Here is a 144179-nt window from a genome sequence, read left to right as displayed (position 1 = left end):
TGAACTATTTCAATTCATGGTGGCCGGAGACCAGTTACCAACTAACTCAAGTGGCCCTTGCTCTTCAAAAGATTGAGCACCAATGGCCTAGTTCATTGTCTTTCTCAAACTATATTAGCAATTCATTATGTATCATATTTTAGTTCAGAAGGAAAGCCCCTTTACTTTTCTCACTGTACCCCCAGATAAGACAGGCGAGATCCAGACATGGCTGCAAAGGCAGTGGGGTATACAGGCTGTAGCTTTGCTTTGCATTGTTGCATGGCAGATATGACCCCCATCACATTCAGCAGGCAGTACTACCCACCAAACGTGACCCATTCATGTGGTTGTAGTACGGGTCTTTAGGGGTTAAAAAGCAGTCAGTAAGGAGGTGACATAACGCCTCTTCACCTCCTGGGCTCTGCAGATTGCATTTCAGAGGGCACCTCGTGTGCAGACAAGTCCTGAACCATTTCCATCCTGCAGTCTTATTAATCAGCCACATTGCTCATGTAAAACATATCATTTGTTTAATACAGCAATATGAAAAAGACACCCTAACCCCTAAATATAATTAAAGTGATTCTAAAGGCTTAATTAAAAAAAATAAGAAACATGTCTATACTTACCTGCTGTGTGTAGGGGTTTTGCACAGAGCAGCCCTGATCCTCCTCCTCTTGGGTCTCCCGCTGGCGCTCCTGGCCCCTCCCTCTTGTCGGGTGTCCCCACAGCAAGCAGTCTGCTATGGGAGCACCCGAGCATGCACACTCCCCAGCCACTGCTCTGTGTGTCCATTCACACATGGAGCCGCGGCTCGGCTCCACCCACTCTCTCTTCTCATTGGCTAACTGGCTGTTATTGACAGCAGTGGGAGCTTGGCACCCGCTGCTGGCTCAGCCAATGAGGAGAGGGAGTCCAGGGATAGCCGAGACTCCAGTGCAAATCGCTGGATAGAGAGTGGGCTTAGATGAGTATTTAGAGGGGGGCTGGGGGGGATGCTGCACAGAGAAGGTTTTTTACTTCCATGCATAAAATGTATGAAGGTAAAAACACTTTGAGCCTTTACAACCACAAGCTCATCACAGAGCCCTCTGAATTGTCAGCTAAAAATGGTTTATTAATAAACAAGAACATGTACTATAAATAGAGATTTCACAGTTATGGTAACAATATACACTAATTACACTTGTAAACCCCAAAAGGTGTTCAACAAGAGCTCCTGTCTAGGGGAAACCCAAGATTTATAAATATAACACACAATTTATGCCATAATAATGATACCACGTGACCAGGAAGACAGCCAAACACAAATGTTTATAAAATGAGGACTAACCACCAATATACCAAACATAACGGTGAACATCCCGACCAATATAATGCAAACATACAAAACAAACATAAAGGCAATAAGTTCTGGATTAACTGAGAAAAAAGGATTGAAAAACGAGTTAGATCCCGGGAATCCGTACCCATATAATGCTGCCTGGTCACTGACAGCTCCTGGTCTTAAAAGCCATTCCCAGTCAAGTGATAACTATGACAGTCAATCATAGAAATTGCATGGATTGTTTAACCCCTTTATGACCGTGCAACAATGCCACTCTGAGCTGCGTCCTGCACAAAGATTTTCCAGCTAATGGGACTACAACCTAGGTGCCAGCAGCGTGAGAGCGATTGTTACTGGGTTACGTTAATTATGCAATTAACCCTTCACACTGCCACTACCTCCTTTTTACAGAGAAGGAGGAAACTCACAAATCTTAGCAGTAACACTATGATATTAGTATAAGCGTCTGTAACACACACTGTCACCGCAGACAGATATATTCAGAGGATTATTACAAACAGTAGTACTCTTCAAGAGACAGCGATTCTTTAGTTTGCATTAAAAGCTTTAGAGACAGTTTCAACACTTTTCAAAATAGGATTTATTACTAAAAAGGTCAAAATGGTGCAATTAAAATATTTACAGAAAAAGATGTTACAAAGACATAAAGAGAACAATAAAACAACAGAGAAATAAAAGAAAGGAGTTCAGAAGGCAGGATACTTGCAATGTCCTTGGTTTTAACAGAGTCCAATTGTCTGAACAAAATTATTGCCTTGGCTCACAAGTCTGTTAGATGTTTCCTGATTGATGTTAAACGAGAGCTGTCTTTTCTCCAGGCTGTCAGTCTTTTTCTATCATATTAAAGGGGTGTCACCTGAGAACAAATGACCAATCATCCAGTTTGGGGATGGGGTCTAGGAGGTAACCAAGGTTATGACCAAGTCGCCTTCTAATTTCATACTAAGGTTAATAAACTCCAATAGGTGCAAGTGGCATCCTAGAAACTGGCAGATTAATATTCAGAATTATATTTCAAACACAGGGATACCAAACACAGCGTACCCTTGTCACCCAGGAGGGAAGAGACTGCTTTCTTCCCCTTCCTAGGTGCTAATATAGTCATGTAAGGCCTTGTTTGATTCATATTAAAATTATCTATCCAAATATATACATAATATTAATGTGCCCAGTTCCTGCTGAACTTTATGAATTGTTACATCTGGAAAGGAAATTTTATGGCATGCTCTGTATTCCTAGAGTCCTAATGGCTTAACAGGTCATGATTGACTGAGTTATTGTTTTACGATCGGGCAGAGGAAAGTGGTTTTCAAAGCAGACCTCCTGCACCAGACTAATTAGTGGTTTACAGCCCTGGAGCTTCATCTAGCTGTGTTTTATATAAGATAAGAGGCCCTTTTGACTTACATTCAACTTACAGCTGTAAATTCCATTTCAAGAGGGAGGAGGGAGGAGAGGATAGACAAAATGGCTGAGGTCTAACAAGATGGCTGTCACATACAGCGCCCATGTCTCTATTGTGCACAATCGTCACAAGCCTCATCCCACCAATTCCTTCAGAAGGATTTGTGGAGTGGAGTGGAATATTTTGTATACCATGGAGGGAGTTATAAAGGAAGGTATGTACATTGAAATAAAAAGAATAAAAATGTATCCTTGATATACTGGGAATAATTAAAAAGCATTGATCTTGGATGGCTGGGTAAGGATCTCACTTTCCTATCAGATAAAGACACACTGCATACACATGTATCCTATAAGCCTGCATTTGCATTATGTACTTGGCAGGTAACTCTTGATGCCAGTCTTATCTCAGACGATCAGTAATTAGTATGTATTACACATCCCAGTTAATGTATATTTAAAAACTCCTGTGTGGTAGTCTAAACGTGCCAAAAATGAGGAATTTTGAGTTACCTGCAAATTCCACATCTTGAAGTACAATAGGACACAGGATGACTATTCATAGACCCTGTGTTATTGACCAATACCTTCAGGTGATTGGATAATGGCCGTGTTGTGCATGACCAGTCATCACCTGATCATTATACCTATATAAAAAGTGCAGCGATCAGGATTGGGTATGTTACAAAGTGCAAAGGTCAGGAAGAAACACAATGTACAGAGTACAAGGATCAGGAGTGGAGAATGCACAAAGTACAGGGGAAGGTGCACATTAGTGCATAACAGTACTACTTATGTGGCATTTCACACCTACATGTATACATACACGCATATTACATATATACATACACGCATATTACATATATACATACATGCATATTACATATATACATACACACATATTACATATATACATACACGCATATTACATATATACATACACGCATATTACATATTATTTATACATACACTCATATTACATGTATACATACACTCATATTACATATATACATACATGCATATTACATATATACATACACGCATATTACATATATACATACCCTCATATTACATATATACATACACTCATATTACATATTATTTAAACATACACTCATATTACATGTATACATACACTCATATTACATATATACATACATGCATATTACATATATACATACACGCATATTACATATATACATACACGCATATTACATATATACATACACTCATATTACATGTATACATACATTCATATTGCATATATACATACACACATAATACATATATACATACACTCATATTACACATATATATACACGCATATTACATATATACATACACTCATATTACATGTATACAAACACGCAAATTACATATATATATACACTCATATTACATATATGCATATTACATATATACATACCCTCATAATACATATATACATACACTCATATTACATATATACATACACTCATATTACATATATACATACACACACATTACATATATACATACACTCATATTACATATATGCATATTACATATATACATAAACTCATATTACACATATATATACACGCATATTACATATATACATACACTCATATTACATGTATACAAACACACAAATTACATATATATATACACTCATATTACATATATGCATATTACATATATACATACCCTCATAATACATATATACATACACTCATATTACATATATACATATACTCATATTACATATATACATACACGCATGTTACATATATACATACCCTCATATTATATGTATACATACACTCATATTACATGTATACATACCCTCATATTACATATATACATACCCTCATATTACATATATACATACACTCCTATTACATGTATACATACACTCATATTACATGTATAAATACCCTCATATTACATGTATACATACCCTCATATTACATATATACATACACACATATTACATATATACATACACTCCTATTACATATATACATACCCTCATATTACATATATACATACACGCATATTACATATATACATACACGCATATTTCATATATACAGTACATGCCCTCATATTACATATATACATACACGCACATTACATATATACATACACTCATACTACATGTATATATACCCTCATATTACATGTATACATACCCTCATATTACATGTATACATACCCTCATATTACATGTATATATACACTCATATTACATATATACATACCCTCATATTACATATATACATACATGCATATTACATATATACATACATGCATATTTCATATATACAGTACATACCCTCATATTACATATATACATACCCTCATATTACATATATACATACACGCATATTTCATATATACATACACGCATATTACATATATACATACATACACTCATATTACATATATACATACACACATATTTCATATATACATACACGCATATTACATATATACATACACACATATTACATGTATACATACACTCATATTACATATATACATACACGCATATTACATATATAGATACACACATATTTCATATATACATACACACATATTACATATATACATACACTCATATTACATATATACATACATGCATATTACATGTATACATACCCTCATATTACATATATACATACACTCCTATTACATATATACATACCCTCATATTACATGTATACATACACTCATATTACATATATACATACACTCATATTACATATATACATACACGCATATTACATGTATACATACACTCATATTTCATATATACAGTGCATACCCTCATATTACATATATACATACACTCATATTACATATATACTGTACATACCCTCATATTACATATATACATACACGCATATTACATATATACATACACTCCTATTACATGTATACATACACTCATATTACATATATACATACACACATATTACATATATACATACACTCCTATTACATATATACATACCCTCATATTACATATATACATACACGCATATTACATATATACATACACGCATATTTCATATATACAGTACATGCCCTCATATTACATATATACATACACGCACATTACATATATACATACACTCATGCTACATGTATATATACCCTCATATTACATGTATACATACCCTCATATTACATGTATACATACCCTCATATTACATGTATATATACACTCATATTACATATATACATACCCTCATATTACATATATACATACATGCATATTACATATATACATACATGCATATTTCATATATACAGTACATACCCTCATATTACATATATACATACCCTCATATTACATATATACATACACGCATATTTCATATATACATACACGCATATTACATATATACATACACTCATATTACATATATACATACACGCATATTTCATATATACATACACGCATATTACATATATACATACACACATATTACATATATACATACACTCATATTTCATATATACAGTGCATACCCTCATATTACATATATACATACACTCATATTACATATATACTGTACATACCCTCATATTACATATATACATACACGCATATTACATATATACATACACTCCTATTACATGTATACATACACTCATATTACATATATACATACACACATATTACATATATACATACACTCCTATTACATATATACATACCCTCATATTACATATATACATACACGCATATTACATGTATACATACACTCCTATTACATATATACATACCCTCATATTACATATATACATACACTCATATTACATATATACATACACGCATATTACATGTATACATACACTCATATTTCATATATACAGTGCATACCCTCATATTACATATATACATACACTCATATTACATATATACTGTACATACCCTCATATTACATATATACATACACGCATATTACATATATACATACACTCCTATTACATGTATACATACACTCATATTACATATATACATACACACATATTACATATATACATACACTCCTATTACATATATACATACCCTCATATTACATATATACATACACGCATATTACATGTATACATACACTCCTATTACATATATACATACCCTCATATTACATATATACATACACGCATATTACATATATACATACACGCATATTACATATTATTTATACATACACTCATATTACATGTATACATACACTCATATTACATATATACATACATGCATATTACATATATACATACACGCATATTACATATATACATACCCTCATATTACATATATACATACACTCATATTACATATTATTTAAACATACACTCATATTACATGTATACATACACTCATATTACATATATACATACATGCATATTACATATATACATACACGCATATTACATATATACATACACGCATATTACATATATACATACACTCATATTACATGTATACATACATTCATATTGCATATATACATACACACATAATACATATATACATACACTCATATTACACATATATATACACGCATATTACATATATACATACACTCATATTACATGTATACAAACACGCAAATTACATATATATATACACTCATATTACATATATGCATATTACATATATACATACCCTCATAATACATATATACATACACTCATATTACATATATACATACACTCATATTACATATATACATACACACACATTACATATATACATACACTCATATTACATATATGCATATTACATATATACATAAACTCATATTACACATATATATACACGCATATTACATATATACATACACTCATATTACATGTATACAAACACACAAATTACATATATATATACACTCATATTACATATATGCATATTACATATATACATACCCTCATAATACATATATACATACACTCATATTACATATATACATATACTCATATTACATATATACATACACGCATGTTACATATATACATACCCTCATATTATATGTATACATACACTCATATTACATGTATACATACCCTCATATTACATATATACATACCCTCATATTACATATATACATACACTCCTATTACATGTATACATACACTCATATTACATGTATAAATACCCTCATATTACATGTATACATACCCTCATATTACATATATACATACACACATATTACATATATACATACACTCCTATTACATATATACATACCCTCATATTACATATATACATACACGCATATTACATATATACATACACGCATATTTCATATATACAGTACATGCCCTCATATTACATATATACATACACGCACATTACATATATACATACACTCATACTACATGTATATATACCCTCATATTACATGTATACATACCCTCATATTACATGTATACATACCCTCATATTACATGTATATATACACTCATATTACATATATACATACCCTCATATTACATATATACATACATGCATATTACATATATACATACATGCATATTTCATATATACAGTACATACCCTCATATTACATATATACATACCCTCATATTACATATATACATACACGCATATTTCATATATACATACACGCATATTACATATATACATACATACACTCATATTACATATATACATACACACATATTTCATATATACATACACGCATATTACATATATACATACACACATATTACATGTATACATACACTCATATTACATATATACATACACGCATATTACATATATAGATACACACATATTTCATATATACATACACACATATTACATATATACATACACTCATATTACATATATACATACATGCATATTACATGTATACATACCCTCATATTACATATATACATACACTCCTATTACATATATACATACCCTCATATTACATGTATACATACACTCATATTACATATATACATACACGCATATTACATGTATACATACACTCATATTTCATATATACAGTGCATACCCTCATATTACATATATACATACACTCATATTACATATATACTGTACATACCCTCATATTACATATATACATACACGCATATTACATATATACATACACTCCTATTACATGTATACATACACTCATATTACATATATACATACACACATATTACATATATACATACACTCCTATTACATATATACATACCCTCATATTACATATATACATACACGCATATTATATATATACATACACGCATATTTCATATATACAGTACATGCCCTCATATTACATATATACATACACGCACATTACATATATACATACACTCATGCTACATGTATATATACCCTCATATTACATGTATACATACCCTCATATTACATGTATACATACCCTCATATTACATGTATATATACACTCATATTACATATATACATACCCTCATATTACATATATACATACATGCATATTACATATATACATACATGCATATTTCATATATACAGTACATACCCTCATATTACATATATACATACCCTCATATTACATATATACATACACGCATATTTCATATATACATACACGCATATTACATATATACATACACTCATATTACATATATACATACACGCATATTTCATATATACATACACGCATATTACATATATACATACACACATATTACATATATACATACACTCATATTTCATATATACAGTGCATACCCTCATATTACATATATACATACACTCATATTACATATATACTGTACATACCCTCATATTACATATATACATACACGCATATTACATATATACATACACTCCTATTACATGTATACATACACTCATATTACATATATACATACACACATATTACATATATACATACACTCCTATTACATATATACATACCCTCATATTACATATATACATACACGCATATTACATGTATACATACACTCCTATTACATATATACATACCCTCATATTACATATATACATACACTCATATTACATATATACATACACGCATATTACATGTATACATACACTCATATTTCATATATACAGTGCATACCCTCATATTACATATATACATACACTCATATTACATATATACTGTACATACCCTCATATTACATATATACATACACGCATATTACATATATACATACACTCCTATTACATGTATACATACACTCATATTACATATATACATACACACATATTACATATATACATACACTCCTATTACATATATACATACCCTCATATTACATATATACATACACGCATATTACATGTATACATACACTCCTATTACATATATACATACCCTCATATTACATATATACATACACTCATATTACATATATACATACACGCATATTACATGTATACATACACTCATATTTCATATATACAGTGCATACCCTCATATTACATATATACATACACTCATATTACATATATACTGTACATACCCTCATATTACATATATACATACACGCATATTACATATATACATACACTCCTATTACATGTATACATACACTCATATTACATATATACATACACACATATTACATATATACATACACTCCTATTACATATATACATACCCTCATATTACATATATACATACACGCATATTACATGTATACATACACTCCTATTACATATATACATACCCTCATATTACATATATACATACACGCATATTACATATATACATACACGCATATTACATATTATTTATACATACACTCATATTACATGTATACATACACTCATATTACATATATACATACATGCATATTACATATATACATACACGCATATTACATATATACATACCCTCATATTACATATATACATACACTCATATTACATATTATTTAAACATACACTCATATTACATGTATACATACACTCATATTACATATATACATACATGCATATTACATATATACATACACGCATATTACATATATACATACACGCATATTACATATATACATACACTCATATTACATGTATACATACATTCATATTGCATATATACATACACACATAATACATATATACATACACTCATATTACACATATATATACACGCATATTACATATATACATACACTCATATTACATGTATACAAACACGCAAATTACATATATATATACACTCATATTACATATATGCATATTACATATATACATACCCTCATAATACATATATACATACACTCATATTACATATATACATACACTCATATTACATATATACATACACACACATTACATATATACATACACTCATATTACATATATGCATATTACATATATACATAAACTCATATTACACATATATATACACGCATATTACATATATACATACACTCATATTACATGTATACAAACACACAAATTACATATATATATACACTCATATTACATATATGCATATTACATATATACATACCCTCATAATACATATATACATACACTCATATTACATATATACATATACTCATATTACATATATACATACACGCATGTTACATATATACATACCCTCATATTATATGTATACATACACTCATATTACATGTATACATACCCTCATATTACATATATACATACCCTCATATTACATATATACATACACTCCTATTACATGTATACATACACTCATATTACATGTATAAATACCCTCATATTACATGTATACATACCCTCATATTACATATATACATACACACATATTACATATATACATACACTCCTATTACATATATACATACCCTCATATTACATATATACATACACGCATATTACATATATACATACACGCATATTTCATATATACAGTACATGCCCTCATATTACATATATACATACACGCACATTACATATATACATACACTCATACTACATGTATATATACCCTCATATTACATGTATACATACCCTCATATTACATGTATACATACCCTCATATTACATGTATATATACACTCATATTACATATATACATACCCTCATATTACATATATACATACATGCATATTACATATATACATACATGCATATTTCATATATACAGTACATACCCTCATATTACATATATACATACCCTCATATTACATATATACATACACGCATATTTCATATATACATACACGCATATTACATATATACATACATACACTCATATTACATATATACATACACACATATTTCATATATACATACACGCATATTACATATATACATACACACATATTACATGTATACATACACTCATATTACATATATACATACACGCATATTACATATATAGATACACACATATTTCATATATACATACACACATATTACATATATACATACACTCATATTACATATATACATACATGCATATTACATGTATACATACCCTCATATTACATATATACATACACTCCTATTACATATATACATACCCTCATATTACATGTATACATACACTCATATTACATATATACATACACGCATATTACATGTATACATACACTCATATTTCATATATACAGTGCATACCCTCATATTACATATATACATACACTCATATTACATATATACTGTACATACCCTCATATTACATATATACATACACGCATATTACATATATACATACACTCCTATTACATGTATACATACACTCATATTACATATATACATACACACATATTACATATATACATACACTCCTATTACATATATACATACCCTCATATTACATATATACATACACGCATATTATATATATACATACACGCATATTTCATATATACAGTACATGCCCTCATATTACATATATACATACACGCACATTACATATATACATACACTCATGCTACATGTATATATACCCTCATATTACATGTATACATACCCTCATATTACATGTATACATACCCTCATATTACATGTATATATACACTCATATTACATATATACATACCCTCATATTACATATATACATACATGCATATTACATATATACATACATGCATATTTCATATATACAGTACATACCCTCATATTACATATATACATACCCTCATATTACATATATACATACACGCATATTTCATATATACATACACGCATATTACATATATACATACACTCATATTACATATATACATACACGCATATTTCATATATACATACACGCATATTACATATATACATACACACATATTACATATATACATACACTCATATTTCATATATACAGTGCATACCCTCATATTACATATATACATACACTCATATTACATATATACTGTACATACCCTCATATTACATATATACATACACGCATATTACATATATACATACACTCCTATTACATGTATACATACACTCATATTACATATATACATACACACATATTACATATATACATACACTCCTATTACATATATACATACCCTCATATTACATATATACATACACGCATATTACATGTATACATACACTCCTATTACATATATACATACCCTCATATTACATATATACATACACTCATATTACATATATACATACACGCATATTACATGTATACATACACTCATATTTCATATATACAGTGCATACCCTCATATTACATATATACATACACTCATATTACATATATACTGTACATACCCTCATATTACATATATACATACACGCATATTACATATATACATACACTCCTATTACATGTATACATACACTCATATTACATATATACATACACACATATTACATATATACATACACTCCTATTACATATATACATACCCTCATATTACATATATACATACACGCATATTACATATATACATACACGCATATTTCATATATACAGTACATGCCCTCATATTACATATATACATACACGCACATTACATATATACATACACTCATACTACATGTATATATACCCTCATATTACATGTATACATACCCTATATTACATGTATACATACACTCATACTACATGTATATATACCCTCATATTACATGTATACATACCCTATATTACATGTATACATACACTCATATTACATATATACATACACTCATATTACATATATACTGTACATACCCTCATATTACATATATACATACACGCATATTACATATATACATACACTCCTATTACATGTATACATACACTCATATTACATATATACATACACACATATTACATATATACATACACTCCTATTACATATATACATACCCTCATATTACATATATACATACACGCATATTACATATATACATACACGCATATTTCATATATACAGTACATGCCCTCATATTACATATATACATACACGCACATTACATATATACATACACTCATACTACATGTATATATACCCTCATATTACATGTATACATACCCTATATTACATGTATACATACACTCATATTACATATATACATACCCTCATATTACATATATACATACATGCATATTACATATATACATACATGCATATTTCATATATACAGTACATACCCTCATATTACATATATACATACCCTCATATTACATATATACATACACGCATATTTCATATATACATACACGCATATTACATATATACATACACTCATATTACATATATACTGTACATACCCTCATATTACATATATACATACACGCATATTACATATATACATACACGCATATTTCATATATACATACACGCATATTACATATATACATACACACATATTACATGTATACATACACTCATATTACATATATACATACACGCATATTACATATATAGATACACACATATTTCATATATACATACACACATATTACATATATACAGTGCATACCCTCATATTACATATATACATACATGCATATTACATGTATACATACCCTCATATTACATATATACATACACTCATATTACATATATACATACATGCATATTACATGTATACATACCCTCATATTACATATATACATACCCTCATATTACATGTATACATACACTCATATTACATATATACATACACTCATATTACATATATACATACACGCATATTACATGTATACATACACTCATATTACATATATACAGTGCATACCCTCATATTACATATATACATACGCTCATATTACATATATACTGTACATACCCTCATATTACATATATACATACACGCATATTACATATATACATACACGCATATTTCATATATACACACACGCATATTACATATATACATACACGCATATTTCATATATACATACACGCATATTACATATATACATACACGCATATTACATGTATACATACACTCATATTACATATATACATACACGCATATTACATGTATACATACACTCATATTACATATATACATACACGCATATTACATGTATACATACACTCATATTACATATATACATACACTCATATTACATATATACATACACACATATTACATGTATACATACACGCATATTACATATATACATACACTCATATTACATATATACATACACTCATATTACATATATACATACACGCATATTACATGTATACATACACGCATATTTCATATATACATACACGCATATTACATGTATACATACACACATATTACATATATACATACACTCATATTACATATATACATACACACATATTACATGTATACATGCACTCATACATACAAACACTCCCCCACCTATTAGTCTAAGAGAAGAGGATTACGGTATAAATACTTCAAGTTTGGGTTCACATTTATTTAAAAAATAATGAATGTACATATTTTTGCAAATAAAAATTCACATTTATTATTATTTAAAACAGGATCCTGCAACGTGTCTCCTGCAGACGCTGCCTACAACTCTGTGCCGTCTGTCAGTACAGGCTGTCATTTTCAGAGCTGTAGACACTGTGAATGAACAATGGGCGTGTTGATCAGTGTACTCGCAACCAGGGGCGGACTGACAACTCATGGGGCCCCCGGGCAATAGGGGATCATGGGGCCCCTGTGTCCTTGCCCAAACTCAAAAAAGTCTATGAAAAAGGTACCAGGGGCATCTCATGGGGCCCCCTACTGACCCCGGGCCCTCGGGCAGTGACCGAGTTTCCAAATGGTCAGTCCGCCCCTACTCACAATTCATTCAAATGACAAGTCTGCTTCTACACTCACAGATTCCTGTGAAGGAATGATGTGGTTGTGTTGCAGAACCCCCATGTAGTCAGGCTGTTTTCAAAATGTGACAGCGGGTGTGGGGAGATCTTCTGTCTACTGTCACACTGGGGGGGGGGGGGGTGCTGAGGAGGGGAGGGGGCAACTAGATCATGTTACATGTTACCCCCTGAATATGGGTGTAACGTGTACTAAAAGGTGAACTTAGACTTTAAGCTGGTGAGGTGGGTGCAGGAATCCCCCACTGGGACATTGTGTTCTGACAGTGGGGACTCTCCCCTGCCAGAATACACTGATCAGTGCTGCAGCTGATTGGCTAAAAGCTGCTGATCAAACAAGGTTTTCCAGCATTCCCATTCAGCAGAAGCTGATTTAATGATTGGCTTCTGTCTATCAGGGAGGGCTGCACACAGATCACAATTTGGCTGGTCCCTGCTGAACTAGATACATTTTGATCTGTGTGTACCCAGCATTACCCCATTCTTTGTTCCAGTAGGCTCCTCCAGCGCTGTGACTGGTTCCCCGCAGCTCCTCTGTAGGTTGTGAGTGGCTGTGGTCACACTCCAGTCTCCTCATCCTACCATAGAGGGTAATGTTCCTGTATGATATGTGATGGTGTTCAGGCCTTCGGTGGAGGAGGAGAGCACTGGAGCTGGCTGCAGCTTGGAATCAGGTAAGTGAAAGAGACCGTTCTTCCCCCAGCGCTGCAAGAGTGGACTTTTCTCTACTTTGCTGGAGTTGGGCTGTTATATGGCATCACATCATTGCTGTTTACGCTCATATTCCTTCATGTGTTAGGAATTAGTGGGACTTTTCATGCGTTACACACAGCAGATGTGTAGAATGATTTTTGATAAGATGTAATGTGTATGTGGAATATATCTACTGCATGCAGCGCATGACAAGTCCCTCTAATTCCTAACTGAATTATACTTCCGCGCAAGACTTTTGCAAAAATGGTTCAGGAATGATTTGAGGAACACAACAAGTTTGAGGTGTTGACTTGGCCTCCAAATTTTTCAGATCTCAATCCAGTTGAGCATCTCTGGGATGTGCTAGGGGCCCCATCTTACTTACAGGACTTAAAAAAATCTGCTACTGACAGCTTGGTGCCAGATACCACCAACATACATTCAGAGGTCTAGTAGTGTCCATGACTTGATGGTTCACAGTTGTTTTGGTAGCAAAAGGGGGACCTGCTGAATATTAGGTGAATGGTCAAAAAGGTACGGCTGATCGGTATAAATAAGCAGAGACAACTGGACAAGACAATATTTTTATTGATTATTTACATCTTAAAAATATTTACAAAACATGTTAAATATCGCGACACTTATATTATTTAAGTGTCTGTCTTAGGCGTTTGAGGTAAAGTGTTCTAGTGCCAGGCTGATTTAAAACAGTGTGACTTTTATTTAATTCACTCTTGGCATCAACATAAAATGAATACAAAAGATAAAATAAAATACAGAGTAAAATATACCAAAAGTTGTAGATTACGGAAAAAAGAAATTAGCTTTGAAAAGAAATATCTAATGTCTTGCCTGTTCTATGACAAATGTTTCAGTCTTGGCAGGGAAGACAACAGGTGTATCAAGGCTTTGTAGGCCTTAAGAAAACAAAAATGTCAGTGTGTGTCAGCTGTATAATGTATTGATGTGTGTCTGTGAGTGTGAGTATATGTGTCTCTCTATCTCTAAGGCACATCTTATATATATTTTACCAGACCAACCCACTAAACAGTTATTTCCTAATTTAGTGTGAGCTAAATACCGTATTTTCCGGCGTATAAGACGACTTTTCAACCCCTGAAAATCTTCTGAAAAGTCGGGGGTCGTCTTATACGCCGGTGCGGTGTCAGGGCGGCACTTTTTCGAGGGGCGGCGCGGCGCTGCCCCCCTCCTCCTCCAAGGGACACTAAGTACAGGGGTGGGCAGAGAGGCTGCTGTACCTTACCTGGCTCCGGTCCCACGACGATCCGGTCCAGGAAGTGCGGCTGCTCCTTCTTTCAGTTCGGCCGCTCGATGGTCACGCGGCCGCTCGGCTCCGCCTCCTCACCGGTGATTGGGCGCCAGCACTGGAAAGGCACACAGGAGACCAATCACCGGCGAGGAGGCGGAGCCGAGCGGCCCCGCGAAAATCGAGCGGCCGAACTGAAAGAAGGAGCAGCCGCTCCTCTCCCCCACTGACACTAAAGATGGGGCACTATTCCTCCTCCACACTGACACCAACGATGAGGCACTGTTCCTCCCCCACTGACACCAACGATGAGGCACTGTTCCTCCCCCACTGACACCTTCGATGAGGCACTATTCTCCCCACTGATACCAATGATGGGGCACTATTCCTCCCCCACTGATACCCATGATGGGGCACTATTCCTCCCCCACTGATACCAATGATGGGGCACTATTCCTCCCCCACTGACACCAACGATGGGGCACTATTCTCCCCACTGATACCAACGATGGGGCACTATTCCTCCCACTGATACCAACGATGGGGCACTATTCTCCCCCCTGATACCAATGATGGGGCACTATTCCTCCCACTGATACCAATGATGGGGCACTATTCCTCCCCCACTGACACCAATGATGGGGCGCAATTCCTGCCACTGATACCAATGATGGGGCGCTATTCCTCCCACTGACACCAATGATGGGGCGCTATTCCTCCCACTAATACCAATGATGGGGCACTATTCCTCCCACTGACACCAATGATGGAGCACTATTCCTCCCACTGACACCAATGATGGAGCACTATTCCTCCCACTGACACCAATGATGGAGCACTATTCCTCCCACTGTCACTAATGATGGGACACTATTCCTCCCACTGACACCAATGATGGGGCACGATTCTTCCCACTGACACCAATGATGGGGCACTATTCCTCCCACTGACTAATGATGGGGCACTATTCCTCCCACTGACTAATGATGGAGCACTATTCCTCACACACTGACACTAATGATGGGGCACCATCATTGGTGTCAGTGGGAGGAATAGTGTCCCATCATTGGTATCAGTGGGAGGAATAGTGCCCCATCATTGGTGTCAGTGGATGAAAGAGTGCCCCATCATTGGTGTCAGTGGGAGGAGTAGTGCCTCATCATTGGTGTCAGTGGGAGGAATAGCACCCCATCATTGGAATACCATACTGAAATAGCATACCATATTGAAATCAAATCTGATGTTTTTTCATTTTTATTTGGTGTGCGTTGGAAGAGGGGTAGTCTTATACAGTGAGTATAGCTCAAACCCTATATTTTAACAGGAAAAGTAGGGGGTCGTCTTATACGCCGGAAAATACGGTAAGTAAAAGCCTTTTTTGTACTTCTTCTATACTTATAACTCTTAGTGTCCATAGTTGTAAACCTTCTATACTTATATTCTTAGTGTGACATTATCTTCAAACCTCTTAGACGACAGAAATACATGATACTGTTACGTGATATACAATGGCTTCACATATCTTTAGAAAGAGACAATGATCACATAAATGCATATAACCAACAATAATTGATACTAAACTTATCACACACTATTCCTAACTAATAAATTAATTATATGAAATAATTATCCAACTAACTATATTATAGATTAGACATGATTTTCTTTATAAAAGACATATACCTTCTTTGTTCTACTGCATACCAATATCTTTTTACATTCCAATTGCTATTCTTAAGAGAAGCTTATGACCTGCTGACCTCTTAGACATGAATATACCATGGTTCATCTTTAACACCTGTTTTCAAAGCCACCATACACACGCAAAGTTAAAAATTACACTAGCTCAGTGACTTTACTTGTCATTTTAGAGGAGACACTGATATGAAAAGATACAGACGTCTGTTTTATGCTGAATTAATTTCTTACAAAACAAAACTTAATATCCTTGAACTAAATATTGTCTTTTTATTGACATTCTAACTGTTCTTCCCATGGGGCTCATATCTGGATCTGATCATTGCAGGTCTCTGTCTCATGATTAGGATGGATTTTCTGTCAATGCTAACAGATGATTTATTCAACATTCAATGGGAGGGTCAGTCCACCTAATGTAATCATTGTACAGCACCAAGGACAGCAATTGTACTGAGCCTCCTGTGCTGGGAGGAGGACGGAGCTAATGGAATGTCAGGAAGAAGCTGGAGACTCAGCCGCTTCCACCCATAACTGACATTAGTTTTAGTTGTCTGATAGAGGTGTTTGTAGCCGTATTAGTGCATCTGCGACAGAAACAATTGAGTACTGTCCGTGATACTTTTTTTTATTTGCACTAACATACAATTTTGAGGACAAGCTTTCGGGGAGTGTCCCCTTCTTCAGGTCCAAGCAGTACTGCTTGGACCTAAAGAAGGGGACGCTCCCCGAAAGCTTGTCCTCAAAATTGTATGTTAGTGCAAATAAAAAAAAGTATCACGGACAGTACTCAATTGTTTCAGTTGTCTGATATAAAGCAGAACTCTAGCCAGCTATAAAACGTCCCCATATGACAACTCATGTCACAATGTAGGAGATATGCATGTTCAATTTCCACAGGACCGCGCATGCACAGCTGATGAAGCAGTCTCAGCATAGAAGAGATTCCAAAATGTGCGGCTCAAGCTGTCTGGGTGACGTCACTCAATACACCATCAGCAGTGCTCTTGCTAGGCCTGTTCTACAAATGTTCTTCCCATGTACTGTACATGAGGGGGGAGTATTTTTGTCCACATGTAAGGAATATTTGTTTCACATTTGTGAGAGATTGATACAATCAGGCAGAAGGGTGACTAGTATGATCCAAGATGGCATTGTCTTCAGTATATAGGGGTGAAAAAAATCCTAAATTCATTCTAAAATAGCAGAAGAAGAAGAGCTGCTGAAATGAGTCTATTCTGATCCAATCGACAAGTACGGATGATTTTATGTCTTCGAATGAATTTACAGGAATACTGCTCTGCTTCAGTGTTGCATCCAGTCTACACAATGTGGGGTTATTATCTGCAGGGAAATATTACTTACTAATTAATATTATTATCCAAAAAATGAGGGAAGCCATTGTGACATTGAAATGCAGATCGATTTTATAATGAGGGATCACTAATTGAATCTTTACGGTAAATGCATTATAATCCCTCCCACCTTCACCTTGTACTTTTCACCCCATACACACAGCCTATAATACAGTAAATCTTCACATTCCGTTTTCAGTATTTTCTGTTTCTGTGCTCAAACATGAGGCATTCCACCTAACACATGGCAAAGTAAGACATCTGTCTGTAGTGTAAGAACTGACACTTCCTAGGAAGAAGTTACATATCCCATCTTCCCCGGGTCTCTCAGTCTAGTGCTCTGCAGGTGAACATTAAATAGTAATTAGATGTGACAGAGGTAGAGCAATCACCATTCTGGAAAAGAAGTGTTTTCATCACATTAGCACTCCCACATTTGTGATGTAACAGATGATATGGTAAGGCGTGTACTGATCACTGCGGGACTGGCACAAGTTGTCTGTCATTCTGGTGAAGGAACAAGCTCGCTGTATTGACACAGACAGGGGAATTGATCAGCCATGATACTACACTGTATACACAACATGTGAGCCCATCATTACAGGAGAAGACAAACATCACAGGGAATAGAAGTACACTAATACCTAGCTAAAACAACCAAAACATTGGAAATGTGCAACGCCTCTATCCACTTCAACTCTGGAAGATTTTACCCTCTTCATGACCAGGACATTTTTTGCTATTTAGCACTATGCTACTTTAACTAACAGTTGCACAGTCACACAACACTGTAACCAAATTAATTTTATATCATTTTATTTTTCTTCCAAATAGAGCTTTCTTTTGGTGGTAGTTGATCACCACCGGGGTTTTTTTTTTTGAGCTATAAAAAAATAAAGTCCAAACATTTAAAAAAAAAAATATTTATATTTTGCATTTATTTTACAAAATATATCCAACAAAAACAAATATAAAAGAAATCAAATTTGTTCATAAATGTAGGCCAAAATGGATTCTGCTATTTGTCTTTGGTAAAAAAAATCCCAATAAGTGTATATTAATTATTTTTGTGAAAGTTATAATGTCTACAAACTATGACATATATACTAGAATTTTTTTTTCTATATAGTAGTAATGGCGGTGATCAGCAACTTATAGTGGGACTGTGATAGTGCGGCGGGCAATCTGACACTAACACTGGGGGGAACTGACTCTCTGCCACTGACATCACCAGTGACACTAATACAGTAGTCAGTGCTAATAATATACTGTACACTCTCACTGTATTAATGACACTAGCTGGGAAAGGGTTAACATTTAAGAGTAATCAAAGGGTTAAATGTGTGCCCAACAATGTTTACTGTATTTACTGTGTGCTGATTTTACTGAGCGATGTGCTGGCTTTTACTCCCTGTTTTGTAGGGAGAAAAAACAACACATTTCTTCTAGCTGTAGAGCCCTGTGCTGTTTATCAACCCAGGGTTCTCTTCTGTCATTCGCTCAATGGGTTCTGGTCATAAATCATTACCTGGGACCCGCTGATCGGCTTGTGCTGTTAGTGAATGAAAGCAGATCCAGGATGGCGGGTGCATGTGCCCCCTGCCTGGAAACAACAAATAACATACATGTACGTGATCCAGCGCATCAAGGCCCCCCTGCCGCAGTATAAGTGTGGTGGGTGGTCCCGAAGAGGTTAAACTGCAGTGAACAATAAGCTTGAGGCCTCATTCACAATTCACATTTCCTAAACATGCGACCAAACGCACAGGAAACGCGTGAAAAAAGCATGTCATGTTTGTCTGCCATTCATTGTTAAAGGCGCCCCAAATGCAGGTAGAAGCACATGTATGGTTGTGCATTTTGTCAATGCTTAATGAAATAACATGCAACTGTCCACACTGAAACAAGTGTGCATTCCTGCTACATGGAGTGTGAATGGGGCCTAACTGGGGTCATATGGGGCTGGGCACCAACATCTGCTATAGGGAATCATTTGGAAAAACTAGTTGATAAACGCAACTGTTTTAGGAAAAATATTTGGAAAATTGAAGGAAGTCGACCTTTCTAGAGAGAAAAAGAGGGAAGAGACAAGAGGAGGGTGAGAGGGAAGGAGAGAGAGAAAGAAAAGAGAGAGAAGGGGGAGAGAGACAGAGAAGGACGAGAGAGGGCGACTGACTGAAACAATCACACATGAGGAGCATATAAATGTCATTGGACAGAAGCTCATTCCAGGTCACTGACTGGTGGTGCCAACATCAGCCAGGAATGCAATGTAAGACATTCAACAGTAACCTCCCTAGCGGTCTGATTATGTCCATATTTCTGTGCTCAAAGCGGTACATTTTTTTGCATGGAAATATGTATTTTTTTTATTGTAGGCTGTAATTAATTTTTAGGAATAACTCACTGAAATCTGTCTGAACAAGAGTCTAGTAAACATCCCGGGTATGATAAAATTTGAAACACGAAATCATAAATTATAATTTAATAAATAATCATAAAAAATAATAATATAATATTAATAAATTTAATTCAATAATATAATCAAACCAAAAACACTGAAATTTGAAATAGAGCGCCAAGTTCACACATCACTGAGCAAAGTCGCAGAATCGTTTTCAGTGTCTGATGACGAATTTCCCCCACAAATCATTATCACTCAATTCTGCAAGTGGTTCTGATTTACTATCGCTGTTCTCTAGCCGCTTTTGACCTAAAGGGACACTTTTTGGACGCCATGGACTTTTCTCAGTTTCCAGGCAGAAAGAACAGTAAAAATGCAGGCAGGGCGCCGGACAAAGCACTCGGGACAAAATGTATGTGAAATGGTTTGATACAGGAATGTAATACTATGTGATTTTAGTGTATTTAGTGAATGTCACTTTTTCACATTTTTGAATTTCCCGCCAGTTCCATCCCCCATACATCCTGACGCTTGCAGGGGACAGAACCCAGATGACAGATGCCGGCATCCGCTGGAGGACATTGCTGGGGACACTGCAGGAGGGACATCGCGGGAGCGCAGGACAAGGTAAGTGATCAAGGGATCCCGGAGCAGCACTGCAGTGTATTCCCGAGTGTAGCTCGGGGTTACCGCTTGTGGTGCTGAAACTTTACCCCGAGCTACACTCAGGAATACCACCAGGGAGGTTAAAGACAGGGGTCCCCCATTTTTCTATCTTCACAGGTTCACATATAATTTAGTTCTCTATTTGCCAAAGGATTTATTGTTTTGTCCATCCAGTCAAGATATTTACAGAGCTCTGACATGCAGTTCAGTCTTCTCTAGCAGGATAGGAGACCTTGCTAGAGAAGCAGAAGACTAGTGAGATCATCTGTCACTCTGCTCTCTCCACCTATCAACATGTTCCTAGCTGGAACATCCCATGAGCTTTGCAGCAAAAAAGACTGCTGGTTCTCCTTCTCTAAGTCTGAGCTCTACTGTACAGGAACTGCAAGAGGCCACTAACAGTTCATATTCAGATATTCATGCTCCTAATATGCTAGTATGTAAAAAGTTGCATTTAAAGTGGCTGTAAACCCTTCCATATTCCTAGTGAAGTGTCTGACCTCAGGTGATACACAGATGAAACAAATCTTCCTTCCTATGTCTCTGGACTTCAAGTGGCTATACCAGAAAGATGCTCTACCTGTTAATCTGCAGCCCTATTTCCTCTACGTCAGTTCAAAGTCCAGAATTTCTATAGCTTATCTGAGCTTTCAGAAAGCAGGGAGCTGAACTTACACTCTGCACAGCTCAGAGAGGAGAGCTCTGAGAGCTGATTGGAGGAAAGGGATGCATCCCCTTCCAAACAGCATAGAGGACACATGCAGAACTGAGGCTGTCAATCACAGGCTGTGTCCTGGAGATCCTTCCCCACCCCCTTTATCTCTTAAAGTCAGGAAAACCTGTCAGAAATGACAGCTAGCAGAGGAATTAGACAGCAAAAAGAAATTACACTCAAGACAAGTATACCCTATGGAAGGATATGTTTTGTTCATATTTCATGTTAAAGGTTTACAACCACTTTATGAATGATTACAGGTCTGCAGCCATTTGTGCCTTTTATATCTGCCTGAATTTCAGCTTTAAAATAGATCTGAAGGAAAAACTTAATTTTGACAGCACAGTGGCTGGTGGTTAGCACTTACTCCTGGCAGTACTCGGGTCGATGGTTTGAATCCCAACCACAGCACTACCTGCCTGGAGTTTGCATGTTCTCCCTGTGCCTGTGTGAGCTTCCTCCAAGTACTCAGGTTTCCTCCCACACTCCAAAGACATGCTGGTACGTTAATTGGCTCCTGTCTAAATTGGCCCTAGTATGTGTATGTATGAATGTGAGTTAAGGACCTTAGATTGTACGCCCCTTGAGGGTTAGGGACTGATGTGAATGTACAATATATATGTATATATATATACGTAAATTGAAAGTGCTATATAAGTACCTGTAATAAATACATTTTTCATTTTGGATAAAATGAGGGAGGGCTATAACTCCTGTCAGGTCTTTTTGCCATCTGTGTCCCATTGGAGAGATTTCCCCTCACTTCCTGTCTCATAGCCAAAACAGAAAATGAGAGGAAGTTCCTCCAAAGCGAGGGAATCCTCGGCTCTCACCAGAACTAGTGTCTGCGTTACTATGGCCAGTGGTGTATTTAGGTTTTGTGCTGCCCTAGGCAACACAAAGATTGGCGTCCCCCCTCCGCAGAAAGAGCCTGACATTGACCAAGAACACCCCTGCCCTCCACCCGAGCCTTCCACTACCACTGCCCCCCTTACACTAACCACCATCCCCCATGGCAAGAGATTGAAAGACACTCACCTTTACAGCTCTGGACATCCCCAGGAACGAGAATCAGGCTGTGCATACACCGTCATGAAACCCACAGCATCTCTCGGAACCCACCAGGTCCCCATGCCGCGTGTGTCCCTTCTTCCATCCCTTCTTCCAGTGCTGCCCCCCCCTGAAAAATGCCGCCCTAGGCAAATGCCTTGTGGTAAATACACCCCTGACCATGGCTATTTTAGTTATTTTTATGGCATAAATATGGTGTCCCCATTGGACGATTTCCCCTCTATTACTTTTCTGGGGACAACACGAAATTTGGGATTTTATTTTACTTTCTCTTTTGATGATAACAGTAAACAGGACAAATAGAGAGGGTGAATCTCCCCAATGGGGACACAGGCAGCAATATCAACCAGACAGGGGTTCTAATCCCTCTCCATTCCATCCAAAACTTAATTTATTTGTATTTATAAAACTTAGCTATACTTTAACCACTTGCTGACCAGCGATGTACCTGTATGTCACTGGACTTCAAGTGGTTATACCGGAAAGATGTCTGGAGCTGCCTGCAGGCATCACCCCAGTACTGTTTTGTAGAGCCAACAGTTGTCTCTCTTGAAAACGCAATCAGAGCAGCTAACTAGCCCCTGAATTGATGTTACAAGCAGTGCAAAGGGACATCCCCCCCTCCCACCACCTTCTGACTGAAGCGAGCAGAACGAGCTGAATCTAGAGAAAAGTTGTATCTCCTCTTCCCCCTGTGATGTCCCCACAAAATACTCCATCGTGTACATTCAGGCTTTCAGGTTGTGGAGTCAGAATTGATATCTGAAGCTGTAAAAGAAAGTGGAGACATTTAGTCTGGATGATGATCACAGTGAATGATGATTGTCAGATAAGGATTCCTCTCTATAATATACAGAGAGAGAACATCCTCCTGACACACTCTGTGCTCTTCACTATAGAGAGAGGTCTGCACAGAGAGCCAATAAAGGGGAGCTACTCAGTGGCGTTGCTGCAGGGGTGCAATTGCCCCCGTAAGTCATTCCTCGCCCCCCCCCCCGGCTAAATTAGGCTGCCAGGCAGTGATGGAACTACCAGGGTCGCAGCGAGTGGGCCCTGATGTTCTGCCACTTAGGGGGGAGCCCTGACAAGTGGAATGGGGCCCCGTTGCCATCATAGGCAGTATCCTCAGTGCTCAGGTATTTCTAGTTGTATCGCAGAGCTCCCAACTGTCCTTCATTTAAAGGGACTGTCCACAGTAGCTTAGTGGTGGGCGGCACAGTGGCTTAGTGGTTAGCACATCTGCCTTGCAGTAAATGGGTCATGGGTTCAATTCCTGACCATGGTGCCTCCTGCATGGAGTTTGCATGTTCTCCCTGTGCTTGTGTGGGTTTCCTCTGGGTGCTCTGCTTTCCTCCCACACTCCAAAGACATGCTGGTAGGTTAATTGGCTCCTGTCTAAATTGTCCCTAGTATGTGTATGTATGAATGTGAGTTAGGGACCTTAGATTGTACTCCCCTTGAGGGTTAGGGACTGATGTGAATGTACAATATACAGTTGTGTCCAAAATTATTCAACCCCCAATGCTGTAAAGGGGTTTAGGGACTATAGTGTACATTTGGAATTGTATTCAGAATCAAATCCTACAAGGACGTTGTAACTACCCAAATGCAACTAAAATGACATCAATTGTTTATGTAATACAGTAGTAAATGGTTCTTATGTGGTTTCTTCATTGCCACAATTATTCAACCCCTTAAAGACTACCACTCTGAAGAACAGAGGTTCATACAGGTGCTTTCCATCAGGTATTGAAAACACCTGTGGATGTCACCGAGCAGCAATCAAGCATAATAAGCACCAATTAGGCAGCTTTAAAATGACTGTGATACTCAGCTCCTTCTAGACATTTACTGGTGTGGTTACAAACATGGTGAAGGCAAGAGAATGGTCCAGGAAGACAAGAGAAGAGGTGATTTCTCTTCACAGGAAGGGCAATGGCTATAAGAAGATTGCAAAGATGTTAAACATACCAAGAGACACCTTAGGAAGCATCATTCGCAAATTCAAGGCAAAGGGCACTGTTGAAACGCTACCTGGTCGTGGCAGAAAGAAGATGCTGACTTCGACTGCTGTGCGCTACCTGAAGCGTAGAGTGGAGAGAAGTCCCCGTGTGACTGCTGAGGAACTGAGAAAAGATTTGTCAGATGTGGGTACAGAAGTTTCAGCCCAGACAATAAGACGCACACTGCGTAATGAAGGCCTCCGTGCCAGAACTCCCAGGCGTACCCCCTTGCTGTCTCCAAAGAATAAGAAGAGTCGACTGCAGTATGCCAAAAGCCATGTGGACAAACCACAAAAGTTGTGGGATAGTGTTCTGTGGACTGATGAAACAAAATTAGAACTGTTTGGGCCCATGGATCAACGCTATGTTTGGAGGAGGAAGAACAAGGCCTATGATGAAAAGAACACCTTGCCTACTGTGAAGCATGGTGGAGGGTCAATCATGCTTTGGGGCTGTTTTGCTTCTGCAGGTACAGGGAAGCTTCAGCGTGTGCAAGGTACCATGAATTCTCTTCAGTACCAGGAGATATTGGATGGAAACGTGATGCAGTCCGTCACACACCTGAGGCTTGGGAGACGTTGGACCTTTCAACAGGACAATGATCCCAAGCATACCTCCAAGTCCACTAGAGCATGGTTGCAGAGGAAAGGCTGGAACATTTTGGAGTGGCCATCGCAGTCACCAGACTTAAATCCGATTGAGAACCTCTGGTGGGACTTAAAGAAAGCAGTTGCAGTGCGCAAGCCTAAGAATGTGACTGAACTGGAGGCCTTTGCCCATGAAGAATGGGCGAAGATACCCGTAGATCGCTGCAAGACACTTGTGTCAAGCTATGCTTCACGTTTAAAAGCTGTTATAACTGTAAAAGGATGCTGTACTAAGTACTAAGATTGAATGTCACTTGGGGGTTGAATAAAACTGATAATGCTGTGAGCACAGAAAAGACATTTGTGGTTATTTCATTATAACTGTTATGTTATATTTGTCTGACCTACAAGTGCCTCTTTAATGTAAATGTAAGCAAGATGACTGAATGATCAAAAGCAATGTCAAACTGGCCAAAACACTCAATTTCAGTGGGGGTTGAATAATTTTGGACACAACTGTATATGTATAAGTGCTGCATAAATTGACAGCGCTATATAAGTACCTGAAATAAATAAATAAAAATCTATTAGAAAACCAAAATCCCTCTGTCCCCCTTTCTTCCTCAATTCTCCTTCTTTTCGGTCTGATATACAGACATCTATAACAATGCACTTATTAACTACCAAAAGTGTCACACCACACTAAACCTTTCACCCCTCCTCTGAAGTATTTCATTTGTTGTTTTGAAAGGCCGGTATGGAGAAAGGGAAATGGTAAGAAAAAACCTTTGTGGGTTTTACCAATCACTTTGTGTTTAATTCTTCATGGACTGCAGAACTGGCGGTGTGTCCTTTACCTAACAAACTTTGTGCTAGAAGGTGTCCCTCTTTCAGAAAGTTGGGGGGTATTTTATCATGTCGGCAATGATAATAACGTTCCTTGTATCATAGGAGAGGATGATCTGCAGGACATCTCATCTCCTCACATCTCCTACACACACCGCACACTACAATCACACAGGAACAGGACATGATGGATACTTACTACTGGTGGTTCTGTAGCCTCGTCCCTTCTCTGGAATATATGAAATAATGATGTTAGAAACAGGAAAACACTGAACAATATCTCACAGCCCAAAATCCAAACTTTCAGAATATTGAGGCCGGGGAAGTCCATGAGGTCCCACACATGGGATATTTACCACAAGGCCTCAACCACCCAGATCAAAATATGAATGACTTTGGAAAAAGCTAGTATATGTTTTGTATATGTGAAGACCCGATCTTAAAGTGGTTCTAAAGGCTCAAGTTTTTTTACTCTCAAGCGTTCTAGGTATGAAGGTAAAACACTTTCTGTGGGCAGAAGCCCCCCTAACACTTACCTGAGCACCCTCTTGATCCAGCGATCCCCCCCAAAAGAGCCTCGGTTCTCTGGAGACTCTCAGACAGGAAAGGGAGGGGGTGGGGCCGAGCCACGGCTCTGTGTTGGAATAGACATGCAGAGCCACGGCTTGGAAGGGTGCCTGCTCAGGTGCCCCCATAGCAAGCTGCTTGCTGTGTGGGCACCAGACAGGAGAGAGGGGCCAGGAATACTGGTGGGGGTCCCAAGAAGAGGAGGATCCAGGATGCTCTGAGCAAAGCCATTACACAGAGCAGGTAAGTATGACATGTATCACTTTAACTTCTACCCTAGAGGTTCTGCTAAAACACTGCAAGGGACAAGGAACTCTATCCTGAGACAATAATGGAATCTGCCATTTCTGAAATCTCCTTTTGAGAATGTTAGTTCTTTCAATGTCATGCTGATGATTTTGCTTTGATGTCTGGAGTTGTGGACACAGAACAGATATACAGTTATGCAATTTGACAATTTTCTGACTTTTTTATATGAACCTTTTCCATATGTCTTCAGGCTGGACACATGATGCACAGGGTCCTTGTTGGATCTTCTCCAGGAAGTAGGTGGTTCTTGATACAGATAGGGACACTGACATATTGACATCAGTGCTTCTCTCTATAGCAATACATTGTGAGTGTTGGGTGCCATAGCAATGTAAAGCAGGTTTAGGGCACTTTGCACTCATAACGTATCTCCATTCTTCGGGGTTGAATGGTGAATGGGAGGTAAAATTCCACCTAGAATATTGAGGATATATTCTGGTAGAGAAAAGGTTCTGCAGAGGGCAGTACAAAAAAAGAGTGTAAGTACTGGACCCAGAGCTGCTTATTATTAACCTCTAAGGGGACTTTAAAAGAAATGTAAAATTGCCCAAAGTTGCATCTCTAGTCAGACACAGACTGGCAAATATTATTTTCTCCAGGAGGCCATAAGTGGATGTCTCAATTCTAGTCTGAAGACAGAGTCACTTTAACCACTTGCCTACAGGGCACTTGTACCCCCTTCCTGCCCAGGCCAATATCCAGCTTTCAGCGCTGTCACACTTTGAATGACAATTGCGCGGTCATGCAACACTGTACCCATATGAAATTTTTTAATTTTTTTTGAGACAGATAGAGCTTTATTTTGGTGGTATTTAATCACCTCGGGGTTTTTTCTTTTTTCTTAAACAAACAAAAAACCACTGAAAATTTTGAAAAAAAAAAGTTTTTTCTTAGTTTTTGTTATAAGATTTTGTGAAATGATTTTTCTCCTTCACTGATGTGCGCTAATGAGGCTGCAGTGATGGGCTCTGATGGACACTGATAGGTGGCACTGATGAGGAGGAACTGGTAGGTGGCACTGATGGGCATTGACAGGCATCACTGATGGGCACTGAAAGGCAGCACACATATGGCACTGATAGGTGGCACTGATAGGCGGCACTGACTGGCACTGATAGGTGGCACTGATTGGCATTGATAGGTGGCACTGACTGGCACTGATAGGTGACACTGAAAGGCAGCTCAGATAGGCACTGATATGTGGCATTGATGTGCACTGGTAGGCACTGATATGTGGCATTGATGTGGCACTGGCAGGTGGCATGGGTGAGCACTGACAGCTGGCACTGATGGACACTGACAGGTGGCACTGCTGGGGCTACACAGATCATCAGGGCACATGTCCCCTCTGAGGAATGCCGATTACCGGCTCTGCTCTCCTCTCTTCTGTCAGCGTGACAGCTTGTGGGGAGAGGAATGCCGATAACCGGCATTTCCCTATTTACATGTGATCAGCTGTGATTGGACACAGCTGATCACATGACCGAGCCGACATCTTCGGCTCTGTCCGTTGATCGATGATCTGCTGTTTCCGAGCGACACAGCGCACCACCGATCGCCACGCTGTGCGCTCTCCTAGAGTTGCTCATGCGCGGTTAGAATGGGAGGATGTCATATGACGTCCTCCCAGAACGAGAGAACCGCTTTGCGCCCGTCATTGTACTATATGGCAGGTGGGAGGCGGTTAAGCAATTTAATTCTGTCTAAGTCCATTCATTTATACAAAAAGTATTATCTGAGAAGAAAAAAAACCAAAATCTGTCACTTATTCATATAGAAAAATTCCAACATGAAGATTGACAGTGATGACAACAACAAAAGAGCATGAGATGGTGGGAATACTCAACATTGTACAAGTTAGAAGCTCAGGTAAAGATACTTTACAAAAAGGGACATGTAATTGTAACGTATTATACCTCCAGTAGTGAGTAGATTGGTGCTTATTCATTAAAATTGGACATTATGACTACACAGATCAAACATCTTCTTTACTTGAAAGGTAAAACTTGATTGCCATAGACAAGGTGTACAATACTGAACCAGCCATGGATGTCTCAATACCTGTCCTATGACAGAATCAATTTAAACAATCTAATTCTTTAGAAGTGAATTAATTCACGCTGCTACAAAATCCTTCACTTACTTATGTATAAAGAGATTCCAACACCAAGAATGACAGCGATGACAACTGCACAGGCGATGGCAACAATCATAGTAGTCATGGAGCTATTGACAGGATCTGAAAGAGAGACACAAAGGAACATGAGATGGTGGGAATACTGAGAACTGTACAAGTCAAAAGTTCAGGTGAAGATACTTTATAAAAAGAGAAATGTGATAGTAACATTTTATACCTCCAATGGTAAATAGATTGGGACCTTTTTATGAAAATGTAACGCGTTGACTATGCAGATCAAATTTCTTTTTTTTACCTAAAGCAGAACTCCACCCAGAAGGGGAAGTTCTGCTTTAAGGCCTCCTCCCCCCTTCCGCTTTCACATTTGGCAGTCTTTTTGGGAGGGAGGGGAACGGCTACCTGATTTTGACAGGTACCCGCTCCCACTTCCCCTCGGATCGCCTAGGAAGTGCTTTTTCCCCCCTCCCTCCCCGCAGTCTTCTGGGACGTAGCACAGGTCCCAGAAGACTGCGGGACCAATCACTGTTCACAGTGCTACTCGCGCATGCAAAGTGGGTACCAAAGGCCCAAGCTGTCACAGCCAGGTGACCACAGCTAAGATGCCAGCATCGGGGACTGAAGATGATACCTGGCGCCCCCTTGAGTGAGCACATCGCTGGATCCGAGGACAGGTAAGTGTCTGTTTATTTATAGTCAGCAGCTAAAGACTGTGTAGCCGCTGACTTTTAATTTTTACAAAAACGACTGGAGCCCTGCTTTAACCACTTGAACACCAGGCCTTTTTTGACACCTTTTATTTACATGTAACAATCAGTATTATTTGCTAGATAATTTCTAAGAACCCCCAAAGAGTATATATAAATATTTTAAAGCAGAGGCCCTAGAGAATAAATTGGTGTGTTTTGCAATTTTTTTTGCCAAGCGGTATTTAGGCAGTGGTCTTGCAAATGCAATTTTTTTTGGGAAAAAATTATAAAATTTGAACACTAATGATGGACACTTCTTTTGGGCTATAGAGAATATATCTTAAAGGACTTGCATTCACAATACAATTTTTTTTGCAGATTTTTTAATATGAATGGCACTTGATGATTGATTTTAAAACCTATCGTTGCTCACATATACTTATTCTGCAGATTTTGTGTTTACACATATCTTCTGGGCAGCAGCAGGGGTTATATTTTTAATAATAATTTTCTCACTTTTTCACATACTTTTCATTTGGTCCTTAGAGCAGTGAATTAGATTGTTTGGATTGTATGAGAAGAAAAGGATAGAAAAATCTTCCCTCTCATTTCCCTTTCCTTTCCTCTTCCCTATCCCTCCTTCCTTTGCTACTCCCATTTCACTTCCCTTTCCTACATTTTTTTTTAATTTCTTCTTTTTGAAGACGTGCTGTGCATAGGTTCTGCCAGGGCAACTGACCAAACATCTACTCTGTTGTCATGGCCCCGCAGGGTCTAATTCAGGCTCACTGAAGCTCTACTCCTTTGTTTCAGAAGTTACAAATAGAAGTAACTATGTACATTAATGTTTCACGTGTTCATTTCTACACATATGACTAATCTGACAATTGTTACACATTACGTCCTTCAATCTTCCAATGTCTTATGGGCAATCACGGACTGTGATGTTACCATTCCTGTAACAATTTACTTTTTGCCAAAAGCTTACTATCTTTAAATAAATAAAGAATTTTAAAAAATATATAATTTTTAAAACTTTATCACCATAAAGTCTTATGTCAAGTTAAGCAGATAAATGTGGACATTCTTTGAGTTCATCTCTAGCCAAACTCTGTGCTTGCACTCTTTTCTTTACTCCAATGACCTGCGAGATGGGTCATTCCTGACCTGGAGCCTGCATTTTTTTTTATATGTGGGTATAACCCAGCCTGCAGCTCTTGGGAATAAAAGAAAGTGTTATTTCGAAAGTCACCTGAGCTCATCTCTTATGGTAAGCAATTTTCCTACTCTTCATCTCTACTCACCCCATTTTAAAGTGAAAATTCCCTCCTCCAGACTGCTGTGGTCCACATGACAGGAGTAAGTGTCTCCCTCCTTGGTAGGCACTTCCACACTGACTCTGATCTGATAGGTGCCATCAGGATGGGGGAGAATTGGAGTCATTTCATCGGCAGGAAGGTGGTCTACCCCATTCCTCATCCACGTCACATCCACAGCTCGGGGGTGAAACCCGTACACCAAACAATGAAGTCTTGTCACACCATTTGGCTGAGGATGACCCCACACCTTCACCTCTGGACGCACTATGAAGGAGATAAAACAAATGGAAATATATAAAGCCTCTGATGGACAACAGGTATAAGAGAGCCTTATACATACAAAGGCAACAACTGTTCAAATCTTTATCATGATTTTTAGGGAAGCTTCATTCCGAAGCTTTCAGAGTGAATTTGATTAAATAGTTGATTTTGAAATTTGGCAGGTCAATGATACCTTTTATTCTATTCTATTTTTAAAGGTTGAATCAAACAAAATATATTAAATGCATATATGCATACATTTTTAAAAGGTTTTACTGTCGTCCTGCCCCTATTCTTCTGATACATATCTCATATCACAGAAGGTTGCATGCACTGGAGGCCCACAGTTGCCAGTGGGAGGTTCTAGCACACATAATTAGAGTCCAGATTCTACTGACCATCTGCCTGCTGCCCAGCTATTTGCCAATGATCCTCTGCCTTCCACCCAGCCAAATTCCACTGACCCTCTGCCTTACACCCAGCCAAATTCCACTGATCTTCTGCCTTCCACCCAGCAACATTCCACTGATGCCCTGCCTTCCACCCAGCCAAATTCCACTGATCTTGTTAGCGAATGAGAGGATCGCCACGGCGCACAAATCTGCGCATGCGTGGAACCCCGACGAGGCGAACAGGCGTGCGGGCACTAGGACAGAGGCGTGTGCGGCGGCACTCGCGGCCACGCATGCACACTCGTGCTCACGGGTGCGCACCTGTCACTAATGTCACCTCTTGGTGCATCCGCATCTATCCATCCTGCACTGACTCTTCTCTTCCTTACATCTTGGAAGTAGATGCATCCGCAAAACGCAGTAGGGAAAGTTCTTTCACAAAGGAAAGGCCTTAAGGAACTAATGCATCCAGTAGCCTTCTTCTCTAGGAAACTTACCCCAGCTGAAAGGAACTACGACGTAGGGGACTGAGAACTCTTGGCAATAAAAACAGCACTGGAGAAATGGAGATACTTGCTGGAAGGGGCCATACACCCAATTCTGATATACACAGATCACAAGAATCTAAAATATTTAAGGACTGCTAAACGCCTCAAACCACGCCAGGCTACATGGGCACTGTTTTTCTCCAGATTCGTCTTCCACATCACCTACAGGCCGGGATCCAAAAACACTAAACCAGATGCGCTCTCACGCATGTTCGAGGATCCAAAAGAATCTCCAAAACCAGACACCATTCTACCAGCAGGGAATTTCTTGTTACTACAGTCTGAACTCTTGTCTCAATTACAACAAGCATCAATATGAGCATCCAGCCCACCCAGAATAATGGTACAGAGCAGGGAAGGGCTTTTATGGAAAGGGGAGCAAATTTTGGTACCCGAAGGGACACAAACTCTTGTCCTGAGTTACTGCCATGATCACCCGTTAGCAGGTCACTTCGGGGTTTCCAAAACTTTGGAGCTGGCACAACGCACATTCTGGTGGCCGAACATGGCCAAGGATTGCAAGACGTATGTAAGGACTTGCACCATCTGCAATCGGAACAAGACTACCCGAAACAAAGCCTGGGGTTTACTTAAACCCCTACCAGTACCTGATAGGCCTTGAAAGATGATAACTATAGATTTTAGAGTGGAACGTCTGCCTTCCCAAGGACATACCGCCATTTTTGTGGTAGTGGATCGGTTATCAAAAATGGCCCATTTTCTGCCACTAAGGAATATACCCTCTGCTTCTGAGACTGCTTGGATCTTCATTAAGGAAATCACAAGACTCCATGGAGTTCCTATGGACATTGTCTCTGACCAGGGGGTACAATTTACTTCAAGATTTTGAAGAGCACTATGCGAAACCCTGGAAATCAAGTTATCTTTCTCCTCTGCCTACCACCCACAAACAAACGGGCAAACCGAATGGACCAACCAGACTCTGGAACAATACATCAGATGTTACACGCCCTTTCTCCAAGATGACTGGGTGGCACTCTTGCCTCTGGCGGAGTTCGCATATAACAACGCTAGCCATTCTGCCACTAAAAAATCACCATTTTTTGCTAACTATGGGTTCCACCCTACCTTTTTACCTGACCTGATCCCAGAAACTTCTGTTCCTGCTGCCCAGAATACGCTAAATTTCTTTGTCTCTAACAACAAATTATTACAGGAGGCAGTCGCAAAAGCCCAGGAAGACAACAAGAGGGTCTTCGACAGAAGGAGTAGGGGAGAACTGATTCTACAACCGGGAGACCAGGTCTGGCTGGCTACAACTAATCTTAAGATGGTGGCATGCCCTTCGAGGAAGTTGGCACCAAGGTTTGTGGGCCCATTTCCGATAAGACGAAAGATTAACAATGTTTCTTACGAATTAGCACTTCTGGAGTCCTTTAGAGTACACCCAGTCTTCCACGTGTCACTATTGAAGCCTGCAGTACCCGATCCTTTTCCTCAAGGCCCCCTGAACCCATAAACATTGAGGGGGAAGAGGAATTTGAGGTCGAGGCTATTGTGGACTGTAGGAAAAGGAGGGGTCAGACTCAGTACCTTATTAAGTGGAAAGGTTATGGTCCGGAGGAAAACTCATGGGAACCAGCTCAGAACGTTCATGCCACAGACCTAATTCAGGAATTTTTTGCAGTCACCCGCAAAAGAGGAGCCAATTTGGTATCCGGAGGCTGCCCATAAGGGGGGGCAATGTCAGGGAATGAGAGGATCGCCGCGGCGCACGAATCTGCGCATGCGCGGGATCCCAACGAGGCGAACAGGCTTGCGGGCACTAGGACAGAGGGGTGCAGCCGGGCATGCGCACTCGCGCTCACGGGTGCGCGCCTGTCACTAATGACAGCGCCGAGCGGGCTATTTAAACTGGCTACTGCAGTATCCAAATTGCCTCCGCCTTCGGGTGGATTTGATACGGCCCACTGTCATCATTTGTTAGCCTATATAGGAGAAGTGCAGACTCTTAAAGTGTTGGCTCTGAGGAAGAGGCTGTGTCCTTGAAACGCGTTAGCTAGTTGGTCATCCAGGGTTCCATCGTATGGACTCAGATGTTGTTTGGATTGAACATCTTGTTCAGTGTGACATGCCTGTGTTTTTTATGTCCATTGTGAGCATGATACTTACTTTTTTCTCCCAATAAATACTTTTAAACGATAATGCACTAGGCCGGTGCGCCCTCTTTTTGTTTTTTCATTTGCATTTAGTGATTTTGGACCGTTCCGGTCTGTTGAGAGCAGCAAGCAGTGCACATTCCAGAACGTTCATATTGGTTCTGCTGAGTCCATTCCCAGCGCAGGAGAAAAGTGTTTGCTGTGTTGGATTTGCAATTGGATTCTGCCAACCTACAGACCTTGGGTTTATGTACTCTACTTACACTACTTAGGTTACCTCCTGTTGCACCTTCTGACCTCTGCTCACTGCCAGCTATAACTTCCTCTGCTCCCTCCCCACACCACCTAGTTAAAAATCTTCTTCAACTTCTTGGCCATCTTCTCTCCCATCAGGTCTGCACCCTCCCTGGTTAGGTGCAGTCTGTCCCTGCTATAGAGCCGGTAACCAACAGAAAAGTCAGCCCAGTTCTCGATGAATCCAAAACCCTCCTTCCTGCACAAGTTCCTCAACCACTTGTTCAAGAGGATCTACACTGTATATGAACATCACAAAACAAATACACTATTTTTAGTATTCAAAGGAAAACTCCCCCATCCATACATGTCTTCATGCTTTATTTTTGCTGAGAAATCACTTTGAAAAACACTCCCTAATATTTCTGGCCATGGCCATCTTGAGTAAGGGCAGATGATTCATGTAGCATTCACTTCCTGGAATCCCTCTGCCCTTAGCTCAGGCATGCATACAGGAGGGTGTGCTTAGCTGAGAAAGCCCCTCCTCCCCCCTGAAGACTCTTAGGATGTATGACATAATTTTCCTACGCATAGAAACCAGGTAGTAACTGAAGAAATGGATAAAAAAGGTTTACAACTAGTATATATAATATTTATTCTATTTACTAATGCTGGCAGCACGCATAAGGGTTACAACTAGTCAATGTTGATTGAGAGGGCGAAGTTCCAGTCTATGTTCCCTAAGCTCCTGCTGCCTCTGTGGTGTGACTTGAGGTATGGGCAGCATTTTGGAGAATACTGCCTTGGTGGTCTTTTTCTTTAAAATAGCAATTAAATCCCTGAAATAATTTTTTAGGACACTCCATCTTCTTCTGCTAATTTTGCCATTGGTGCCAATATGACAGCTATGTCCTCCCCAGCCCCATCCAATAATCTGTCCATCTGATCCGCAATGTGCCGAACCCAAGTGCCCAGTAAGCCATGTACTGCGCTATGGTCACAGTCTTTTCTGTCCTTTTAAGTCCCCTACCACCAGTATCTGCCATCCTTTCCTATAACCTTGCCCCTATCCTCACTGGAGGCGTTGCTCCCATGACAGCTAGAGGAGTCACTGCTTTTCCCTCTACCCTGTCTAAGTGTTACCCTTCTACTCCTCTCTGGTGCCTGTACCTCCCCTGCCAGCACCTCATGGGTACGGTCCAATTTTGTTTTCAGGGCGGTGATTGGGATCTGTTTGGGATCTCCTGTTCCCTGATCACATGGCCCCCAATGTACTCTACTCCAGTTCGCTCTCACTGATCCTTTCCCCCACTCCTACTCACTGACCTCACAACACTTGGTGACAGCTCCTCCTCCCTGTCTCCTGGGCCCTCTAAGTCCTCTCCTTTTGTACCTTCTAACATGGCCTCCAGCATCCAGTCCTAATGCTCCTGCTTGCTAATCCTCTGATCTCCCAGCATCTTCTCCTCTTGCTTATTGATCACATAGCCTTTCCTCCTTTTTCTGCTCACAGTGCCCCTATGCTTGGTGCCCAATTACTCACCATGCTGCCATTCTCTCAGTGCCCCCACTCACTCACAGCACCATAGTACTCACAATGCTCAGTTGCTTACAGTGCTTCAGTACTCTCACTGCCCTGATCACTCACAGCAGCTCAGTACTCACAATGCCCCAGTTATTCAGTCTTCAGTGATCACAGTTACTTGCAGGCCTCAGTACTTACAATGCTACAGTTACCGATGTTTCCCTGTACGCACAGTTTTCCCAGTTACAGCTTTCAATGCTCACAATGCTCTCAGTTACTCAAAGGCCCTCAGTACTCACAATGCTCCAAGTCACTCACAATGCATCCAGTTACTTATAGACCTCAGTACTCACAATGCTTCCAGTTACTTTTTCTAAAGTTTCTTATTTTTGCATTGTTATTTATTTTATGTTGGTGTGTGCATATGGATAGGAACTGTTCTGCAGTAATCCCCTGTAACTTTCAACATCGCTATGCAGGGAGTGGGCTCAAACTGTGCACATAAATGCAAGCCCGGTGAGCACGTGTGAGTGATGCATTTTTTTTTAGGAAGAAAAGATGTATAGATGTTTTGATCTCTGAAGAAAACTCAGATATCCTAGATGACTCCATGTAGGGGGGTGGTATTATTCCACACAGCACCTCAGTACTCTTATGTACCCAGATACTAATATGTACAGACTGGGGCTGACTGACACAGACTGGAAGACATTAATGAACACAGACTGGGATGGAGAAATAGATAATAAATGACAGACAGACCTGGTCAGATTGTTAGGAACAATGAGTCCCTATTGGTGGAATGAGAACCTACAGTCAGATCTCTGAACTCCACCCACGTTTGGGTCAAAGACTCTGCAAATTGCATGGGACTGTAGGCAGTATGCTTTTCCCCTTTAACCAATAAAAAACATACAACTTTTATTTTGGGTAATAACTTGGCCACGGCCATTTTATTATTAGTGTGTGTGTATATATATATATACACACAGTATCTCACAGAAGTGTGTACACCCCTCACATATTTGTAAATATTGTATTATATCTTTTCATGTGACAACACTGAAGAAATGACACTTTGCTACAATGTGACGTAGTGAGTGTACAGCTTGTATAACTGTAAATTTGCTGTCCCCTCAAAATAACTCAACACACAGCCATTAATGTCTAAACCGCTGGCAACAAAAGTGAGTCCACCCCCAAGTGAAAATGTCCAAATCGGGCCCAATTAGCCATTTTCCCTCCCCGGTGTCATGTGTCTCAATAGTGTTGGAAGGTCTCAGGTGTGAATGGGGAGCAGGTGTGTTAAATTTGGTTTTATCGCTCTCACTCTCTCATACTGGTCACTGGAAGTTCAACATGGCATCTCATGGTAAATAACTCTCTGAGAATCTGAAAAAAAAAAGAATTGTTGCTCTACATAAAGATGGCCTAGGCTATAAGAAGATTGAAACTGAGCTGCAGCACGGTGGCCAAGACCATACAGCAGTTTAACAGGACAGGTTCCACTCAGAACAGGTCTCGCTATGGTCGACCAAAGAAGTTGAGTGCACGTGTTCAGCGTCATATCCAGAGGTTGTCTTTCCGAAATAGACGATTGCTGCCATCATTGCTGCAGAGGTTGAAGGGGTGGGGGGTCAGCCTGTCAGTGCTCAGACCATACGCTGCACACTGCATCAAATTGGTCTGCATGGCTGTCATCCCAGAAGGAAGCCTCTTCTAAAGATGATGCACAAGAAAACCTGCAAACAGTTTGCTGAAGACAAGCAGACTAAGGACATGGATTACTGGAACCATGTCCTGTGGTCTGATGAGACCAAGATAAACGGATTTGGTTCAGATGGTGTCAAGCGTGTGTGGCAGCAACCAGGTGAGGAGTACAAAGACAAGTGTGTCTTGCCTACAGTCAAGCATGGTGGTGGGAGTGTCATGGTCTGGGGCTGCATGAGTGATGCGGCACTGGGGAGCTACAGTTCATTAGGGAACAATGAATGCCAACATGTACTGTGACATACTGAAGCAGAGCATGATCCCCTCCCTTCGGAGACTGGGCCACAAGGCAGTATTCCAACATGATAACGACCCCAAACACACCTCCAAGATGATCACTTTCTTGCTAAAGAAGCTGAGGGTAAAGGTGATGGACTGGCCAAGCATGTCTCCAGCCCTAAACTCTATTGAGCATCTCTGGGGCATCCTCAAATGGAAGTTGGAGGAGCGCAAGGTCTCTAACATCCACCAGCTCTGTGATGTCACTATGGAGGAGTGGAAGAGGACTCCAGTGGCAACCTGTGAAGCTCTGGTGAACTCCATGCCCAAGAGCGTTAAGGCAGTTCTGGAAAATAATGGTGGCCACACAAAATATTGACACTTTGGGCCCAATTTGGACATTTTCATTTAGGGTTGGACTCACTTTTGTTGCCGGCGGTTTAGACATTAATGGCTGTGTGTTGAGTTTGCCTTCTAGGTGTTCCCTACGCTCCCCAGGTGCCGTGGGGGGGCTTAAAACTCCCCATTTTCTAGAAACTTCCCCATTTTATTAATAGCTAGTAGGGGGCTTGAAACATTTAACAGTTTTCTTCAACCTCATACAACAAAGGGGGGACTAAAAATCTGCTGACCTTTTGGCAGTTTCTCCACTGTATATATACAGTGGAGAGACTTGAAACTTGCCCCTGCCACAGTCCCATAAGATAAGGGGGCCCTATATTGAAATCCCCCTTTTCTTTTCCTATTCTTAGGAGAGTATGTGACAGTGGGTGGGACTTATCACAGAAGTGGGCGGGGCGTAATGTGTCAGTTGGCACAAGGTATTAGCCTAATCTTGTAGTAGAAGGTCCTGTGTATACAGATAGGATGTATATAGAGTACAGAGATGTCACAGAGGGTGTATACAGTACAATGTATATAGTGTGCGTTCACCTCTCCTCTCCAGATCTTCTCTCCCGTACTCAAGGAATCTCTTCAGCCAATCTATACATTCATTCTCCAGATAAATCTTCATTCTCAACCCCTCATTGACTTCCGGACTGTTCCACCTCTGTGTTGAGATATGAGCCTCATTTATGGTGGGAATATGGATCCATCTCTGTGTGTCCAGATACAGGAAATCTCTCCCATCATATCCATCCAGATCATAAACCGCAATGCTGCCGTCATCTCTCAGCTCACAGCCGAACATCCATTGGTAGATATGAAAACCTGCAGAGAGAAGAGGGGGATGTGAGGTGGGATCAGAGGGTGTCATGTGTCCAGCAATGGCTGTCCCATGTGATGTGTGGTGCCGGTGAGGGTGTCATGTGTCTAGCAATGGCTGTCCCATGTGATGTGCGGTGTTGGTGAGGGTGCCATGTGTCCAGCAATGGCTGTCCCATGTGATCTGCGGTGTGGGTGAGGTGTCATGTGTCCAGCCATGGCTGTCCCATGTGATGTGCGGTGTTGGTGAGGGTGTCATGTGTCCAGCAATGGCTGTCCCATGTGATGTGCGGTGTGGGTGAGGTGTCATGTGTCCAGCAATGGCTGTCCCATGTGATGTGCAGTGTGGGTGAGGTGTCATGTGTCCAGCCATGGCTGTCCCATGTAATGTGTGGTGTCCGTGAGGGTGTCATGTGTCCAGCAATGGCTGTCCCATGTGATGTGCGGTGTGGGTGAGATGTCATGTGTCCAGCCATGGCTGTCCCATGTGATGTGCGGTGTCCGTGAGGGTGTCATGTGTCCAGCCATGGCTGTCCCATGTGATGTGCGGTGTGGGTGTGACATGACATGTATGGTGTGTATAGTACAGAAACAGAGTGCTCACTCTGTACATTCTACACTCACCATCTGCAGCCCGGGGAGAACTACAAGTCCCAGCAATCCCCCTCAGACACGTCTAGAGAAGCAGAGTAAGTGGGATCCGGCCTCCTGCACAACCCTGACCGCCGTGTACAATCACCCTTGGATGGAGCCGCTAATTCACCAGAGGAAATCGGGTCACATGACTGGAAGACCCAATAGGAATGGAGACAATCATCACATGGGGGAAGTCTGTACTACGGTATCACTAAGAAGCTACTGATTGGATGCTCTGAGCTGTGAAATGAATCCAACATCAAATCAGATGAAATGTCCTCAGGCAGCTGATTGACTATTGTTTCCCTCAACCAATCAGCACCAAGTCTGTCAGAGACAAGAGCAATGTTTCACCCCATGGGGGGGGGGGGGGGATATGACGGGGGATGAGTCCATTGTACAACATTGAGAGATGAGAATATTATACAGAGAAATGATCGGACACAGTGAGAGATCTGATGGAGTCTGTGCTGATCACTGAATGACACCCCACCCAGGGAAGGTCATGTCATGCTGAGTGTATGCTGTCAGTGCACACAGAGTTCAGGATCAGGAAATACAAACCTCATTCCAAGCCCGTGGAGATGACTGACCACACCGGACTTCTATGAAGAGATGAAGAGATGAGGAGAGGGGAGTACATGGTGTGTTATCCAGGTTTGATGATCTCTTACTATCCTACTATTTTGTAAGGCAGGTAATTTGAAAAAGTTCCTCATTATAATGATGTGCAGCCACTGAAGAGAAATCTGATACAGAAAGAAATCTAGAGGCTACCAATGCAGTTCTTTCGCTGTCAAAAAATTGTTTCACAACTGCCATGCTGAGCCAATGACTTCAATACCTTTTTTCTTCTTAATTTTTTTCATTCGAAGTTCAGACATAACAAAGGTACAGAGTAGGCGTTAAGTACGCCAAACAATATCAAGTAGTAAACAGGAGGTAATATATTTTTCTTGTTACAATAAAGGCGAGTTTATACATTATTATTATTATACAGTATTTATAGAGCGCCAACAGTTCGCTCAGCGCTGTACATTACAATGGGAGACAGAACATGCGACAGTACAATAACAATACAATGCGATACACGAGGGGTTCGAGGGCCCTGCTCCTTGGAGCTTACAATCTAGGAGGGGGGGATGGTGGTACAGGAGGAAATAGCTGTGGGGGATGGAGTGGTAGGAAGTGTGGAGGAGGTCGGGAATTTGCAGGGGGTGGGGTAGGCTTCCCTGAAGAGGTGGGTTTTGAGGGTGCGCCTAAAGGAGAGGAGAGTAGGTGATAGTCTGATGGATTGGGGTAGGGAGTTCCAGAGTATGGGTGATGCCCTGGAGAAGTCCTGGAGGCGGGCATGGGAGGAGGAGACCAGGGAACTAGAGAGAAGGAGGTCTTGTGAGGAGCGGAGGTTGCGTTTTGGGTGGTATTTGTATATCAGGTCGGTGATGTAGTTTGGGGCAGTGTTATGAATAGCTTTGTACGTCAGTGTTAATATTTTGAATTTGATCCATTGGGCAATCGGAAGCCAGTGGAGGGATTGGCAGAGGGGGGTGGCGGAAACAGAGCGGTTGGTAAGGTGGATGAGTCTGGCTGCCGTATTCAGGATCGATTGAAGCGGTGATAGTCTGTGGCGAGGCAGGACAGTGAGGAGGAGTAATCGATTCATGATATGATGAGGGAGTGGATAAGTTGCTTAGTGGTTTCTAGGACTTAACCCTATTCTGCCCGGAACCCTTTGCCACGTGTGCTGGACTTAACCCTATTCTGCCCAGAACCCTTTGCCACGTGTGCTGGACTTAACCCTATTCTGCCCAGAACCCTTTGTTCTGTGTGCTGGACTTAACCCTATTCTGCCCAGAACCCTTTGCCACGTGTGCTGGACTTAACCCTATTCTGCCCAGAACCCTTTGTTCTGTGTGCTGGACTTAACCCTATTCTGCCCGGAACCCTTTGCCCTGTGTGCTGGACTTAACCCTATTCTGCCTAGAACCCTTTGCCCCGTGTGCTGGACTTAACCCTATTCTGCCTAGAACCCTTTGCCCCGTGTGCTGGACTTAACCCTATTCTGCCTAGAACCCTTTGCTGTGTGTGCTGGACTTAACCCTATTCTGCCCGGAACCCTTTGCCCTGTGTGCTGGACTTAACCCTATTCTGTCTGGAACCCTTTGCCCCGTGTGCTGGACTTAACCCTATTCTGCCCAGAACCCTTTGCCCCGTGTGCTGGACTTAACCCTATTCTGCCCGCAACCCTTTGCCCCGTGTGCTGGACTTAACCCTATTCTGTCTGGAACCCTTTGCCCCGTGTGCTGGACTTAACCCTATTCTGTCTGGAACCCTTTGCCCCGTGTGCTGGACTTAACCCTATTCTGTCTGGAACCCTTTGCCCCGTTTGCTGGACTTAACCCTATTCTGTCTGGAACCCTTTGCCCCGTGTGTTGGACTTAACCCTATTCTGCCGGGAACCCTTTGCCCTGTGTTCTGAGGACTTACTACCCTGTTGTGCCCTCACTGCTCTGCCGTATTTGCCCTGTGGACTACCTGCTCTCTGCTGCCCCATGTTGCCATCCTGAGAATCATTCTTCATTGCAGCGTCTTGTGGTGTTTTGTGGAGTAGTCTTTCTATTGTCTGCAGCCTGAGTCTCCCCAGTAAACACCCGCAAGTCGGGGTTTTGTGTGGTCTGCCTCCGTGTGCTCTCTCTCTGCGCTCCTAGTTCGTCACAAGAATTATCATTTTTTTTACATAATTGTGTTTCTGATGGGACAAAAGTACATGTATTATGTCTATTCTTCCTAGGTGCCCTAAAACACTAGCTGTGATATCTGACACAACACCGTCCTTGGCGCACAATAACATGATTCCACAGTTGGAAGGGAACAGCTTCTTTGATAGCAAATCACTGTCTTCAGTTCCCAGCACTTGCTTGGGGCACACATGGGCATGAGAAATGCAGAGGAAGGTGATGTGTGATGGTCTCATCTCCCTCTTCTTTCTTTGTGCCAGCACAAGGAATACAGAGGGAAGTGAGGCTGATATACATCACCTCCCTCTGACAGCGCCGGAAGATGGAGGCTTTTGCTATCACAGCAGCTATCTCTTTACTAGCTGTGGTGTTAAGAGGTCATGTGCCAAGGGACGGGTCATACACTGCAGCTAGTGTATAGGGGAATTAGGAAACTGAGACAAGAAGAATAAAAAAACATTGTAGTGTATAGAATGTAAAAACAATAGTAATAATCCTTATATAACATTATATGAAATAATAATAATATAATAGTAGGGGTACAAATAAAGCAATTTATCAAACCAGTTTAGGATTACACATAATAAGAACTATAAATATTTGCAATTCTGGGGAATAGAAAAATATAAAAACACTGGAGGGGGATAACATGATCAGAAAATTGAGTAAAAAAGAATCCTGGTGGATATAGGAATTAGGATCTCTTGTCCCCAAAGGTTTGAATGCAGAATTTTATTTAACGTGCTTTTAAAGTAATTTTTAATATTATTCAATGGAGTGAATTTTTAATTTATGTAGTTTAAGAAATAGGCAGTAAATGAGAATATATTAGAGAATGAGAGAGGTTGCAAATAGTAATGAAGATATCGGCATAATAATGATGGATGTGGAGTTAGTGAGAGCCATTACAATGGAGTGAAGTGATCTATGGCATGATGGCTCTTCTGGTTAGATTGGTTTTGGAACACAGGCTCTGAAAAAACGGGTGGTAGAATATATATAGGAGTGGAGCGGGGTTAGGTAGCAACACAGTCCCTGAGGAAGCCATGTGACCTGTGGCGTAACATGTAGGGGAGGGGCAAGCTGACGTCCAAATGCTTGTGAGATCAACAGACAGATAATGAGAGGAGAGCCTGTGATTACTAGTAGATACTGTACATATCTGGTTCAATCAAATACCATGAAAATGTGAGTGATATTTTAAACGTTTTTAGGTAATAAAGCATTTTTAAGGAGAAAACACTATTTCTGCCCATTCTGCTTTTTTATGGAGCGATTAAAAGAGGAGGAGGTACAAAAGAAGCACTAGAGATCACTGTGGAAAGAAGGAGATCCATCTGGGAGACATCATTCTATTAGTCCCACTAGGAGGAAACAAGACTTTATGACCAAACATTAGAAAATGTGAGGTCAAAAAGCTCCAGGTGAGGGTGGAGGAACTCAAAAAGTGAATGAAGAGTCTGATTGAAAATTGTGAATTGGTGTAAAATTGGAAGATCATCAAGAAATTCAGTAGACATTATATTATATAGGACTTTTTTTTAGCACATATTTATTTATTTATTTCAGGTACTTATATAGCGCCGTCCATTTACGCAGCGCTTTACATATACGTATATTGTACATTCACATCAGTCCCTAACCCTCAAGGGGAGTACAATCTAAGGTCCCTAACTCACATTCATACATACACATACTAGGGACAATTTAGACAGGAGCCAATTAACCTACCAGCATGTCTTTGGAGTGTGGGAGGAAACCGGAGTACCCGGAGGAAACCCACGCAGGCACAGGGAGAACATGTAAACTCCAGGAAGGTGATCCTGTGGCTGGGATTCGAACCAACAACCCTACATATGTTATGATATATTGATCTAAGCATTGTCACAAGGGGTATTGTAGCAATAGGGAGGCGCTGCACTATTATTTGTTTATTGCATATTTTTACACATATATATGAGTGTATGAGGGGTGTAGGCGACTTAAAGAGGGATTGTTTTAAATTGGTTGCTCACAGGATTAACACCAATATTGTGTTTAGGGGAATTACGAAGGAGACGAGAAGAATAAAAAAAAACAGTGTAGTGTTTAGAATGTAAAGAATAGAGATAATTCTTCCTTAACCCCTTCATGCCTGAGGGTAACACAGATCTAAATGCCTAAGCACAATTCTGCAACGTTGACATGTGTTAGTAAAACTGTACATATCATCACAACTACTTTGTACATCCAGGTGGATTATACTGCATTTTTTTCAGGACAAATTGGGCTTTCATTTGGTGGTAAATGGTAATGGATAGCTCCTAATTTTTTTTATTATTATCAAAGGAAAACTGAGCCAAAATATAAAAACAAAATCATTTTTTTTTATTTAGCTGTGTGTTTCTTGTTACTACCATAACCTACCTCCATAGAACAACCCAAAATAAATTCTCCAGCTCTTGGCGATTGCAGCGATACCATATATGTGTATGTTATTTGTTGTTTGTACCCGTAGTACTGCCGAGAAACAATAGTGCGCATTTTGTTTTTTTTTACATAAAACACACTGACACTGACATTAACGCTAACTGACACTGATACCATTTTTTTTTAAATCCTGACCTTTGACCTTGACCCAAAAACTAACCCTGGTACTGATCTAGATCAAACCTTCATCTAGGTATTTTTCTTTATTTTTTATTTTATTTTTTAATATTTCTTTATTTATCTTCGTTTTTTTTTTTTTTACAAACTTTTTTTTTATCTATGTCAGGAGTTAGAAAGATACAATGAGAGAGAGAAAACATTCATAGAGAGAGAGAGAAAACAAGGGGGCCGAGCTGCACAGTGACTGATCACTGTGATAGCCAATCAGAGGCTATCACAGTGATCACGTGACCCGGAATCGGGAGTCCCGGGTCCCGATCGTTAGAATCAGGAGTCCCGGGTCCCGATCGTTAGAACGGGACACGGGGCTCTCAGTGACACCATGGTCTCTGTGCTGGGAGCGCGCCAAGCAGCACAGCACACTCCCAGCACAAAGACAGGTACACAAATATGCGGCCCCACGGAAAAAAGCCCAGTTCCGTGAGGCCGCATATTTGTGTGACGTCGGCGTCAAGGGGTTAAAGTGAGAGATTGGTGGATTATGTTTCCCTAATGGCACTACAAAGCCAAACCTCAATGGGATCCTAAACTTTAAAGTGGTTGTAAACCGTTACATATACCAAGTGAAGTGACTGGCCTCAGGTGATACCCAGAGATGAAACAAATCCTCCTACATAAGTTGTACCTGATTATCTGCAACCCTCTTCTCTGTAGCCTTCCAAAACACTCTTTCAGCATTAAAAAAAAAGGGGTGGTGATCTGGTGTCACAGACACACACACTGCCGAGCTACAGTACAGAGGTACCTGATATCTGATTGGAGGGAACTGACACCCCATTCTACAAGGACATACAGGCTGATAGAAAAATATACAGAGCTGAGGCCATGTCACCTGCTATGTGCAGGAAGGGGTCAGGCCGTTGCTTGGGGAAAACTGTCAGAAGTGATTTATGCAGATAGCAGAGAAAGGAAAGATCAGAGAGGAGCCACACTTGGTGTTATGGATTCATGTTAGTACACACTATAATGGGATGTGAAGCTTTTAGATTGTAAGCTTTAAGGATCAGGGCCCTCCGATTCCTCCTGTATTGAATTGTACTGTAACTGTACTGTCTGCCCTCATGTTGTAAAGTGCTGAACTGTTGGTGCTATATAAATCCTGTATAATAATAATATTGTACTTTGTTGATTTTTCATGTCTGAGGTTTACAACCACTTTAAATCTTATTTTCTAACATGACAGCACAAGGTGACATATCACAGCCCTGATCATACCGAACGTTTGCTCTCAAATAGATTTGTATGTGATAGTCATGATGACATGTATTTCCCATGTTGTTTCTCATTCCTCTGCAATGTAATGTAAATGAAAATGACTTGTTGTTTTTCTTTATTGTGATATATCGCCAGATATTGCCAACAAACCACCTATTAGAATATTAAATATTCTAAAGTTGATGTGTTTATAACTAAATGTATTTATTTTTAGCAAAATGTCTGTTAATGGTCTGCCTTGGCGATACGTGGCCCAACTCCTGTGTATTCCATGGAGGACAGTGTGTACATGACTGCAGAGGACACATTGCCCCTTTCTGCATGTAGAGAGGGTGTTGTGTTAAATGCCACTTTATGAATTGACATCAGTCTGTCCAGGCAGTATGCTCACCTGCTAACTTGACAACATCCACAGACAGCTTAACCCTTTAATACAACACAAAATTTGAATCCAATACAATCTGGCTACATAAAAGTGCAGTACATAAAAGTGCAGTACATAAAAGTGCAGTACAGAGGATGTTTTTCCCAGTATTTTGAAGCATAGGCATTTGAACCCATATTTCTGTGATGCCTAAGGCTGAAGGAAATGAGAAATAACAATGCAGCCAGGACTACACTAACTAGTACTGAACAGGACAGGAAATAAAAGAGGGATGTACTAAATCACAAATAAACACGTAAAACTACCACTAGATGTCAGCATGCTGTACATCAGAACAACAATAACCAGATACAGCTCAATGCAATAACATAAAATACATTGTAGATGGGTCTGTACCAGGGTGGAGTTGATTTAAATCAAACTGATTTAAATCACTAGTCAGTAAGGCTTGATTTAAATCCTAGTTTTCTACATAGACTAATTCTTGCTGGTATAACTTTAATATGCAAGTAGATGAAGATTTTTAGAATAACTTTTCATATTAGTTTTTTTATCCCCAGTTTAATAGGTTAATCATTCATATTTGGACAACTTTTCTGTTGTACTTAGGAAGGAGAAAAATAATCATTACCTTAATAATAACAATTTAAATAGATTTATTCAACTGAAACAATAACATTCCAGCATATGTGATTCGCTTAAACATCCATGTTTGGTAACTAATTTGGCTAAACAAAATATATATATTTTAAGAAACTTAGACTGTCAGCCCCTTCCTCCTCACACTTAGTTTCACTTTCTTCTTGTGCAGATCTATTCCACTCCAAACAATCAGAAAAATATTGTTTCTATTCTATTCACTGAACTTCTTGAAACTTAGCACTGAAGGGGTTGATTCTGTATTCATCGGTTTGTAGAAGTTAGGATGAAGGTCTTTTTCTTAACTCTGTTCATGTTATAACATTTTTGCTGTGAAGAAGAGCCATGTGATCTCCGCTGAGTCAAATTCAGTTTTGAGAACTGCAAAAGTAAACCAATCATCTGTGATAATATCTTGTAGGCAGAGAAACCGCCCAATAATCCTACAAAAACCTCTGGAAGAGCCTGACATTGTGAATGGATTCATGGAATTTATTTACCAAAACAATTAAACATATACAGCCTTATTCTACATAATTAAAAAACTAATCTTTATTTCATGATGGAATAACCTTTGGATGGTAATATATTTTCCTCAAAAAGCATTTTATTCAAAAAAAATCCGATTTAAATAAAAAAAAATCTGATTTAAATAAAAAAAATCCGATTTTTTTGATGTTTTTAAAAAAATCATTGATTTTTATCCACCCTGGTCTATACACTCCCTGCCTGAAATCTTTAGATTTCACTGCAACGTATGACAATTATTAGTCTCACCAAAAATGACTGTTCTTGGATATGAAAAACAGGAGAGGGAGAGAACATGCCAAACATATATACACAAGTCCAAAAACAACAGATGAAATCTGGGAGTATCTTACATTTCAGTTGTAACTGCTTTGTTACTGTGAATGCAGATTTATATTTAACCACAAGATGGCAGTGTTTGGCATTACTGTTCATCACAGCCTAAAAGGTGGTAATAAACCGCACAGAAAAAAAAACAAAAAACAAAAAAATAAAAAGTCCCCTGCAAGGTAATGTCATAATTAGCACATTATGAAGGACTTACTGTAAAACGAATCCAGCGGCGAGCTCCAGCTCCGCAATGATGTCACTCTCGCACATGTGCAGGAGTCCTGGGCCATTGCACAGCGCTTTGAAGGAACGGCACAGGTATGCTGTCCCTTCAGAGCGCATGCAAAAGGAGTGAATATCTTCTAAACGGTGCACAATTAGGAGATATTCATTTTACCATAGGGTTCCCACCTCATCCCTTTAAACCTGAATACATATTAATTACACGGGTTCTGGGGCTGATTTATTGCAGATAAAGCACTAAGTGAGTTTAATTACCACCTTAATCAGCCCCAGAACCTGTGTAATTATTATGTCTTCGGGTTTAAAGGGATGAGGTGGTCACTCTATTTTCCCTACAGGTAAGCTTTATTACAGTCCTACTCGTAGGTAAAAGTATACAAAAGGAGTTTACTAGCATTGTAATACAGATGTACAGAGACTGCTGGGAGAAGAACTGCAACTAAACTATACAGTCCATGAGCAACCACCAGGGGGCAGAAACATAGAAATGTAAAAGCCTAGGAAGGCAGAGGGGGATTGGAGAGAGACTTTGCCTGAGGAAGCTGCATGAGCCTGGACCGGGCTGGGTTAGGCCGGGAAGTGCAGAGCTGCTGGGGAAGCCGCACAGATCGATGTTAAGCCAATCACTGAGTGTAAGAGGCTGACCTGTGGAGACCCGTCCATCACAGAAATGTGAGAGTCACCGCCATCACAGACGCATCATCAAATGTAATGGGGGCACGGATGCTTATTGCTTCACTGATTGTTACATAAGGACCTGGTGAGAGGGTCCCTGACCCACCTATCCTCATATTCAGTTACAAACAGTTGCTACCATTCAGGTTCTTCAAGTTCAAAGACATTCTTCAGCATAACCACCTAAGGAGGACATTTTGCTGCTTACGTTCAACTTCATCCTTTAAGGAGAAACATGCCTACCAATCTCCCCCTTCTCCTAAAGTGACCCACAATTCAACCATTAAAGGATAAGTTCACCTTTTGTAACACGTTCTATATTACACCCATATTCAGGATGTAACATGTCACAGATGCATCGGCCTCCGCTCCCCCCAATCCCCCATTTTCACAGCTAGCTGTCAAAATCTGAAAAAAAAAACACTGCCCACCTGCGTCATTCATTCACAGTATTCTGTGAGTTGGAAAACTACAAATACTAACAGCTTTTGCGGCTGTCGGCCTGTAGTTCTCAGTGAACTATCACAGTACGATTAAACATTGTGGTAGTTCATTGAGTCTTACTGTCAGTGTGAAACAGTATGCCTGTATGATGTATGGGAAGACAGACCACACTGACAGTCTGCAGGAGATCTGCATGGCACCAGCAATCTGCTGATTATTGATGCAATGCCTTCCAGGGTCCTGACTCTAGGCAATTGTCACACACAGAGCAGAATTTTCTTTTGCTAAACGTAATAAAAAGCAACACAAGAGTATGCATTTCTACTTACATTTTTAATTTTTAAAAGTAAAAATATAAAAAAAATGTTAATTTAGTGAACAACTATGTAAAACAAATTGAAATTATAATTAAAAATTCTGAAATAACTATATAAAAATAAATCTTTAAAACCGTTACCAAAATTGCCTATCAAAGCCGGATTTAGTCTGTCCGATGTGGGGGTGTAGTAAATGATGTCAGGGGGCAGAGAATGGGAGGTCAGCAGGGCAGTGTACAGGGGGTCAACAGGACAGATTTCCGTTTGTTACATATTCTTTTGCATGGAATCCAGAGCAAGACTTTCAGGAGCCAAATACATTGGCAAAGGTATGTGTAGGTGTCTGCCATAAATGATAAAGGAGACTTTAGGGTGCTGAAATTCAGGTGATTTTTATGGGCAAACTTCACCAATGAGACAAGAGCAACCTAGAGGGCCAACACAAAGGCTTGGAGAAACTTCTCTGAAGACTGCTTGTTATTTTGCTTTGCCCAAATGATTGTGTGTGATAGGCAGAGGAGAACTGTTAAGAGACTTCCAAGGATTTGCTGATGCGCTTGTAGAATAGCAAGGTGAAATGGACTCCACCATCAGACACGACAGAAGAGAACATACCATGATGATTGCTTAAATAAATATCAACATCAACACAGTGACTGAAGACATTGAGGAAAGCAATATTAGATGTACCATCATAGCGACTGGTCAACAACCACCCAGATCACAGTGCAGCCCTCAGAGGAGAGCAAGTCAGTAATGAAGCTCATGATAGGGATGAGCTAAGTATTTGGTCTGGATCTAAGATCAGACTGAACATTCGCTGTTCAGATGAATCGAAAACTTTAAGGATGTTTGGCATTTGACAAAAATTCCTCTGGTGAACGATTCTTAATGAACTACCAAGGCCATCATTGACCCAAGTCTAGTACCTGTGAGGTCCATAACTCTAGCCAATGACAGGGGCGGACTGACAACTCATGGGGCCCCCGGGCAATAGGGGATCATGGGGCCCCTGTGTCCTTGTCCAAACTCAAAAAAGCCTATGAAAAAGGTACCAGGGGCATCTCATGGGGCCCCTTACTGACCCGGGGCCCTCGGGCAGTGCCCGAGTTTCCAAAAGGTCAGTCTGCCCCTGGCCAATGATGATTTCAGCTAAGTTGCAACCCACACACTATTAAAGACTGCTCTCCATTGACAGCGTGTCAGAGATTACTGAGAGTGAGGGATGGCGGACATTGATTTGTAGGGAGAGTTGGCTAGTGAATTGCAGTTTTTGTGACTAGGGAGAGTGGCGTCCCACCTGCATTCATTGTAATATCAAAAAAATCAAACCTGCGCTTAGATTAATATACAAAATTAAAAAAGATTAGAAATAAAAAATCTTCTCGCATAAAAGGCAATATACAAATAATAAACAGTGAAAAATGGAGCACTAATCTATATCATAATAGATAATCAAAGTCCAAATAGTAAAAAACAGTTTGGCTATATTGCACAAAGAGGAGTTCGGCACAATCCACCATCACCAAGGCACCAGAATGAATAAGCCCCTTACCGGACGTTCTGACCGAAACACACCGATCAATAAACGCAATCCAAAAAAGGGATCAGTAATGCAGGTGATGAAGCTGACAATCCTCCCCAGGATAAGATTCAATCTTCCTTTCATAAGATCTTTAAAGGCCTTAAAAAAGACTCCCATCCAGTAATCAGATGAAGAATATGAAAAGAAGACCACTCATAGTGTAGTATTTTGATATTAAAACAAACCAATGTAATACAAGTTCCACATACATCAATATAAATGGTTACCAGCATTGAACAAAGTTTACAACCAGAAACATGGCCGCCATCCCTCCAGAACGTGGTGACGTCACACACCGAAGCTCCACCTTGTAATATCCTAGAACCCAACAGCCCTTGTTAAGACTACATTTTTGTGTATGTCAGCAGCAGGTTCTGTTATTGTGCTGCTCTCCCTCTGTTGTTTATTTTGGGTATTTCTTTAATATTACTTTTACTGTTCTATAAAAAATGTTTTTTAAAAGGTGATATATTTTGCTTATAGTGTTTTCGGGCAGGTATTGTTTTTTTTTTTTACAGTCTTTGCATTTGAGATTTATTTTTTACACCTTTACAAAAATATTACACTTGTATTTAGGGTGTAACTTGTAATGTTGTTAAGCACCCTTACACCAACCTCAGAGTCCCCCATGACAGCGGGTGCAATGCTTTGTAGGCTCCTGTGGAAAAACAAAAAAATACATATTTTTTCCTGCATAAATATATGCATCTATTTTTTTATTAAAGTAATTTGTAACCTTTAAATTGTAAGCAAAAAACATTTATTTGCCTTTTTTATTAAAAAAGAAGCTGGCAAATGGACCCCCCTCCAAAGGTCCCCCAAATATTTTAGGGGACCTTTAGAGAGGTCTGTTTGCCTTTTTTAAAGAGAAGCTAGAAGGGAAATGTTATTTGTCAGCAATTTAAAACTATTTGTAATTTGTAAATGTCAGCGCTTTAAAAAAAAATAAAAAATCATCACTCCCAAATACATTAGGGATCTAGTGGAAGAGTTGAACCTCCTGTAAATTTCGGGTGTATAGCACCTCAGGATCACATGCATAGCTGCTTGTCCTAAACAGAAAAGTCTTTATTTTCTGTCTAAAGCAAATGGAAACAGAGCTGCCACCAGCAAACAAAACTGATGACTTCATCAACACAACACAAAGTCCACTTGTCTTCAGCACAAATTAAATATAAAACACACAAAGTTCATGTCAGGGATTTACCTAAAGTTAGAAAAGTCCAGCTTAAAGGATAAGTTCACTTTTTAGAAAAAAAATTATAAATGCACATATTTTGCAAGTAAACAAATGTGCATTTATTACTTTTGTCTGCAGGAAAGCATTGCACCACCTATAAGTAGATTGATGATGCCATGCAGGTCTCCTGCAGACCTGTCAGAATATCTGCTTGCCGTACAGGATGTTCAAGTAAGCAGATATTCTGACAGTAAGAATGAATGAACTACCAAGGTGCTTCGTGGTGCTGTGGTAGTTCATTGAGGACAACAAGCTGACAGACACTGAGACTATTGGGACTTGTAGTCTCTCATTCACAGATGATTGAGAATGAGTGAAGCACCGTGTGGGCGGAGCCCTGCTTTTTTAAACTTTGACAGCTAGTGAGGTGGGAGAAGATCCCCTGCTAGCTGTCAAAGTGGGGATCGGGGGGAGTGGGGGCCGGTCTGAGCTCAACATGTTATAACCTGAATATGGGTGTAACATGTAACATGTTATGGAAGGTGAACTTCTCCTTTTAGCTGTTTGGCATCTTCCAACATGTATGATGCACTCAGACACGTGTCTCCTCTCCCAAACTCCTACTACTCTACATCCAGCACCAGGAGCTCCATGTCCTAAGTGCTGCTTCCTGGAGGCTGCTTAACCCTCTTGGGACCAGAATCTCTGTAATCAGGGGTGGAGGTTCTTTCCCATCCGAATGTCACTCTAAACATCCAAAATTCTGGTTCCCAAATAGGCAATTATTAATGAAGAGAACCATTAGTCAGTCTTCTCCTCTATACTTGACTGTCCACCAACCATTTCCCTTAAAGGGACCATAACCCAAATATAGGCGACACGTAGCACCCATCCAGGACCCATCCTCACCATCCTGTACATTTTCTGTCTGAACATTTCACTTTCACATGTATCATCACATGCTTTATTACTTTCCATATCCCCCAAGCCTACTACCCATCCTAAAATCTGGTAATTCTACACATCACCTACCTCTCCAAGCAATGGAAAATCTTTATTATATAATATACTCCAAGGTTAAACTGTTGTTTGCTCCCATGGTACAATGAGACCTGCACCCCTCCCAATGGCTCAAAGCCTTCAATTCTATACATACGGCTTCTCATTGTGTAAAGCATTGGGAAGTAGCACAAAAGATAAAGCTCCGATGATACTATACCCCTTACTGATTCTCTACATTCTCCTCCTCCAGCTCACCTTTATGGCAGGAGTGCGGTCATACAGGCACTATCTATCACATACTGTGGTCCTGTAAATCCTGATTGTCTTCTGTGGAAGATCTTCCAGCTCACCTCTGATATCTATGGAATACTAACACAACCCGGCCCTGCTTCGGTGTTACTGAATCTAGAAATCGAGAGATTTCCACTCAACTCTCGTACGATAGTCATTCATATTTTACTGCCGGCTAGAACTACTATACTGAGACACCGAAGATCGCAGCCAATCCGGCTGAAGCTCTCAACTTAGTCAATTACCTGCATGGAAGATCATTGTCATTCAGCTCTGCATCATACACTTTAAAAAGCAATGGTGAACTTGGGGTGAATGGTGCAATGTGAGCTGCTGAACTAGAATACTCGTTATATGTCATCTACTGTAATTAGGATACGTTATTGTGAGCTCATCGCTTACTCTTCACAATGTGCATTGGAGACATCTCTGTGCAAGCTGTTCATGTTCCGGTTCTCAAAATCTCAATAAAAAATGATTGTTAAAAAAAAAATAAATCACTGCTCCTGGCCAAATGGCATAGATTTTTTTTACATTTTGCACTGTTACATGTTCCCCAGGGCAGTGTCCGCCCCATGCTAATTTTTTGTTTGTTTACAACCCTATGTCTATTAGCCCAGAAAATGGGTATTTTTGTATTTCATTTTGCTCTCATTGATTTCATTGGGGTTTGGGTTCAGCATCTTGTGAAGTTCACTGAATCCAACTCAAACCAAACCCGGGGCAGTTTAGCTCATCCCTATGTGGGACATGTACCAATGTAATACTAGAAGCACAGGATAGTACAGGATACACTCACCGGACACTGTATTAGGTACACCTTGCTAGTGCCAAGAAAATCTCCCCCACACCATGACACCACCACCAGCCTGAACCATTGATACAAGGCAGGATGGATCCAAGCTTTCATGTTGTTTACACCAAAATTCTGACCATATCATCTGAATTATGTAGCAACCAGTTGGCTCATTTTCCTCTGACCTCAACAAGGCACTTTTGTCCACACAACTCCAGCTCACTGGATATTTTCTCTTCTTCGGACCATTCTCTGTAAAGCCTAGACATGGTTGTGCGTGAAAATCCCAGATCAGCAGTTTTTGAAAAACTCACACCAGCCAGTCTGGCATCAACAACCATGCCACGTTCAAAGTCACTTAAATCCCCTTTCTTCCCCAATCCGATGCTCAGTTTGAATTTCAGCAAGTCTTCTTCACCACGTCTAGATGCCTAAATGCACTGAGTTGCTGCCATGTGATTGGCTGATCAGCAATTTGTGTTACCAAGCAATTGAACAGGTGTACCTCATAGTGTCCAGTGAGTGTAATACAGAATGTCTCCTTATACAGAATAGTCCTTTGTGTAGAGGAGTGTGTTGTGCACAGAATAATATTTAGCACCATATACATAATTGGGTGGAAGGATAGCCTCACCTCTAGTCTGATTAAATTGGCTCATCACTGTCCGCAAATTGTGTTTGGAATCCACCTCTATTAATTGGTTTCTTTGTGTCTCTCTCTCCCAGTATTCCGCTTCCACTTTCTTCATCCACTCAGTCTTGGGAAGATACTGACGAGTGTCGCTGTTATAATTTGTTATTTCTCAATCGTCCACATATCCGACTTCAGAGTACACCGGGAGCCCGGACCCCGGAGAGGTGACTGCAGTGGTATAATACTGAAGAGAGTGACTGTCTGGGAGACAAAGAGAGAGACATACAGACTGTTATACATCACATCTCATCTAATATATGGATACAGACTGAATCCTGCAACATAGAAATGGCCAGACATACACAGGCAGATCTGTCAGTGACTGCAAAGCTTTTACCATCTATGTATACAGCGATGAGCTCTTTAAGAACTCAGAATTGACCATCTCTATCTCTTCCACAGTACAACCAGTCTGATGAATTTTTTCCATAGCTGCTGCCAGTTGTCATTGTGTTCTGTTGACAGGGAAGGCTCCCCGCGGCAGAACACAATAGCACTGCAGGAGGGATTCCCCCATCAACACATTTCCTGTGGCTGCGGGAAAGTAAATTGCTTAATATATAGCCTGCCTTTGCCCAAATGACAAAACAAAAGCCCACTTGTCTTCTCAGGTGTTCTGTACATCCCCAAACAAGCAAAAGTGCCCTGATATGGACTACACTTAACAGAGAAGTATGATTAAAAATCATACTTCCCTAGGTGGATGCAGCATCTGCCCCCCGCCGACTCTAAGGCCCCTTTCACACAGGTGTTCCATATGTCCGTTTTTTTATCTGTCTGTTTACGAATGAAAAACGCACACCCATGTATTTCTATGGACTAGCAGATGTATACGGATGATCATCTGTTTACATCCATTAATGTCTGCATCCGTTAACATCCGTTTTTTTTTAAGGGACGAAAACCCTATTTTTTTTTCTGTTAAAAAAATGGAATAGACTTAAAACGGATGTAAACTGATGAAAAACTGATGTGAACTGTTTTTCTTGGAAAAAACGTGACTGAACTGATGAAAAAGTGTAACGCCCGTGTGAAAGGAACCTTATGCTGGCCATAGACGGGTCCAAAATCAGACAATTTTTCGGCCGGAAAAAAAAATTGGCAGATTTTCGCTCCGTTAGTGGGTTAATTTGTTGGCCGTTTTTTGGGGTTTTTGCACATTTTTTTATTGGGTATGTTGGAAAATTTGCGGCCGATTTTGAAGATCGGACGATTTTACCGGCAATGATGGGCAAATTGGCCGATCGTTTTACCGATAAAAAAAATGCGCATGAGCCGTGACCTGCAAGAAGAAGAAAAAGAACAAGAATTCCAGTTCGCTATTATATTTTATATGAAAAGTATTGCAGTTGCAACAAATGTATCCATTTGTATCCAAATAAAACCATCTGTATCCAAAATGGATACAAATGGATACATTGTTGCAACCGCAAGACTTTTCATATAAAATATAATAGCGAACTGGAATTCTTAGGGACAGAAATAATTATGGGGTTAAATGCCGGCCATAGACCATAGAAAATTGGCCGATTTTTTTACCATTGGTGGTAATGTTGGCCCATCGAACGACCAATTTTTTTTTTTTTTTTAAATGGCCTGCTTTAGGGTGAGGACTCAGCGATCACATGACCTCTGATCGTTGAGTGCCCACTGCTGTTGTGAGCTGAGAACAGTAACTGTCAGTCACCACAGTCTGCTCCGCCCCCCTGCACTCACTAGAGCACAGGGCTGTGAAGGGATTGGTTGGTGCAGGCTGAGCCAGGTGCCGGTCCATGCTCTGGGGTGGATCCCAACCATATGGTCATGATCCCTCCCCAGTCAGGACCGGCTCTGTGACGTCACCCAACAGCGAGCTTCAGCCCAATGTCAGCTGACAACGTGTCACAGGAGTGCAAAACAAACTGCTCTCCTGGGATCCATAGGAGAAATAGAGCCAAAACAGTTGCTTGTGCATCTCCTGTAAGTACACCGGACTGAACAAGGCCTTAGAGAGTAAATCCACTTTTGTTGAGAAAGTAAGCATTCCCCTCCGGGTGATCTCTGTACATTGCAGGGAGTTTAACAAACTTTGTTGCAGATTCCTTCCTTTTGTTATTCTGTAGAAATAGCTGATTGTTTCTCTGTGTCATGTGCACAATGAATCTGTATGGAAGTGATTTCACTCAAATCAGCTGCTGCATTTGCAGGATTCTAATAAGGAAAGTGGCAGGGTCTGCATCCCTTTAGAAGTGACTTTCTTTGGGACTAGCTCACCAAAAATGAAGTTTTTGTTGCAGGGGATGCCCAAAATCTGACTTTAGTGAGGACTTCTGGGAAAATCAGTAAGCCAATCACACAAGCAGGAATTGACATTTCTGGGGGGTTTCTGTATTCCCTTTGTGTACAGAACACCTCCAGGTAGCCATATTGCATTGCATTTTACAGAAAATCACAGCCCTGCAGTAGAAGCAATCTCTATAAACATTACATCATGACTTGTGTAGTAATTGTATATGCTGTATATTTTTTTATTTGATATATAAGTTACCATTTAAGGTTTGGGGTTCAATTAAACTGATTATGGGAATGTCTTTTCCCCTTCCCCCCACCCCCGCTTTCTGTACATGCGGTCTCTGTATGTAACCTGTATGTTACCACCTTTACCTCCATTATCCGGCACATTACCTACCTGATCTCCATCCTTCCACTGTATGTGACCTCCATATTAACCACTTCCCCTCCTCCCTCTGTGTATGACCTGTATATTAGTGATGTCCTGCATCTAGCGCACCATTACCAGGGGCCATGGTTTATCCACCTCAATGCCAACTTGTTTCTTCAAGTCCTCTTCCAAATATTTGTGGCAAAAAATGAGATCACCTTCGGATGTCCATTTTTCAAGAAAGGGCCATTTTGGGGATGTTTGGACCCTTCTGTCACTTTTATTCAATGTGTTTTATACCAGAAAGTAAGAGAAGTGTTTTTTTTTAAATGTTTTGGTAATTTAACTTTATACAATAAAAAAAAAAAAAGCGATTAAGGAAACTTTGTCTCAACCTCTTCAATACTGGACACTCAGTCATGTAACACTGCACCCAAATTACATTTCTATCTTTTTTTTAGACAGATAGAGCTTTCATTTGGTGGTATATAAAGTGTTACTAATCCCACAACAGTAAAATCAGTCTGTATATGCAGTATATAATCTTGTTATAGTCACTGTGGAACCTAAGGGGTTAATCCTCTGCATTGTTTAAAAAGGCAGTTTGATCCTGTCTTCTCTGTTCCTCCTCTTGTTCAAATGTCCACGTCTTATCTCCTGATAAGACAGACAGAACCCATAGCCTTTCTGCACATGCTCAGTTTAGTGTGTATTGCTAGAGAAGTTTTTTTCTTTTCTTCGGAGAGTGCATGTGATCAGCACAGGGCCAATCAGCACTGCCCAGACAGAGGTCAGGGGTTCTCCTCCTACAAACTTTAACCAGTGCTGAACACTGATAGAAGTCACAAGACTGCTATATACTGCTGATGAGAAAAGGTATTTAGCAGTTTATATTTACTAAAATAATTTCATTTCCATGTTCTGTGTACCGAGGGAGACCAGATATAGTGAATGCAGGATCCGGGGAGACCAGATATAATGAATGCAGGGTCTGGGGAGACCAGATATAGTGAATGCAGGTTCCGGGGAGACCGGATATAGTGAATGCAGGGTCCGGGGAGACCGGATATAGTGATTGCAGGGTCTGGGGAGACCAGATATAGTGAATGCAGAGTCTGGGGAGACCAGATATAGTGAATGCAGAGTCCTGGGAGACCAGATATAGTGAATGCAGGGTCCTGGGAGACCATATATAGTGAATACAGGGTCTGGGGAGACCAGATATAGTGAATGCGGGGTCCGGGGAGACCAGATATAGTGAATGCAGGGTCCTGGGAGACCAGATATAGTGAATGCAGGGTCCGGGGAGACTAGATATAGTGAATGCAGGGTCCTGGGAGACCAGATATAGTGAATGCAGGGTCCGGGGAGACCAGATATAGTGAATGCAGGGTCCGAGGAGACCAGATATAGTGAATGCAGGGTCCTGGGAGACCAGATATAGTGAATGTAGGGTCCGGGGAGACCAGATATAGTGAATGCAGGATCCGGGGAGACCAGATATAGTGAATGCAGGGTCCGGGGAGACCAGATATACTGAATGCAGGGTCCGGGGAGACCAGATATAGTGAATGCAGGGTCCTGGGAGACCAGATATAGTGAATGCGGGGTCCGGGGAGACCAGATATAGTGAATGCAGGGTCCGGAGAGACCAGATATAATGAATGCAGGTTCCGGGGAGACCAGATATAGTGAATGCGGGGTCCGGGGAGACCAGATATAGTGAATGCGGGGTCCTGGGAGACCAGATATAGTGAATGCAGGGTCTGGGGAGACCAGATATACTGAATGCAGGGTCCTGGGAGACCAGATATAGTGAATGCAGGGTCTGGGAGACCAGATATAGTGAATGCAGGGTCCGGGGAGACCGGATATAGTGATTGCAGGGTCTGGGGAGACCAGATATAGTGAATGCAGGGTCCGGGGAGACCAGATATAGTGATTGCAGGGTCTGGGGAGACCAGATATAGTGAATGCAGGGTCCGGGGAGAGCGGATATAGTGAATGCAGGGTCTGGGGAGACCAGATATAGTGAATGCAGGGTCCGGGGAGACTGGATATAGTGAATGCAGGGTCCGGGGAGACCAGATATAGTGAATGCAGAGTCCTGGGAGACCAGATATAGTGAATGCAGGGTCCTGGGAGACCATATATAGTGAATACAGGGTCTGGGGAGACCAGATATAGTGAATGCGGGGTCCGGGGAGACCAGATATAGTGAATGCAGGGTCCTGGGAGACCAGATATAGTGAATGCAGGGTCCGGGGAGACCAGATACACTGAATGCAGGGTCTGGGGAGACTAGATATAGTGAATGCAGGGTCCGAGGAGACCAGATATAGTGAATGCAGGGTCCTGGGAGACCAGATATAGTGAATGCGGGGTCCGGGGAGACCAGATATAGTGAATGCAGGGTCCTGGGAGACCAGATATAGTGAATGCAGGGTCCGGGGAGACCAGATATACTGAATGCAGGGTCTGGGGAGACCAGATATACTGAATGCAGGGTCCGGGGAGACCAGATATAGTGAATGCAGGGTCCAGGGAGACCAGATATAGTGAATGCAGGGTCCGGGGAGACCAGATATAGGGAATGCAGGGTCTGGGGAGACCAGATATACTGAATGCAGGGTCTGGAGAGACCAGATATACTGAATGCAGGGTACGGGGAGACCAGATATAGTGAATGCAGGGTCTGGGGAGACCAGATATACTGGATGCAGGGTCCTGGGTTTAGTAACACTTTAATCACTACGGGCTTTTTTATTTTAAGCTATATGACAAAATACCAAAAATTAAAAAAAAAAAAAACATGTTTTTCTTTGTTTCTGTTATAAAAGTTTGCACATAAATAATCATCATAAATTTAGGCTAAAGTGGATTCTGCTACATTTCTTTGCTAAAAATAAATAATCCAAATGAATTTATATTTAATCAGTAGGGAATTTATAGTCTACAATCTTTGTTACTTGAAAATAAATCATTCCTGATGTACTCACTTCCTCAATTCCTGAGTCCCTAAAATGTCAGGATAGTACAAATACCCCCCAAATGACCTCTTTTTGGATAGTAGACACCCCAATATATTTAGTAAGAGCATGGCGAGTTTTTCAAAGTTGTAATCTTTGTCACAATTTTTTGGAAAATGAAGAAATTACTTAAACATTTTTTTCACATTTTCTTTTTTTCACATACTGTCACAAGACCAGTACAGCATCATCACATGACTGGTATGACGGTGATCAGGATTACTGAATGGTGACAGTATGTAAAAAATGTTGTGATCATAACATTTTTACTTTTTTCAATTTTTTTTCTAAAACATTTTTTTGCATGCTGTGACCAGAGCAGTAATTTATGTGTATTATTTATAGGTCTCATTCAAAAGAAGGAACACAGCGCCTGAGTGTAGACTGTATGACAGCTTTAATAGTTAAAACGTAAGTTAATAACTCGCATCTTTAAAATGACAAACAGGCTCATTAGAATCGGATGTGCAGAACGCCTCATCGCCAGGTAGTAAACTGCAGTGTGGATTATGCAAGCTGGACGTAGGGAGCACTGGAGAGAAGGAGGAGCACCGGAGAGAAGGAGGAGCACCGGAGAGAAGGAGGCACACTGGACAGTTGGGAATGTTGGAGAGAAGGAGGAGAGTTGGACAGTGGGGAGCGCCGGAGAGAAGGAGGAGCGCCAGAGAGAAGGAGGAGCACTGGACAGTGGGGAATGTTGGAGAGAAGGAGGAGAGTTGGACAGTGGGGAGCACTGGAGAGAAGGAGAAGCGCTGGACAGTGGGGAGCGCCGGAGAGAAGAAGGAGCACTGGAGAGAAGGAGGAGCGCTGGACAGTGGGGAGAAACGGAGAGAAGGAGGAGCACTGGACAGTGGGGAGCGCTGGAGAGAAGGAGGAGTGCTGGAGAGAAGGAGGAGCGCCAGAGAGAAGGAGGAGCACTGGACAGTGGACAGCTCTGGAGAGGAGGAGTGCCGGAGAGAAGGAGGAGTACTGGACAGTGGGGAGTGCTGGAGAGAAGGAGGAGCGCTGGACAGTGGGGAGTGCTGGAGAGAAGGAGGAGCGCTGGACAGTGGGGAGTGCTGGAGAGAAGGAGGAGCGCTGGACAGTGGAGAGCGCCGGAGAGAAGGAGGAGCGCTGGACAGTGGAGAGCGCCGGAGAGAAGGAGGAGCGCCAGAAAGAAGGAGGAGCGCTGGACAGTGAGGAGCACCGGAGAAAGAGGAGGAGCACTGGAGAGAAGGAGGAGCACCAGAGAGAAGGAGGAGCGCTGGAGACAAGGAGAAGCACTGGACAGTGGGAAACACCAGAGAGAAGGAGGAGTGCCAGAGAGAAGGAGGAGCGCCAGCTGGTATTGCTATACTGGTCCACTGTGGAATCCGGAGCAGTGTCGGCGTCTGACGTCACAAGAGTGCGACGCGTTTCTGAGCATGTGCAGGGTGCGCTCTACAGTATGAATGACCACCCACGAGATGCAGAGTGTAGACCACCCTCAAGAAAAAAGAGAGAACCTTTCCTCCTCAGCATGTACAGCAGTCTTGTTCAATCCTCAGTTTAGCTCCAATTACAAATAGTGACATTATTACAGGGGAGGTAACTTACAGTCAGCCCGGGTCCACACTGATGCGGTGCGGAATTTGCAGCGTTTTCAGTGTGAATTCCGCACTGCATCAGAATCGCACCCCATTCATGCGAACCGCTGCGGGTGTGTATGTTAAGTTAAAAACACCCCGAAAGTGGTCCGTAAAACGCGGTGTGATGTGCAGAATGGGATCGCTTAGGTGTGAATACCCATGCCATCTGATTCTAGTGGGGACCAAAAAAGGGTCCTGTACCTTTCTGGTGCGGGTGCGGTGTGAATAGAGTCATACACAATGTATGGCTCCGATCCCACCGCACACAAATCACATGTGATTGTACAGGAATGCGGTGCGGTTGCTGTGCGAATCACATGCGGTATACTGCACTGCATATATGTGAACCCGGGCTTAGTATGTGTTCCTTGTGTTGATTCTCATCCTTTCACCAGAAATCTTCCTCTGTTCTACTCTACCACGGCTTCTATCATCTTCCAGTGTGTCCGCGGTTATTAAAGGGCCGTCTCAGGAGCTCTTATCAAGACAGCTTGACTATGCCCACCTTTCCTGCCAGATCTACCGTTCATTAAAGCCGTACTACAGTTTCTATGTATACCACGGGGTCTCCGAATGGGGGATGGGTGAATGATTGTTAGCTCCGCCCACTCCATTCGCAGATCCTGCTGTGGCCCTCTGAATGGAGGCTGCTGAGTGATTTCACTGCAAACCCAACAGTGTTGTCACCCTATTACAGAACGTTAAAACATATATAATACTACTGGCTGGATTAACAGGCAATAAAACCGTATTATAATTGTCAGGGAAGATCTGCATATATGTCATGGTTCATGCTGCCCGTAGATACACATTACTGGACAGTTTGAGCAAATCTCCATCTCTTCCGTCTCTCGCAAGTTCTCCACATTGGACCTACAGCACCAACACCCACCACAGCCATCAGATGGGTCCCTTCTTACTGTACGATTTATTATTATTATCCAGGATTTATATGGCGCCAACAGTTTACGCAGCGCTGTACAATATCAGGGGGCAGTACAATTACAATACAGAAGGAATTGGAGGGCCTGTCCATGGAGCTTACAATCTAAATATTATTTTATAGTACAAAAATTCAGCAGGATAACAAGTCACTGCCGGCAGCTGTTCTTCTCCATCGCTCTCTCATGTCCTGCAATTGCAATGAAGAGTAAGGTTGGCCATACACTATACAATTTTCTGTCCAATTTCTGCCCAATTTCCTTTAGATTTACCTTCAACTATGTAGTGCAAGAGCCTGCCTAATTGGATACAACTGAAAGTGTAGTTAGGTTTAACCTCCTATTATATGGTTTTTGGTAAATCTAAACCAAAAATCTCAAGAAAATTGTATAATGTATGGCCAGTCTTATTGTTCATTTACTTATTAACCACTTCCTGGCTGCCCCATAGCAGCTTTACTGCTACAGGGCGCCCACTCTGTACAGAAGTATATATATATATATATATATATATATATATATATATATATACATATATACACACACACACACACGTGTGCTCCTGCCTACCCGCACTGATCCCTGTATTAGTGTCACTGGGGATGTCAGTGGCAGTTATTCAGCTCCCACCCAGTGTCAGTTAGCGTCAGAATGCCCGACGTACTATCACAGTCCTGCTATAAGTCGTTGATCGCCGCCATAACTAGTATAAAATTGGGATTTTCTTTTTACCACAGACATGTAGCAGACATGTAATGTTTTCTATTGGATATGTTTTATGGCATAAAGTAAAAAAAATGTTTTTTTTTAATTTTCAGTCTTTTTTCGTTTATAGCGCAAAAGATAAAAAAACTCAATGGTGATCAAATACCACCAAAATAAAGCTCTATTTGTGTGTAATAATTTGTGTGTAAATAATTGTATACATTTCATTTGTGTATAGTGTTGCATGACTGCGCAACTGTCAGTTAAAGTAGCGCACTGCTGTACAGCAAAAAATGGCCGCCTGGTCACGAAGGGGGGGGGGTAAAACTTCCGGAGGGCGAGTGGTTAAATACTGCTAGGGCATGCACTGTGTTCCTAGCACTTTGAAACAATCGAGTCCACCGACAATTAACAAACGGTTTTCCAGGGTGAGTGACATTCAGACCACGGAGGGCCTTACGTCAGCCATCAGGACTGCAGAACACACCAATGCTCGGCACACGGGGAGTTTTCTTTGTCACTTTCAATACGTTTTTATTGCAATACATTTATAAAAGATACGATGGTTCCCGCTATTATGTGTTCTGATAGATAAATGACTTGTGAGTGAAGAGCGGTGATGCCTCACATACATGAACCGTGGAAGACAACAAGACATTCGTCATGACAAATGTACATTGATCACTTTGTAACAAGAAGAACACACAACATCACATGGATAACAAGAACACGTCCATACGTGTGTATCGCAGGAGCCGGTGTATGTGGGTACAGTGACAAACGAGGACAAAGCAGGAACAGATCTCAATTCACAGATCATGGGAGAGGTCACTGTACTAAGTGATGTCAGTGCAGCGATCTCCCCCACTGAGCAAATGTATCCTGCCTGCCCCCCCCCCCCCCCCCCCCCCCGCCAGAACACACTGATCAGCGCTGTAAGCCCTTGGCTGCGAGCACTGATTGGATGCTGGTTTCCCAGCATGCCTGTTCAATAAAAGCCGGTCGTTAGGCTGACATCTGCTGGTCAGGCTGCTGTACACACCGGCTGAATGTCGCTTTCTGCTGAACCCGCTGATACCAGTCGATATTCGGCCCGAGTGTTCCAGCCTTTAGAAATGGTTCCATTGGGGAGAATTTATTTACTCTTTTTAGTATAAACAGTACATTGATGAGCCGTTCTTTCCCCTCTGACCCCGATGTCCTCATCCCCACCCAACCATTTTCCTGTTTATTTTGGTGTAGAAGAGAGAGGGGAGAGGTTACTAATATGCAGGGCTTCTTTTCAGCGGGAACGCAGTCCCGGCACCTCCAGCACTGAATGTATGTAATGGCAAGGGGTGCTGGAGGGGCTATTGATGCCTTCTGCTGGGGATCTATTGTCACTGGTGGGGGCTATGTTTTCACTGGTGGGGGATCTATTGTCACAGGGGTGCGGGATCTTATGCTGTAGGGGGGGGGTCTTATGCTGTCGGGGGGGGGTCTGATGTTGCTAGAATGATATACTTTTTTTTTGGAAGGGTCTATTTGTTATTGGAGACGGCTGCATTTATTGATGCTGGCTGCTGGAAGATCTGTTTTTGCTGGTGGGGTTTTTGCTAGTGTTTGTTGCTTGGGTGGATCTACTGTTGCTGGGGGAGGTGGGTATTGTGAAGCATGGGGTCTATTGTTGCTGGGGAAAGGGGTATTCTGTTGTGGGGAATCTATAGTTGCTAAGGGAAGGGTGTATTTTGTTTCAGGGGATCTATTGTTGTTGGGGGATGTCTATTGTTGCTAAGGGAGGGGGTATTTTGTTGTAGGGGATCTATTGTTGCTGTGGGGTATACTGTTTCTGGGGGAAGGGTATTTTTTGTTGGAGATCTATTGTTGCTGAGGGAAGCGGGTATTCTGTTGTGAGGGATCTATTGTTGCTATGGGAAGGGGGTATTTTATTGCAGGGGATCTATTGTTGCTGGGGGAAGTCTATTGTTGCTAAGGGAGGGGGAATTTTGTTGCTGGGGATCTATTGTTGTTGGGGGAGGTCTATTGTTGCTAAGGGAGGGGGTATTTTGTTGTAGGTGATCTATTGTTGATGTGGGGGTCTACTGTTTCTGGGGGAGGGGGTATTTTTCGCTGGAGATCTATTGCTACTTGGGGAAGGGGGTATTCTGTTGTGGGGATCTATTGTTGCTATGGGAAGGCAGTATTTTACTGCAGGGGATCTATTGTTGCTAGGGGAGGGGGTATTTTGTTGCTGGGGATCTATTGTTGCTAAGGGAGGGGGCATTTTGTTGTAGGGGATCTATTGTTGCTGTGGGAGGTCTACTGTTTCTGGGGAGGGGTATTTTTCACTGGACATCTATTGCTGCTGAGGGAAGGGGGTATTCTGTTGTGGGGGATCTATTGTTGTTATAGGAAGGGGGTATTTTATTGCAGGGGATCTATTGTTGCTGGGGGAGGTCCACTGTTGCTAGAGGATGGGGGTATTTTGTCGCTGGGGATCTATTGTTGCTAGCGAAAAGGTGCATTATGCTATGGTGGATCTATTGTTGGGGGGATGAGCATTTTTTGTGGGGCATCTGTTGTTGCTTGGGGGTCTATTGTTGCTGGATGGATCTATTGTTGCTAGTGATCTTTTTTACTGCTTTTCTTGTTATCAGTAACCAATTCCATAGAGATGGGGCTTGAAGGTGTGTAGGGGGCAGAGACAAGGGGTGACTTGAAAGGGGGGGGGGTACCTGCACCTATCCCTGCTAATATGTGTTAGTGAGAGTCTCTGCCCGTTCCTTTTTTGTTTTTCTTTTTTTTTCTGTCTCTTACGGTTTTTTGGACAATACTAATAGCTGCCAGCAGTGATCATTGTGTTCTGCTGGTAGGGAAGGCTCCCTGCTGACAGAATACAATGGTGCTGCGGGGAAATCTAGTGATTTTCTTTCCTGCAATCCGCGGTTTGTTTCTGTAAGATCCCCAATTATTCTCTACTTATATGAGGTCATAAATCAATAATGTAAATAAAGTGTCAGGATAGGAAGTGTTCAGGACAGAGAGCAGAGCCGGGATTCTCCGTGTTTGCAGTCAGATCTGAGAAGCCTCCACGGTATGTCTGTCATGTGTTTCCATCACACAACATAGAGAAACAAACAACAAATATTTCTCCCCTTTTAGAGGTATCTAAGGAGAAGGTGTCATGGCCGATTCTAAGGATTTCTGGAGAATATTTCCCCTCCCACAACATGCCTTATTGAAGCGATATTAAACCCCAAACCAGAAATGTAATATTACAGCTTTCCAATCATTAGATGTGGTGGCTGCATTAGTTTTCTTTTTTTAAGCTTTTTCCACATCTCTTTTCACCTGGTGATTTGGCCAGTAACACACCTCCTGTATTAGAGTGTCCCCACTCTGGATGAAGGAGCACAGGAGGCACCTTTGGACAGCAGCATTGTCAGTCTGGGGGGAGGACAGGGTTAGGTGTACTAGCAGATTTGGATATACTAACACATTGAAACCAAACTCCAGCTCACACTACAGATACAGCAAACTGTTTGTTTTTCTTATTGGGGGGTCCGACCCGGTACTAGCAAGGGGTACCTAATAAAGTGTCTGGGGAGTGAATATTCCATTCTTTGTAGACAATGTAACTTTCACAGAAATCAATCAATATAAATGTATTTTTTTCACCAAAGACATCTGGCAGAATACATTTTGGCCTAAATTTATGAAGAAATTTGATTTTATTGGATATGTTTTGTAAAAGAAAGTGGAACATTTTTTTTTTTTATTTCAAGATTTTCAGACTTTTTAATGACATAACAGAAAATAAAAACCCAGAAGGTGACCGAATCCCACTAAAAGAAAACTCTATTTGTGTTACAAGAAATGATATAAATGTTATCTGGGTACAGAGTGTCATTACCGAGCAATTGCCAGTTAAAGTAGCACAGTGCTGAATATCACAAAATGTCATGAAGGGGGTAGAACCTTCTAGAGGTCAGGAGGTTGCACTACTTTCTGTATTAGAGCTTTTCAGACTAATAAGTTGCAGTAAATTGTTAACATGTATATTTGTACCACGCATGGCTGCAACACACAGAACGGCTTTCAATGAGCAGCACAGTGGGTAAGTGGTTAGCACTTCCGCCTGGCAGCACTGTGGTTGTTGGTTCAAATCCCAACCACAGCACTACCTACCCAGAGTCTGCATGTTCTCCCTGTGCCTGTGTAGGTTTCCTCCACCAATCTATAGACATGCTGATAAATTGTCCCTAGTATGTGTATGTATGAATGTACATTAGGGACCTTAGATTGTACGCCCCTTGAGGGTTAGGGACTGATGTGAATGTACAATATATATAAATTGATGGCGGTATACAGGAACCTGTAATCAATGTTTTGTGATCGGCACCACAACGTGAATGCAGAGTGATCACAACACCCGCCTGTCTGCTCACCGCCCAGAGATACCAGCCGTCTGGGTGCTGTGCTGCCCTGATAACAAGGAGCAGATCCAGCTGTATTGTGCACCCAGGTGATGTCATAGTATACAGATGCCATGGTGTGGCCCTTCAGACATGTTGGGGCCACACTTGAGGCTGTTTCTGAAGATGACATCACTATGTCCACTGCACTGCTTTGTCTTCAACTCTCAGAAGTATTTATCATCACAATTCCTCCACCAATCACTGATCAGAATACATCACACAGCCCCTCCCCTCCTTGTACTCACCACAACACCCCCCTGACACCCCCAGAACAATCAGGATGAGGGGGGTCACCTTCATCCTCCTGGATGTCATAGACACAGAGGCACAACTTCACAACCAGGAAAGTCCCACACCAACCCCCCATCCTCCGTGTACAGGGGGGCAGAGCTCTGTGCTGATTGGAGGAACCTTGTGCTCTGTCCAATAGGAAAATAAAGGGATTGCTGATCAGCAGTTGCTGGGAAGACAAATATTGAAAAGGATCGCAAAGCTGAAACCACAAAGAGAAAATACATTATATTGCCAAAAGTATTGGGCCCGCCCTCCAAGTCATGTGATTCAGGTGTTCCAATCACCTCCATGGTCACAGCTGTATACAATCATCACCTAGGCATGCAGACTGCTTCTACAAACATCTGTGAAAGAATGGGTCGCTCTCAGGAGCTCAGTGACTCCAAGCGTGGTACTGTGATAGGTTGCCACCTGTGCAATAATTCCATCCGTGACATTTCCTGGCTACTAAATATTCCTCGGTCAGCTGTTAGTGGGATTATAACAAAGTGGAAGCAACTGGGAACAACAGCAACTCAGCCACCAAGTGGTAGGCCACGTCACATGACAGAGCGGGGTCAGCGCATGCTGAAGCGCACAGAAGTTGCCAACTGTCTGCAGAGTCAATAGCTAAAGACCTCCAAACTTCATGTGACCTTCAGATTAGCACAACAACAGTGTGTAGGGAGCTCCATGGAATGGGTTTCCATGGCCGAGCAGCTGCATCCAAGCCTTACATCACCAAGTGCAATGCAAAGCGTCGGATGCCGTGGTGTAAAGCATGTAAAACATACCTATGCTATGAGGATGTCATGAGGACTTTTTCATGTGCAATATCGTGTGTGAAGATGTGAGGGGGCATTTTATATTGTATATCTTTTAATAAAAATGACTGAATTCCGCTATGGGAGATCTTTGTGTCTCTGAGCATGACCCTGTGATAAAGAGTCAGCATCAGATGAATCAGTGGCTGGAGGAGTTCTGGATGACAGCGCCCTGATGTGGTATCCAGTATGGTCTTCTAGATCAGGTGGCCCCTGAGGGATACGTCTTATATACAACAAAGCGTGCTGGCCCTTGTGGTCACTGCAAGGAGGTGAGGGGCACTCAGACCACTTTAGGATTGTGACACCAGTGGCACTCTCACGTTTATTAAGTGTGTTATACTTGCATGAGTTTGTGTTTTATCCGCTGTATATCAATTGAGTCACTTATTGGCTTCCCTTTTACATTGGGGACACTCAAGGGGAGTGTATTTATGTATGTTTATCTGTGTTTTTTATGTATATTTTTTATGTATATTTATCTGTCAGATTTTGCATATGTATATGGTTATATATATACATATGCATATTAATACGATCTAGCGCTACACCATATATATTTTTCTAAGTGGTGTAAAGCACGCCGCCACTGGACTCTAGAGCAATGGAGACATGTTCTCTGGAGTGACCAATCACGCTTCCCTGTCTGGCAATCAGATGGACTTGTCTGGGTATGGCAGTTGCCAGGAGAACAGTGCTTGCCTGACTGCATTGCGCCAAGTGTAAAGTTTGGTGGAGGGGGCATTATGGTGTGGGGTTGTTTTTCAGGGGTTGGGCTTGGCCCCCTTGTTCCAGTGAAGGGAACTCTTAAGCATCAGCATACCAAGACATTTTGGACAATTTCATGATCCCAACTTTGTGGGAAGAGTTTGGGGATGGCCCCTTCCTGTTCCGACATGACTGCGCATCAGTGCACAAAGCAAGGGCCATAAAGACATGGATGAGCCAGTTTGGGGTGGAGGAACTTGACTGGCCTGCACAGAGTCCTGACCTCAACCCATAGAACACCTTTGGGATGAATTAGAGTGGAGACTGTGAGCCAGGCCTCCTCCCCCGACATCAGTGCCTGACCTCACAAATGTGCTTCTGGAAGAATGGTCCAAGCTTCCCATAGACACCCTCCTAAACCTTGTGGACGGCCTTCCCAGAAGAGTTGAAGCTGTTATATCTGCAAAGGGCGGGGCCAACTCAATATTGAACCCTACGGACTAAGACTGGGATGCCATTAAAGTCCATGTGTGTGTAAAGGCAGGACGACCAATACTGCGGGCAATATAGTGTATTATTACGGAATGTATATGGGGATTTCTGTCTTCTCCTCTATTATTGTTTTTCTGCATATAAACCAATCCAACATATAGAAGTGGAATGAAGTGGAAGTAAAGTGCGTTCCCTGACTTATAATGAAGCGTACCTTGTAGGTAAAATGAATATCTCCGAAGTGTGCGCTGTGTAGGAGATATTGCAGAGAGCAGCAGCAGCCGGAGACGTCACTGACACATGCGCTCGGAAGGAATGCATACCCGTGCCCGATGCTTCCACACGCATGCAAGGGAGTGATGTCATTGCAGCTCAGCCAGTCAGATGGCTAGAGAGTGCGAACCCAGAAGGAGGACCAGGTGAAGATGGAAGCCCTGTCAGCCGTGACAGCGTGCCGCTGGAGGGCTTTGTTTTAGGGTAAGTCCTTCGTAATGTGCTGGGATGCGATGCAATTCGATGCATATTGGCACACTATGATATTACCTTGCAGGAGGAATCATGTTTTTTTTTTTACAAGAGACTTTACTACGGCCTTAAAGCAGAATCAAAGTGTTACTAAACCCACAGCAGTAAAATCAGTCTGTAGATGCAGTAATGCATGCTTGTTATACTCACTGTGTAACCTAAGGGGTTAATCCTCTGCATTGCGTAAAAGAGCTTTTTGATCCTTTCTTCTCCGTTCCTCCCCTTTTTCAAGCGACCACCACTTATCTCCAGAGTGCACCGTAGGCATTTGCACATGCTCAGTTTGGTGTGTATTGATAGGTTTTTTGTTTTCTTGGGAGAGTGCATGTGATCCGCACAGGGCCAATCAGAACTGTCCAGACAGAGGTCAGGGGTTCTGCATCCTCCTTACAGGAGAATGAAAACTCCTCCTATAAGTCTTAACTAGAGCTCTGCTGGACACTGATATAAGTCACAAGACTGCTCTAACAGCTGATGAGAAAAGGTATTTAGCAGTTTATATTTACTAAAATAATTGCATTTCCATGTTCTGTGTACTGTGGGAGACCAGATATAGTGAATGCAAGGTCCGGGGAGATCAGAAATAGTGAATGCAAGGTCCGGGGAGACCAGATATAGTGGATGCAGGGTCCGGGGAGACCGGATATAGTGAATGCAGGGTCCGGGGAGACCAGATATAGTGGATGCAGGGTCCAGGGAGACCAGATATAGTGGATGCAGGGTCCGGGGAGACCAGATATAGTGAATGCAGGGTCCAGAGAGACCAGATATAGTGAATGCAGGGTCCGGGGAGACCAGATATAGTGAATGCAGGGTCCAGAGAGACCAGATATAGTGGATGCAGGGTCCAGGGAGACCAGATATAGTGGATGCAGGGTCCGGGGAGACCAGATATAGTGGATGCAGGGTTCAGGGTTTAGTAACACATTAAATGGAAAATTGTTTTATCATTTTAAAGTAGAGGAGGGTTATAACCCCTGCCAGTTATTTTTTACATGTGTGTCCCATAGGGAAGATTTCCTTTCACTTCCTGCCCTATACATCCATGACAGGGAGTGAGAGGAAGTCCCTACAAAGTAAAGTAGTTCTGTTGTCACTAGATCTATTGTCCCCCCTAAAAGATCTCCCCTTTATTCCTATTCTGGTGACAACCTGGAATTTAGGAATTGCTTTCACGCTCAGTGACAACAGTAACCATGACAGAGAGAGGGTGAACTTCACTAGTGGGGGCACTAACAGTAATAAACACCTGACAGTTGGTCTGATCCCTATCCACTCTGTACAAAATTAAATAAAGATTTTGCCTTTAGTTATACATTAAAGCTGATTCCATGTTTCCTGTGACTTTAAATGATTTGTTTGGACCAAGCTGGTCCGTAGGAAGTATGTCCTTCACTAAGTGCTGCATTGGATCTTAGCGCTGTATGAAGTTTCAGCTACATACGGTACACAGTTCTGGGTTCTGGCTTTGAGACAGAGACTTCCCTTCTCACACCCGGAACAATGCAGAGTTGGGATGAGCAGTGCTCAGCCATTCATAGGCAGCTATGAAAGAATGGTTATGATTGGCTGTTATTGGCTGAGCACCGCTCAGACTGTTTTGTTTCAGGTGTGAGGAGGGGAGTCTCTGTCTCACAGCCAGAACCCAGCACTGTGTACTGTATGTAGCTGAAGATATATACAGCTCATACAGTGCTAAGAGCCTGTTCTGACTCAACTACGAGATGATAAACTTCATCTCCAGCGATGTATACAGCTATATGACGTGGTGTTGAATCTATCTCTTGCATCGGGTCAGACAGTTTAACTCAATGAATAAATTCACATGTTGAGGAAGTCAGATGAGGAAAAACCATTCAAATGTTCTGTTTAATGGAGGATAATCATAGATAGAAAAACGTTAATGTTATAAGCCTCATGAAAAGATGCATACAGGAGGACAGGATACTGTAGAATGACTACCAGAGAGAGGCAGGGGGGAGGGGTATACACAAGTACCATGAGAGAAAGAGTTCAGTTTAGACAGGAGAAGACAGCTTAAAGACACAGAGCAATAATAAACAAGTGATGGTCACAGAGAAGTAATAATAAATCAAATAGTGTAAACACAACAGAGCCAATGCAGAACTTAGTGAAGGAAAGTAGTCCTGGTGCAAACGAACTACGAAGGGCATTCAAGTCAAACCGGGACTTTTAATTTTACAGGTATAAAAAGGAATACCAGTGTGGCGGTACTACATGCAGTAGTACAGGGACGTAGATAAGGGGAGCAGAGGCGTCGCTAGGGTTGGTGTTACCCGGTGCGGTAACACTTGGTGACACCCCCTCTGACGATCCCCGCAGAATGGATTGGATCTGCGGATTGAGCATAATGGATTGGACTCCGATCCATTATGCTCAATCCGCAGATTCGATCCATCCTGCGGGGATCGTCGGCTTGCTTTACAACTTACTTTTTCTTGGAGTGGGTCCGGTGTCACCCAGTCCTGTCGGTGTCACCCGGTGCGGACCGCACCCCCCGCACCTGCCTCGGGACACCACTGCGCAGGAGTTCAGTCATCTCCACGCTGCTGAAATGATAGGCTGAGGTGTGCGCACAGCTCAGTGTACAGCGCAGACAGACAGGTACGCAGATATACTGCAGATGTGACATAGTGGCCTGGATTACTGGCTGCAGTTCTCCTGTACACAGGACTGTAGCCTCACCTTGCCTTAACCGTAGGGATTGGTCCGTGACTATCTCATGTTCTAATATTTAAAAAAAGGAGACTCAGATGAATAGTTCTGGATTCTCAATTCTATTTTCCAGACATGCTGTGACTATGAACACAGAGATGATTTACTAAAGGCAAATAGACGGTGTGCTCTGACAGTGCAGTTGCTCCAGAGCTTAGTAAATGAGGTGAAGATTCTGTTTTTTTTTTAATCTAAACTCTTATTATTAACCCCTCGCCCTCCTGAGGATCCCCCCCCCCCTCCCCTTCCTGACCAGGACATTTTTTGCGTTTCGGCGCTGCATTACTTTAACTGACAATTGCACGGTCATGCAACACTGTACCCAAATGAAATGTATGTTCTTTTTTCCCCCACAAATAAAGCTTTCCTTCGGTGAAATTTGATCACCTCTGCGGTTTTTATTTTTTGCACTATAAACAAAAAAGACCAACAATATTTTTGACTTTTTGCTATTAAACATGTCCAATAAAATAGTTTACAAATCAAATTTTATCATAAATTTAGGGTAAATTGTATTCTGCAACATGTCTTTGCTAAAAAAAAATCCCAATACGTGTAAATTAATTGGTTTACGTGAAAGTTATAACATTTACAAATGGTGGTATAGATACTGAAATTTAAAAAAAAAATATATTTTTTTTACTAGTAATGGCGGCAATCAGCGACTTATAGCGGGACTGCGGAAGGCATTCTGACACTGGGGGGAACTGACTAACTGCCACTGACATCCCAAGTGACACCAATACAGTGATCAGTGCTAATAAAAAGCACCGACACTGTACTAATGACACTGGGCAGGAAGGGGTTAACATCTGGGACGATAAAAGGGTTAACTGTATGCGTTTTACTATTAGGCTCTGTGTGTGTTTTCAACTGTAAGCACACTGCTTTGTATGGCTGTGCTATGCAGAGCCATACAAAGCAGTGTACTGGAGCTGACAGGGGAGATATCTGTATTGCTCGCATACAGTTCTCTCCCCCGTCAGTAATACTCGGCAATCACCAGGTGCCGGCGAGTAATCAGCGGCCAGGACCCGGTGATTGGCAGCCGAGGCAGCGAATGGCGGTGCGGGTAGGGCATGTGCCCCCTACCCGGAAATGCAAAATCACGTATATATATGTGATTTTGCGCACCCCTGTAGCAGTATTTCTGCTATAGGGCGGCAGGAAAGCGGTTAAGAATAAGATCACAAGTTACAATATATGGCATATTTAGATGAAAACAGGAAAACAAGATTAAACTTTTATCTTGCTATACAAGGTCATAACAATGTGAACAGGTAAGATCAGTACATACGTGATCCTGAGTATTGGTTAGTGAATAGAGTTAAATTAAACCAATAAACAATCAGGTGGAATTATCTACAGACTGAAGAGGTCTGGGTGGGACTACAATATACATCCTACGGACTGCAGAGGTCAGGGTGGGACTACAATATACATCCTACGGACTGCAGAGGTCAGGGTGGGACTACAATATACATCCTACGGACTGCAGAGGTCAGGGGGGGACTACAATATACATCCTACGGACTGCAGAGGTCAGGGTGGGACTACAATATACATCCTACGGACTGCAGAGGTTAGGGGGGGACTACAATATACATCCTACGGACTGCAGAGGTCAGGGTGGGACTACAATATACATCCTACGGACTGCAGAGGTCAGGGGGGGACTACAATATACATCCTACGGACTGCAGAGGTCAGGGTGGGACTACAATATACATCCTACGGACTGCAGAGGTCAGGGTGGGACTACAATATACATCCTACGGACTGCAGAGGTCAGGGTGGGACTACAATATACGTCCTACAGACTGCATATCATCGATCGCTATAAAAAGCTACACAAGTTAGGGTTACAATTGAAGGAGTCTTTGCAGAACTAGTGGAGATGAGGCCAGCCCCGGTACGTCTAGCCAACCCTGCCAGATTGACTCCAATGTACACTGGGCGTTCCGGTGGTGATTAGTGAGCTGTTCTCCTAGAAGTAGGGGGCTGAAATACTCACTTCTGCATAGAAACCAATCAGCCAGTGACATCCCTAGGGGGCACCGGGTGACACCATCACAGGGGGGTGCAGGAGCAGGATGCCAGCAGAGCTTCTGGGCTCTGTGAAAGTCCTGGCAAGTTATTGGGGTGATCCCGGATTCCTGGCACAGTGACAGCTGCCACCCCCCCCCCACAGCCGTAAAATGAGTATCCCGGACCTGTGAAGATATGTATCCCCTGCAGCAACTGCACATGTGCCGGTTTCAGGCCGAAGAAGCCGACCTCCGACTTTAGCACAGAGCTGCCACAGTTAACCCCTTACAGGCTGCAAACCGCTGAATCTGATCCCGCGGATCACTATGGGTTGCAAGATCAGTTAACCCCATATAGGTTGAACCTATACAGGGTTAACTGATTTCGCAACCCATAGTCAGAGATCAGCTTCTTCGGCCTGAAACCGGCACATGCGCAGTTGCTTCAGGGGATACATATCTTCACGGATTGGGATACTCAATTTACCGCTACACCGGCACCGCTCCTTCCTCTCTGGAGGGGTGACACCACATGTTACCGCACCGGGTGACACCAACCCTAGGGAAACCTCTGCAATCAGCTTCCAGGTTTTATTGCCAAAGCTTAATTGAACAAGTTGAGGCTGGAAGCTGATTGGTTTCTATGCAGAAGTGAGCCTGATTTTGCACTCTCCAGCTTTAGTAAATAAACCCCATTCTGTCCATTGTTTACATGTCGGAGAGGAGGATGACATCCAATATCTGGCAATATGTTTCCTAGCAAGGTATAGCAGGGGAGAAACCATAATATACACTCCTGGTTGGTACTGTTCAGCATCTACTGCCCCTAAGAGGCATATGACGGGATCTAGCTGAACAGAAGATTGGGAAACTAAGAAGAAGGGACATACAGTCAGGTCCATAAATATTGGGACATCGACACAATTCTAACATTTTTGGCTCTATACACCACCACAATGGATTTGAAATGAAACGAACAAGATGTGCTTTAACTGCAGACTCTCAGCTTTAATTTGAGGGTATCTACATCCAAATCAGGTGAACGGTGTAGGAATTACAACAGTTTGCATATGTGCCTCCCACTTGTTAAGGGACCAAGAGTAATGGGACAGAATAATAATCAAAAATCAAACTTTCACTTTTTAATACTTGGTTGCAAATCCTTTGCAGTCAATTACAGTCTGAAGTCTGGAACGCATAGACATCACCAGAAGCTGGGTTTCATCCCTGGTGATGCTCTGCCAGGCCTCTACTGCAACTGTCTTCAGTTCCTGCTTGTTCTTGGGGCATTTTCCCTTCAGTTTTGTCTTCAGCAAGTGAAATGCATGCTCAATCGGATTCAGGTCAGGTGATTGACTTGGCCATTGCATAACATTCCACTTCTTTCCCTTAAAAAACTCTTTGGTTGCTTTTGCAGTATGCTTTGGGTCATTGTCCATCTGCACTGTGAAGCGGCGTCCAATGAGTTCTGAAGCATTTGGCTGAATATGAGCAGATAATATTGCCTGAAACACTTCAGAATTCATCCTGCTGCTTTTGTCAGCAGTCACATCATCAATAAATACAAGAGAACCAGTTCCATTGGCAGCCATACATGCCGACGCCATGACACTACCACCACCATGCTTCACTGATGAGGTGGTATGCTTAGAATCATGAGCAGTTCCTTTCCTTCTCCATACTCTTCTCTTCCCATCACTCTGGTACAAGTTGATCTTGGTCTCATCTGTCCATAGGATGTTGTTCAAGAACTGTGAAGGCTTTTTTAGATGTTGTTTGGCAAACTCTAATCTGGCCTTCCTGTTTTTGAGGCTCACCAATGGTTTACATCTTGTGGTGAACCCTCTGTATTCACTCTGGTGAAGTCTTCTCTGGATTGTTGACTTTGACACACATACACCTACCTCCTGGAGAGTGTTCTTGATCTGGCCAACTGTTGTGAAGGGTGTTTTCTTTACCATGGAAAGAACTCTTCGGTCATCCACCACAGTTGTTTTCCGTGGTCTTCCGGGTCTTTTGGTGTTGCTGAGCTCACCGGTGCGTTCATTCTTTTTAAGAATGTTCCAAACAGTTGTTTTGGCCACGCCTAATGTTTTTGCTATCTCTCTGATGGGTTTGTTTTGTTTTTTCAGCCTAATGATGGCTTCACTGATAGTGACAGCTCTTTGGATCTCATCTTGAGAGTTGACAGCAACAGATTCCAAATGCAAATAGCACACTTGAAATGAACTCTGGACCTTTTATCTGCTCATTGTAATTGGGATAATGAGGGAATAACACACACCTGGCCATGGAACAGCTGAGAAGCCAATTGTCCCATTACTTTTGGTCCCTTAACAAGCGGGAGGCACATATACAAACTGTTGTAATTCCTACACCGTTCACCTAATTTGGATGTAAATACCCTCAAATTAAAGCTGACAGTCTGCAGTTAAAGCACATCTTGTTCGTTTCATTTCAAATCCATTGTGGTGGTGTATAGAACCAAAAATGTTAGAATTGTGTCGATGTCCCAATATTTATGGACCTGACTGTATAACCTCGGCCCAATATCTAGCGAGCTTTGGACAATGCCAAAACATATGAATGGAGTCTCCGCGGTGTAGGTTACATTTTGGACATAAGGGTGTGTCTCTCCTGCCCCAGATCTACAATCTCTCTGGAGTCCTATAAACAATTGAGTAATCCTGTGCGCTGGAAGCTTCTCTTCACACAGAACACCCAATCACATGCAAAGAAAATATAATAAACTGCATTTTTGCTTGCACATGATCGGATGATGGACGTCAGCTGAGCTTCCCCTCATTTACTAACCTCTGGAACAACTGCTCTTACAAAGTGCACAGTCTATCTGCCTTTAGTAAATCAAACCCAGACTGTCTATCAGTGCAATCAGCACTTTTCAAAACTGCATACACTGTGGAAGAATCATATATAAAATATAACCGCTCTAGTGGTGCCCAGTACAGAGCACATATATCAGGAGGCAGGAATAAATACACGTTACATTGATATTTTGTTAAATTCCTCTTAAAAATGACCTAAAAATTTTTTTTTTAATATCTTTACAACCATAAAGGCCGACCTCAGGTGCATTCATGATTAGATTTCATTATTAAACTTTCTTCTACTTTCTTAGTAAGAACATCCTCCAGGCTGCCGTGGTCCACATGACAGGAGTAAGTGTCTCCCTCCTTGGTTGGCACTTCCACACTGACTCTGATCTGATAGGTGCCATCAGGATGGGGGAGAATTGGAGTCATTTCATCTGAAGGAACATGATCCACCCCATTCCTTGCCCTATATACGGTCAGCATTTCTTCATACATTAACTAGAATCTCAGTTTTTAGGTCTTCTGAAAAAGCTTTGTACCTAATTTACACATTTTTTATGATGATTATAGAGGGATATGGAGGGTGATTTGGTGTCCCCCCTTTGCAGTGAGCATCATGAGATGGATATTTGACCACCCTTGCCCTTCCGATGGCTCACACCATTGAATACAGCATAGCCAAGAAAATAATTTATCCAGGGACACTCCAGCCTAAAGCAGGGACCCTACAGGTGTATTTCTGCTAGTAAGGCCTCTAAGAATGTTCTGTTTGGGAGTTTTCAGTATCACATTATCTGCTAGATTATGTTGTGTAGACTCAAGAATGTTGTATCAGAGGAGTGACACAGGAAAGTCTGCCTGTCTGTTAGCTGGCCAATACCCGAGGTGTTTGTTAAAGTGTTACTAACCCCGGACCCTGCAGTCACTATATCTGGTCTCCTCGGACCCTGCATTCACTATATCCGCTCTCCCCGGACCCTGCATTCACTATATCCGGTCTCCTCGGACCCTGCATTCACTATATCCGGTCTCCTCGGACCCTGCATTCACTATATCCGGTCTCCTCGGACCCTGCATTCACTATATCCGGTCTCCTCGGACCCTGCATTCACTATATCTGGTCTCCCCGGACCCGGCATTCACTATATCTGGTCTCCCCGGACCCTGCATTCACTATATCTGGTCTCCCCAGACCCTGCATTCACTATATCTGGTCTCCCCGGACCCTGCATTCACTATATCCGGTCTCCCCGGACCCTGCAGTCATTATATCTGGTCTCCCCGGACCCTGCATTCACTATATCTGGTCTCCCCGGACCCTGCATTCACTATATCCGGTCTCCCCGGACCCTGCAGTCATTATATCTGGTCTCCCCGGACTCTGCATTCACTATATCTGGTCTCCCACAGTACACACAACATGGAAATGCAATTGTTTTAGTAAATATAAACTGCTAAATACCTTTTCTCATCAGCAGTATATAGCAGTCTTGTGCCTTCTATCAGTGTCCAGCAGAGCACTGGTTAAAGCTTGTAGGAGTTTTTATTCAGCTCTGACTGTCCTATGAGGCTGCATAACCCCTGACCCTCTGTCAGGATAGTGCTGATTGGCCCTGTGCTGATCACATGCACCCTCCCCAAAGAAAAAAAACTATCAAGCAATACAAACCAAACTGAGCTTGTGCACAGTGCCTCCTAGGGCTCTGTTCTATCAGCAGATGGATTAGGGTCAGTAGAAGGGGAGGATCAGAGAAGACAGGATCAAACAGCCTTTACACAATGTGCAGGATTAACTCCTTAGGTTCCAAAGTGAGTATAACAAGCATTCTTTACTGTATATACAGACTGATTTTACTGTTGTGGGTTTAGTGACACTTTAAGGTTTAGCCTAGACTACCAGGACCAAGCAGGCTGAGCTCTGTTCTTGAAGTGTCCTTAGCCTGCAGGCTGTGCCTCATCAGAAGTTCCTGGGCTGGAGCCCATGTCCAGAGGACTCGTATTCTCACAGGCTGTGTTCCTGTAGAAGTTGTTATGATCCAGGAAGACCTCACCCTAACAGATCCTATGTGGGACACTAGATCTAATGAACAGTGCAGCATTCACTAGAACTGCCACTGACTAAAGCGACCGTCAGAGACCCCGTACAGTGCACCCACTAGAACTGGCACTGGCTAAAGCTACCGTCAGAGACCTCGTACAGCGCACCCACTAGAACTGCCACTGACTAAAGCTACCGTCAGAGACCTCGTACAGCGCACCCACTAGAACTGCCACTGACGAAAGTTACCGTCAGAGACCTCGTACAGCGCACCCACTAGAACTGCCACTGACTAAAGCGACCGTCAGAGACCTCGTACAGCGCACCCACTAGAACTGCCACTGACTAAAGCGACCGTCAGAGACCTCGTACAGCGCACCGACTAGAACTGCCACTGACTAAAGCTACCATCAGAGACCTCGTACAGCGCACCCACTAGAACTGCCACTGACTAAAGCTACCGTCAGAGACCTCGTACAGCGCACCCACTAGAACTTCTGTCTCAGGGAGAGTTACTGCAGCTTGCTGTATACCCCTGAAGATGAATCCCATCCAAGGACTGTCAGCAAGAGAAGGTTTAGAAACAAGCAGATTGTATTCCTTCTACTCCGTATTCACTCTATTCCACAATAAAACCCCTTAATAGACACACAAGGACTAGACCGGCATCACTGCAAGAAGTGTAACTGCCTGGAGCTGGGTGATCTCACAAGGGGTATGACTTGCAAAGCTCCAGACCCCTCTGAGTGAAGCACTGCACTAGAGGAACCATACAAGTCCCCATACTTCCCACTGATGGGGAAGATCAGCTTCCTAGGTCACCAGGTGCTTAAAAGAGAAGTATGGGATGTTATATTTACACAAAATCATACTTAGCTAGGTGGATGCAGCATTGGTCCGATGCTGCATCTGTGCCCCGCCAGTTCTAAGGGTGAGAACTCAGACATCACATGATCGATGATCGCCGAGTTCTTGCAGCTGCTCTGAGTGCACAGAGGTGACTGTCAGTCATCGCTGTCTGCTTTGTTCTCCCCGCGCTCACTGGAGCACTGGACTGTGGGGGAGGAGGGAGTGGCTGGCTCAGGATCTCAGTAGATCGCTGAGAGGCTGAGCCAAGTGCTGCTCCAGACTCTGGGGTGGATCCCGACTTTAAAGTCGGGATCTTTCCCCAGCCTGGACCAGATGAGTGACGTCAGAAGACAGGCTTCAGCCCACTGTCAGCTGCAAACAAGTCTCAGGAGTGCAGAACGAACTGCACTCCTCCGATCTACAGAAGTACAGCCAGAAGAGCTTTGTCTGTACTTCTTCTTTTGGTGAATTCCTGGATGTAAACGGTCTAGAAAAGGTTTATCTCATATGACCCCCAAAACAGGATTACATTCGTATATATTTTCTTTATTATTACCAGAATTACCAGCCCATTGAGTTAAACATCTGTAGAAATAAATGAACTGGATGGACTTTTGTCTTTTTCAGCCAGACTAACTATGATACATAAAATTCATGTAATCGCTCCTAAACAAAAGCATCAATGATAATTTAAAAACATAAAACTTGCTGGACCCAAACCAGCGCGGCTTTACTGAGGGCAGATCATGTCAGAAGTATCTGATTGAAATTTGTGATCCCCAATGATGTAGACCAGGGTGGCACTGGGGACATATTTATCTTCATTTTAGTAAAGGCAACTCAAGGATCTCAGAAGTTGTACAAGATACGGCTCGGTTCAGTGGATATGCAGCTGGATAAAGGATAATAGATATGGAAGTGTGGTTGTTAATGGTGGTCATTTGGAACAGAGACCAGTCACTAGCTGTACTTTATTGGGAATGGTCAGTTGGTGGTGGAGATGATGGGATTACCACCACAGTGATCAGGGGCCCAAGTAGTGCAAGACTGCAGAGGGGTTGATATATTGATACTTGGAGGATACAGCCAAGAGGTTATTTCATGTGATGTCTTATTACATACATATACAACATTCCTACCATTTATTAACCACTTGCACTCCAGAGGATTTACCCCCCCCCCCCAACCAGGCCATTTTTATGGTGCTGCCTTACTTTAACTGACAATTGCGCGATCATGCAACGCTGCACCCAAATGAAATTTAAGTCCTTTTTTACCCACAAATAGAGCTTTTATTTTCCTAGGTGGTATTTGATCGAATGTGCGGTTTTTATTTTTTGCGCTATAAAAAGACTGACAATTTTGAGACAAAAAACAAACAATATTTTTGACTTTTTGCTATTAAACATGTCTAGTAAAAATATTTAAAAATCAAATTTCATTTGTATTAATGGCATTGGGCAGGAAGGGGTCAACATCTGGGGCGATCAAAGGGTTAACTGTGTGCTGTTTCACTGTAAGCACTGCTTTGTATGGCTCTGCTATGCAGAGCCATATAAAGCAGTGTGCAGGAGCTGACAGGGGAGAGATTTGTATTATTTACGTACAGGTCTCTCCCCCGTCGGAAATCCTCAGAGACCACCGGGTGCAGGTGGGGAATAACCGGCCCGGGACCCGGCGATTGATAGCCAAGGCAACCATTGGCTGTGTAGGTAGGGTGCATGCGCCCCCTACCCAGACCTGCAAAATCACATTATATATATATACACACACAATTTTGCACACCTGTGCCGTCCTGTAACAGTATTTCTGCTATACGGTGGCTCAGAATCGGTTAAAGTCCTAACAAACATTAGGCCAGCAATGGGCAAACTACAGCCCGGCGGACCTTTTAATCCGGCCCGCGGAGCTAGGCTCCCGCTAGGCTCCTCTCACAGTCCGCCGTGTAGCATGAAAATCTGTCTCCTATGAGGATCTGTCCCCCTCGACGTATCTGCGCATGTGCCGGAGATCGCCGATCGGCTGCTAATGCCTGAAACTGGCACATGCGCAGATACGTCGAGGGGGACAGATCCTCATAGGAGACAGATTTTCATGCTACACCGGAACGGCGCGGGAATACGGCGACAGGAGCAAAGGTAAGTGAATTGACACAGGAGGGACTTAATATGGGGGATGAATTACTATGGGGGATGAATTACTATATGGGGGATGAATTACTATGGGGGATGAATTACTATATGGGGGATGAATTACTATGGGGGATGAATTACTATAGGGGGGATGAATTACTATATGGGGGATGAATTACTATATGGGGGATGAATTACTATATGGGGGATGAATTACTATGGGGGATGAATTACTATATGGGGAATGAATTACTATGCTTACTATGGATGACACATACACATCATTCATCTACTCTTGGTTCGGCCCCCGGGTCCAATATATGAACCCATTGCGGCCCTCAAGTCAAAAAGTTTGCCCTCCCCTGCATTAGGCCATTTATTCTCCCCGTGGCTTTAGTGTGCATGTGCCCCCATCTTTGTTTAAATACAGTCACTGGTTGTGTACCACAAGGCTTTGTATGTGGTAATGTTCCGTTTAGCTTTCTTGAAGGTTTGGCCAGAAAGGAATGTCTTTTGCTGATGATACAAGGGTTTATGTTCCCTGAGATTTTGTAGGATCAAAAATGATTTGGCAGAGAATAGTAAAAGGAATGGAAACTGTGGTTCAACAACTCTAAATTTCCTTTGTCTGTTCATGAAAAAAGAATCTTTTGATAAATTTATTGGGGTACAGTGTTGCCCAAAACTACAGTAAGTGCAGAGTAAATAGATCTGGGGTTGTGTATTTCAGATGTTCGGAAAATGGGCAGTGTAGGCTGGCAGGGGTGGCTCCAGACAAACGTTTTTGGGGATAATGTACTGGTTCCCCAAGAGGGAGTGTTAATGCAGCACGCGGAGCGCCACCTACCACGCATATGTGGGCATGGCCAAAGAGTGGGTGTGGCCACACCCATTCACTGCCCTACTGACACTGTCCAATGCCCTAATGACGCCTTCCACCGCCCTGCTGGCACTGTCCACACACCGTTCTCTGCCCTACTGACACTGTCCACTTCCCTATGGATTAGCAGTCTCCTCGTTTAACCCCCCTGGCGGTATTCCCGAGTGTAGCTCGGGGTAAAGTTTCAAAAGTACAAAAAGCGGTAACCCCGAGCTACAATCGGGCTTACCATGCGGCGCTGCTCCGGCATCTGTTGTTCACTTACCTTGTCCTGCGCTCCCGCGATGTCCCTCCTGCAGTGTCCCCTGCAATGTAATCCGGCCGATGCCGGCATCTATCATCTGGGTTCCGTCCCCTGCGACGTCGGGATGTACGGGGGACGGAACGGCGGGAAATTTGAAAATAACAAAAGGTGACATTCACTAAATACACTTAAATCACATAGTATAACATTACTGTATCAAACCATTTCACAGACATTTTGTCCCGAGTGCTTTGTCCTGTGCCCTGCCTGCATTTTTACTGTTCTTATTGCCTGGAAACTGAAAAAGTCCATGGCGTCCAAAAAGCGTCCCTTTAGGTCAAAATCGGTTTTAGACCAGCTAGAGAACAGCGATAGTAAATCAGAACCACTTGCAGAATTGAGTGATGATTCGTGGGGAAATTCCTCATCAGACACTGAAAACGATTTTGCGGCTTTGCTCAGTGATGTGTGAAGTGACCAGGAGTTTACTTCCACTTTAAATAAACTATTAATAATAAATTATCATACAACATATATTAAAAAACGCATTTAACAAAAGGGATTGAAAAAAAAAAAGACGTTCATTGTTAGGGTTTATATAGACAAGCATCAGAGACTCAGATTTAAAAAATAGTTTGCAGATATATTTTAACTATTTTAGAAATCAGGACAATCAAAAAAAGTCAACAGGGTCACCTCTTTGGGGGAAAGCCACATTTATTGATAATTTAAATCTTAGAAAAATAGTTACATCCCAAAATTCTATCATTTATTACCTTCATGTCCACAGAGTAAATACAGTCTTATTACTAACATGCCATTTGTTCACGCGCCTCATACCTGTATCTGACCATTTCAGGTCTCTGTCTGGTGATTAGGACAATGATTTTATTTCAAGCATTAGATAATTTATTCAATGTATAATTGGGGAATTAGACCACCATAATCTGATACATTACCTTTGGGTGGATTCCAGTTGGATGAATCACCCAATCTCAAATGTGTTTTGGGAGGTTAGGTATGAAGTTTTCTGCACCCCAACTGATGTGAAGTTTATAGGGAAGATCATTCTTTGTTTTTATTTTATGATTCCAACAACATGAAGCTAATGCTAAGCCCTCCTGCAGCTGGGAGGCCAGACAGAGCCAATGGAATTTCTGAGAAAAAAACATTTAGGGACTATTCACATTACAGAGAATGTTAATGCAACATATTACAGAGCATTACGGCCCACTGCCCTAAGACAGCCCATTCATTCTGAAAGTACTGACAGTGCAGCTTGACTCTACAAACATTGGGCGTGCACCTTGCCATGATCATTGTGATGTGCTGCAGTGCATAGTCCTCTACTGTGCAGAGTGTTGGAGCGTCATTCATAACAAATGGCACCACAAAGCACTGCGATGCGTGTGCTGCACTACACAATCAGTTGATATTTATGGCTTTTATATGGAATATACGTAATTAAAAATACCATTTCTCTCTTTTAAGCTACATTAAAATAATAATTAAAAAAAAAACACACAACATACGGACATTTTCCATTCCGATTCAAGTCATCAATGATCTCTTCTCAGATTCCTCTAAAATAGTCTGAGTGCACTCATTTACAACATGCCTGCTATGGTATTATAACATCAGCGGGTCCATAACATGGGGGGGTTTGGAATATAAAGGCTTTCAGAAATGTGATGATCAGTGTTAGGGGTCGGTGTAGATGGCTTTTGTTCTCTCCAGTATACTATGGGTATGCAAAACCTGCTTGAAGCAGGAAAGGAGGTCGCCTGCAGATCACATGCATCTGTCAGTGAATTCTAAATGATCTCACATGTCTCAAACTAATGCCATCAACACAAGTCTTTGGCCCGATGGCACAGGCCCTAAGGCAGAAACAGCTCAGTGCTTCGCATTTTCTGACAAGCTTCATTCATCTCCATGATGTCTGGAGGTCTCATATACATACAATAAAAAGATCTGTTGATTCTGGATATTGGTCAGCAATGGACTCTGAATTAATGGAAAGGAAATGCCAATGTTGGTCTGACCTTTGCTGTTTGTAGATGACATCACCATTCATTGCAAAGATGGCTGAAGCCTCTCAGAAACATTCTGACATACATGTTCAGGGCAGCGGGAGAGATGTGTCTATCTGATATAACGGGGTTTATTTACTAAAGCTGGAGAGTCCAAAATCAGACTCCCTTCTGCATAGAAACCAATCAGCTTCCAGGTTTCATTGCCAAAGCTTCATTGAACAAGCTGAGGTTAGAAGCTGATTGGTTTCTATGCAGAAGGGAGTCTGATTTTGGACTCTCCAGCTTTAGTAAATAAACCCCAACGTGTCATCATCCATCTGAAGACGCCTAGCAATGAATTCCAGCATATGACAGTGGTGTCCATGATGAAATGAGATGGTAAATGTAGGCATGGCATAATGTCTTTTTTTACAAATCATAAACAAATCAAACTATAAACTATCAATTACAAGTATAATAAAACCAACAAAATTGAAAACCTTCACCTTATTGCAAATATGTAAAAGTTATTAAAAAATGCAATGCTAAAAAAAGCAGAATTGTGTTGTATAATATGATAATTGCTATATAAATCCTATTTCCTACAGAAAACCTGTCATAGAATATGGCACACTGTGTTTATTATCTCATTAGCAATGTATCAGGATATCAATGTTCTTCTGACTAATGTACAGAGAATCTGTCCCCCAACATCAAAGGAAAGGCTGCTCCCTATACATGGCTGGTAATAAACGGAACCCGTGAGGATGGAAATATGAGAGCCACCACTGTGAATCAGTTTTTAGGAGGGCAAGTTCTGGGGCTGTCATCCTGGTCCTTGAATTACTATCATCCTGGTCCTTGAATCCACTACACAGGATTCCCTGACCTGAAACGAGCACACAGAAGGGAGTTCCGACAGCATGCCTGTTCCAGATCACCGACTCATGATGTACCCAAGTCAAAAAACAGGTCAGCAATGGCATCTCCCATGAATCTATCCTCATGGGTTTACTGTAAAGTACATACATGTACAGGGGTCCAATGTGTGCTCCCCATCATCACTCAGATAATATATAGCAGTGGAGTACGGAATAAGATGATGGTACTATCAGGGATGTTGAATTCCTATAGCCCGATGCCCGGGACATGCATTTTCGGGCTCCGGGCAAGAAGTATTTTTTTTTCACACTTAGCCCTACTGCGGGCAAGCAGCAGGGTTAGAGCCACCCTCATGTAGCCTTCTGCGGGCCGTCACCATCGACTAGCCGGCACTTCCGCCGGCTGATCATAGAGGCAGAACCCACTGCGGAGCATGCCAGGGAAAGATCAGTACCTTCTCCCCCAGCAGAGATCAGGCGGCTCCCCAGTGTCACACTTATCCCTGACCCCCGAGGTGGAGCCTGCTGCAAGGCTCGCAGTGATTGGGTGGGACTTGAGGGGGTGTGGCAGGACTCAGAGGTGACCACTCCTTTCCACCTGTGTGCTGTTGTGAAAGAAGGCTGCAGGACTGGTATGTGTGCTGTGTAGCTGCTGGGTGGAGAGACCAAGTGGAGGAACTACCAGGGTCTCAAAGGTCACACTTGTGACCTGGCTTTGGTGTTCCGCCACCATGGGAGGGCCACAAGATGACAGGAAAGGGGCCCGCTGAGGGACCATAATAAAGGGCCTTAGGATAAGTGGGAATGGACATTAAAAAAATGCAACACCCACTAATTTATTCTCTAGGGCTTCTGCTTTAAAAATATATAATGTTTGGGGATTTTAAGACATCTTCTAGCAAAGAATAAAAAACATTTAACGTTTTCTCGCCATTAAGCCCCTTTCGTTTTTTAAAAGCACCTCTGCCTAATAAACAGCAACCCTTCATAATTTCCATCCTGAAAAAAAAAAAAAAAAAAAACATTTTATCGTGACAAGTAGATTGGGACCCCGATTTAGTCCTTGGACAAGTAGTATTTAAAAAAAATTTCCACACCCCTGTACTTACACAGCCCTGATCCAATCAGTTAAATCTATTAATAAGTATTTATGATACCACAGTCCTTTATAGGGGTCACATGGTCAGCCATGATGATTTGATCAATACAGGGAAAATCCTTCTCTCAATCTTCATACAATCGGTGTACCACCATGATTTTACATTCAAATTTATGCCATTCACAAAACAATGGATTAGAATACATGACAGGTTCTCTTTAAATTACATAGCATCAGGTGTATTGATAAGAGCAGACAGAAGCAAGTAAAATAGGCCAAATCTGAATGAAGAACAGTTGTATGTCATCTTCCCCCTGTGATGTCCTCACTTAATGCTCCATCGTGCACTCTCAGGCTTTCGGGTTGTTGGAGGAGTCAGAATTGGTATCTGAAGCTGTAAAAGAAAGTGTAGAAATGGATTGTGTATGAGGACCACGGTGAATGATGAGTAACATGCAATGATTCCACTATATAAAGTACAGAGAGAGAACATCCTCCTGACACTGTTTTCCAGTATACAGAGGAATCTGTACAGAGAGCCAATAATTGGGAGCTCCTCAGTTACTTCTATTTGTATCATATAATGTCGGCTCTGATAATAACGTTCCTTGTATCATAGGAGAGGATGATCTGCAGGACGTCTCATCTCCTCACATCTCCTACACACACCGCACACTACAATCACACAGGAACAGGACATGATGGATACTTACTATTGGTGGTCTTGTAGCCTCGTCCCTTCTCTGCAATGTATAAAATTGTGTTAGAGGCAGGAAAATACAACAAACATTATCTCACAATCTGTCAGAAAATATCCAAACTTTCACAATGTTGTGTCTGGGGGTCACATACATGGGACATGAACCATCAGAAAAGGCCTACACACGCTAAACAGAGACGGCTATGCAAAAAAACGATAGTACAATTTTTTTTTTTTAACTCATTGATGAACTTGCAAATTTTGTAAATGACACTATGGGGGAAATTTACTAAAACTGGAGATCTGGTGAAGCTCTGCATATAAACCAATCAGATTCCAGGTTTTATTGTCAAAGCTTAATTGAACAAGCTGAAATTAGAAGCTGATTGGCTCCCATACAGAGCTGCACCAGATTCTGAGTGCTCCAGTTTTAGTACATCTCCCCCTATTGGTGCTCATAAGACATTAAAAGGACTCGGTCATAAGAGAATAATGGAAGCTGCCATTGCTGAAATCATCTTTTGAAAATGCTCCTTTGTTGTCATGCTGATGCTTTGGCCTCAATGTTGTATGAGCTGCTGAACCAAAACAGGTATTGAGTTATATATATATATATAAAAATGCAGCGCTGTAAAATGATCAAATCATGCAAATCAACACAATAATAGTCCTGAAAAGGTGCTCAATAATTCCCAGTGCCAATGGAAAGAATGCAAACTAACCAGAAACGCATTTGAAATACGCATGTGTGTAAGAAATCCTGGAGATTCCCCTCTCTCCCTCTGGTCAGAAAATGGATATGTGCTGAAATGGATGACGATGACGCCCTCTTGTAGGAAAACGAAATCCTGCAGGTTAGGAAGCTCCCAGGATAGGATATTCCTCTTCAATGGAACCAGGGCTTGGATTGAAATCACTCTGTGGCTGTGAAGTTGGGAGAAAGGCCCCTCACAGAGAACACAGAGAGATACTCATAGTGTAGTATATTACTTCAATTTATTTTAAAAAAACCAAGTAAAACATATAATCAGGTGGCAAGTGAAAGTGACCCACTGACCCTCTTAAAATTATAGGTGGCCGCCGGGCCTCCACATGGCACCGGCGGCGTAGTGTCAACGACGTCCACAGGCCACTGACGCGTTTCGTGCGCACGCACTTCTTCTGAGGTAGAGCAAGGACCAATGGTCCTTGCTCTACCTCAGAAGTGTGTGCGCACGAAACGCGTCAGTAGGAGCCTGTGGACGTCGTTGACACTACGCCGCCGGTGCCATGTGGAGGCCCGGCGGCCACCTATAATTTTAAGAGGGTCAGTGGGTCACTTTCACTTGCCACCTGATTATATGTTTTACTTGGTTTTTTTAAAATAAATTGAAGTAATATACTACACTATGAGTATCTCTCTGTGTTCTCTGTGAGGGGCCTTTCTCCCAACTTCACAGCCACAGAGTGATTTCAATCCAAGCCCTGGTTCCATTGAAGAGGAATATCCTATCCTGGGAGCTTCCTAACCTGCAGGATTTCGTTTTCCTACAAGAGGGCGTCATCGTCATCCATTTCAGCACATATCCATTTTCTGACCAGAGGGAGAGAGGGGAATCTCCAGGATTTCTTACACACATGCGTATTTCAAATGCGTTTCTGGTTAGTTTGCATTCTTTCCATTGGCACTGGGAATTATTGAGCACCTTTTCAGGACTATTATTGTGTTGATTTGCATGATTTGATCATTTTACAGCGCTGCATTTTTATATATATATGTTTTACTGAGGATTTTTACATGCGTTTATCCTGGATGTTCAGCTGCTGTTTCTTTGAGAGCGCTCACTGTGTGTCCTTTACCTATACAGGTATTGAGTTATGGAATCTGATGCTTTTCTGACCTTTATTTACAGCATGCTTGTTCCAGGTCTGTGATGCAAAAGTACTAAAAACCCTACTTCCCCCTGGATGACCCCCTCCAGCCCTTGAGGCCCCCCTGTATTTCATACTTTATTTTATACTTACCTTTTTGCATGAGTCTTCAGGCTGGTCACATGACATGCAGGATCCTCTTCCTCTTTGAATCTTCAACAGGACATGATGACGTCAGAGCATCTCCCTGCACCAACACACTGGGGAGTACAGCCCAGCATAGTGATGCCCCCTCAAAAGCAGGTCCATGACACCCCACATTCACAGCATGTCCTCAGTCTCCCTGGATGAATGACTGTAGGCGTAATTTTACCTGGAACACTGAGGGCGTCTTCTGGCAGAGAAGTACTGTGGGGGACAATACTGAGGAGGGAGTAAGTACTGAACCCAGAATTGTTAATTTAACCCCTTCCATACTTCTGACTTTAAGGAATCAACTTCTTTTGAAGTCAAATCCTAAATAAATTGTAAAGTGCCACACCCGTATTGTACATTTCTAGTAGCGTATTGGGAAAGATGGGTTTTCGAGGCACAACTATTAAAAACTATACTTTATTTATTGTATTAATACTAGGCCGGCATCTCCTGAAGGAGAGGAGAATTCAATGAAACGCGTTGGGCTACAAAAGACCCGCATATATGTACACCATTTTATAACATGTTTTAGTGAAAGCGATGAATGAGATTACATTATGGAGTGATTTATGAAATCTTGTATGTTATATTAGCAGATTTTATATTTAATTGAATAAAGTATATTTTTTTAATAGTTGTGCCTCAAGATCCCATCTTTCACAATACACTACTAGAAATTCTTTTGAAGTCCATTCCTTTATACGGTGACAGAAAGTAACATCTGAGAAGATTAAACTGTCACTTACTTTTGTACAAATAGATTCCAACACCGAGAGCGACTGCGATCAGAACAACACCGCAGGCAATGCCAATAATCACAGCAAGTGAGAGGCCATTGTCAGGTTCTGAAAGAGAGACACATGAGATGGAGGGAACAGTGAGAATCATACAAGTGAGAAGTTCAGGTAAAGATCTTTTATAATAGGAGACATTTCATAGTTGGACCTCATGCACATGGATGGTGAGAGGCGGAATATATGCTCAGTGTAAAATTCTGGGTGTTTTCTCACACCTGGGGGGCCACAGGTTCCATATACAGCCTGCTATAAATTGAATGGCTGTATGTGGCCGTATTCTTGTAAATGCTTCTGTGCATTCCTGCATGTACATATGACATGATCACCGTACACCAAATCTCCGTGTCCCCTCACCCATTACATGCACACGTGTGGGTCCACTGCAGATCGCTCCTCAGAGGACAGGGAAGGTGTAAACAAGCCCTAAACCAGTTACCACCCCCAGTCTCATTTATCTGCCACGTTGCTCATGTAAAACACGTATCATTTGTTTCCAGGTATCAATCCCCGGCTGTTGTCATTGGCCAGGCTGCGATGATGTCATTGGCCAGGCTGTGATGATGTCACTCCCACGTATGTGCAGGAGATCAGTGATCTCCATACTGCTGAAATGACACCCTGAGCTGTGCGTACGCAGCCCAGTGTACAGCGAAGACAGACAGATAAGCAGCCTAATGCAGGAGACACAGTGGGGTTGACTTACTAAAGGCAATCAGACTGTTCACTTTACAAGTGTGATTGGACTCTACGGGGGCATTTACTTCCAGCAGAACTGCACTGTATCTGAGCTCCACAAACCAAACGCACCATTTACTTCATAAATAATATGTAAAGCAAACCCCCCCCCCCCCATCCATCCATGTCTCCATGCTACATGTCGCTGATAAATCACTTACAAAAACACTCCCCTAGCATTTCTGGCCGTGGCCATCTTGAATAAGGGAAGATGATTCATGTAGCATTTACTTTCTGGAATCCATCTGCTCTTAGCTCAGGCATACAAGCAGGAGGGTGTGCTTGGCTGAGAAAACCCCTCCTTCCCTCCTGAATACTCCTGGGATGGATCACATAATTTGCCTAGGAATGGAAACTAGGAAGTAACTAAAGACATTTAAAAAACAGTTTAAAACAAGTAAATCTGATCTACTTTCCTATCTAGTTACTAATGATAGCGGCAGAAGGATTAATAATAGTCCATGTGGATTGAGAGAGTGAAGTTCCACTTTAAGAGCTATAATGAATATCCAATCACATGCAAGGAAAATAAAAAAAAACAGCATTTTTCCTTGCACATGATTGGACGATGGAAGTCATTTCATTTATGGAGCTCTGGAGTAAATTCCCTTGCAAAGTGCAACTGCAAGTAAACAGTCTATTTGGGTTTAGTAAATCAGCCCCAGTGTGTCTCTTCTGCATTAAACATTCTGCCTGCGTGCAATTATTTTTCCCACACTAAAGTTACACTTGAACTCCTCTCGGTGGCCGGGGGAGGGGGGGGGGGGTACTGGCTGCACTTCTCCTGTACACAGGACTGTAGCCTCACCTTGCTTTAATCACAGGGATTGGTCGGTGACTATCTCATGTTCTTAGGTAACCTAACATTTCAAAAAGAAAATAAACTGCATTTTTGCTTGTAGATGATTGGATGATGGACGTCAGCTGAGCTTCCTCTCATTTACTAAGCTCTGGAGCAACTGCTCTTGCAAAGTGCTCAGTCTGTTTGCCTTTAGTAAATCAAACCCAGACTGTCTATCAGTGTAATCAAGGCGTTGCTATGGGGGTGTGGACTACACCTGGGTGACACCCGCTAGAGGGGTGACACCAGGATGGTCAGCAATCAGTAAAAAATATGTCAGTTCCAAAGCCGACTGGGTGCGAACATTTGTCAGGCCTCATGCTCAGGGAGTCAGTGGTGTCATGTTTAAACGAACGGCAGCAGCATGACAGTATCCCGGCACTTGGGCGATGTCTGCTGTCAGTAGAGGGGCCGACATCCCACAGAACAGAGCTGGCTCAGATGGAGTCTCTGCTAACTCACCTCCACGAATCTCTCTACTCTGCACCGGACCCTTCACAGCAAGGAGCAGCCAGAACCAGCGATGTCCCCATCACACAGTGAGTGTTCTGGAGGGGGGACCCCAGCCTCTGCCCTCTCCATAGAGAGGAGTGCCGGGACACATCACATTGTCAAGGGGGGGGGGGGGGAAATCGGGGAACAAGTGCACATCTGAAGAGCCGCCTCATGGATGGATGAGCCTAGGTAGCCAGAACTGTGTACAGTGTGCTTCCATGTCAGTCACTTTCTCTACCTCCCCCTTCCCTAACCTGCCCCCCTGGAATGCTCTGTGCCTGTGCTGAAAGAACTATAGCCAGCTGTCAGGGGAGGTGAGGGGACCAGGAACCCGTCTTCAGGAGGGGGAGGGGGGGGGTGTACATGTCTACTGCCTGTGTGTGTGCTACACTGAGACAACACATGCTGAGGGACCGCTCACCCACTGTATACACAGAATCCCTGAGAGAGACAGTCCCTCACCTTCACCCACTACAGTGTATGGAATCACCCAGGTTTCTGATTAATGAGAAGAATGGACCCCTTCCCTGCACCATCCATGACTGCTGGAGACTCCAATGCCATTCTGAGCACAGCTATGACCACAATCTCCTGCACCATTTCTGCCGTCTCTGACCGTCTCCTGTATCATGTCTGCAGTCTCTGACCGTCTCCTGTATCATGTCTGCAGTCTCTGACCGTCTCCTGTATCATGTCTGCAGTCTCTGACCGTCTCCTGTAGCATGTCTGCAGTCTCTGACCGTCTCTTATATCATGTCCACTATTTCTGGCTCTCTCTTATATCATGTCCACGGGGGAAGGGGTGGGGGGTGTGACACCAACCCTAGTGGCGCCACTGTGCATAACAGTTCAGTGGTGCCCAGTACAGAGCACATATATCAGGAGTCAGGAGTAAATACACATTACATGGATATTTTAATGATTTCTCTTAAAAAGGACCTATTTAAAAATCAATAATTTTAGCATCTTTACAATCATAGAGGCAGACTTCATGTGCATTCATGATTAGCTTTTTAATTAAAATATCTTCTACTCACCGTATTTCTTAGTAAGAACATCCTCCAGACTGCTGTGGTCCACATGACAGAAGTAAGTCTCTGCGCCCTTGGTTGGCACTTCCACACTGACTCTGATCTGATAGGTGCCATCAGGATGGGGGAGAATTGGAGTAATTTCATCTGAAGGAACATGGTCCTCCCCATTCCTCATCCACTTCACATCCACAGGTCGGGGGTGAAACCCGTACACCAGGCAATGAAGTCTGGTCACATCATCCGACTGACGGCGGCCCCACACCTTCACCTCTGGACGCACTGAGAGAGAGAAAACAAAGAGAATACATAAAGTCACTGATTGTAAACAGGTATAAGAGGGTCATACACATACAGAGGCAGAAAACGTGACATTATTTGTCAGAATCTTGGTGAACAATGACTTGTGAATGATTGATTGCAATCTGGCAGATCAATGTTACTCCAAAGATCTTATTCTGGAAGCTGGACTCAGTAAAGTACACACAGGTGAAGATCATATCCAGGGAAATGTTTTACCCGCTTAACAATTTGTCTCTCTTCATCCAGTCCTGAGATTTATATAAGGGACTGAATATTTTTCTGCTTTAGATAAGTAACACTTCGATATTTCATTCCCACCCCCAACCTGAGACTGGAAAGTGAAAGGATGACAGCCGACTGATGAGCTTCATCTCTATCACAATAGCATGTTAAAAGGATCAGTTCACCTTATGTAATATGTAACATATAGAGGGTAAAGTCATATGTAACATGTAGTACAGATCCAGGACTGGTCTGGCTGTTTGGTCCTGGGATCCATTCCCTGATAGGCACCCAGCAGCCAGGCACACGGTATTTCACAGTCACTGCAGACAATGACCCGGCCATGAATGTCTTGTTTGTGGATTTATTTTAGGGTATGAACTGTGATAGGGTGAGGGTGAGCCTAGGGATACTCCAATCAACTTCAAAGCTTGCAGCAGAGGACACGGATGCTGAACTAATACTTCAGGGTGAAGGCGCCCCCTTTAAAGTGAAGGTAAACTGGTCCTAAACAGGGACTCCTCAACAGATGGCAGAGTCCTGAGTGTACTGCAGAGAAAAGAAACTCTCCCAAATGAGGCCAAAGAAAGTCTCTAAGTCCAGAAGCCCGGAACTCACTGGGATTGATTTACTAAATGTACATATACTGCGCACTGCAAGTTCAGGTGTTCCAGAGCTTAGTAAATGGGGGGAGGGGGGGCTTCACTCTGCAGAGAACACCCAATCACATGCAAGGAAAATAAAACAAAATGCATTTGTGCTTGCACATGATTGGATGATAGAAATCAGCAGAGCTTCCCCTCAGATCTAGAGAAACTGCACTTTCACTGCACATGTGCCCTTAGCAAAATACCCCCCCCCCCCCGTGTCCTGAATACTGTGTAGCCACCTGCAGTATCACTCTCTGCAAGTTTTCAGGAGATCCCCCAACCAAACAGAAGCCGGGACCCCAAAAGGATCCTTAGAGCTGCAGATAGATCTCCCAGGGATGCCACGGCCCTCAGGTTGAGTCTTCCTCCCCCAGGAACAAGAGAGCTCTGCTCTGGGCTCCAGCCTATTTATACCCCTCGCAGCCCCCTGCTGGTCATTCACCATCCTGACCAGGGATTGGTTGGAGAGGAATTAATACGCAGGACAGGAACTGTGTTCTTCCACCCTCTATGTCTCATAACACCCTGGGATACAGGGGAAGTAACCAATCCTTCACCAAAACCCAGAACAGACTTCACCAAACAATTGTTGCTCTTCCTGACTACAGGGAGGCCAAAAATACATTTACACAGCAGTAGCCTACTGGGGGGCTACAAACATATAGTCACAATTTTTCATATGTCAGCAGCAGCATTGGGGGGGTTTACACTCCCGGTTTTTTACAGCCTCTGGAAATGTGTGCAAACATCACAAGTAACTGTTGGCTTTAGGTTAGAAGCGGTCCGGCAGCTTCTATGGACCCCCAATATGTGTGACTCCCCCTCCTTGTTTTCCAGGTATTCCACCTCTGGGCCTGGGACCCGTATGGGGAGGGTCACCTTGTAGAGGAGAGGGAGACCAGAGAACATCCATTTGCTGATCTCCTCTAAACTAGTAAGAATCTGGAAGCACCATGGGTCACTTCTGGGTTTGGCTGTCACTTTCCCAGCAGTTCTGGCCAGAAAAGCAGCCAATGCAGCATGATCTACAGTCTGTTATCTTCAGAGAAATGCAGGGGAGACATCGGGGGTTTAGGAGATGGCTGATGTCTAATTAAAGAGAACCCGGTACTATAAATGTACTGTCACAGAGGGGGCTATTGGTCCTCCATGTGATAGCAATAAGGTTAGGTAAAAAAAAAAATTTTAAAAATGAAAAAAAAAAAAAAAAAAAAAAAAGGTACACCAAAGCACTTAACCCTTTTGTTACCAGTTTTTTTTTCTGCACGTCTAAAAATTAATTTTAGGCCTGAAGATTAATGAAAGCTTACAAGTATTAAATACTTTCAGAAAGCAGAGACCCCGGAGAATACAATGATGGGAGATATAATGATACAATATTAGCACAACCATTTATCAAGTACAAATGTTCAGTTTCAGGGCACACAAACACAATATATTGCCCAATTGTTTTAGGAAAATATGAGATGAGATTGCGCTGAGTAAATAGATAACTAAAAATTGTGCAGAGCGGGGAAACGATAATGAACTTTGGTACCCAAACATTTCCCGCACATCCAACGTGGTAAAAGCCTCTACAGGTGATTAGTTTAGAGTTAGCTGTGAATAATGAGCCGAGAATTATCTCCTCACACTTCAGAGTGAGAACAATATGGAACATGTTTACTGAACTGACATTTTCATTCATACATTGGGGCCCCCTAAGCGTGTGCTTGATATGTGAGTATACATGGGGGCACAGGAGGGGCTCAGAATATTTTGGGGGTATGAAGTGTTTGGGTGTAACTTTAATTTTTTGCACTTTTTTATTTCCACTTAACTTTATTTCCATCACATATTACACATGTAACAGCATTCTGCTATGACAGGTTCTCTTTAATGAGACATTGGGGTCTAGGAGACCCCTGATGTCTTACTTGCCTTCTACTGAAGGGAACCACAGATTGTGCTGCATTAGCTCCTTCCTCAGCTACAGCAGCCGGGGAAAGCAACAGAGGAACCCATAAAGTGGAACTGCACTGCGTCTGAGCACCACACACCAAAAATGCTTTAATTCATTTTTAATATTCAAAACAAACTTCTCCATTCATCCATCCATGTCTCCATGATTTATTTCCCTGAGAAATCATTTTGAAAAAAAAAAAAAAAAACTCCTGGCTCTTCTGGCAGTGGCCATCTTGAGTAAGGGCAGATGATTCATGTAGCAGCAACATCCTGGAATCCATCTGTCCTTAGCTCAGGTATTGGCTGAGCTGAGAACCCTCCCTCCCCTCCTGAGATGTATGACATAATTTGCCTAGGCATGGAAACCAGGAAGTAAAATGAAGAAATGGTAAAAAAAAAAAAGTAAATATGATATACTTTCCTATCTATTTATTAATGCGAGCAGCATACGGATTAGAACTAGTCCATGGTGATTGGGAGAGGGACGTTTTGCTTTACGTGATATAATGAATGTCGCTTCTGTTTTCATTCTAGTTTGTTGGTTGCCCTCCCCTCTACCCAATGGCACCTGTCATTGGGGTCCTGGGCCTACATTTGGGATAGTGGAGCCCTGGAAACATGGCAAGGGGTCCTACAGGAAGGGGGGGGTCCATGGAAGTGACCCGTCTGTATAGTACACTTCCATCTTACAGCCAAGCGGTTGCAGCAAAAGGGTTAAACCACCATAACAAATATTTGGCCCCGTGACCCCAGGAACATACATATATAAAGTGTAAGATGTCAGTTGTGCTATACATTACATATCACCGCACACACTGGAGTGGGAGCAATGAGAGGTTTATAGTGTCTTCTATGGACAATTTGGGGTACTGAAGTTTGTCACCATCTCACCGTCATGCAGAATGTTAACACTTTACACTGGACTTGATGCATCTCATAATATATTTTATAAACATTTTACCAAAATTGGGTCATATATTGTGTATCTAAAATGAACTTTAGAGTATTTATTTTACTGAAAATGCGCGCTTGATAGACTGTTGTGCTAATATCACGTGGCATAAAAAAATTGGAAAAATTACCATTTTATTCTCCAGGGTCTCTGCTTTCAGAAAATATATAATGTTTGGGGGTTAGAAGTAATCTTCAGGTCTAAAGCTTTTTTTTTTTCTTTTAAACATATGTTCAAAATTTTTTTACAAAAACAGCTCTAGCAGTGAAAAGGTTAATATTTAATTTTCCCTCCACAGGCTAAAGTGGAACTAAACCCACCGACTGAACCGTTTCCAAAAGCATGCGGAGAATAACTGTCACAGCTGCTTGTGTTCTCAACCGAACTGTCAAGCCATCAAATGTCTGGTGTCAGAACTGATCACATGTGCGGCACCATGGCAACTGGAGATCACAAGGAGGCCAACATGGAGGCTTCCTTGGCTAAAGGATTGGAGGGTTTAGTTCTGCTTCAGGAATCACACGAGCTCCACTCTAACAATTCATTATTCTAATGTGCTTCCCCTGACATGTGCTGTAAGGTGACAACACGGTACAATCTATGGTGGGGATAAAAGGTTCAAAAATAAAACATTTATAACCAAAATGAAGGTATCTTGGATGAGAGAAGAGATTGTACCATGTATTTCCAGCTCTTCTCTGGGATAGATTCTTCATCCTGTATAATTCTCTGTTGTTTGGATGTTAGATTTGGACTTTTTGTTTTGGGTGGAGCATAATGTTGTACACGGCTCAAACAAATTACAGGAAGACTTTTTAATCAGAGTATAACATTAGGTCAATGAAACTCCTGGGATATTGATCTGGTCAGTGAAGTAGCAGAGGGGGTTGTTGATCTCCAGGATGGCACACCAATACCTGCCATTGCCAGAAGGTTTGCTGTGTCTCCCAGCACAGTCTCGAGAGCATGGAGGAGATTCCAGGAGACAGGCAGTTACTCTAGGAGAGCTGGACAGGGCCATAGAAGGTCCTTAACCCATCAGCAGGACTGGTATCTGCTCCTTTGTAGGGCTCATCCTGTTCCTTCTTGCATAAAACGACCTCCAGGAGGCCACCGGTGTGAATGTCTCTGACCAAACAATCAGAAACAGATTTCATGAGGATGATTTGAGTGCCCAACGTCCTCTAGTGGGCCCTGTGCTCACTGCCCGGCACCATGGAGCTTGATTGGCATTTGCTATTGAACACCAGAATTGGCAGGTCCACCACTGGCACCCTGTGCTTTTCACAGATGAGAGCTGGTTCATCCTGAGCACATGTGACAGACGTGAAAGGGTCTGGAGAAGCCATGGAGAATGTTATGGTGCCAGTAACATGGTTCAGCATGACCGTTTTAGTGGTGGGTCAGTGATGGTCTGGGGAGGCATATCCATGGAGGGACGCACAGACCTCTACAGGCTAGACCAGCAATGGGCAAACTACGGCCCGGCGGACCTTTTAATCCGGCCCGCGGAGCTAGGCTCCTCTCACAGTCCGCCCTGAAGTCCCCAAGCCCCCCCTGTGTCAATTCACTTACCTTTGCTCCGCGCGTTCCTCTCGCCGTGTCCCGCGCCGTTCCGGTGTAGCATGAAAATCTCTCCTATGAGGATCTGTCCCCCTCGACGTATCTGCGCATGTGCCGGAGATCGCCTGAAACTGGCACATGCGCAGATACGTCGAGGGGGACAGATCCTCATAGGAGACAGATTTTCATGCTGCACCGGAACGGCGCGGGACACGGCGAGAGGAACGCGCGGAGCAAAGGTAAGTGAATTGACACGGGGGACTTAATATGGGGGATGGATTAATATGGGGGATGAATTACTATATGGGGATGAATTACTATGGGGGATGTATTACTATATGGGGGATGAATAACTATGGGGGATGAATTACTATGGGGGATGTATTACTATATGGGGGATGAATTACTATATGGGGGATGAATTACTATGGGGGATGAATTACTATATGGGGGATGAATTACTATGGGGGATGAATTACTATATGGGGGATGAATTACTATATGGGGGATGAATTACTATAGGGGGGATGAATTACTATATGGGGGATGAATTACTATATGGGGGATGAATTGCTATGGGGGATGAATTACTATAGGGGGGATGAATTAATATGGGGGATGAATTAATATGGGGGATGAATTACTATATGGGGGATGAATTACTATATGGGGGATGAATTACTATATGGGTGATGAATTACTATATGGGGGATGAATTACTATATGGGGGATGAATTACTATATGGGGGATGAATTACTATAGGGGGGATGAATTACTATATGGGGGATGAATTACTATGGGGGATGAATTACTATATGGGGGCTGAATTACTATATGGGGGCTGAATTACTATATGGGGGCTGAATTACTATGGGGGATGAATTACTATATGGGGGCTGAATTACTATGGGGGATGAATTACTATATGGGGGATGAATTACTATATGGGGGATGAATTACTATATGGGGGATGAATTACTATGGGGGATGAATTACTATATGGGGGATGAATTACTATAGGGGGGATGAATTACTATTGGGGGGATGAATTACTATAAGGGGGATTAATTACTATATGGGGGATGAATTACTATATGGGGGATGAATTACTATGGGGGATGAATTACTATATGGGGGATGAATTACTATGGGGGATGAATTACTATATGGGGGATTAATTACTATGCTTACTATGGGGGAATATTACTATACTTACTATGGATGACACATACATATAATTCATCTACTCTTGGTCCGGCCCCCGGGTCCAATATATGAACCCATGGCGGCCCTCGAGTCAAAAAGTTTGCCCACCCCTGGGCTAGACAATGGCACCCCGACTGCCATTAGGTATCGGGATGAAATCCTTGGACCTATTGTCAGACCCTACGCTGGTGCAGTGGGTTCTGGGTTCCTCCTGGTGCACAACAGCCTCATGTATCGAGAGTATGCAGGCAGTTCCTGGAGGATGAAGGAATTGATACCAATGAATGGCCCCCACTCTCGCCTGACCTAAATCCAATAGAACACCTCTGGGATATCATGTTTTGGTCCATCCAACGCTGCCAGGTTGCACCTCAGACTGTCCAGGAGCTCAGTGATGCCCTAGTCCAGATCTGGGAGGAAATACCCCAGGACACCATCCGTCATCTCATTAGGAGCCTCCCCCGACGTTGTCAGGCATGCATACAAGCACGTGGGGGCTATACAGACTACTGAGGACCATTCTGAGTTGCTGTAATTAAATTTCAGCAAAATGGACTCGCCTGTTGCATCATATTTTCACTTTGATTTTTGGGGCGTCTTTGAATTCAGTCCTCTGTAGGTCGATCATTTCCATCAAACTATGAGGCATCCTTACATTCCTAACACATCACCCCGTCCATATCAGTATAGAGATCCAGCAGGAGATTTTTCTACATTGAGATCTGATGGGTTTTCAAAGTGTTCCTTTCATATTTCTGAGCCGTGTATATTGTTTGTTCCCTTTAGGGTGGAGCGATTGATACATATTGTTTCTATTTCTGAACACTCATTTAGCCACGGTTCATAATAGAGCCATTTTCCAGGACCTGCAACATTCTTGCGACATGTAAAATTGCAAATCAAGTGAAACACACACAGATTTTAATGGGTTCAGTCTTAATTGCCGCGTCGCTGTGACAAAAAAAAAAAAATAAAAAAACTTTTTTTTGGGCAATTCTTGTACTAATTTTGGGCAATTCTTGTGCAGCACGATCCCCATAGACTTCATAGATCTAAAATTGCCAGCAAAGCTACATTTGTCTTAGATGCAGCAACTTTGCTGCGACCTCTGATGCAGTGTTTTTTATAACCCTCACCCCTCCTTCCTGGTCATCTTTACTGTTTAAAAACATCCTCCTTAGCACATTCCATTCACACCTCAACATAGCAGAAAGGAACATTCCCGCTTACTTTATTTTGTTGCATGTTTTTCATGTGAACACACATCGCATACAGGGCAGGTCATTTCCTTGATGGGCTGCCCTACATACCGTGAACGTCTCAAAGTAGCTCAAGAATCTTTTCAGTTGTGGATCATTGCGCATTTTGGCAGCAAAACACGTGACTGCTAAACACAATTGTGGCGTCATTAACAATTAGGCTAAATTCATATCCGAAAGCGCAGTTTGCTTCTGCTACCATTTGCATATAACCGTTTCCAAACACATGAAACCCACACAGAAAACACATGCCGTTGCTCACCAAACGCGCGTTGCACTCATGATGCCATTTAGACTGCGCTCGCATCTGCACATTTCTGAATGCACAGCAACCCGCACAAGAAACAGGCATAAGTTTTCATAAATGCGTGGCAATGCATGTCACAATGGAGTTACCATTTAGGCTGCATTCATATCTGTGTGTTTTGTGGCAAGCCGCAGAAAAATACTGCCGTACATCTCTAATTGTCTCAGAATTGTACAACGCGTGTCCTGCCTGTGTTACCATTCATTCGCATCTGTGTGTTTCCAAGCGCACAGCAACCTGGAAGAAAACTCACGGTTTGCTGTGCGCTTCAATAACATGCTGCAATGTGCGTTGTTACCATTCATTCATATCTGCACGTTTCCAAAGTCACGGCAACCTGCAAGTAAAATGCATGATTTGCCCTGTTTAAAAAAAATGCTGCGATGCGTGTAGCACTTGCGTTTCCATTCATTCGCATCTACGCGGCAACTTGCATGAAAATGCATGCTTTGAAAACGCATGGTAATGTGCGTCACATTTGTATTCAATTTAGCATGCATTCTGAACACGTGGTAACCTGCACAGGAAACGGGAGCTTTGCCGCACATTTCATAAATGTGCATCGCGCCTGCATTACCATTCTAGTGACACGAGTGTGTTTGCAACGCATTTGTGAAATGTGCGGCATGTTTCTGTGCGGGTTACTGTGCATTCAGAAACATGCAGATGTCAATGCAGCATAATTGTTAATGACACCCCGATCACGGCTGGCAAATGCACACTGAAAAAACCTGACACTCCACGACTGAAAACATTCTAGAAATACTTTGGGGCATTTGTCGCATGTAAGGCCAAACCATTCAAGTGAACGAGCTGCCCTGTGTGCGACATGTTTATGCTTCAAAAACGCATAAAAACACGAGCAGGACACGCATTTCTGCTACGCTTGGGTGTAAATGGAATGAGCCTGGGAGAAAGTTTCAAGGCAGCAAAGAAGACCAGGGAGGAGAGTTGAGGGTAAAAAATAAAACACTGATCCATCAAAGTCGCATAGGAATGTTTCTCATCAGAAAAGTCGCTTTAAAGCCCCATTGAACACCTGATTGCTGGGAAGTCGTACTGCAAAGTCACGCTGGAAGTCGAGGCCACTTTCATGTCCCACTAGTGTGAAGCAGTGCTTAGTCTGACTCCTCCTCCTAGGGCGGAGCCATTGATGGATAGATTACATTGGACACCAGCTGAGTGTTGGGCGGAGTGAACACGTCTCGGACATTCTTCTGTATTTCGGATTGCTCTGCATTGTACGGTGTGTAGATCTGCACAGATTTCGGTTGTATGATACACTCGGTGTTGGAGTTTCTCGGTTCCTCGTCTCCTGTGACCTGTTCTGCAGAAATCCCCCATAACCCTCCAGTATGGGGGTGCAGGGAGCGGCTCATACTGTGCGGATGAACACAGACTCGGTGTGACATGTGCGATGGAAGCAGTTACAGGAAGAGAAGGAGTACAGAGGGGACCGATCTCTGAGGAGAACCTCGAGATCCTGAATGAGTCATTATTCCTGACATCACCCCAATACTCACCCATGTGACCAGACAGACCCCCACATCTGCAGACTGGAGGACATGAACGGACACACACTGGGATGGACAGATCATCACCGACAGACAGACCCGGCTGATTGTCAGGAATGAGGAGTCCCTATTGGTGGGATGGGAAGCCACACCCACTTTATTAAACTCCACCCACTACTGGGCAAAGGACTCTCCTGTATTGGGTGTTATTAGGAGTGGGTGTGGTGTAAGGTGTCCGTGGGTGTGGCTTATCCCAGAAGTGGGAGGAGTGTAGTGTCATCACTGTGTATACAGATAGGATGTATATAGAGTACAGAGATGTCACAGAGGGTGTATACAGTACAATGTATATAGTGTGCGCTCACCTCTCCTCTCCAGATCTTCTCTCCCGAAATCAACGTATTTCTTCAGCCAATCTATACAGATATTCTCCAGATAATTCTTGTCTCTCTCCCCCTGTCTGACCTCCGGACTGTTCCATCTCTGTGTGGTGATCTGAGCCTCATTCATGGTCGGGATATAGATCCCTCTCTGTGTGTCCAGAGAGAAGAATTCTCTCCCATCATATCCGTCCTGATAATACCCCGCAGTGGTGCCGTCATCTCTCAGCTCACAGCCGTACATCCTCTGGAGGATATGGATCCCTGCAGAGAGAAGAGGAAGATGTGGGATCAGAGGGTGTCATGTGTCCAGCCATGGCTGTCCCATGTGATATGCGGTGAGGGTGTCATGTGTCCAGCCATGGATGTCCCATGTGACGTGCGGTGTCGTTGAGGGTGTCGTGTCCAGCCATAGATGTCCCATGTGATGTGTGGTGTCGGTGAGGTGTCATGTGTCCAGCCATGGATGTCCCATGTGATGTGCGGTGAGGGTGTCATGTGTCCAGCCATGGCTGTCCCATGTGATGTGCGGTGTGGGTGTGACATGACATGTACGGTGTGTATAGTACAGACACGGAGCGCTCACTCTGTACATTCTACACTCATCATCTGCAGCCCGGGGAGAACTACAAGTCCCAGCAATCCCCCTCAGGTACGTCTGGAGAAGCAGAGGAAGCGGGATCCGGCCTCCTGCACCCCCGACCGCCGTGTACAACCCCCCCCCCCCTCACCCCAACATCCAATCAGATGGAAAGTCTTTAGGCAGCTGATTGGCTGTTTCCCCTCAAGTCTGTCAGAGACAAGAGGACGGTTCCATCCCATTGGAGGGGGGATATGAGAGGGGCGGAGTCCATTGCACAACACTGAGAGGTGAGAATATTCTACAGAGAAATGATCGGACACAGTGAGAGATCTGAGGAGTCTGTGCTGATCACTGACTGACAACCCACCCAGGGAAGGTGATGTCATGCTGAGTGTATACTGTCAGTGCACACAGAGTTCAGGGAGAGTTCAGGATCAGGAAATACAAAGCTCATCCCAATCCTGCGGAGATGACTGACCACACCGGACTTCTATATAGAGATGAGGAGAGGGGAGTACATGGTGTGTGATCAGGGCTCCTCCTCTCATACTATCCTCCCATCATTAGTAGAGAGGAAACCTGAACCCAGAGAAGTCTGGTGGCTCCATCGCCATCCTCTCACTGTCACCATCATACTCTCCTGTCTGTCATGCTGATCCTGAGGATTCCGTACTTTGTGATCACAGAGCCGGGAGAAGATTGCACCTCCGAAGCTCTGACATCGACTTCTTCCAGGTCAGTGACCCCGAGGAGTTCATCTCCACCCCGGGGACACCGGCCATGTCTGCCCAGAGAGGATCCTATTGATGGAGAAGAGATCTATTGTCGGCCAATCCCTAGGAGAGGGAAGATGGAGCTGGAAGATGACAGGTGAAGGGAGGAGTGTGACCAGGAGACCATCAGAGGGAGGTCAGCCATGACACGTCTACAGTGGAGGACGGCCCATTCACATCAATGTCGCTCCTCCCGAAAACGCACAAAAAACGCAACACTGCAGCATCGCTAGATGTGACTGGGGCCTGAGAGGTCACATGACCACAATGAGATCACTCCTGTCCTATCAGGATGCACCTGCGATTTTGACACTTTTTTGAATTTTTATTTGGCCAACTTGTTGCTTAGCAGATTAAAAACACAAAACGCATCAAAACTGCAACACATGCGTTTTTGATGCATTTTCAATGCATTTCAGACCACTGCAGTTTGCATTTTGTAGTGCTTGTTGTAATTTTTGCACGCACGTTTTTCAAGCATTTTTGAGTCTTTTAGCAACTTGGTGGGCAGATGAAAAGCACAAAATACATAAAAATGCAACACATGCGTTTTTATGCACTTTCAATGCATTTCAGGCCTCTTTCCCACCAATGCAGTTTGTATTTTGTTCGTTTTGCAGTGCTTTGTGTTTTTGTATATGCGGTTTGACGATTTTGTTTTGTTTTTTTGCCAACTTGTTGCTGGGCAGATTAAAAACACGATACGGCTCAAAAACACGTGCGTTTTTCATGCGTTTTCAATGCATTTTAGGCCTGTTTCACACCAATGCAGTTTGCATTTTTTGCATTTGCAGTGCGTTTTCTGTTTTTGCATTTTTTGAAGCATTATTTAAATACTTAAAAAAAATTTTTTTTAGCAACTTGTTGCTGGGCCGATGAAAAGCACAAAATGCATAAAAAATGCAACACGAGTGGTTTTGATGCGTTTTCAAGGCATTTCAGGCCTGTTTCCCACCAACGCAGTTTGCATTTTGTTAGTTTTGCAGTGCGTTGTGTTTGCACATGCGTTTGACGCTTTTTTTTATTTTTTGCCAACTTGTTGCTTGACAGCCTAAAAAGCACAAAATGCATCAAAAACGTAACACGTGCGTTTTGGATACCTTTTCAATGCATTTCAGGCCTGTGTCACACCAGTGCAGTGTGTTTTGCTCATGCGTTTTTAATGCTGTTTTAAAAAATTTTGCCAACTTGTTCCTGGGCTGATTAAAACCGTGAAAAGCTTCACAAATGCAACGTGCGTTTTTGATGTGTTTTCAATGCATTTCATGCCTGGTTCACACCAATGCAGTTTGTGATTTGTTCATTTTGCAGTGCGTTTTTGCACATACATTTTTTTTACGCTTTTCTTGAAATTTGTTTTGGCCACCTTGTTGCTCGGCAGATTAAAAATATGAAACACCTCAAAAACGCAACACACATGCGTTTTTGATGCGATTGCAATGCGTTTCAGGCCTGGTTCACACCAGTGCAGTTTGTGTCTTGTTCTCTTTGCATTTTTTACGTTTTTTTATTTTTTTTATTTTTGGCCAACTTGTTGCTTGGCAGATTAAAAATGCAAAAACACATAAAACACATGAGGTTTTGATGCGTTTTCAGTGCATTTCAGGCCTGATTCACACCAATGCAGTTTTTGTTTTGTTCGTTTTGCAGGGCATTTGGCGTTTTTTCACATGCGTTTTTGATGCTTTTTAAAATTGTTTGTTTGACCAACTTGTTGCTGGGCAGATTAAAACCGCAAAACACCTCAAAAACGCAACACATGCATTTTTTAGCAGTTTTCAATGCATTTCAGGACCGTTTCACATCAATTCAGTTTGCATTTTATGCGTTTTGCAGTGCATTTTGTGTTTTTGAAGCATTTTTTAATCTTTTTTAGCAACTTGTTGCTGGGCAGATTAAAATCAAAATGCATTAAAAATGCAACACGTGCATTTTTGATGCATTTCAAGCCTGTTTCAGACCAATGCAGTTTGTGTTTTGTTTGTTTTGCGGTGCGTTTTTGCTCGTACATTTTTTTTTAAAATTTTTGGCCACCTTGTTACTTGGCAGATTAAAGTAGATTAAAATCACAAAATGCACAAAAAATTGCAACACATGCGTTTTTGATGCATTTTGAATGCATTCCAGGCCTGTTTCACACCAATGCAGTTTGATTTCTTTGCGTTTTGCGGTGCGTTTTTGCATGCACATTATTTAGGCATTTTTTAATTTTTTTTTTTGCCAAATTGTTGCTTTGCAGATTAAAACGCATTAAAAATAAAATTTATGCATTTTTGATGTGTTTTCAATACATTTCAGGCCTGTTTCACACCAATGCAGTTTGCGTTTTGCAGTGCGTTGTGTTTTTGCACGCACGTTTTTGAAGCATGTTTTAAATCTCTTTTCTTTTCCTTTTTTTTTTTTAGCAGATTAAAAACACAAAATGCAACACATGCGTTTTCAATGCACTTCAGGCCTGTTTCACACCAATGCAGTTTGTTTTGTTCGTTGTGCAGTGCGTTTTGCATTTTTGCACGTACGTTTTTGAATTATTTTGTTTTGGTCAATTTGTTGCCTGGCAGATTAAAAAAAACACAAAAATGCAACACATGCGTTTTTGATGTGTTTCCAGAGCATTTCAAGCCTGCTATGCACCAATGCAGTTTGCATTTTGTGCAATTTGCAGTGCGTTTTGTTTTGGAATCTTTTTTTTTTTTTAGCAACTTGTTGCTGGGCAGATTAAAAACACAAAATGCATAAAAATGCAGCACTTTATGCTTTCCATGCATTTCAGGCCGGTGTCACACCAGTGCAGTTTGTGTTTTGTTCATCTTCGGTTTTTTTTTTACATGCGTTTTTGAATTTTTGTCCAACTTGTTGCTTGGCAGATTACAAAATGCATCAAAAACGCAACACATACGGTTTTTATGCGTTTTCAGTGCATTTCAGGCCTGTTTCACACCAATGCAGTTTGCAGTTTTTTGTGTTTTGCAGTGCGTTGTGTTTTTGCATGCACGTTTTGAAGCATTTTTTGAATCTTTTTCTTCTTTCTTCATAACTTGTTGCTGGGCAGATTAAAAACACAAAATGCATTAAAAAATGCAACACATGTTTTAGATGCGTTTTCAATCCAATTCAGGCCGGTTTCACACCAATGCAGTTTGTGTTTTGTGCGTTTTGCATGTTTTTGCACATGCGTTTGACGCTTTTTTTTATTTGTTCTGGCCAACTTGTTGCTTGATATTAAAAATGTGAAATGCATCAAAAACACAACACATGCTTTTTTATGCGTTTTCAATGCATTTCAGGCCGGTGTCACACAGTTTGCGGTTTGTCAGTTTTGCGGTGCGTTTTGCGTTGAAGAAATAGTGACAAGACAAGTGAGCGCTCGGAAGAAGCTGAAAGCAGCACAAATGGTGAGCCCACTAAATCCACATCCAATCACAGAGAGCGCAGCGCTGTATATCGCCCATTATGGAGTGTAAACGTCTGTCAGTAATAAACATGTCGGGACAAACAGCCAATAATACGGACCAATCAGAGGAGTCCGCAGTGATGTGTCCTGAAGTGCAGCAAATAGTCCCTGAACTGCGACTGTATTCACCGACCATCAGGAGGGACGTGACTTCAGTGCCGCTCCTTCACTACGGGGGTGACGTGCGGCTCCTTCACTACGGGGGACACACGCCGCTCCTTCACTACGGGGGGGACACGCCGCTCCTTCACTACGGGGGGGACACGCCGCTCCTTCACTACGGGGGGGACACCCCGCTCCTTCACTACGGGGGGGACACGCCGCTCCTTCACTACGGGGGGGACACGCCGCTCCTTCACTACGGGGGGGGACACGCCGCTCCTTCACTACGGGGGGGACACCCCGCTCCTTCACTACGGGGGGGACACCCGGCTCCTTCACTACGGGGGGGACACGCGGCTCCTTCACTACGGGGGGGACACCCCGCTCCTTCACCACGGGGGGGACACGCGGCTCCTTCACCACGGGGGGGACACGCCGCTCCTTCACTACGGGGGGGACACGCCGCTCCTTCACTACGGGGGGGACACGCCGCTCCTTCACTACGGGGGGGACACGCCGCTCCTTCACTACGGGGGGGACACGCCGCTCCTTCACTACGGGGGGGACACGCCGCTCCTTCACTACGGGGGGGACACCCGGCTCCTTCACTACGGGGGGGACACGCGGCTCCTTCACTACGGGGGGGACACCCCGCTCCTTCACCACGGGGGGGACACGCGGCTCCTTCACCACGGGGGGGACACGCCGCTCCTTCACTACGGGGGGGACACGCCGCTCCTTCACTACGGGGGGGACACGCCGCTCCTTCACTACGGGGGGGACACGCCGCTCCTTCACTACGGGGGGGACACGCCGCTCCTTCACTACAGGGGGGACACGCCGCTCCTTCACTACGGGGGGGGACACGCCGCTCCTTCACTACGGGGGGGACACGCCGCTCCTTCACTACGGGGGGGGACACGCGGCTCCTTCACTACGGGGGGGACACGCGGCTCCTTCACTACAGGGGGGACACCCCACTCCTTCACTACGGGGGGGGACACGCCGCTCCTTCACTACGGGGGGGGACACCCCGCTCCTTCACTACGGGGGGGGACACGCCGCTCCTTCACTACGGGGGGGACACGCCGCTCCTTCACTACGGGGGGGGGACCCCGCTCCTTCACTACGGGGGGGACACCCCGCTCCTTCACTACGGGGGGGACACCCCGCTCCTTTACTACGGGGGGGACACGCGGCTCCTTTACTACGGGGGGGACACGCGGCTCCTTTACTACGGGGGGGACACGCGGCTCCTTCACTACAGGGGGGACACGCGGCTCCTTCACTACAGGGGGGACACGCCGCTCCTTCACTACAGGGGGGACACGCCGCTCCTTCACTACGGGGGGGGACACGCGGCTCCTTCACTACAGGGGGGACACGCAGCTCCTTCACTACAGGGGGGACACGCCGCTCCTTCACTACAGGGGGGACACGCCGCTCCTTCACTACGGGGGGGGACATGCGGCTCCTTCACTACGGGGGTGACATGCGGCTCCTTCACTACAGGGGGGACACGCCGCTCCTTCACTACGGGGGTGACATGCGGCTCCTTCACTACAGGGGGGTCACGCCGCTCCTTCACTACAGGGGGGACACGCCGCTCCTTCACTACAGGGGGGACACGCCGCTCCTTCACTACAGGGGGGACACGCCGCTCCTTCACTACAGGGGGGGACACGCCTCTTCTGCACAGATGAATCCTAAAGAAAAGCTCACAAAGTGGAGCCCAGAAATGGAGGAACAAAGTCCAGTCATTGATGGTAAGAAGGAACAAACACATCCGCGTGGAGAGAGAATCGCCGCACTTACAAATATGTCCGCCGCACCACAACGCTTTCTGCGCCATTTGAATGTTTTCCCTTTATTTGGCCAACTTGTTGCTGGGCAGATTATAGACACAAAGCACCCGGCCCGTTATAATGACGTCTCCCCTCTGTGATGGAGGAATTGCGGGAATCCGGGTAGATTTACTCACATCTGTCGGCTCCTAAACAACTTCTGCTCTGCGATTGGTCAGATTTTATCTGCTGTATCACCGTCCTCTGTTCCCTGAACCCGGATTTAGTGTTCCTGGACTGAAATACTGACAGCATTACCACCCCCCCCCCCATGCTGAACCCTCCACCCCCCACATTCTTGTGGCAGCCTGACGGAGGATTACTAGATGTTGGAAAACCTCTCCTCTGCCCCCTGCGTCTGACGCCATCGCATCCTTCCCAGGCATTGTTCTCATCCCTCCTATAAATCCTCTATAATAATAATAATAATAATAATAATAATAATAATAGTATTTTCCCTTCGGTGACCTCGGCTCAGATGATACCAAACAAACCCGCCCGTGTGAACGGCTCACTTCTGTAGAAGGTTCATCAGCTGATCTCTGTAAACTCCGACACGTAAATCCCGGGTTCAGACTGCAGCGGTGCGATAATCCCACGTGATTCGCTCAGGAACCGCACCACATTCCGAACAAATCACATGCGACTTGTGTGCGGTGCGATTTGAGCCGTACATGTATGGCTAAACGGTTTTTTTTTTCCATCCCCCACATCTCTTCTAACATTCTGCTAAAACTTTGTGAAGTAGTACTGTTTGGACTTTGAAGAAGGGGACACACCCTGAAAGCTTGTCCTCACAATTGTATGTTAGTGCAGATAAAAGAAGCATCACAGACAGTACTCAATTGTTTCAATAAAAACTACTGAAACATAAAAATGCAAAGCACATCAAAAACACATGTGCGTTTTTAATGCTTTTTCAATGCATTTCAGGCCTTTTTCTCACCAATGCAGTTTGTGTTTTGTTCGTTTTGCATTGCGTTTGACGCTTTAATTTTTTTTGGCCAACTTGTAGCTCGGCAGATAAACAAAAACGCAAAACACAACACGTGATTTTTATGAGTTTTCAATGCATTTCAGGCCTGTCTCGCACCAATTTGCATTCTTTCCATTTTGCAGTGCGTTTTGCATGCACGTTTTTGAAGCATTTTTTAAATCCTTTTTGAAATTTTTTTTTTAGCAACTAGTTGCTGGAAAGATGAAAAGCACAAAATGCATAAAAATTGCAAAACGTGAGGTTTTGATGCGTTTTAGGCCTGTTTCACACCAATGCAGTTTGTGTATTGTTTGTTTTGTGTTTTTGCACGTGGATTCTTAACGCTTTTTAAAATTTGTTTTTTAATCAACTTGTTGCTTGGCAGATTGAAAATGCAAAACACCTAAAAAATGCAACACATGCGTTTTTGATGAGTTTTCAATGTATTTCAGGCCTGTTTCACACCAATGCAGTTTGCATTTTTTGTTTTGCAGTGCAGTTTGTGTTTTATTGAATTTTTTTTTTTTGTGGCCAACTTCTTGCTGGGCAGATTAAAAATGCAAAGCATATTGAAAACACTACGTGCATTTGTGATGCGTTTTCAATGCATTTCAGGCCTGTTTCACACCAATGCAGTTTGTGTTTTGTTCGTTTTGCAGTGTGCTTTGTATTTTTGCACATGCGTTTTAATTTTCTGTTTCGCCAACTTGTTGCTTGGCAGATTAAAAATGCAAGATGCATCAAAAATGCAACACATGCGCTTTTGATGCATTTTCAATGCATTTCAGGCCTGTTTCACACCAATGCAGTTTGCATTCCTTGCGTTTTGCAGTGCGGTTTGTGATTTTTAAGCCTTTTTTTAATCTTTTTTAACAACTTGTTGCTGGGCAGATTAAAAACATCAAATGCATAACAATGCAACATGTAAGTTTTTTTTATGTTTTCAATGCATTTCAGGCCTGCTTCACACCAGTGCACTTTTGCTTTCTTTATGTTTTGCTGTGTGTTGTGTTTTTGCATGCATGTTTCCGAAGCATTTTTTGAATCTTTTTTTTTTTTTTTTAGCAACTTGTTGCTAGGCAGATTAAAAACACAAAATGCAACACAAGCATTTGTGATGCATTTTCAATGCATTTCAGGCCTGTTTCACACCAAGGCAGTTTGTGTTTTGTTTCTTTTGCAGTTCATTTTGCGATTTTTGCACATGTGGTTGATGCTTTTTTTTTGGGGGGGGGGGGCAATTAGTTGCTTAGCAAATTAAAAATGCAAAACATGCATTTTGATACATTTCAGGCCTGCAGTTTACGTTTTGTTCGTTTTGCAGTGCGTTTTGTGTTTCTGTATGCATGTTTTAAATCCCTTTGTTTAGCACCTTGTTGCCGGGCAGATTATAAACGCTTTCCTTCAGCCGCAGTGAAGATGAATGGTCCATTATCACAATTCTGCAGAATGTATGACGGGACGAGGCGGGTCGCCCTCTGTCACCACTTTCTGTGATCTCACTGGAACCACGTCTGCCGACCGTTCGGAAGTCTTCAGATGTAAAAGGAGTTCTGATTGGGCAGGAAGGACATAAGGGTGTGGCTTATGCAGATGACATGTTATTGTGTCACCAACCCTGGAGTAACATCACCCAATCTAATGACAACTGTCCAATATTCTGGAGATCCGTCACATTGGAAGATCAATCCCTCAATCAGAGATATGGAATATTTCCGTCTCCAAGTTAGACGCACAGAACTTGCCGGAAGCTTCCCCTTTGTTTGGAGGGAAGAGAATGAAGTGATTTCGGAGTAAAGCTCACTCCCTCCCGGAGAAATCTTTACCACATAAACTAGATGTGATTGTAAATGACGTGACGGCAGAATTGAGGAAATGTCTGCGGGGCTTTCGTGGTCGGCCGCAGAAATATTATAAAAATGGTTATAGTTCCGAAAATCCGGAATAAATTCCATCTGCTTCCAATACATTTCCCGGAGTCCTTCTTTAAGACCAGAAGAAGAAGGAGAAGGAGATCCATTTGGTGACATATAAAGCCGAGGGTTAGTTGTGACGTATTCTGCAGAGATCAGGCTGATGGAGGTTTCGGCGGCGGATTGTAGGAGGGATTATCGCTGTGATGTCACCAATGATTGAGTGGATTCACAATACACCGGAGAAGATACGGGTGACAACAGAAAATACACGAAGTGGGTCACAGATCAGAGAACACGGCTTCCACAACAACACACAACTTATCGGGGAATAGAAGTATGTAACACGGAATGTTCTCAGAGAATGGGATGGATTACAGAGGGGAATGGGATGGATTACAGAAGGGAATGGGATGGATTACAGAGGGGAACGGGATGGATTACAGAAGGGAATGGGATGGATTACAGAAGGGAATGGGATGGATTACAGAAGGGAATGGGATGGATGACAGAAGGGAACGGGATGGATTACAGAAGGGAACGGGATGGATTACAGAGGGGAACGGGATGGATTACAGAGGGGAACGGGATGGATTACAGAGGGGAACGGGATGGATTACAGAAGGGAACGGGATGGATTACAGAAGGGAACGGGATGGATTACAGAGGGGAACGGGATGGATTACAGAGGGGAACGGGATGGATTACAGAAGGGAACGGGATGGATTACAGAAGGGAACGGGATGGATTACAGAAGGGAATGGGATGGATTACAGAAGGGAATGGGATGGATTACAGAGGGGAATGGGATGGAATAGAATTCACTATTAATTCCACTGCAGGGAACAGATTGTGTCCCCCCAGGAAGGAAGACGCTGCAGGTAACTGGATAAAGAATACAAATGCCGTATGAAGGAGATCATGGAGGAGGGGAGCTGCTTTCTACAAGATACGAGGGATTTGTATTTTAGGTTCTGTGTGTGGCGGGATCACCAACCGAGGCATTTTGTATCCGTCTTCCACAACCATGAAGGGCGGTGGGCAGTTTGTATCCTCCGGAATGATTGTTAGTCAGGAGATGAAATGTAAACAGACAACTTCTTGTATGTAGAAGATTCTCCCTGACATTGCGGAGCGATCTGTCCGCTGGACCTGGAGAAATGGGAAAAAGATCAGAAAACGAGAGGAACGTGAGAAGAACATTCAGCCCCGAGTGCTGGAGAGGTGACTACAGGAGAGATGAAGTGTAAATGTGCAGAAAGGTGTCCTGTACACCGAGTGCAGCAATACACAGCCAGCACAACTCACTGCTAGGATGGGGGGATGGGGGGTGACGATGGACATATATGGGGGGATGGGGGGTGACGATGGACATATATGGGGGGATGACGATGGACATATATGGGGGGATGGGGGGGTGACGATGGACATATATGGGGGGATGACGATGGACATATATGGGGGGATGGGGGGGTGACGATGGACATATGTGGGGGGATGGGGGGTGACGATGGACATATGTGGGGGGATGGGGGGTGACGATGGACATATATGGGGGGATGGGGGGGCGACGATGGACATATATGGGGGGATGGGGGGGTGACGATGGACATATATGGAGGGATGGGGGGGCGACGATGGACATATATGGGGGGATGGGGGGGCGACGATGGACATATATGGGGGGATGGGGGGGTGACGATGGACATATATGGGGGGATGGGGGGGTGACGATGGACATATATGGGGGGATGGGGGGGTGACGATGGACATATATGGGGGGATGGGGGGGCGACGATGGACATATATGGGGGGATGGGGGGGTGACGATGGACATATATGGGGGGATGGGGGGGGTGACGATGGACATATGTGGGGGGATTGCCCGGATATTCAGGAGATTCCGCAAGGAAGAATTCAACAAATCCCGGAGATAACAGGAAGAAGAACACCAACCATCCTCGGGGGGGACTATTCCATACAGGAGACGTCACGGGGGAGCAATAGAACACCAGAATATTTCACTTCATAAATGCAGCTAAAGGGCCGATCCCCAAATGTCAGCAAAGGAAGGAAACCCCCGAAATAGAGATTGGATTAGCAGAGTGGAATGTGTGTATAGGATGGAGGAACTTCACCATGTTGGAGGAGACCAAACCAAAGGATGGAGGAACTTCACCATGTTGGAGGAGACCAAACCAAAGGATGGAGGAACTTCACCATGTTGGGGGAGACCAAACCAAAGGATGGAGGAACTTCACCATGTTGGAGGAGACCAAACCAAAGAATGTAGAAATACGCGGGAGGAGTGCATAATCTATAAAACTACTGAGAGTTCTGCAGAAATGAGAGGAATGTGAAGGAGAGAGAAGAGGAAGTCTGCGGGGAAGGGAGGAATGAGGTCAATTGAGGGTTAAGGTGAGGGGGGGGGGGAGGGGGGGAGGGGGGTTTGTAGGGTTTTTTCTTTAGTGTAGAATTGTTGCTATGGAAGGATATTGCTGTATAATGTGAAATAATTAAAATTAATAAAAAGTATAATAAAAAAAACACAACACGAGCTTTTTGATGCGATTTCAATCCATTTCAGGTCTTTTTCACACCAATGCAGTTTGTGTTTTCTTTGTTTTGCAGTGCGTTTTGCGTTTTTGCACATGCGTTGGCGAAACAAAAAATTTAAAAAAAAAGTGGCAAACTTGTTGCTGAGCAAACTAAAATGCAAAACGCATCAAAAACACAACACATGCGTTTTTGATGCATTTTCAATCCATTTCAGGCCTGTTTCACACCAATGCAGTTTGCATCCTTTGCGTTTTGCAGTGCGGTTTGTGTTTTTAAAGCATTTTTTAAATTTTTTTGCAACTTGTTGCCGGGCAGATTAAAAACACAAAATGCATAAAAAATGCAACGCGTGAGTTTTTTTATGTTTTCAATGCATTTCAGCCCGTTTCACACCAGTGCAGTCTGTGTTTTGTTCGTTGTGCGGTGCGCTTCTGCACATAGATTGACGCTTTTTTTAAAATTGTTTTGGCTACCTTGTTGCTGGGCAGATTAAAAAACCAAAACATGCATAAAAAATGCAACACACATTTCAGGCCTGTTTCACACCAATGCAGTTTGTGTTTTGTTCCGTTTGCGGTGCGTTTTGCGGTTTTTGCAAATGCGGTTGATGCTTTTTTTTTTTTGTTGCTTAGCAGATTAAAAATGCAAAACATGCATTTTTCTGTGTTTTCAGTGCATTTCAGGCCTGTTTCAGACCAGTGCAGTTTGCGTTTTGCAGTACATTTTGTGTTTTTGCATGCGTGTTTTGTTTTTAGCAACTTGTTGCTGGGCTGATTAAAAGCACAAAATGCAACATGTGCTTTTATTAAATGCGTTTTCAATGCATTTCAGGCCTGTTTCACACCAATGCAATTAGCATTTTTGGCGTTTTGTGTTTTTGCATGCACGTTTCTGAAGCATTCTTTTATTTTTTATTATTAGCAACTTGTTGCTGGGCAGATTAAAAACACAAAATGCATAAAAAAATGCAACTTGTGCGTTTTTTATGCATTTTAAATGCATTTCAGGCCTGTGTCAACTTGTTGCTGGGCAGATTAAAAATGCAAACCGCAGCACACGTTTTTGATGCGTTTTCAATGCATTTCAGGCCTGTTTCACACTAATGCAGTTTGCATTTTGTCAGTTTCCCAGTGCTTTTTTTAAATGTTTTCTTTTTTTTTGGTCAACTTGTTGCTGGGCAGATTAAACACGCAAAACGCATTAGAAACAAAACATGTGCATTTTGTATGCGGTTTCCATGCATTTCAGGCCTGTTTCACACCAATGCAGTTTGTCTTTTGTTCGTTTTGCAGTGCGTTTTTGATGCTTTCTTGCAAATTTTTTTTGGACAACTTGCTGCTTTACAGATTAAAAATGCAAAAAGCAACATGCGTTTTTGATGCATTTCAGGCCCGTTTCACACCAATTCAGTTCGCATTCATTGCGTTTTGCAGTGCATTTTGTGTTCTTACATGCACGTTTTTGAAGTATTTTTTTAATCTTTTTTTTTTTCTTAAGCAACTTGTTGCCGGGCACATTAAAAAAAAACAAAATGCATAAAAAATGCAACACGAGCATTTGTGATGCGTTTTCAATGCATTTCAGGCTGTTTTCACACCAATGCAGTTTCTGTTTTGTTCGTTTTGCATGTACATTTTTTAGTTTTCTTGAAATTTTTTTTTTGGCCACCTTGTTGCTTGGCAGACTAAAAACATGAAACGCCTCAAAAACGCAAAACATGTGCATTTTTTATGCGATTTCAGTGCATTTCAGGCCTCTTTCACACCAATGCAGTTTGTGTTTTGTTCCTTTGCAGTGCGTTTTTGACGCTTTTTAAAATTTTTCATTTGACCAACTTGTTCCTTGGCAGATTAAACCCGCAAAACGCCTCAAACGCAACACATGCATTTTTGATGAGTTTTCAATGCATTTAAGGCTCATTTGCACTTTAGGCGTTTTGCAGTGCGTTTTGTGTTTTTGCACGCACGTTTTGGAAGCATTTTTTTTTAAATCCTTTTTTAATTTTTTTAGCAACTTGTTGCAGGGCAGAAGAAAAGCACAAAATGCATAAAAAATGCAACACATGCAGTTTTTGTTCGTTTTCAATGCATTTCAGACCTGTTTCACACCAATGCAGTTTGTTTTGTTCGTTCTGTATTTTTGCACATGCGTTTGACACTTTTTGAAATTTTTTTTGGCCAACTTGTTGCTTAAAAATTCAAAACACCTCAAAAATGCAACACGTGCACTTTTTCTGCATTTTCAATGCATTTCAGGCCTGTTTCACACCATTGCAGTTTTCTTTGCGGTTTGCAGTGCGTTGTGTTTTTGCATGCACGTTTTTGAAGCATTTTTTGAATTTGTTTTTTTTAGCAACTTGTTGCTGGGAAGATTAAAACCACAAAATGCATAATAAATGCAACACGTGCGGTTTTTATGCATTTTCAATGCATTTCAAGGCCATTCACACCAATGCAGTTTCTATTTTGTTAGTTTTGCAGTGCATTTTTGACACTTTAAAAAAAAAGAAATTTGGCCAACTTGTTGCTTGGCAGATTAAAGACACAAAAATAACACAAAACATGCATTTTTGATACAATTTCAATTAATTTCAGGCCTGGTTCACACCAATGCAGTTTGCTTTTTTTTGCAAAAAAAACAAATAAAAGTGATACTCGTGAGCTAAAATGTGATATTCTCTCTGTGCAACAATCTAAAATTTAACAAATATCAAATAAATTTGTGATGCATCAACACTAAACACATACAAATAATCTGTGTGACAAATCACTTCTGTCTGATAAGAATTGTTGGTTTTCCTTCTCCTAATACAAATGTAAGAGTTGGGAGCAGCACACAGATTGGCCTCATCCATCACCAAGGATCAGTGTGGATAGAAAGGAGTGAGGGAGACCCCCGGTGGGAGAAAGGTGGTAGCACAATCCTATACATCTGAGAGTGGAAACAAGTCCCCAGCATGGAAAATACCAGTCAGTCCTGATGGGACAAAAGCGTTCTTAGCCACTTACCGTATATACTCGAGTATAAGCCGAGTTTTTCAGCACATTTTTTGTGCTGAAAAACGGCCCCCTCGGCTTATACTCGAGTCAACGTCGAGTCAACGTTGCAGATGACATGCCGTCCCTGTCATCTGGACACACCCCCGGGATCAATCCTCGCCGCTCCCTCCCTCTCCCATGGTACACACTTACCTGTCAGATGTCTTCCTTCTCCGGCCGCTCTCCTCCTCCTCACTCGCTCGCTCAATCTTTGCGGTGCCGCTCGGCTCCTCCTCTCGCCGGTGATTGGGCGCCTGTGTGCCTCTCCTGAGCTACAGTTCCGGCGGCCAATCACCGGCGAGGAGGTGGAGCTTGGAGAGGAGGAGCCGAGCGGCACCGCGGAGATCGATCGAGTGAAGAGGAGAACGGCCGGAGAAGGAAGACATCTGACCGGTAAGTGTGTACCATGGGAGAGGGAGGGAGCGAACGAGCCCAGGCTGGAGCAGGGGTCACCAACGATGGGGCACTATTCCTTCCTCCACTGACACCAACGATGGGGCACTCGTCCTCCCCCCACTGACACCAACGATGGGGCACTATTCCTCCCCCCACTGACACCAACGATGGGACACTATTCCTCCCCCCACTGACACAAACGATGGGGCAGTAATCCCCCCCCCCACTAACACCAACGATGGGGCACTATTCCTCCCACACTGACACCAATGATGGGGCACTATTCCTCCCACTGATACCAATGATGGGGCACTATTCCTCCCACTGACACCAATGATGGGGCACTATTCCTCCCACTGACACCAATGATGGGACACTATTCCTCCCACTGACACCAATGATGGGACACTATTCCTCCCACTGATACCAATGATGGGGCACTATTCCTCCCACTGACACCAATGATGGGGCACTATTCCTCCCACTGACACCAATGATGGGGCACTATTCCTCCCACTGACACCAATGATGGGGCACTATTCCTCCTACTAATACCAATGATGGGGCACTATTCCTCCCCCCACTGACACCAACGATGGGGCACTATTCCTACCCCCTCGGCTTATACTCGAGTCAATAATTTTTCCCAGTTTTTTGTGGTAAAATTAGGTACCTCGGCTTATATTCGGGTCGGCTTATACTCGAGTATATACGGTAGTTTGGCTGATCGGTAAGGTGAGCGCACAGCTATTCTTCAGCGCGGGGAGTGCGGCGCGGGACATGAACTGGCACTGGCAAGATTTGCAGCACAAAGTGGACTTTCTAATAATTTATGATTGCATATATTTATATTCATGGTTTGTTACACAAGATATCGCTCTGGTTTGTTGCACAAGATATCGCTCTGGTTTGTTACACAAGATATCGCTCTGGTTTGTTGCACAAGATATCGCTCTGGTTTGTTGCACGAGATATCGCTCTGGTTTGTTGCACGAGATATCGCTCTGGTTTGTTGCACAAGATATCGCTCTGGTTTGTTGCACAAGATATCGCTCTGGTTTGTTGCACGAGATATCGCTCTGGTTTGTTGCACGAGATATCGCTCTGGTTTGTTGCACACGATATCGCTCTGGTTTGTTGCACAAGATATCGCTCTGGTTTGTTGCCCAAGATTTTTTCACGCTTATTATTTTGAGTTATATGCTTATTATTGACTGAATATATATTGTGGAGCGCGACACATTTAGATATAATTTTGATTTTTTTTTGCGGTTTGCAGTGCGTTTTGTGTTCTTGCATGCACGTTTTTGAAGAATTTTTTTAAAAAAAATTTTCTGTAGCAACTTGTTGCTGGGTAGATTAAAAACACAAAATGCATACAAAATACAACACATGCGTTTATTTTTGCCAATGTATTTCAGGCCTGTTTCACACCAATGCCGTTTGCTTTCTTTGCATGCACGTTTTTGAAGCATTTTTTTAATCCTTTTTTTTGGTCAACTTGTTGCTTTGCAGATAAAAAAAATGCTTCAAAAACGCAACAGATTGCATTTTTGATGTGTTTTCCATGCATTTCAGGCCTGTTTCACAGCAATGCAGTCTGTGTTTTGTTTGCTTTTCCTTTTTACACGTGTTTTTGACACTTAAAAAAAAACAAATTCTGGCCAACTTGTTGCCTGGCAGATTACAAATGCAAAACGCCTGAAAAATGCAACACATGCGGTTTTTATGCGTTTTCAATGCATTTCAGACCTGTTTCACACCAATACAGTTTGTATTTTGTTCATTTTGCAGTGCGTTTTGCACGTGCGTTTGACATTTAAATAATTTTTTTGGTCAGCTTGTTGTTTGGCAGATTAAAAACGCAAAATGCAACACATGCGGTTTTGATGTGTTTTTAATGCATTTCAGGCCTGTTTCACACTAATGCAGTTTTTGCATTTTGTCAGTTTTCCAGCTTTTTTAAAAAAATGTTTTCTTTTTTCTGTTCAACTTGTTGCTGGGCAGATTAAACACGCAAAACGCATTAGAAACGCAACACGTTTGTGTTTTGTATGTGTTTTCCATGCATTTCAGGCCTGTTTCACACCAATGCAGTTTGTCTTTTGTTCATTTTGCAGTGTGATTTTGCACGTGTTTTTGATGTTTTGAAAAATTTTTTGGACAACTTGTTGCTTGGCAGATGAAAAACGCAAAACGCAACACATGCACTTTTGAAGTGTTTTCAATGCATTTCAGGCCTGCCGTTTTGCAGTGCGTTTTGTGTTTTTGCTGCACGTTTTTGAAGCATTTTTTTAATCTTTTTTTTTTCTTCTAGCAACTTGTTTCTAGATAGATTAAAAACACAACATGCATACAAAATACAACACAAGCATTTGTGATGCGTTTTTGATGCATTTCAGGCCTGTTTCACACCAATGCAGTTTGCGTTGTGTTCGTTTTGCAGTGCGTTTTGTGTTTTTGAAGCGTGCTTTAAATCCCTTTCTTTAGCACCTTGTTGCTGGGCAGATTATAAACGCTTTCCTTCAGCCGCAGTGAAGATGAATGGTCCATTATCACAATTCTGCAGAATGTATGACGGGACGAGGCGGGTCGTCCTCTGTCACCACTTTCTGTGATCTCACTGGAACCACGTCTGCCGACCGTTCGGAAGTCTTCAGATGTAAAAGGAGTTCTGATTGGGCAGGAAGGACATAAGGGTGTGGCTTATGCAGATGACATGTTATTGTGTCACCAACCCCGGAGTAACATCACCCAATCTAATGACAACTGTCCAATATTATGGAGAACTGTCACATCTGAAGATGGGGGGGGGGGGGGGGAGGGGGTTGTAGGTTTTTTTCTTTGTTTAATGTAAACATGTTTGCTATGGAAAGATATTGTATAATGTGAGATAATGGATGTACATTACAATTAAGAAAAAATATAATAAAAAACACCAATGCAGTTAATGTTTTCTTCTCCGTTTTTGCACATGCGTTTGCTGCTTTTTTTTTATTTTTTGTTTGGCCAACTTGTTGCTTGGCAAAAAAAAAATGCAAAACGCATCAAAAACGCAACACATTCATTTTTTATGCATTTTCAATGCGTTTCAGGCCTGTTTCACACCAATGCAGTTTGCATCCTTTGAGTTTTGCAGTACGGTTTGTGTTTTTGAAGCATTTTTTGAATCTTTTTAGCAACTTGTTGCTGGGCAGATTAAAAACACAAAATGCAACACGTGAGTTTTTATGTTTTCAATGTGTTTCAGGGCTGTTTCACACCACTGCAGTTTGTGTTTTGTTTGTTTTGCACATATATTTGTGATGCTTTTTTGGCTACTTTGCTGATGGGCAGATCAAAAATGCAGAAACGCAGCACATGCATTTTGGATGCATTTTCAGTGCATTTCAGGCCTGTTTCACACCAGTGTAGTTTGCTTTCTTTGCGTTGTGTTTTTGCATGCACATTTTTTAGCATTTTTAAAAAAAAAATTTAGCAACTTGTTGCTAAACAGATTAAAAACACAAAATGGGGGGCGCATGCGTGGCCAGCTCCGGTGATGGACGCTCACTGACGGAGCTCCTCAGCCATCCCGGCCCGAACACCAACTACAACCCATAAGCAGGTCTCATACTTACAGAGGTGATGTCTCCCCTCCCGGTAACACCGGCCACTACGCCCCGACGCTGCAAATCTCCCCGTCAGCCACGGAAGCTGACAGATTTCTATCCGGCCCGCGATCCCTGCAGCCAAGATGGCGCCGACGGCCTACAGAGCGCTCCTCCGCTCCCTCACAGGACAAACAATATACTCCAGACCCGAGGATGCTGATGTCACTGTATGACGGGGACCTGGGTGAGTCTTCTCCCCCCTTGTCCTCCTCCACCATGAGCCCAGCACAGTCCAGGCCCAGAATAGAGGATCCCACACATACAGGATCCCATATTCCTGCCATCCCTCATGAGGCTCAGTCTCAGCTGCAATCCACCATGGAAGCATTTCCATCTTCTGAGCAGCCAGTCTCTGAGCCAACAATGAAGAACATGCTGCTGTCATGGAGGAAACTCTACACTGCGACATATCAGCGGTTATAGCCCCGATATCACACATTGTACAAGAACATACCAAACGGCCCAACCATAGGGGGAAACAATGAGCGCCCTATACACGGCCCACAACCACATGGCAGACGCTCACACAGAACGATTCACAACAACAACTAAACCTCCAAATAGCGGATCTGGAAGACCTCTCAAGGAGTAATAATATAAATTCCTGGCATCCCGGAATCGGTCGGCCCCGATACCCCGATGTCCGATCTTCAACAATGAATGAACACCTCATGCCGTCACTAACAGATGTGGGACTAGCGATCGGCAGAGCGCACAGAATCCCAAACCCACTTTTACACCCTCCTCAGTCCCCAGAGACACTTTGGCACGAATACATTTTTACCGTGTCAGAGAAAAGCTCATGGCGGCAATGAGAGCTCCGACATCTCTCCCACATCCGTATGTGGGCATCAAATTATATGCTGATCCATCGACAGCGACACTCAGCAACAGGAAAACATGAATCTCTGTCACTAAATCCCTCCACAACCATGACATAGGATACCAGCGGGGATTCCCCACCAAGATTACTATAAACCACACGGCAAATACTTCACTATGAGAAGTCTGGAAGCCAGCATTGATTTACTGAAGGAATGGAATATCTTGCCGGTGGAAGACCCTCAGCGCACCTCCCACCATCCTCACCATATGGACGGGGATTGGACCTGAGCAGGTTCCCCGATCCCTTACATCATCCTGCTATACATCTCCCTTTTACATTAGTAGCTGGAATGGCTCGGCCGTGTTCTCACAATCCAAGGAATGACAAGTTCTCTACACCATGACTATCTGTTACTGTCATGGCGACCGGTGTACCCCCAGATAACAGGAGATCATTTTGCTTCCCATTTCTCTTGTATTTTTAACGAGATCTTTTTATATTTTCTTTGCTCACTAGTTCTCTACTGGAACAACCCGTCCTATATTCTCCTATACCCTCCATCTGCACCAAGGCAACAGAAACCACGCAAATTGCATGTATGTGACCTAACCTCCTCTCCCAGAATCCACCCATTACCACCTTACTTCACACGAATCTCAGACTGACCGTAACAATGATCACCGTCACAAACAGATACCGAGTACAAAGGATACGATATCTCATATGAAGCAACTCCCAAACTTCTACTCACACAATTATGGCTCCTAGAATATCATCCCTGAACGTTAGGGGCCTCAACTCTCCATTCAAGAGATCCACATGAACCAAGGAAGCTCGCTCTCTCCAAGCGGACAGAATCCTCATCCAGGAAACGCATTTCACCAACACAAAAACACCCAACTTCAATATCAAGCAATTCCCAACTCTTCACCTTACATCTAACGCCTGAAAGAAAACCGGCGTTCTGACAGCAATACAAAATACAGTAAACGTCCAATTCATCTCACAATCTGCTGATCCCCAAGGAGGATTCCACATCTTGATCTGCCTCATTAACACCCAACACACGTTGGTCATCGTATACGGCCCAAACACCAACCAGATACAGTTCTGCAATCACCTAATTACCAAGATTTCATCACTCAGAAAAGGCAATCTAATCATAGGAGGAGACTTCAATATAATGGGAAATGTCCACCTAGACTCTTCTTCAGGAAACGCCGCTCTGCTCATCTCTGAGCCACTTCTTACAGACCAATGACTTATCCAACATATGGAGATGCCAACATGGGGAGGAAAGAGACGATTCATACTACTCTCCCTCTCAACACTCATACTCAAGGATAGACCTCTCTGATAAATGGACTCTGCAAGATATCACCTCATGGGAAATCGGCACAATGACATGGACTGACCATGTTCCTATAAGCATTACCCTAGGACACCCGAATAGATCTCACACCTCACGTCCCTGGAGACTCAACTCCTCTCTACTGGAAGACCCTACTAATCAGAAAACTATCATAGAAGATCACTCTCTGTTCTCTGACACAAACGACACGGCTGACATCTCTAGAACTACTCTATGGGCCACCTACAAAGCCTACATGAGGGATCCTTATGGAAATAAACTCACAAATTCTTACCCAGAGAAGGCGTCAGATTGGAGAGGTTTTAAAATCGAGGAATTGAACAAACATGACCCGAGTGATATCCATTCATCTTCCTTATTGGAGCTTAGAAATAAACTTCACTCTTTACTACGATTCAAACACGACCTCAACCTACAGAAAACTAAAGCGAAATATTATTCTCTAGGAAACAAAGCCGGATCACTACTTTCCAGATCGGTAAAACAACATCACCTCAAATCTAAAATAAATTCCGTACAACACCCCCTATCCAACGCTCCGGTAACCCACCCCCTAGACATAGCGAACACGTTTACCGACTATTACCAATCTCTCTATAATATCAGAGATGACAAAGAAACAATCCAACCGACCTCCACCTCTATACAACATCTCATGAATTCCATCTCACTTCCAGCCCCATCCCCATCTCAAGTCCAAGAAATCTCAGAACCGTTCTCCCCAAAGAAACTGAATCAGCAATTAAAACTCTACGACTTCACAAATCCCCAGGAGGAGACGGTTATTCCAACGAATATTATAAATGTTTTGCTGACATCCTCTCTCCATATCTAACGAACCTCTTCAATCACGCCGCAATCTCTGGTTCTTTACCTAACGAAATGCTACAATCTATCATCACTACCATCCCTAAACCGGGTAAAGATCCCCAACTTGTACAAAACTACAGACCCAGATCTCTCATAAATACGGATATGAAATTATCAGCAAAATTAATTGCCCACAAATTACTCTCTTATCTTCCAAACCTGATTCACCCATCAAGCAGGTTTATACCAGGAAGACAAGCCTCAGATGTCACCAGAAGAATACTCTCCATAATTCATTGCCTAGAATATCAAATACACCTTCCCTGCTCCTCTCATTAGACGCACAGAAGGCGATTGACCGCATCCATTGGGGATTTTTTACACAAATTCGGTATTACAGGATGGATACAAAATGCTATGATGTCTTTATACTCACACCCATCGGCCGGGGTTCTTAACGATGGCATATTATCCCAGCCTTTCAGCATCACCAACGGCACTAGACAGGGCTGCCCTTTATCCCCGATTGTGTTCACATTACTTATCGAACCTCTTGTGATCAAAATGAGAGAAGAGTCTATTCACAGGCATTTCTTGCCAAGGATCCGAACACAAAATGAGCTTTTTTGCTGATGATATTTTAATGGTCACCAAACCTTCCCAATCTCTGCCTCGTATCAGGTCTATACTTAACCAATATTCTGAAGTTTCCTATTACAAATTAAACGAGAACAAATCTTTAATACTGAACCTACACACACCTCTGAAAACTCAACTACGCCTCTTGAAATAATTTCCCTTTATATGGTCCAACCACTCCATACCCTCCTAGGAATTCATCTAACACCCTCCACCTCACAGATGTTTGATACCAACTATAAACCAATCCTTCAATCCCTTCCGAAAGAAATCCACTCACTTCAAATGTTTGGCCTTTCAAAATTAGGACGTATTGTGGCCCCAACAATGATTATCCCACCCAAACTACTGTATATATTTCGGACCCTCCCTATACCAGCACCCAGAGCTTTCTTCCACAATATCCAGAAACAATTCTCCCAATTTCTATGGGAATCAAAATAGATGTGTCCCGAATCTATGAATTCCTCCATTCCACAAAGGAGGAGCTGGTCTCCCCCATATACACTCATATTACTTAGCTACACTTCTTGGCCAAATATATTTTTGGTGGCATCCGTCTACAGAGGAAATGTGATCCCTTATAGAGACATCATTATTCCTTCCCCTTTATCCACAATATATCCTCACCAGAAGCTGGATAGACCACACAGGAACCTCCACTAATCCTCCTGCATTACAGCCTCCTAGCAGCCGGACCACATTCCTCTCCTACAAATCCACTGAAACAACCTCAATCCCGATCCCCATTCATTCCCTACACTCATTCCTGCCCTTTCTCAGCCTAAACACGTGGATACAATGTAATATAACCTAGTCCTAGACCTCCATTCAGCAGAAACATCGTACCCTTTCAGGTGCTCCAAAACAAATGTTTAGTACCCACAGAGGATACTTTACCTACCTAAAGATCCCCCCCTGTATCTGCTGTGAGATTCCATCGCCCTCCACTCTGCCAACCCCAGTATTCCAATACTCACAGAAATCTAAACACCCCGGAAAGGGGATCTCCATCGGGATCTCCATCTTCTACTCCTTTCTCACTAAATTAGAACTCCCCATGAGGACATCATCCCTTCACAACTGGGAATGGATTCTCTCCCGATCCTTCTCAGATCACACATGGAGTAAAACCTTTCCTGTCACCTATAAATCCTCCCGATGTGCCACACATTGGGAATCCGACCTAAAAATCCTCCATCAATGGTACTGAACCCCAATCTGACTTTCAGAAATCTCTCCTCCCCCTTCCCCTCAGTGCTGGTGTCAATGCAGAGAATGAGGCCCCCACTACATGTACTACGGCCCTACAAATCCCTGCAATCATTCTGGAAGAGTATTTGTAATGAATGTCGGAAGTAATAGGCTGCACAGTGCGCCCAGACCGGCCCGAGCGTTCCTCCATATTAGACAACGTTCCTTCTGGGCCCCGCTGGATTGTTCTCCATATTCTATTAGCAGCCAAAATAATATCACCAGACCATGGAAATCGCTGACACCCCCCCAATGACTGATAATTCATTATAGAAATACCAATGTGACAGATCTGCCAACTTATCACACCCAAAATGTGCTTCCTCATGGTGTCAGTGGTCACTTATCCCCAATTGTAAAGTTACATCTTGATGACTTCTCCTCCCCGGAGTATGCAATATTATCCTGACCGGTATGCTGTTGTTGTTCTCCCCTCTGGCTCTGACAGTTCTTCCTGTTGTTGTCATTTCTCCTCCCCTCCTCCTCCCCGTACCCTTCTCCTCCCCTCCTCCCGTACCCTTCTCCTCCCCTCCTCCTCCCCGTACCCTTCTCCTCCCCTCCTCCTCCCCGTACCCTTCTCCTCCCCTCATCCCCTACGGGTCTTAGTTGTCTGACAATTGAAGCCGATTCCATTATCACACGTTCATGTCAGTAAATGTATACATTGTTATCCTGGGAAACGATGGAATTGTTCCCCTTCACCCTCATCATCTGTACAACAAAGAGCCGCCATTGTCTCCTGTCTGATATGTTATTATATCTGCTGGAGAAACTGCAATAAACAATATAAAAACACAAAATGCAGAAAAATGCAACATGAGCGTTTGTGATGCGTTTTCCATGCATTTCAGGCCTGTTTCACACCAATGCAGTTTGTGTTTTGTTCGTCTTGCAGTGCATTTTGATGCTTTTAAAAAAAACAAAAAACAAAAAAACCCTTTCTTGTCGTTTGGCAGATTACAAACACAAAACGCCTACAAAACGCAACATATGCATTTTTTTAATGTATTTTCAATGCATTTCAGGCATGTTTCACACCAATGCAATTTGCATTTTGCAGTGCGTTTTGTGTTTTTGCATGTACGTTTCTGAAGCATTTAAAAGAAAAAAAATTTTTTAGCAACTTGTTGCTGAGCGGATTAAAAACACAAAAATGCATCAAAAATGTAACTTGTACATTTTTGATGCATTTGAAATGTTTTACACCAATACAGTTTGATTACTTTTAACCCATTTTTTTTGGGCAACTTGTTCCTTCGCAGATTAAAAATGCAAAATGCATAAAAACCGCAATACATGCGATTTTGTTGCTTTTTCAATGCATTTCAAGCCTGTTTCACACTAATGCAGTTTTTGTATTTTGTCAGTTTCCCGTGCTTTTTTTTTTTAATGTTTTCATTTTTTTGGCCAACTTGTTGCTGGGCAGATTAAAAACACAATAGAAACCCAACACATGTGCATTTTCCATGCATTTCAGGCTTGTTTCACACCAATGCAGTTTGTCTTTTTTTCGTTTTGCACGTGTGTTTTTGATGCTTTCTTGAAAAAATTTTTTAGCAACTTGTCGCTTGGCAGATTAAAAACGCAAAACGCAACACATGCGTTTTTTATGCATTTTGAATGCATTTCAGGCCTGTTTCACACCAATGCAGTTTGCGTTTTGTTAGTTTTGCAGTGCGCTTTGTGTTTTTTAAGCATGTTTTTAATCCTTTTCTTTTTTTTTTTAGCAACTAGTTGCTGGGCAGATTAAAAGCACAAAATACATCAAAAATGGAACACATGCGGTTTTGATGCATTTTCAATACGTTTCAGGCCTGTTTTACACCAATGTAGTTTGTGTTTTGTTCATCTTGCAGTGTGTTTTACCTTTTTTACCATGCGTTTTTGACGCTTTAAAACATTTTTTAAAAATATCTGAGCAACTTGTTGCTTGGCTGATTACAAACGCAAAACACCTAAAAAACACAACACATGCATTTTTTAATGTATTTTCAATACATTTCAGGCTTGTTTCACACCAATGCATTTTTTTTTTGGTTTTTGCATGCAAGTTTCTTTAGCATTTTTTTTTTTTTTTTTAGCAACTTGTTGCTGGGTGGATTAAAAACACAAAAATGCATAAAAAAATGCAACTCGTGCGTTTTTGATGCATTTTAAATGCATTTCAGGCCTGTTTCACACCAATACAATTTGCTTTCTTTGCATTTATGCTGTGCGTTGTGTTCTTGCATGCACATTTTTAAAATCATTTTAATCATTTTTTAACACATGCGTTTATGCATTTCAAGCCTGTTTCACAGTTTGCATTTTTCAGTTTTCCAGCGCTTTTTTTTAAGGTTTTCTATTTTCTGGCCAATTTGTTGCTGGGCAGATTAAAAATGCAAAACTAAATTAGAAACGCAACACGTGTGCATTTTGTATGCGTTTTACATGCATTTCAGGCCTGTTTCACACCAATGCAGTTTGAATTCTGCAGTGCGTTTGGTGTTTTTACATGCATGTTTTTGAAGAATTTTTTTGAATCTTTTTTTTTTTCTTTTCAGTAACTTGTTGCTGGGCAGATTAAACACAAAATGCATAAAAGAAACGTGCGTTTTTATGCGTTTTCAATGCATTTCAGGCCTTTTTCACACCAATGCAGTTTGTGTTTTGTTCATTTTGCGGTTTTGCATTTTGATGCTTTTATTTTCATTTTGTTTTTGGCCAACTTGCTGCTTGGCATATTAAAAACACAGAACGCATAAAAACCGCACACATGCGTTTTTTATGGGTTTTCAATGCATTCACACTAATGCAGTTTATGTTTTGGTCACTTTGCAGTGTGTTTTGCGTTTCTGCACATGCGTTTTTTTACAACTTTTTTTGGCCAACTTGTTGCTTGGCAGATTAAACAATGCATTAACGCACACATGCGTTTGTTACATTTTCAATGCATTTTTAGGCCTTTTTCACACTAATGCAGTTTGCTTTTTGTCAGTGTTGCAGTGCTTTTTGTGGGGGTTTTTTCCTCCAACTTGTTGCTGGGCAGATTAAAAATGCAAAGCACATCAAAAACACCACACATGTGCGTTTTTGATGCCTTTTTAATGCATTCACACCACCACACCTTGTTACACCAATCTTGCATTTTCACATGCATTTCTGATGCGTTTTTTATTTTAATGGGTTTTTTTTTGCCCAACTTGTTGCTGGGCAGATTAAAAGGCAAAACGCATCAAAATTGCGGCAAAGGCGTCAACAATGCACTACATGCATTTTCTGCAGCATCTCCATTAAAGTCTATTGAACGAAAAATGCAGCATTTTGCGTTTAAAAAAGTCGCTGACCCTTTCCAAAAATGCATAAAGTCTCAAAAAAGTGAACGTGTCCCATAAGAAAGCATGTTAAATGGACTGTAGTGCGTTTCTGCAAAAAGCCCTAAAAACGCATTGGTGTGAACCAGGTCTCAATGGTGAGGTGCGTTTGTGTTTTTTTAAACTTGGCAAATATGCGCCAAAAATGCAGCAAGGAGGATTTTTAACACCACAAGGGAAGCGCAACAGACCAGTGTGAACACAGACATTGAATGTAAAGGAGATCATTTTTCTTGAGCTTTTTTTTTTTTTTGAAACGCAAAAGTACTTCAAAAACTGCTCAGTATGAAAGCCACCTATTGGCTGAAAAGGTCCTAGACTGTAAGCTCCCAGGATCAGGGCCCTCCTATCCCTCTTGTATTGAACTGTATTGTCTCCCTTTATGTTGTAAAGCGCTGAGCAAACCGTTGGCGCTATATAAATCCTGTATAATAATAATAAAAAAAATTAAAAAAAAAAAACAAAACAAAAAAATCTGTCCATTTTGGTTTCTGGCCAAATCCATCCTGAATTGTCAGTTTGGGTCCAAGAATTGTCATCCCGGAGCAGCACTAGATGTAACGATGGAACACACAACCCTTCCCCCCACATACCAGCAGTCATGGTTTAGGTCTGGTTCACATTGCTGCCATTTCAGATACAACTTGAGTCACACAGAGTCGCATGTCCAGGGAAATCACATTGTTCTCAATGGTGTCCATTCACATCACATGACCCAGCATGGAGCGATTCTGGAAAGGTTTCCTGTACTACTCTGCTGCGTTTCCAGTGCCATTTTGGCCCCATAGAATATACAAACCTCATCAAGGTTGCATCCAAGTAGCGCTACATAATGGCATTGGAAGTCAGATGACAATTGTATGGCAGCAGTGTGATCCGAGACGGATATGGAGCAGAACATGTGCGGGTCTCTGGGGAGGAGCCCTTAGACTGCCTGGTGGGTGTCCCATAATATACATCCTGTACTGAATGTTTATTTGTAAAATAAAGTTTCAAATGTATATCAAAACATCAGGGAGGTATCCTTTCTCATGGAATACTGACTGCATGACCTATGTGTTCACCTCAGATGTAAGTGTGGATCCTCTTTTATCTGAATCTTGATGTTACCCGTTTTGATCATTAAACATACTACACTATTGGAGTTCTTTTTCCTCTGGGCTCATCTTTTGGCGCGGAGAGTCCCCTTCCTTTGAAGGTACCTATCTGGATTCCCACCTGAATGTTTGATCCCCTGATGGTTGGAAAATGTACTACTGGATGCAGCTAACCTAAGATGTTCACACATTGATGGAGAGAGGAAACCTGCCCTGGATAGATGACACATGGTGATGCACCCCCACCTGATGATCACATCCGCATGCAGAGTTCCTACCCCCTGAGTACCTAGGAGTAGGTCTTATATACTCCAACGCACAATAATCTGTGCTATCTGGTTAGTGCAATGTATGCGCATTTCTTCAGCCACAACAGTCACGCAAGCGAATGGTTGCTTATTGTGTCACTACAGTCACGCTATACCTCATCAACTATACTTAAGACTGTATTTCTGGTGTTTGTGATATTACTTGTCTACCATAATATGTTATAGCGCCGCATTCTTACTATATATTTTTTTTGGCATATCTTGGAGGATTTGAGGTGGTTTCCTCTTCTATGCTGGCTGCTCCCCCCCTCTTTTTCCTTTTATCACCCAGCGCTCATATGTTATCGTTTATATTATATCAAAACATCAGTTTACAATCTTGGAAGGAAAATAGCATGTAAACAAATGAAATGCTTTCCTTTTAAACCAATTCACTGTACATACAATGCAGAAAGTCAGATTAAAATAGATGCAGATCAAACTTCACGTTAGTCTTTTTTTTAACGGTATTTATATACCGTATTTTTCGCTCCATAAGATGCAATTTTCTCCCCCAAAAAATGGAGAAAAAGGTCTGTGCATCTTATGGAGCGAAAAAAAACGGTAAGTGGCATGTTTATTGATAACAATTTTGGTTTATAATTAAAACTGTCAGGTTGTGTGTCTGAACTGTACCGGTATAAAATCAGGGTATTTGAATATCTCTCAAATGAGACAAACACACTACAAATATTTTATGAACAGATCATAAATTTAGGGGTTTTCTATGTTTAAGCCCTGAGGAGTGAAACATGTTAGAGGGGTGTGGAAAATGGAAGGAGAATAAACTAAAGCTGATCGTTGGATAAATCATCACCTGTCTGACTTGTACAGTGCCTTGAAAAAGTATTCATACCCCTTTATACCCCTTGAAATTTTTCACATTTTGTCATGTTACAACCAAAAACATAAATGCATTTTATTGGGATTTTATGTGCTAGACCAGGGGTGGGCAAACTTTTTGACTTGAGGGCCGCAATGGGTTCATATATTGGACCCGGGGGCCGGACCAAGAGTAGATGAATGATGTGTATGTGTCATCCATAGTAAGTATAGTAATATTCCCCCATAGTAAGCATAGTAATTCATCCCCCATATAGTAATTCATCCCCCATAGTAATTCATCCCCCATATAGTAATTCATCCCCCATATAGTAATTCATCCCCCATAGTAATTCATCCCCCATAGTAATTCATCCCCCATATAGTAATTCATCCCCCATAGTAATTCATCCCCCCTATAGTAATTCATCCCCCCTATAGTAATTCATCCCCCATAGTAATTCATCCCCCATATAGTAATTCATCCCCCAAATAGTAATTCATCCCCCATAGTAATACATCCCCCATATAGTAATTCATCCCCCATAGTAATTCATCCCCCATATAGTAATTCATCCCCCATATAGTAATTCATGCCCCCATAGTAATTCATCCCCCATATAGTAATTCATCCCCCATATAGTAATTCATTCCCCATAGAAATTCATCCCCCATATAGTAATTCATCCCCCATAGTAATTCATCCCCCATATAGTAATTCATCCCCCATAGTAATTCATCCTCCATATAGTAATTCATCCCCCATAGTAATTCATCCCCCATAGTAATTCATTCCCCATATTAAGTCCCCCCTGTGTCAATTCACTTACCTTTGCTCCTGTCGCCGTGTTCCCGCGCCACGTAGCATGAAAATCTGTCTCCTATGAGGATCTGTCCCCCTCGACGTATCTGCGCATGTGCCAGTTTCAGGCATTAGCAGCCGATCGGCGATCTCCGGCACATGCGCAGATACGTCGAGGGGGACAGATCCTCATAGGAGACAGATTTTCATGCTAAACGGTGGACTGTGAGAGGAGCCTAGCGGGAGCCTAGCTCCGCGGGCCGGATTAAAAGGTCCGCCGGGCCGTATACGGCCCGCGGGCCGTAGTTTGCCCATTGCTGTGCTAGACCAACACAAAGTGGCACATAATTTTGAAGTGGAAGGGACATGATAAATGCTTTTCACATTTGACATTTTTCACACTCTCAGGTTTAATTTGAGGGTTTGTACATCCAAATTGGAGGATGGGGTTTAGGAATTACAGCTCTTAAGAGTAGCCATCCCCCGCTTTTTCAAGGGACAAAAAGTAATTGGACAATTGAATCAAAAGCTGTTCCATGACCAGGTGTGGGCTACTCCTTTCATTATTTCTTCATCAGTTGAGCAGGTAAAAGGTCTGGAGTTGATTCTAAGTGTGGTATTTGCACTTAGAATCTATTGCTGTGAACCTGCATCATGCGTTCAAAGGAGCTGTCCATGTGGGGGACACAGCAAACATGTGGAAAAGGGTGCTCTGGTCAGATGAGACCAAAATTGAACTTTCTGGCCTAAAAGCAAAATGCTAGGTGTGTCGGAAAACACACATTGCACATCACCCCGAACACACCATCCCCACCGTGAATCATGGTGGTGGCAGCATCATGATGCGGGGATGATTTTTTTTCAGCATGGACAGAGAAGCTGGTCAGAGTTGATGGAGCCAAATACAGGGCAATCCTAGACGAAAACCTGTTACAGTCTGCGAAGGACTTGACTTGGGCGGAAGTTCACCTTCCAGAAGGACAACAACCCAAAACATACAGCCAGAGCTACAGTGGAATGGTTTAGATCAAAGCATATTCATGTGTTAGAATGGCCCTGTAAAAGTCCAGAACTAAATCCAATTGAGAATCTGTGTCAAGACTTGACAATTGCTGTTCCCAGACGCTCTCCATCCAATCTGACAGAGCTTGAGCTATTTTGCAAAGAAGAATGAGCAGAAATGTCCCTCTCTAGATGTGCAAAGCTGGGAGAGACATCCCCAAAAAGAATTGCAGCTGTAATTGCAGTGACAGGGGTCCTACAAAGTATTGATTCCGGGGGGCTGAATACAAATGCCGCCACACTTTTCTCAGATTGTTTTGTAAAATAATTTGAAAAACATTTATCATTTTCCTTCCACTTCACAATTATGTGCCACTTTCTGTTGGTCTATCACATAAAATACCAATAAAACACATTTACATTTTTGGTTGCGACATGACAAAATGTGGAAAATGTCAAGGGGTATGAAGACTTTTTCAAGGCACTGTACAGTGTGTGGCTCTGTATTTACTACTTGATGGTTTGGATTTTTTAGATAGACAGCTCAGTTCAGGATAGCAGCATCTGTCAGTGGACTCTGGAGTCAGAGGATAGTATACACAGTGGTTTGAGCAGAGGTTTTGCCTTCTATGGGTTCATACATTTAGAAGTGGTATATACAGTACCTCTACTATACAGAGTGTTTTATCCATCATATAATTACTGTAACATATTCACACATATTTCAGAATGTACATTGCATGAATACATTGAAGCAGATGTCTCACCTCCAGTCTGATTGAATCGATTCATCACTGTCCTCACATTGTGTCTGAACACAGGTTCAGTGCCTTTAAACTTCTGTGTTTCCATATCCCAGTACTCAGGTCCTTCATTCCTCTCCATCCATGGAGTCACAGGACGGGCTCGAGAAGACTCACTATTGTAGTTCACAAATTCTCGATCATCCACGTATGCAACAACGGAGAACTCTGGCAGATCTAATCCTTTATCCGAAACCCCAGTGTAGTAATACCGCAAAGTGTGACTGTCTGAGAGAGAGAGACATACAGACTGTTATATATCACCGCACAGAGTGACTGTCAGAGAGAGAGAGAGAGAGAGACATACAGACTGTTATATATCACCGCACAGAGTGACTGTCTGAGAGAGAGAGACATACAGACTGTTATATATCACCGCACAGAGTGACTGTCAGAGAGAGAGAGACATACAGACTGTTATATATCACCGCACAGAGTGACTGTCAGAGAGAGACATACAGACTGTTATATATCACCGCACAGAGTGACTGTCAGAGAGAGAGAGAGAGAGACATACAGACTGTTATATATCACCACACAGAGTGACTGTCTGAGAGACACATACAGACTGTTATATATCACCGCACAGAGTGACTGTCTGAGAGAGACATACAGACTGTTATATATCACCGCACAGAGTGACTGTCTGAGAGACACATACAGACTGTTATATATCACCGCACAGAGTGACTGTCTGAGAGAGACATACAGACCGTTATATATCACTGCACAGAGTGACTGTCTGAGAGAGACATACAGACTGTTATATATCACCACACAGAGTGACTGTCTGAGAGAGACATACAGACTGTTATATATCACCGCACAGAGTGACTGTCTGAGAGAGAGACATACAGACTGTTATATATCACCGCACAGAGTGACTGTCTGAGAGAGACATACAGACTGTTATATATCACCGCACAGAGTGACTGTCTGAGAGAGACATACAGACTGTTATATATCACCGCACAGAGTGACTGTCTGAGAGAGAGACATACAGACTGTTATATATCACCGCACAGAGTGACTGTCTGAGAGAGACATACAGACTGTTATATATCACCGCACAGAGTGACTGTCAGAGAGAGAGACATACAGACTATTATATATCACCGCACAGAGTGACTGTCTGAGAGAGACATACAGACTGTTATATATCACCGCACAGAGTGACTGTCTGAGAGAGACATACAGACTGTTATATATCACCGCACAGAGTGACTGTCTGAGAGAGAGAGAGACATACAGACTGTTATATATCACCATACAGAGTGACTGTCTGAGAGAGACATACAGACTGTTATACAGTCAGGTCCATAAATATTGGGACATGGACACAATTCTAACATTTTTGGCTCTATACACCACCACAATGGAGTTGAAATGAAACGAACAAGATGTGCTTTAACTGCAGACTGTCAGCTTTAATTTGAGGGTATTTACATCCAAATCAGGTGAACGGTGTAGGAATTACAACAGTTTGCATATGTGCCTCCCACTTGTTAAGGGATCAAAAGTAATGGGACAATTGGCTTCATAACTGTTCCATGGCCAGGTGTGTGTTATTCCCTCATTATCCCAATTACAATGAGCAGATAAAAGGTCCAGAGTTCATTTCAAGTGTGCTATTTGCATTTGGAATCTGTTGCTGTCAACTCTCAAGATGAGATCCAAAGAGCTGTCACTATCAGTGAAGCAAGCCATCATTAGACTGAAAAAACACAACAAACCCATCAGAAAGATAGCAAAAACATTAGGCGTGGCCAAAACAACTGTTTGGAACATTCTTAAAAAGAAGGAACGCACCGGTGAGCTCAGCAATACCAAAAGACCCGGAAGACCACGGAAAACAACTGTGGTGGATGACCGAAGAATTCTTTCCCTGGTGAAGAAAACACCCTTCACAACAGTTGGCCAGATCAAGAACACTCTGCAGGAGGTAGGTGTATGTGTGTCAAAGTCACCAATCAAGAGAAGACTTCACCAGAGTGAATAC

The 144179-nt window shown here is 42.4% G+C and overlaps 2 protein-coding genes across 3 annotated transcripts; both read right to left on the bottom strand.

Annotated features, from left to right (window-relative positions):
• Nucleotides 1-26478: 26478 nt before the first annotated feature.
• LOC149430725 (class I histocompatibility antigen, F10 alpha chain-like) lies at nt 26479-72670 on the bottom strand. Of its 2 annotated transcripts, XM_089666050.1 has the most exons (7): nt 72544-72670; nt 58859-59119; nt 42299-42577; nt 34282-34560; nt 32298-32393; nt 29478-29507; nt 26479-26610 (listed from the first exon to the last, which is right to left on the bottom strand). In XM_089666050.1, the coding sequence occupies exons 2-7, from the start codon at nt 58971-58973 to the stop codon at nt 26579-26581; spliced, it is 831 nt and encodes a 276-aa protein (XP_089522176.1). In that variant the 5' UTR covers nt 58974-59119; nt 72544-72670; the 3' UTR covers nt 26479-26578. The 2 variants fall into 2 exon arrangements, with proteins under 2 accessions (XP_089522176.1, XP_089522177.1); XM_089666051.1 differs by lacking the exons at nt 58859-59119; nt 72544-72670 and adding an exon at nt 43196-44078.
• Nucleotides 72671-89559: 16889 nt separating this feature from the next.
• Nucleotides 89560-142430, bottom strand: LOC149430724 (class I histocompatibility antigen, F10 alpha chain-like; the record flags this gene model as incomplete). Its single annotated transcript, XM_089666052.1, has 6 exons — nt 89560-93249; nt 93569-93598; nt 96348-96446; nt 99507-99782; nt 109787-110065; nt 142145-142430. Coding segments are annotated over 6 exons (1014 nt in total), but the record flags the coding sequence as incomplete, so codon positions are not given.
• Nucleotides 142431-144179: the final 1749 nt, after the last annotated feature.

The sequence above is a fragment of the Staurois parvus genome, unplaced genomic scaffold (assembly GCF_062004578.1).
Source record: "Staurois parvus isolate SC_StPar_1 unplaced genomic scaffold, SC_StPar_1.0 ptg002493l, whole genome shotgun sequence".
Lineage (NCBI taxonomy): Eukaryota > Metazoa > Chordata > Amphibia > Anura > Ranidae > Staurois > Staurois parvus.
The sequence above is the reverse complement of the archived record's forward strand: the minus strand, read 5'-3'. Positions and strand labels throughout refer to the sequence as shown.

Bases quoted from the DNA above. Each gene is read 5' to 3' on its own strand.
- LOC149430725 (XM_089666050.1), bottom strand. From the start codon at position 58,973: ATGAAGAAAGTGGAAGCGGAATACTGGGAGAGAGAGACACAAAGAAAC. The intron at 42,578-58,858 runs GTGAGGCTATCC...TTCTCTCTGCAG, and splicing joins CCAATTTAATCAGACTAGAG to GTTTTCATATCTACCAATGG. The intron at 34,561-42,298 runs GTGAACGCACAC...TCTCCTTCATAG, and splicing joins AGAAGATCTGGAGAGGAGAG to TGCGTCCAGAGGTGAAGGTG.